The 138,236-nt window shown below is 42.9% G+C and overlaps 2 protein-coding genes across 4 annotated transcripts; one reads left to right on the forward strand and one right to left on the reverse strand.

The window, feature by feature from the left end:
• Positions 1–2,899: 2,899 nt before the first annotated feature.
• On the reverse strand, positions 2,900–66,050 carry LOC120020123 (fibroblast growth factor 12-like). 3 transcript variants are annotated; one of them, XM_038963580.1, is made up of 6 exons: positions 41,982–42,180; positions 40,782–40,829; positions 35,580–35,690; positions 25,401–25,504; positions 7,827–8,025; positions 2,900–3,012 (listed from the first exon to the last, which is right to left on the reverse strand). In XM_038963580.1, exons 1-6 carry the CDS (start codon positions 42,178–42,180, stop codon positions 2,900–2,902), a joined length of 774 nt encoding a protein of 257 aa, XP_038819508.1. The 3 variants fall into 3 exon arrangements, with proteins under 3 accessions (XP_038819508.1, XP_038819511.1, XP_038819509.1); XM_038963583.1 differs by lacking the exons at positions 40,782–40,829; positions 41,982–42,180 and adding an exon at positions 65,960–66,050; XM_038963581.1 differs by lacking the exon at positions 40,782–40,829.
• A 29,171-nt stretch (positions 66,051–95,221) lies between these two features.
• Positions 95,222–111,163, forward strand: LOC120020733 (presenilins-associated rhomboid-like protein, mitochondrial). Its single transcript, XM_038964468.1, has 10 exons — positions 95,222–95,325; positions 98,459–98,687; positions 100,562–100,666; positions 103,556–103,688; positions 104,274–104,369; positions 104,686–104,835; positions 104,960–105,030; positions 105,303–105,404; positions 106,277–106,374; positions 107,454–111,163. Exons 1-10 carry the CDS (start codon positions 95,246–95,248, stop codon positions 107,599–107,601), a joined length of 1,212 nt encoding a protein of 403 aa, XP_038820396.1. The 5' UTR covers positions 95,222–95,245; the 3' UTR covers positions 107,602–111,163.
• The last annotated feature ends 27,073 nt before the right edge of the window (positions 111,164–138,236 follow it).

The raw sequence follows: 138,236 nt of genomic DNA on the forward strand, positions 1-138,236 counted from the left end.
GTGCACGTTTTGTTTATTACCCCTGACACTACACAGCTGATTCAAATGATCAAAGCTTGATGATTAGTTGATTATTTGAATCAGCTGTGTAGTGCTAGAGACAAAAAAACAAAACGTGCACCCCTTGGGGTCACCGAGGACCGAGTTTGGGAAACGCTGACCTAATGGTTAAAGTTAGAACTAAAGGAGAGTAAGCTGATCCTAGATCTGTGCTTGTGGACTACCTATAGTGAAGCAGCTACTGCAGAACTATGCCCGCTCTCTCCAGACCCCAGTGGAAGACTTGTGAATAGTAATTTTTCAGTTCTCCGACACAGAGCGATACCCTGTGCTGGTCTTCCTGCCACAGTTAGAAGTGGACGTGTCTGACATGACACCCTGACATCCCTTAACTCATGTCCTGGCCTGACCCCCCCCCCCCAGACCCCCCACTTTGCCACCAACACCCCCGACCCAACCGCCCCAAGACCACACCTTTGGCCAGGTTTTGTGCATTGGGCGCTTGGCAAGGGTGGCCCGCCTTGTTGTCGGACTCCGTTCATTGGACTGGAGTGGGACTTCCTGAGTTAGACGAACGATAGGATCAGTGGATTGCTCCTCCACGGGTGATTTGTCTATATTGGTGATGAGGGAGGGGGGGGGGGTTCTTCCCTTCCTTAACAACTGGTTTGACGTTCATGTTTCTCCTTTGTATATACAGCCATTCTCCTACATTTGATTTATGAAATGACAGGGTTTCATTTCCACAATGCAGCAAATGGCTCATTTAATTGCTCACCAAACCTACTGCAATGGAAGCCATTGGGATGCCAGCCCCTACTGCAATGGAAGCCATTGGGATGCCAGCCTGGAAGTACAAAACAGTGACATATTTACAGACTCTCAGGGCAAACGCACCTTCTGGCGTCCAAATGTTTTGTTTTCCTGTGTTTTGTATGGCTGGGCTCCATCCTGTTGCATTGTGGTAGGCTATTCTTGAGTACAGTATCGTAGGTGAAATGTTAACAATGAAAGAGGAGGGTTTCCCAGGGGCTTTGTCCAAAATTCTCTTAAAAGACTTCCTTTATTTTTTTTTTCCTTTACCTCGTATATATAAAGATATAAAGAGACTACTTTTATGAAATGAATACGCCACACCCCATCAACAGGACACAAGGAGATGAAGCTTCTTAAGAGTATTGGGACGAATACTTGTCTGATCTGCAAGACCTGCCGACAATCCAACCTTCTCTGATGCATACAGTACTATGTCTATGTCTTGCCCTTAAACAAGCCACAACTTGCCTCCCTAAGGACATGTCCATGATTTCTTTGTTACCGACTAAAAGCATTCTCTGATCACTTTGAACAAAGTCTTTGTCAAGGCGCATGCAGAGGTGAAATACACCAGTTCCACGTATTCATAAAATAATCCTTGATTGGCGGATGCTAGCCAAGTTTCCCTCTGTTTTCTGGAGAGAATATGACATTTCCTCCCATAGGATTGGCCAAGCCAGTTCATATCAGAGACAAATCCCCTTAGTAGTGCTGTTCACCTAACGAAAACAACCAGAAATTCTATCTACCTTTTCCCCTCCTGCCTATAAACACGTTGCCAGAGTATTGATGCTATTACAAGGCTATCCTTTCTTGTTTCTTTTCCCTCCTGACCATTGAGTTGACAGGGCGGGATTGTTGAGAGTAATGGTGCGTTCGAGTGGTCCTCGGAATCTCTGTATTTCCCAGTTGGTGGAGTTGTAAATTATGGCATGAGTGTGCTCGTGTACTAATGAAGTCGGAATAACTCTTCAACCAATGAGATTCTAGCTAGATGGCTAATCTAGCTAAAGTTGCCCACGTTGACAAGGTGTCAAACTATATACTGTACAGATCCACTAAGCTACGTTAATCACATGGTTAAGGTTGTAAATTGTTTTCTTCTACCGTCTAGTGGTTGAAAAGGTGAAGAGCCAGTGATGAAACGTCACAACTCTGGACCATGTTTCCCACTTGTGACTCAGACTTTGAGGGTCGTTCAAGTGGTTATTTCCGAGTCGGGAACTTGTATTTCCACATTTCCGATAGCACTCCAACGCACCATAATATGGTAGATGCCTGCTGTGAGGCTTGGTGGAGTAGCCCCTCCATATTGCTTTTAGTTGTCTAGTCCTGTAATACCGAAGAGTGTGAGGAGACTCCAAATTAGAGTATTGAGATCCACCCAACGTATTCCTCACCGAAAGGACATCACCTGAGCAAAACCCATCCCACCCACCCATACCTGTTCCTTCCGAGCCCAACAACGAGCTCTCATATACATTACATGTTTACCCTCACACCAGTGTATGCAGTGTGAAAGGGCATTCACTGTCACGCAATATGAAAACAAACAATTTTTCAAACTTATACAGTCTCAAACGAAAAACAGAATAACAATGATACTAAAATTGAGATGATGAGTTAGTCAACACATACATAATATTATTATTATTGGACAATAACACTTGTGAAGGTGTCATACCATTCATAAAATCAACGCATGGGAAATCAAACATGTGTTTAAAGCGAATTATTCACAGCATAAAATGAAAACGATAGATATTTGTATTGTGAAGAGACCACCATTTCTTTGTCTTGTCACAGCTTTTTTTCTTCTTTTTTTGCATAAAACGTAGGTCAAGTCCTGATTGAAAATGTTTGTAGTCGCTTTTTGTTTTCCTCTGGGTTTGTCTTGATATTTGTCTAAAAGATTTTCACAGGCAAGAGTTTTTTTGTGGTCTTGGGTGTAGCTTCTCCCCCTCGTGGCGGTCCATCCCTTCAGAGGGCATGGTGGTGAAGGGGGTTTGTGGCCCCTCCCCCCTCTGTTTAAGAGAGGGGGGACCGGGCCCCCTAGTGGCCCCCCACCCTTGGGGCCCTGCTGCTAGGAATTCTGGTTGACAGCTTTCCCTCCGTTCATGGTGGGAGTCCCTGAGTTCTTCCTGGAGCGCTGTTTCTCCTCGATCTCATGCAGCGACGGCTCCCTGTACATACACACTGCAGGACGTGTATGTAGTAGAGGAAGAAGCAGGAAGCAGGGGGGATAGAGGGGAACATGGAGGATAAATAACGAGGAGATGGATGGGCAGACAGAGAGACAAATTCAGATCGAGCTCAGGGACTCCCACAGAGTGGATGAAGTTTCTCTTGGAACCTGTTCTGAAAAAAAATATTAAATATATTTCCTTAAAAATGAAACGCCCTGTGTTGGGTGCTTAGTTTTTCTCCATCGATATGTTGTAAGCAGGGGTTGGAACCGATATTATTTTTCAACCATATTTTTCTTTGTTCTGTTCTGTTCCACTGTTCTGACCAGCAAAAGAAAGTTCTGAACCAGGTCGCATCCTAAATAAATAACCATTTACATCGCTCCTTTCTGTTCCTGTTATAAAACTCTTAAATCCATAAATATTTGTACATTTAGCTCGACATTTAATTACTTCACCAATGGATAGAGCAGCTTGCTATGGAGCAGGCAAGCTATGTACAGTTGAAGTCGGAAGTTTACATACACTTATGTTGGAGTCATTAAAACTCATTTTTCAACCACTCCACAAATTTCTGGTTCACAAACTATAGTTTTGGCAAGTCGGTTAGGACATCTACTTTGTGCATGACACAAGTAATTTTTCCAACAATTGTTTACAGACAGATTATTTCACTTATAATTCACTGTATCACAAATCCAGTGGGTCAGAAGTTTACATACACTAAGTTGACTGTGCCTTTAAACAGCTTGGAAAATTCCAGAAAATGATGTCATGGCTTTAGAAGCTTCTGATAGGCTAATTGACATCATTTGAATCAATTGGAGGTGTACCTGTGGATGTATTTCAAGGCCTTCATTCAAACTCAGTGCCTCTTTGCTTGACATCATGGGAAAAACAAAAGAAATCAGCCAAGACCTCAGAAAAACAATTGTAGACCTCCATAAGTCTGGTTCATCCTTGGGAGCAATTTCCAAATGCCTGAAGGTACCACATTCATCTGTACAAACAATAGTACGCAAGTATAAACACCATGGGACCACGCAGCCGTCATACCGCTCAGGAAGGAGACTCGTTCTGTCTCCTAGAGATGAACATACTTTGGTGTGAAAAGTGCAAATAAATCCCAGAACAACAGTAAAGGACCTTGTGAAGATGCTAGAGGAAACAGGTACAAAAGTATCTATATCCACAGTAAAACGAGTCCTATAGCGACATAACCTGAAAGTCCGCTCAGCAAGGAAGAAGCCACTGCTCCACAACCGCCATAAAAAAGCCAGACCACGGTTTGCAACTGCACATGGGGACAAAGATAGTACTTTTTGGAGAAATGTCCTCTGGTCTGATGAAACAAAAATAGAACTGTTTGGCCATAATGACCATCGTTATGTTAGGAGGAAAAAGGGGGGAGGCTTGCAAGCCGAAGAACACCATCCCAACCGTGAAGCACAGGGGTGGCAGAATCATGTTGTGGGGGTGCTTTGCTGAAGGAGGGACTGGTGCACTTCACAAAATAGATGGCATCATGAGGCAGGAAAATTATGTGGATATATTAAAGCAACATCTCAAGACATCAGTCAGGAAGTTAAAGCTTGGTCGCAAATGGGTCTTCCAAATGGACAATGACCCAAAGCATACTTCCAAAGTTGTGGCAAAATGGCTTAAGGACAACAAAGTCAAGGTATTGGAGTGGCCATCACAAAGCCCTGACCTCAATCCTATAGAAAATTTGTGGGCAGAACTGAAAACCGTGTGCGAGCAAGGAGGCCTACAAACCTGACTCAGTTACACCAGCTCTGTCAAGAGGAATGGGCCAAAATTCACCCAACTTATTGTGGGTAATTTGTGGAAGGCTACCCGAAACGTTTGACCCAAGTTAAACATTTTTTAAGCAATGCTACAAAATACTAATTGAGTGTATGTAAACTTCTGACCCACTGGGAATGTGTTGAAAGAAATAAAAGCTGAAATAAATCATTCTCTCTACTATTATTCTGACATTTCACATTCTTAAAATAAAGTGGTGATCCTAACTGACCTAAGACAGGGAATTTTTACTCTGATTAAATTTCAGGAATTGTGAAAAACTGAGTTTAAATGTATTTGGCTAAGGGGTATGTAAACTTCCGACTTCAACTGTATATGCATTAGACATACAAGTCTAGTGTAGGGTGTGGCGTAGGACTGACATTTTGTGTGTGTGGAGAGCGCTGGGCATCTTGTTGTTGACATGCATTATCTGAATTAGGCCCACAGAATTATAAGACAATTATAAGGTACCTACGGAGGAGCGGCTTCTATGGAGGAACTTTGAATGTCTTTGAACTTCAGAGAGTTGGTTTAACTATTGTCGGACTAGAACTAGCCATTGACCATGACTCAATTCCATTACATTTCACATAATGCCGCCTAGGTTTTTCGAGAGCTAGACCAGAGCTAGCTAACAAGCGAGTTTACTAACAAGCTTGTATGTGCAGAGCGGAACCAGAATTAAAATAAAAACCCGTCTTACCTTTTTGTAGTAACTACATCCAATGTGAAACGTGATAACTATAGTCTCCTTAACTAGCATTGATAAAGTGAATCCATTGTTCTCTAGTAAACATCTCTCTCCCTCATTTCTGAATCACGTCTGTAATGTCGTCATGTAATGTCGTCATATTGCGTCATGATTGCAAGGTGTCCCGATATCTTTTCCAACTGTCCTGTTATCTGGTTTTAATGTCCATTCTAGAATGCCCTTCTAGCCAATCAAAAACGAGTATTAAACAATGCTTTGGTATAATTCGATATTAATCTGATTATGGCAGTAGGCAGATATGCAATAGTCATGTAAACACCTTACTCTGCTTATCTTAATCAGCGTGAGATCAAACTCAAAGTAAGCACCAGCTGAGCGACTCTCCCTCTTTAGCGCAAGTGACGTGAGTTCGGAAACAACTGAATGTATGCGTCTTAGAAGTAGTTTTCACATACAAACGTCATATGTCCGAATTCAGAATCAAATGTGGTTCCCAAAAATAACATGGCCGCTGTGGTAGAACGTTTATTTTGATTGGCGATTTTCTGCATTTATCAAAGTCCCATCACATAGCCTGATCTCAGATGTGTCCATGTAAACAGGATTATTAGGGAAATTGTTTTTCTTGCAAAGCATGTAAACGTTTTAATCAAATTATTATATTCATCTTACTATTTGCAATGATTGCATTATTGTGTGCATGTAACCGTACTCAGTGAGGGCTTTGCAAAGGCGCTTTGTTGCGTTTTTTGTGGGACTGTAAAATAACGTTATTAACCGGTTCCCACGCTTTTAAAATACGGTTCTGTTCCAGGACAGTATAGATCACTTTCGTTCTCGGTTCTGGTTCTGTTCCTTGAAAAATTATGTTATTTTCCGATTCCAACCCCTGATTTTGGGTCACTTTGAGACCTTGGTGGAGTATGGGGTACTGCTGGGATGTCTACTAATGGCATATCCAGGGTTTTAAGAGTCAGGACTCAGGTCCTTTAAAAACAGTTTATAAAGTATAGTGCTTGCTTTAGATTAGGTAGCTGATATAGTCTAATATAGATAAGTATCTATATTAAACACCTTATACATTATCTTATAAACCAGCAATAAATCATTTAAAGGCCCAGTGCAGTCAAAAAAGTGATTTTCTGTGCTTTATATATATTTCCACACTAAGTCCCATAAGAATTATCGGAGGATGTGCTCTACCTTTACCTGCCTTGTGTTTGTGTAAATGACATTCCATATGTCCTATTTATATATGAAAACTGTACATATTCATTGAGAACTTTATAAATCACTGGATGTAATAATTTGTGAAATTTGTGAAAATTATGATAATGCCTTTTCAGTGTAACAGCTGTTTTGGCAAGAGTTTTGATGACATCACCGTGCAGTAAATTAGTTAATAGACAAATAAGAGAGTTCCAAACCTCTCTGCCAATAACAGTTCGTTTTCATTTTCCCCCTCCCCAATCAAACCCCTCCCAGACAGTCCTAGCTAAATTCTTACTTGAGAAATAGCTATTTGCTAAGAAGCTTTTTGACCAATCACAGTAAGGTAGCAGAAATAATTTTATATTAAGAATATATATTTTTTTTAAGTCTGCATTGGACCTTTAAAATTGTTAACAAATGTGTGAATAATTAACTTATTGACATTTAAAAATGTAGGAAAACTGATTAATAAAATGGTGGGCAGACCATTTCTAAATTCCATATAAATGATTTATTAACTGGACATAATTATAAAGCGTTAACCACTTTTGTGAGTATTCCATTGGTTCCAATTGTACCAAGTGAAGTGACTCAAAAGCAGATAAATGATTTGAAAGTATTTGACAACATAGGTCCAACATTATCTGCCAGGGGCCTTGTTCATAAAACTTTTTATACTTCATTTTAGCATGAGGAATATTTTTTTGCGCCAGAGTGAAGAAATGCAATTTGGAAAATGTGTATAGACTGCTAATGCTGCTAATGTTATAACACATAGAAGCATGTTTAATTTATAAATCATGAAATGTCATGCAAAATCCCAAGTAAAATCATGAAATGTCATGCAAAATCCCAAGTAAATCATGAAATTTTCCTAATGTGAAGTTCAACATTTATAAATCGCAAACGTTACCATGGATTTCATCGTACGCACAATGTACGATCAAATCTGTGCGTGAGCACATTTTATAAATGAGCCCCCCCCCCCCTCTGATTTCACCATATTGGGCTTCAACCAACTTACTCCAGGCGATCAAAACCTGCAAAAGACAATACACAGATGAGACGGCAGATACATTCAGATGCCTTACCTTCAATGGGCCTGGGGACAAAGTGTGATGAGGGCTTGGTCTTCTTGACCCTGTTCCCCTTCATGACCTGGCCTTCCTTGGTAAGGCCCAGGAACCAGGCCCGACCGGACTCCTGCTGCCGGTACACAGTGGACGAGTAGATCACGTAGTAATTCTCAAACACCGACTCCTTAAACTTGCACTCCGGCGTGAACATTTCCTGTTTTGGTGCCAAACAACAAAGGGAGTTTGTTGTTACAGTAATGTTCATGAAGTCCGGGTCAAAGTTCAGGAAGTCGGATCATGGTCAGTAGGGTACACCGACGCAAAACATTTTGTAACAGAAAATTGAAATCTGTGTACTTATTGGACAAGGTCAGATTTCACTCTCCCGTTTCAAACAATTTTCTCCCCACTGAACATGACGAGGCATGTGAGGGTTGTTATTGCGGCAACGAGATGGGTTGAGTTACGAGACGGTGGTGATGGTGATCCACAGGACATACTACAGACAAATAGACTCAGGTCAACTGATGAAGGAGAGATGAGCCTACTGAATTGTTGTGGATTATATTGTTTTGAGGATGATATTGTGTGTAATGTGTGTCGACTAGATTTTGTTGTGTATCAGACTGCGTGTGGTCCAGGTGAAGAAGTTTGTTTGGAACTGCTGGGCGACCTTAAGTGATTTGGCAGTGTGTATGTGTGTGGTGATATTTCATTCATTTCTGTCTCCTCCAGGGTTCTGTGCCCTTTGAAGGTTGTCCCTTTGACTGACAGCCTAATACTGCTCACTGCTGGAGTTGTTCCACAGGCAAACTTGTGTGTGTGTGTGTGTGCGTAAGTGTGTGTGTGTGTGTGTGTGTGTGTGTGTGTGTGTGTGTGTGTGTGTGTGTGTGTGTGTGAGAGAGAGTGTGAGAGAGTGTGTGAGAGTCTGTGAGAGTCTGTGAGAGTGTGTGAGAGGGTGTGTGTGTGAGAGAGTGTGTGTGTGATAGAGAGATATGCATGTTAGTGTATTCAAGCCTGGATATTAATCCTCAATATGTGAATAGGTATACAGTACAGGTATGTGAACATTTATGTGTGTGCGCGCGTGTGCGTGGGCGAGACTGTACGGACCGCCTCTATCCCACACACTTTCTGTGAGTGCTCGTTTATAACGCCCAGCTGTGTTCAACACACAGCACCAGTGTGAAGGACTCTGGGTACGTGCAGGGCATGTAAGCCGATCAGCGGGTGTGTGAATGTGGACAGTCCGCAGTGGGGAGTTGGAGAGGCCGGTTCGATCTCGACCTCATGACACGTTGTCAAAGAGCAGACGGCTCTCTATGTGGGAGGTCGTGGTGTCACATCCCTCCTGTCCCACAACGGGCGACTCAGCCAGCGTTCCTCCACCTCCATCTGCCCCCCATCCCCCATCTCTGCCAAGGCCCCCTCACACCTTGCTCCCACACCCCCTCACACCTTCTTCATTTGCCAACCGCACTGACATGTTCCGGAATCCCCTCCAAACTAGGCCACACAAGGACATCACTCTGTTATTGTCTGTTACGCCTGTAGCTTCGAGGGGAAGTTATAAGGTGCGTAGGAGGCTTTGCTGTTGGAATGACAGAGCTATGTTACAGTGTTTGCTATCTTGTGTGTGGTTGAATGGCTAGTGAACGGGAGGGTGATGTAGGTGTGAGACGGTTAGGATATGAGCATACATCACGCACAAGTTTGTGGGTAGAAACACTGTTATAAAAAAATAGATAAGAACACACATTCATATGAACACACACACACAGAGTTCTTCTGCTGTGCTAACAGTTGGCTCCTCTGCCAGGACTGAAGAGAAGCTGCTACTAAATCACTGAGGAGGTGGAGGAGGAGGAGGAGGAGGAGGAAGAGGAGGAGGAGGTGGAGGAGGAAGAGGAGGAGGAGGTGGAGGAGGAGGAGGAGGTGGAGGAGGAGGAGGAAGAGGAGGAGGTGGAGGAGAAAGAGGAGGTGGAGGAGGAAGAGGAGGAGGTGGAGGAGGAGGTGGAGGAGGAGGAAGAGGAGGTGGAAGAGGAGAAAGAGGAGGTGGAGAGGGAGAAAGAGGAGGTGGAGGTGGAGAGGGAGAAAGAGGAAGTGGAGGAGGAGGAAGAGGAGGTGGAAGAAGAGAAAGAGGAAGTGGAGGAAGAGGAGGAGGAGGAAGAGGAGGTGGAAGAGGAGAAAGAGGAAGTGGAGAGGGAGGAGGAAGAGGAGGTGGAGAGGGAGGAGGAAGAGGAGGGGGAGGTGGAGGTGGAGGAGGAGAAAGAGGAGGTGGAGGAGGAGGAGGAGGAGGAGGAGGAGAAAACTGATTAAAGGACACTCATTTATATTCCACCCCGATTCTGAAGGAGAAGCAAAGAAGTCGTTAGTGAAACTGGGCACACGAGAGGTCTCTCGCGCACCCGCATTACGGGTCTCTGGGGCTGGATAAACAAGCTGGGGGGACTAGCACAGAGCCCAGTGGACAAACAGTAGAGAGCAAACACATGGTGCATGCAGGAAGAGCAGATTTAACAGATGCAGACCACATTTTAAAATGTACTTTATATGCAAAAACGAGTCTGACTGATGCGTAGATATACACAGAAACATGGTAGACCAAGTACATATTAACATAGTAGACCAAGTACACAGTAACATGGTAGACCAAGCACACAGTAACATGGTAGACCAAGTACACAGTAACATGGTAGACCAAGTACATAGTAACATGGTAGACCAATCACACAGTAACATGGTAGACCAAGCACACAGTAACATGGTAGACCAAGCACACAGTAACATGGTAGACCAAGCACACAGTAACATGGTAGACCAAGCACACAGTAACATGGTAGACCAAGTACACAGTAACATGGTAGACCAAGTACATAGTAGACCAAGTACACAGTAACATGGTAGACCAAGTACATAGTAACATGGTAGACCAAGCACACAGTAACATGGTAGACCAAGCACACAGTAACATGGTAGACCAAGTACACAGTAACATGGTAGACCAAGCACACAGTAACATGGTAGACCAAGCACACAGTAACATGATAGACCAAGTACACAGTAACATGGTAGACCAAGCACACAGTAACATGGTAGACCAAGCACACAGTAACATGGTAGCCCAAGCACACAGTAACATGGTAGACCAAGCACACAGTAACATGGTAGACCAAGTACACAGTAACATGATAGACCAAGCACACAGTAACATGGTAGACCAAGCACACAGTAACATGGTAGGCCAAGTACACAGTAACATGGTAGACCAAGCACACAGTAACATGGTAGACCAAATACACAGTAACATGGTAGACCAAGTACATAGTAACATGGTAGACCAAGCACACAGTAACATGGTAGACCAAGCACACAGTAACATGGTAGACCAAGTACACAGTAACATGGTAGACCAAGCACACAGTAACATGGTAGACCAAGCACACAGTAACATGGTAGACCAAGCACACAGTAACATGGTAGACCAAGCACACAGTAACATGGTAGACCAAGCACACAGTAACATGGTAGACCAAGCACACAGTAACATGGTAGACCAAGTACACAGTAACATGGTAGACCAAGCACACAGTAACATGGTAGACCAAGCACACAGTAACATGGTAGACCAAGCACACAGTAACATGGTAGACCAAGCACACAGTAACATGGTAGACCAAGTACACAGTAACATGGTAGACCAAGCACACAGTAACATGGTAGACCAAGCACACAGTAACATGGTAGACCAAGTACACAGTAACATGGTAGACCAAGCACACAGTAACATGGTAGACCAAGTACACAGTAACATGGTAGACCAAGTACACAGTAACATGGTAGACCAAGCACACAGTAACATGGTAGACCAAGCACACAGTAACATGGTAGACCAAGCACACAGTAACATGGTAGACCAAGTACACAGTAACATGGTAGACCAAGCACACAGTAACATGGTAGACCAAGCACACAGTAACATGGTAGACCAAGTACATAGTAACATGGTAGACCAAGCACACAGTAACATGGTAGACCAAGCACACGGTAACATGGTAGGCCAAGTACACAGTAACATGGTAGACCAAGCACACAGTAACATGGTAGACCAAGCACACAGTAACATGGTAGACCAAGCACACAGTAACATGGTAGGCCAAGTACATAGTAACATGGTAGACCAAGCACACAGTAACATGGTAGACCAAGCACACGGTAACATGGTAGGCCAAGCACACAGTAACATGGTAGACCAAGCACACAGTAACATGGTAGACCAAGCACACAGTAACATGGTAGACCAAGCACACGGTAACATGGTAGGCCAAGTACACAGTAACATGGTAGACCAAGTACACAGTAACATGGTAGACCAAGTACACAGTAACATGGTAGACCAAGCACACAGTAACATGGTAGACCAAGCACACAGTAACATGGTAGACCAAGCACACAGTAACATGGTAGGCCAAGTACACAGTAACATGGTAGACCAAGCACACAGTAACATGGTAGACCAAGCACACAGTAACATGGTAGACCAAGCACACAGTAACATGGTAGACCAAGCACACAGTAACATGGTAGGCCAAGTACACAGTAACATGGTAGACCAAGCACACAGTAGGGGAAGATAATAACAGTGGAGTTGTTTGTGGAGACTGAGAGTGAATGCAGTTCAGTTTAAACAGACTAAAGCTGGGGTTCATTTCAATCGTGTGTTTTTGGCAATGTGCCTTTTAAATTCACAGTAAAATAGTGCATATGTTGGCTCAATCAGAAATTACCTTTGAATTTCAAGCGCGCTACAACGCACAAACACATTGAATCCCAGCCTAAGAGTGAATCCAGTTCAGTGTAAACAGACTGAGAGTGAATCCAGGTCAGTGTAAACAGACTGAGAGTGAATCCAGTTCAGTGTAAACAGACTGAGAGTGAATCCAGTTCAGTGTAAACAGACTGAGAGTGAATCCAGTTCAGTGTAAACAGACTGAGAGTGAATCCAGTTCACTCACCAATAGAAAATCCTGTTTCCTTAGTTAGCCCATACCTTTCCTCCAACTTTGGAACCCCCCTCCTCACGTTGAAAACATACAGCAATTGAAACCACATCCGAGTCTGAATGTTAAAGGCCCTTCAATTGAATCTGGATCTGAAACTAGATTTGGGATGTGGGTTGTTCTGAATCCCCTTTACTCAGGATCTGTCTGAAAGGTCCTTATTATTCCAGCTCGGCGTCACACCACTCCAGTCTAGACAGCTACCTCTGTCCCAATGGGAGTGTGGAAAGGACACAGAGCCCACGCACAAAAAGGACATACATTACACAGTTATTGACCACACACACACGTACGCATGCACGCACACACACACACACACGAAAACAGATACAAGCGCATACACAGACACAGAACACACACATTCACAAGAATATGTCCGCACACATACACACACACACATACACACACACACACACACACACACACACACACACACACACACACACACACACACACACACACACACACACACACACACACACACACACACACACACGAAAACAGATACAAGCGCATACACAGACACAGAACACACACATTCACAAGAATATGTCCGCACACATACACACACACACACACACACACACACACACACACACAAACACACACACACACACACACACGCACGCACGCACGCACGCACACACACACACACACACACCACGCAAACACACACACACACACACAAACAAGCACACAAACACAATTTAGAGCAAGAACAATTATTTTTTATGGGGCTCCTTTGAGAGAAAATGAAATGAATCATTCTGTCACAGTGTTCTCTCTCTAACAGAAGACCACCAGGCTACATCTCATTAGTAGACACAACACAGTCTCATCACTTTATTAGACTGCAGTGCCCTTCACAGTAATCATCTCCATTCCACCAACACACATCAGTATTTGGTCGGTAAAAACAGAGACACTGCACAGCACTCTCTCGGAAATAACACATTTCTGATCTCATTTGAGGTGTGGTGGCCCCGTCTCCAAAAAATGAAAACTGGAGTTACCCCTTCGTCTCTTCTCCTCCCCTTGTTCACTGCCTCCCCACGGCCTCCACTCTCTCCTCCTCCTCACAGCCTCCACTCTCTCTCCTCCTCTATTTCTTCCCACAGCCTCCACTCTCTCTCCCTCCTCTCTGTTCCTCCTCACAGCCACTCTCTCTCCTCCTCTCTGTTCTCCCGACAGCCTCCACTCTCTCTCTCCTCCTCTCTGTTCCTCCTCACAGCCTCCACACTCTCTCCTCCTCTCTGTTCCTCCTCACAGCCTCCACTCTCTCTCCCTCCTCTCTGTTCCTCCTCACAGCCACTCTCTCTCCTCCTCTCTGTTCCTCCTCACAGCCTCCACACTCTCTCCTCCTCTCTGTTCCTCCTCACAGCCTCCACTCTCTCTCCCTCCTCTCTGTTCCTCCTCACAGCCACTCTCTCTCTCCTCCTCCTCTCTGTTCCTCCTCACAGCCTCCACTCTCTCTCTCCTCCTCTCTGTTGGTCCCCACAGCCTCCACTCTCTCTCTCCTCCTCTCTGTTCCTCCTCACAGCCTCAACTCTCTCTCTCCTCCTCACAGACTCCACTCTCTCTCCTCCTCACAGCCTCCACTCTCTCTCCTCCTCTCTGTTCCTCCCCACAGCCTCCACTCTCTCTCTCCTCCTCCTCTCTGTTCCTCCTCCGCCTCTTAGTTCTTCCATTGATGGTTAAGAGGCAATAAGTTAGTGGGTTTGGGAGAGAAACAACGGGAACATTTTAGACACCATTTATAAGGCCAGGTACAACAGGACAGAGGACAGATGCAGGGCGGAATTATCAGGTGTGTGTGCATATGTGTATATATACAATATGTGTGTGTGGGGATGTAAATGTATGTGTGTGTGTGTGTGTGTGTGTGTGTGTGTGTGTGTGTGTGTGTGTGTGTGTGTGTGTGTGTGTGTGTGTGTGTGTGTGTGTGTGTGGTTACCGCCACTCAACCCCAGCTCTCACCACCAGCTCTCAACACCAGCTCTCAACACTCAACCCCAGCTCTCAACACCAGCTCTCAACCCCAGCTCTCAACACTCAACACTCAACCCCAGCTCTCAACACTCAACTCCAGCTCTCAACACTCAACTCCAGCTCTCAACACTCAACCCCAGCTCTCAACACCAGCTCTCAACTATTACACCAGCTCTCCACACTCAACACCAGCTCTCAACACTCAACCCCAGCTGTGTGTGTGTGTGTGTGTGTGTGTGTGTGTGTGTGTGTGTGTGTGTGTGTGTGTGTGTGTGTGTGTGTGTGTGTGTGTGTGTGTGTGTGTGTGTGAGTGTTTATGCTGGTGTGTGCGTGATTGTGTCTGTAAACAAGTGTGTATGAGTGCTTGAGTGATAAACTGTATGCTTTATGTAAAGCTTTGCGTGTATGACGCTTCACTTTCTTGTGTACATGTATGTTGCTCAAGAGTGTAAATGTGTGCCCGCTCTGTCCCTTAGTTAAAGATAGATGCGTTTAAAATACAGAGAGAGAGTGGTTACCGCCAGGCTGCAAAGTAGGTCACAGTGACTGTTATAAATAATGGAGATCTCCTCACTGGAGCTGAACCCCCACGTACTCCAGCTCTCAACACTCAACACCAGCTCTCAACACCAGCTCTCAACACTCAACCCCAGCTCTCAACACTCAACACCAGCTCTCAACACTCAACCCCAGCTCTCAGCACTCAACCCCAGCTCTCAACACTCAACCCCAGCTCTCAAAACTCAACTCCAGCTCTCAACACTCAACCCCAGCTCTCAACACCAGCTCTCAACACTCAACCCCAGCTCTCAACACTCAACTGCAGCTCTCAACACTCAACCCCAGCTCTCAACACCAGCTCTCAACACTCAACCCCAGCTCTCAACACCAGCTCTCAACCCCAGCTCTCAACACTCAACACTCAACCCCAGCTCTCAACACTCAACTGCAGCTCTCAACACTCAACCCCAGCTCTCAACACCAGCTCTCAACACCAGCTCTCAACACTCAACCCCAGCTCTCAACACCAGCTCTCAACCCCAGCTCTCAACACTCAACTCTCAACACCAGCTTTCAACACTCATCTCCAGCTCTCAACACTCAAACCCAGCTCTCAACACTCAACACTCAACACCAGCACTCAACTCTCAACATCAGCTCTCAACACTCATCCCCAACTCTCAAAACCAGCTCTCAACACTCAACCCCAGCTCTCAACACTCAACACCTGCTCTCAACACTCAACACTCAACTCAAGCTCTCAACACCAGCTCTCAACACTCAACACCATCTCTCAACACTCATCCCCAGCTCTCAACTCCAGCTCTCAACACTCAACACCAGCTCTCAACACTCAACCCCAGCTCTCAACACCAGCTCTCAACACCAGCTCTCAACACTCAACCCCAGCTCTCAACACCAGCTCTCAACCCCAGCTCTCAACACTCAACACTCAACCCCAGCTCTCAACACTCAACTCCAGCTCTCAACACTCAACTCCAGCTCTCAACACTCAACCCCAGCTCTCAACACCAGCTCTCAACTATTACACCAGCTCTCCACACTCAACACCAGCTCTCAACACTCAACCCCAGCTCTCAACACTCAACACCAGCTCTCAATTATCAACACTCAACCCCAGCTCTCACCCCAGCTCTCAACACTCAACACCAGCTCTCAATGCTAAACACTCAACCCCAGCTCTCAACACTCAACACCAGCTCTCAATACTCAACACTCAACCCCAGCTCTCAACACTCAACCCCAGCTCTTAACACCAGCTCTCAACACTCAACACCAGCTCTCAACACCAGCTCTCAACACCAGCTCTCAACACCAGCTCTCAACACTCAACACCAGCTCTCAACACCAGCTCTCAACACTCAACCCCAGCTCTCAACACCAGCTCTCAACACCAGCTCTCAACACTCAACCCCAGCTCTCAACACTCAACACTCAACACCAGCTCTCAACACTCAACACCAGCTCTCAACACTCAACACCAGCTCTCAATTCTCAACACTCAACAACAGCTCTCAACACTCAACCCCAGCTCTCAACACTCAACCCCAGCTCTCAACACCAGCTCTCAACACTCAACACCAGCTGTCAATTCTCAACACTCAACACCAGCTCTCAACACCAGCTCTCAACACCAGCTCTCAACACTCATCCCCAGCTCTCAACACTCAACCCCAGCTCTCAACACTCAACCACAGCTCTCAACACTCATCCCCAGCTCTCAACACCAGCTCTCAACACTCAACACCAGCTCTCAACACTCAACACCAGCTCTCAACCCCAGCTCTCAACACTCAACACCAGCTCTCAACACTCATCCCCAGCTCTCAACACTCAACCCCAGCTCTCAACACTCAACCCCAGCTCTCAACACTCATCCCCAGCTCTCAACACCAGCTCTCAACACTCAACACCAGCTCTCAACCTGAGCTCTCAACACTCAACACCAGCTCTCAATTCTCAACACTCAACACCAGCTCTCAACACTCAACACCAGCTCTCAATTCTCAACACTCAACACCAGCTCTCAACACTCAACACCAGCACTCAACTCTCAACACCAGCTCTCAATTCTCAACACTCAACACCAGCTCTCAACACTCAACTCCAGCTCTCAACACCAGCTCTCAACACCAGCTCTCAACACTCAACACCAGCTCTCAATTCTCAACACTCAACACCAGCTCTCAACACTCAACACCAGCTCTCAATTCTCAACACTCAACCCCAGCTCTCAACACTCAACACCAGCTCTCAACACCAGCTTTCAATTCTCAACACTCAACTCCAGCTCTCCACACTCAACCCCAGCTCTCAACACTTAACCCCAGCTCTCAACACTCAACACCAGCTCTCAATTCTCAACACTCAACAACAGCTCTCAACACTCAACCCCAGCTCTCAACACTCAACCCCAGCTCTCAACCAGCTCTCAACACTCAACCCCAGCTCTCAACCAGCTCTCAACACTCAACCCCAACTCTCAACCAGCTCTCAACACTCAACACCAGCTCTCAATTCTCAACACTCAACAACAGCTCTCAACACTCATCCCCAGCTCTCAACACCAGCTCTCAACACTCAACACCAGCTCTCAACCTGAGCTCTCAACACTCAACACCAGCTCTCAATTCTCAACACTCAACACCAGCTCTCAACACTCAACACCAGCTCTCAATTCTCAACACTCAACACCAGCTCTCAACACTCAACACCAGCACTCAACTCTCAACACCAGCTCTCAATTCTCAACACTCAACACCAGCTCTCAACACTCAACTCCAGCTCTCAACACCAGCTCTCAACACCAGCTCTCAACACTCAACACCAGCTCTCAATTCTCAACACTCAACACCAGCTCTCAACACTCAACACCAGCTCTCAATTCTCAACACTCAACCCCAGCTCTCAACACTCAACACCAGCTCTCAACACCAGCTTTCAATTCTCAACACTCAACTCCAGCTCTCCACACTCAACCCCAGCTCTCAACACTTAACCCCAGCTCTCAACACTCAACACCAGCTCTCAATTCTCAACACTCAACAACAGCTCTCAACACTCAACCCCAGCTCTCAACACTCAACCCCAGCTCTCAACCAGCTCTCAACACTCAACCCCAGCTCTCAACCAGCTCTCAACACTCAACCCCAACTCTCAACCAGCTCTCAACACTCAACACCAGCTCTCAATTCTCAACACTCAACAACAGCTCTCAACACTCAACCCCAGCTCTCAACACTCAACCCCAGCTCTCAACCAGCTCTCAACACTCAACACCAGCTCTCAATTCTCAACACTCAACTCCAGCTCCCAACACTCAACCCCAGCTCTCAACACTCAACCCTAGCTCTCAACACTCAACACCAGCATTACACCCATGGCAACAGTCTTATAATCCATATCAGCATCGACACGCCTCATGACCCTCCAAACATACATTGAACACCAGCAGGCAAGTCAAGGCTAGAAACCAACCCAACATCAGCGTTGTTGATCCTCTGTCTTGTTTCGAAGCCACAGACTGTAGGATAACCAACACCAGCTACAGCACTCAACATTCTGAACTATGTCATTTGGCATCCATACCGCACTGACTGAGAGAGTCAATACTAAACATGTCTAACCTATGCAGTACTCAACACTACACACAACAAGTTAACGTCCTTAAAAGTTGAAATATGAGAAGTAGTGATATTGTGAATATTTCCTTCAATGGGGTGTTCCCAATTACCAACTTAAAAGTGATGCTCCAGAGGTTTTGTATAATTTCAGCCAGTAGTTTTGAAAGTAGTGCTCAAGAGCAAAATAAACGGTCCCCCTGAAAATTGTGCACAATTGTGTACTACGTTATCCATTTCCTATGACACGTTACATCCTGCAAATGTTATTTTCACACACACACACACACACACACACACACACACACACACACACACACACACACACACACACACACACACACACACACACACACACACACACACACACACACACACACAGCCCTTCTCCAAGTTCACAGACAAAAGAACCAAAAGCAACAATGCAACTTCTTCCCACTAGTCCCTAGGGTTAGGAGCGAGCTAGCTAGAGTTAACAGGTAACAAGGCAGGCGGGGGGGGGGGGGGGGGGGGGGGGGGAGAAGGGAGGGAGTGTTAGAGAGGTAGGAGGATATCTCTCTGTAATTACTTCCCAAGGGGACCACAACATTGCATCTCTGCTCTGAGACATTGACAAGAAAAGCATTAGAAAAGCCACTCAGACGACAAGACTTGAAGAGACCCCCCCCCAAAAAACAAGAGTGAAATAAGTTATAAATAGAAAGAGAAGGGGGAGGGATGGAACGGGGGAGGGAGGGAGGATGGAAGTTTGTTTGCTGGTGCAATGATGGTGCTGTTTTATCTCCCCTTCAAAGAGAGAGGGGGAGAGAGAGAGAAAGAAATATATATAGAGAGAACGAGTGAGAGAGCGAGCGAGAGAGAAAGAGCGTGAGAGAGAGAGAAAGAAATGGAGAAAGAGAGAGGGAGAGCAAGAGAAAGAGCAAGAGAGAGAGAGGGAGAGAGAGAGAGAGAGAGAGAGAGAGAGAGAGAGAGCGAGAAAGAGAGAGATAGGGAGAGAGAGAAAGAAATAGAGAAAGAGAGAGAGAGAGAAAGAGTGAGAGAGAGAAAGATAGGGAGAGAGAGGGAGAGAGAGAGAAAGAGAGAGATAGGGAGAGAGAGAAAGAAAGAGAGAAAGAGAGAGAGCGAGTGAGAGAGAGATAGGGAGAGGGAGAGAGAGGGAGAGAGAGAGAGATAGGGAGAGAGAAAGAAATAGAGAAAGAGAGAGAGAGAGAGAGAGAGAGAAAGAGCGAGAAAGAGAGAGATAGGGAGAGAGAGAAAGAAATAGAGAAAGAGAGAGCGAGAGAGAGAGATAGGGAGAGGGAGAAGTAATGTTATTTGTAAAAAGCTGTTAGGAACCACGTTATATCATTCTCTCTCCTTATCCTCTTTCCATTACTGTGATAGACATCTCTCCATCCGTTACATGTGAAGCGTCTCATTGGTGGCAGCATAAGCAGCATGCATAATGCCAATCAGAGGTCAAATTGACTAGGGAGGTCTGAGCCAATCAGAGGTCAAGTTGACTAGGGAGGTACGAGTCAATCAGAGGTCAAGTTGACTAGGAAGGTCCGAGCCAATCAGAGGTCAAGTTGACTAGGGAGGTACGAGCCAATCAGAGGTCAAGTCGACTAGGGAGGTCGGAGTGAGAGTAGGGGTGGAAGTAAGGTGGTACGGTCCAGTACAGCGTCCCGGCAAAATAAATATTGGTGCTACGCCGTACCAGTAAAACATGAGCCTATCACAATAATGAAAACAAAATGTCAAGAAAACTAGGCTATTACACTATTACTTATCATTACCGCATGTCAGAGGCATGTAACATTTGCGAATGGACTTGAAAATGGACTTGACATTTTAATTTCCCATGATGCACGACAGGAAAGATTGGCCCGCTCCATATGGCCGGGGAGAGCTTTCTCCTCTGTTTAATTAAAATGGGTCTTTCTGCCACTACTGTAAAAGCTGTTCATGGCTTGTAAAATATTCCTCGTCCACTTTGAAGAGGAGGAAAGATGTGCACTCCGGCCCTTAAAAGTGATGATGAAGAATTGTGAAGCAGAGCCTTAAAACTGCTGTTTGACACCGGGGTTAAAGTCTGTCTGGCTCCCACGATGATGGTAAGTGAAATGTTATAAGCTGACTGACTATAGGGGAGATTTGGTTCCACTATCATGAACTCTGTAAATTAGCTGAGCTAATGTCAATGTTAAATTACTGTTTAATTAATTAACTGTAATGTAATGTAATGAACTGTAATGTAATGAACCGTAATGGAATGTAATGCACTGTAATGTAATGTAATGTAATGAACTGTAATGTAATGTAATGTAATGCACTGTATTGTAATGAACTGTAATGTAATGTAATGAACTGTAATGAACCGTAATGTAATGTAATGTAATGCACTGTAATGTAATGTAATGCACTGTAATGTAATGTACTGTAATGTAATGTAATGCACTGTAATGTAATGTAATGAACTGCAATGTAATGTAATGAACAGTAATGTAATGTAATGTAATGCACTGTAATGTAATGTAATGAACTGTAATGTAATGAACAGTAATGTAATGAACAGTAATGTAATGAACTGTAATGTAATGTAATGCACTGTAATGTAATGTAATGCACTGTAATGTAATGTAATGTAATGCACTGTAATGTAATGCACTGTAATGTAATGTAATGCACTGTAATGTAATGTACTGTAATGTAATGTAATGCACTGTAATGTAATGCACTGTAATGTAATGTAATGCACTGTAATGTAATGTAATGAACTGTAATGTAATGTAATGTAATGTAATGCACTGTAATGTAATGCACTGTAATGTAATGTAATGAACTGTAATGTAATGCACTGTAATGTAATGTAATGTAATGAACTGTAATGTACCGTAATGTAATGAACCGTAATGTAATGCACTGTAATGTAATGTAATGCACTGTAATGTAATGTAGTGTAATGAACTGTAATGTAATGAACTGTAATGTAATGTAATGCACTGTAATGTAATGTAATGTAATGAACTGTAATGTAATGAACTGTAATGTAATGAACAGTAATGTAATGAACTGTAATGTAATGAACAGTAATGTAATGAACTGTAATGTAATGAACTGTAATGTAATGAACTGTAATGTAATGAACTGTAATGTAATGTAATGTGAGATGTACAAACTAATGTGTGTTGGTTTTTGCATTTTGGTCCAAGTGAGTTTGTACTGGTTGGTGAGTTTGTACTGGTTGGTGAGTTTGTACTGGTTGGTGTGTTTGTACTGGTTGGTGTGTTTGTACTGGTTGGTGTGTTTGTACTGGTTGGTGAGTTTGTACTGGTTGGTGAGTTTGGACTGGTTGGTGAGTTTGGACTGGTTGGTGAGTTTGGACTGGTTGGTGAGTTTGTACTGGTTGGTGAGTTTGTACTGGTTGGTGTGTTTGTACTGGTTGGTGTGTTTGTACTGGTTGGTGTGTTTGTACTGGTTGGTGTGTTTGTACTGGTTGGTGAGTTTGTACTGGTTGGTGAGTTTGTACTGGTTGGTGTGTTTGTACTGGTTGGTGTGTTTGTACTGGTTGGTGTGTTTGTACTGGTTGGTGTGTTTGTACTGGTTGGTGAGTTTGTACTGGTTGGTGAGTTTGTACTGGTTGGTGTGTTTGTACTGGTTGGTGTGTTTGTACTGGTTGGTGAGTTTGGACTGGTTGGTGAGTTTGTACTGGTTGGTGTGTTTGTACTGGTTGGTGTGTTTGTACTGGTTGGTGTGTTTGTACTGGTTGGTGAGTTTGTACTGGTTTTTGTACTGGTTGGTGAGTTTGTACTGGTTGGTGAGTTTGTACTGGTTGGTGTGTTTGTACTGGTTGGTGTGTTTGTACTGGTTGGTGAGTTTGTACTGGTTGGTGTTTTTGTACTGGTTGGTGTGTTTGTACTGGTTGGTGAGTTTGTACTGGTTGGTGTGCATGGGTGGTCATTTATTGGTCTCTGTATACCTGTTGTGTATCTGTGATTGTGTGTATATTTGTAAAAATGTTGGTGAATTACTGCATCCTTACATGGGTGTACTAGCATGATGAGATTATGAATATTTTAGCATTCGTATTTCTGTTTATAGATCTATATACTTTAAGTTTGTGTGTGTACTTCTGTGCATTACAGCCTCACCACACATCCCTCCTGAGGGACCACATTCCCGTTCCTCCCCAGTATACAGTCTTTAACAGGATTAGAATGTTTACTCCTGTCAGTTACATCTTTAACAGGATTAGAATGTTTACTGCTGTCAGTTACATCTTTAACAGGATTAGAATGTTTACTCCTGTCAGTTACATCTTCAACAGGATTAGAATGTTTACTGCTGTCAGTTACATCTTCAACAGGATTAGAATGTTTACTGCTGTCAGTTACATCTTTAACAGGATTAGAATGTTTACTGCTGTCAGTTACATCTTTAACGGGATTAGAATGTTTACTCCTGTCAATTACATCTTTAACGGGATTAGAATGTTTACCGCTGTCAGTTACATCTTCAACAGGATTAGAATGTTTACTCCTGTCAGTTACATCTTTAACGGGATTAGAATGTTTACTGCTGTCAGTTACATCTTTAATGGGATTAGAATGTTTACTCCTGTCAATTACATCTTCATCAGGATTAGAATGTTTACTCCTGTCAGTTACATCTTCATCAGGATTAGAATGTTTACTCCTGTCAGTTACATCTTCATCAGGATTAGAATGTTTACTCCTGTCAGTTACATCTTCAACAGGATTAGAATGTTTACTCCTGTCAGTTACATCTTTAACAGGATTAGAATGTTTACTCCTGTCAGTTACATCTTTAATGGGATTAGAATGTTTACTCCTGTCAATTACATCTTCATCAGGATTAGAATGTTTACTCCTGTCAGTTACATCTTCATCAGGATTAGAATGTTTACTCCTGTCAATTACATCTTTAACAGGATTAGAATGTTTACTCCTGTCAGTTACATCTTCATCAGGATTAGAATGTTTACTCCTGTCAGTTACATCTTCATCAGGATTAGAATGTTTACTCCTGTCAGTTACATCTTTAACAGGATTAGAATGTTTACTGCTGTCAGTTACATCTTTAACAGGATTAGAATGTTTACTCCTGTCAGTTACATCTTCAACAGGATTAGAATGTTTACTGCTGTCAGTTACATCTTTAACAGGATTAGAATGTTTACTCCTGTCAGTTACATCTTTAACAGGATTAGAATGTTTACTCCTGTCAGTTACATCTTTAACAGGATTAGAATGTGTACTCCTGTCAGTTACATCTTTAACAGGATTAGAATGTTTACTGCTGTCAGTTACATCTTTAACAGGATTAGAATGTTTACTCCTGTCAGTTACATCTTCAACAGGATTAGAATGTTTACTGCTGTCAGTTACATCTTTAACAGGATTAGAATGTTTACTGCTGTCAGTTACATCTTTAACAGGATTAGAATGTTTACTCCTGTCAGTTACATCTTTAACAGGATTAGAATGTTTACTCCTGTCAGTTACATCTTCATCAGGATTAGAATGTTTACTCCTGTCAGTTACATCTTCATCAGGATTAGAATGTTTACTCCTGTCAGTTACATCTTCATCAGGATTAGAATGTTTACTCCTGTCAGTTACATCTTTAACGGGATTAGAATGTTTACTCCTGTCAGTTACATCTTTAACGGGATTAGAATGTTTACCGCTGTCAGTTACATCTTCATCAGGATTAGAATGTTTACTCCTGTCAGTTACATCTTTAACAGGATTAGAATGTTTACTGCTGTCAGTTACATCTTTTACAGACCCTCTCTCTTGGTAGCGCAGAGACATGCATTCGTCACCAACGGCAACAGCTATGACGCTCTCCCCACATCACACACACACACACACACCCCAACCCCCCTCGCTCTCAACCACACGCACACACACACACCCCAACCCCCCTCCCAACCACACACACACCCCAACCCCCCTCCCAACCACATACCCCAACCCCCCTCCCAACCACTCACACCCCAACCCCACTCCCAAACACACACACACACACCCCAACCCCCCTCCCAACCACATACCCCAACCCCACTCCCAAACACATAGCCCAACCCCCCTCCCAATCACACACACCAACCCCCCTCCCAACCACACGCCATGATTGAGCCCCACAGTAACATATTATCATCCTAAACTTAGTTCAAAATATAAACCCGTTTTACCATGAAGTACATGCACAAATCACAGTACTAGAAAGAAACCATGAACAAGTTAACAATTAGTGCACAATAACAAAACAAGTGTTTTATACAGCTCCACACAAAAAATATACGGAAATTGGAATATGTATCAATGCAGAATGAATGTAGTGATGTTACAATGAAGGGAAACACGTCTGTGAGAGGCGGTGGGTCTTACTGAGCTGTAGAGGAATCCCTCTCCGTTCATGCCGATGTAGAGGCCGGCCTTCACCCCTTGGATGGCCACCACCCTCAGACCCACAGGAATAAGATTAAACAGGGCTGAGAGAGAGAGAGAGAGAGAGAGAGAGAGAGGGGAGAGAGAGAGAAAGAGCGAGAGAGAGAGAGAAAGAGAGAGAGAGAGAGAAAAAGAGACCCAACCAAATCATGAGAAAACAAAAAGATAATTACTTGACACATTGGAAAGAATTAACAAAAAAACAGAGCAAACTAGAATCCTATTTGGCCCTAAACAGAGAGTACACAGTGGCAGAATACCTGACCACTGTGACTGACCGAAACTTAAGGAAAGCTTTGACTATGTACAGACTCAGTGAGCATAGCCTTGCTATTGAGAAAGGCCGCCGTAGGCAGACATGGCTCTCAAGAGAAGACAGGCTATGTGCTCACTGCCCACAAAATGAGGTGGAAACTGAGCTGCACTTCCTAACCTCCTGCCAAATGTATGACCATATTAGAGACACATATTACCCTCAGATTACACAGATCCACAAAGAATTCGAAAACAAATCCAATTTTGATAAACTCCCATATCTACTGGGTGAAATTCCACAGTGTGCCATCACAGCAGCAAGATTTGTGACCTGTTGTCACAAGAAAAGGGCAACCAGTGAAGAACAAACACCATTGTAAATACAACCCATATTTATGCTTATTTATTTTAACTTGTGTGCTTTAACCATTTGTACATTGTTACAACACTGTATATATATAATATGACATTTGTAATGTCTTTATTGTTTTGAAACCTCTGTTAGTGTAATGTTTACTGTTCATTTTTATTGTTTGTTTCACTTTTGTGTATTGTCTACCTCACTTGCTTTGGCAATGTTAACACATGTTTCCCATGCCAATAAAGCCCCTTGAGTTGAATTGAAAAAGAGAGCGAGAGGGGGAGAGAGAAAGAGAGAGAGAAAGAAAGAGAGAGGCGGAGAGAGAGAGAGAGAGAGAGAGAGAGAGGGGGGAGGGGGAGAGAGAGAGTAAGAGAGAGAGAGAGAGAGGGGGAGCGAGAGAGAGAGAAATAGAGAAAGAAAGAGAGTGGGGGAGAGAGAGAAAGAGAGAGAGAGAGGGGGGGGGGAGAGAGAAAGAGAGAGAAATAAAGAGAGAGAGAGAGAGAGAGAGAGAGAGAGAGAGAGAGAGGGGGAGAGAGAGAGAGAAAGAGAGAGGGGGGGGAGAGAAAGAGAGAGAGAGGGGGGGGAGAGAAAGAGCGAGAGAGAGAGGGGGAGAGAGAGAGAGGTATTACTCACATGATACCTTTAGACCTCACACTTCCAGTAATTCACTTTTTCTTGTGAACGATCTGCTGAATTACCCAGGAGATGAGGTGGGGCGTTTGAACAGTGTCTGGCATTGCAGTTATTCATGTCCTTTCCTTTTGAAGTGGACATCCCTCTCTCAGGTGAGAGGTCTAGACTTCCTCTAGAGCAGGGTTCCCAAACTGGCGGCCTTGTGATTTTATTTGCCCCCCACCCCAAGTTTCCTGAGCAAAATGTTTTTCTTTTTTTATTATTATTGTGGGACATAAAAGATTGTAAAAACACCAAGAAATCATCTCCAAGTGATTTTAGTTTTGGAAATCTGTTCCCAAGTATTCCCATGCATAAGAGACACGTGATCATATGAAAGGTTTGAAATTATTATGTTTAAGTCAAATATTATATCTGTTTGGGCTTCTTGCAGTCTACAAAATTATATGTAATTATATTCCGGCCCCCAAACCATCCACTCAAGAAGAAAATCGTCCCTCGGCGGAATCTAGTTGATGACCCCTGCTGTAGAGGTTTATTTCCATGGTGGCTAGGGATACAGAACGACCACAGGGACCCCGTGAAGAAGATTGTAAGTGGCGACGGAATCAGATAAAGCTCACAGAGATGAGAGTAGAGGTGCCAACGCACGTCCGTCCGCCCAGCAGATTCAATTTCACTCAATAAATATCGACGTGCCGCTTTCGCCTAGCTACGGTATAAATCTGCCCCTGAGGATCCCCAGGAAGGTGATGCACTGAAATGGCTGTGTTGGTTCTTCCAGCAATACACTCTTGGAACAAGGTGTGAGAGGTTGGCCCATATGCACGCCTTACTTTTCTCTTTTCAATTTTGTAGCTCTCATCCCTCGCTCTGTTGCACTTCCAGATGGATACCTCTGTCACTTTGATGACCAAATGTGTCTCTCCAAGGATTAGTGCATGACTCCCTGAGAAGACAGAATGTTCTGGGCGAGAGCTGCCACTACATCAGCCGTCAACCGCACAGACATACTGTACACTCCTAGAAAAACAGTGTTCCGAAAGTCTCCTTCGGCTGTCCCCATAGGATAACCTTTTCTGGTTCCAGGTACAACTATTTTGGGTTCCATGTAGAACCCTCTGGTGAAAGGGTTCTACATGGGACTCAAAAGAGTTCTACTTGGAACCAAGAAGGGTTCTTCAAAGGGTTCTCCTATGGGGACATGCGAAGAACCCTTTTAGGTTCTAGATAGCACCTTTTTTTCTAAGAGTGTAGGGTTCAGTCATATCAGAGGCAGTCGCCACAGACAGATCTACATGCCATTGCCTGAGATCAGAGAATTGGTAAGACGTGTAGAATAGAAATCTGCATCGCTAGGAAATTATTATTATTAACTGCCACAGCTCTCAATTCACTTGCTCAAAAACTGTGACTTAACTCATGAGACAGGAGCTGTGCTACACTTGTCTTCAGGAAGAGAAAACCTGACGAATGACTCAATAATCATGGCCTCTATGCGTGCAAATACATGGGCAAATGAGTTAACAACCACCCTGTACTCACATGTTTGTAATGGCAACTTTCTCTGACAGTCACCCAACTAAAGCTGGCCTAACCTGCCAAATGCTAATGTAAAAAAAAATGACCAGAAATCTGTATCCATCAAAAGGGCAGACAAATGTGTCAAAGTGGCTCGAGGAAACCAAATCCTTGGAATGTCAGCCATCCAAAGGAGCTGTAATCGGCCAAGGCAAATCCTAACAGGATGGTAAGCCTGTTTGATGCATTAATACAGTATGGGCTCTGCAGATAATAAAATCCCAGGACGGTTTAGAAAGTTCTGGGCCATGTAAATGGGAAGGGCAGTTCCTATAATCCTGACGGACACAAATCCATTGCGTGAGACTTGGTGAGAGGAAGTGGGGGGGGGGGGGGGGGGGGGGGGGGGGTATACAATGACAGACTTCAGCTGAGAGAGCCTTCTCTAACAACTGATGCTAAACATGTGCAATGGCCATGGAGATGCTAGAGCAGGGGAAGAACTAGCACTGTATATGGAGTTGGTATCTCATAACCAACGATGTCTTCATGGGCCTCTCATAACCAACGATGTCTTCATGGGCCTCTCATAACCAACGATGTCTTCATGAGCCTCTCATAACCAACGATGTCTTCATGAGCATCTCATAACCAACGATGTCTTCATGGGCCTCTCATAACCAACGATGTCTTCATGGGCCTCTCATAACCAACGATGTCTTCATGAGCCTCTCATAACCAACGATGTCTTCATGAGCTTCTCATAACCAACGATGTCTTCATGGGCCTCTCATAACCAACGATGTCTTCATGAGCATCTCATAACCAACGATGTCTTCATGAGCCTCTCATAACCAACGATGTCTTCATGAGCTTCTCGTACCCAACGATGTCTTCATGAGCTTCTCGTACCCAACGATGTCTTCATGAGCCTCTCATAACCAACGATGTCTTCATGAGCTTCTCATAACCAACGATGTCTTCATGAGCTTCTCGTACCCAACGATGTCTTCATGAGCTTCTCGTACCCAACGATGTCTTCATGAGCCTCTCATAACCAACGATGTCTTCATGAGCATCTCATAACCAACGATGTCTTCATGAGCCTCTCATAACCAACGATGTCTTCATGAGCTTCTCGTACCCAACGATGTCTTCATGAGCCTCTCATAACCAACGATGTCTTCATGAGCTTCTCATAACCAACGATGTCTTCATGAGCCTCTCATAACCAACGATGTCTTCATGAGCTTCTCGTACCCAACGATGTCTTCATGAGCCTCTCATAACCAACGATGTCTTCATGAGCTTCTCGTACCCAACGATGTCTTCATGAGCTTCTCATAACCAACGATGTCTTCATGAGCTTCTCGTACCCAACGATGTCTTCATGAGCCTCTCATAACCAACGATGTCTTCATGAGCTTCTCGTACCCAACGATGTCTTCATGAGCTTCTCATAACCAACGATGTCTTCATGAGCTTCTCGTACCCAACGATGTCTTCATGAGCCTCTCATAACCAACAATGTCTTCATGGGCTTCTCGTACCCAACGATGTCTTCATGAGCCTCTCATAACCAACAATGTCTTCATGAGCCTCTCATAACCAACAATGTCTTCATGGACCTCTCATAACCAACAATGTCTTCATGAGCCTCTCATAACCAACAACGTCTTCATAAGCCTCTCATAACCAACAATGTTTTCATAAGCCTCAATTTGTGCAGGTAATTTTAGAGGAGTGATCAACAGACGACGCAATTAAATTACAGAGCGTCGGATTGCTGACTCAATATTGAACACGGTTGTTAATTAATTTAATGGAGGTTACCAGCATTCTCGTGTAATTGTGTTCTAACCTACCAGTCAATCATATTACCAATAAAATGTAGACTCAGAACTGTAAATGCAGCTGCCTGCACCCTAAACCAGTTTTATCAACCCATCAACAAATATCATGACATGACATTTAGAAACTAAATGTCTCATTTTGGATAATTACAGTAAACACAATGTTTTGCATTGGTGCATGAATTCCTCCTGTTCTCTGAAATCAAGATTGTCCTTGCCAGAGTCGCCTTCAGATCGCTGCCTAGAGAATTAGCGTTGACAATTTTTTATTGGAGTGAAATTACGGTAGCCATATAAATGTAATTGAAATATTGGTCGGATTTCACCGGAGCTGGGCCCACCTAGTATGCAGTGAGTGTTCTGTTCACTGATCCCAACAGTACGACCAAACCGGCTCCTAAAAATAAATGATTCCTTCGCTGCTGCACATGACAGAGGTCAGGAGGTCGGGTAGTTCAAGGGTGAAGGTAATCTATTATTCGAATAATACAGCACACCGATCGATAATGTGAGTGATAATCTATTATTACAATTAAAAACAAAACAAGTTTTAAGTGAGAAATAGGTATTGGTCTGAAGTTGAAAAAGAAAGGAAATGAACAAGCAGCTGCGGGGAGGCGTGTGGCCCCTACCTCCTTGGGTTCAGGCTCTGACTCAACGAAGGAGAGGCGATGGGGGTTCCCGACGCTCCTGAAGGAGTTATCCAGTCGGATGACCATCGCGATGAGCGTGTCTAAGGTTAGATTGTCGTCTCGGGAACGCCAACTCCGTCTGGACCTCTTCTGAATAATGTGCAGAGTGCCGGCTCATTCCATCCGCTGGATGCTGCCACTGTCAGAAATCTGAGCACGTACTCCACCGTGGTCTGGCCATCCTGCCCCCCCCCCCCCCTCCCCTCCGGTGGATGGCCGAAGACCATCCTGAACAGAGTGGGAGAGAGGAAAGGAGGAGCTGAGTTCCTATGAGAGATTCATGGCTCTGTTCAGGGGGGGGGTCTTCGACCATCCACCGGATGGTGCTGGGTTCCGGTGGACGACATTCTAGATCCCAACATAATCCAAGAATTCCACCTTCCCCGTCCAGACCCGCTCCTCGCCCTCTGGGCCGTTCTCCTGGCCGGCTTCGTCCTGCGGCTGGAACCGCGTGTCGGAGGGAGGGTGTACTGTCACATCTACTCCCTCTCCGGCGCTCAACGTCGCCGGTCTACTAACCCCCAGGACCTGGCAACCCATCATCACGCACGGCTGGCAACCTTCATTATGCACACCTGGCAACCGTCATTACACACACTTGGCAACCTTCATTACACACACCTGGCAACCTTCATTACACACACCTGGCAACCTTCATTACACACACCTGACAACCTTCATTACACACACCTGGCAACCTTCATTACACACACCTGGCAACCTTCATTACACACACCTGGCAACCTTCATTACGCCCTCATGCTTCTTGACTTCATGCGTCAACGTTACACCACTACACACATTGTGGAGATTAATAAGTGAGTATAAGCCATGCCCACAAAAAAGTGGGTATACGGCATATACATGTGTATTACCTCCACTACACCACTGATCTTAACTCCTCCTCCACTAACCAGATTGGTTGAAACAGTGCAGAAGAGAACCTCCCCCAACAGTTTTTTTCTTCTTCTCGTCAAGACCAATATCTAGGGGGATCTAGTTTCAGGAGCTTCTTTTACACCTTGCTACATTTGGTTAGGTTCTCGGTAGCGACCGGACAGCTCATGACGAGAGCCGTGTGTTGTGTACCTCCAGTCAAATTGGTTTGCACATTTTCATGGACATTGGTTTATATTGGCATAGATATGATGATAGGGAGATTTGAATTTAACATTGAGTTTCAACAAATGCCATACAAATACATCACACAGATCAATACGTGAATGCCAAGCTTTCTCCTTACATTTCTCTACCTCTTAATCTCTCTCACATTCTCTCAACCTCCCTCCCTCCCTCCCTCCCTCCCTCCCTCCCTCCCTCCCTCCCTCCCTCCCTCCCTACCTCCCTACCTACCTTCCCTACATGTCTATTGGTATTTATTCCTCTCAGGTTCTCCAGCTCTCTCTTCCTCTATTCATCCCTTCATTTTCCATCCTTCCCCCAGTGGGAAAAACAGACATCATGGTCACGTTATATACTAGTTGTCTAAAGGAAGGGTTTTTAGCAAGCAGAATATGTTTTTATCTGGTTGTTATCTGGATATCTGACCAGATAACAACCAAAAGATGACGTCGTTCCCATGACAATTTGATTTCCTCATGGCAAAAAAGTTGTGAAAGAGACCAGTCGGTTGCTGCAATCTGGTTATACGACAACTTCTAAACCAGAAGTGATATCAATAGGACATCATGAGCCAGCCAGTTCTTTCTCTCCTTCCCTCTCTCTATCGTCTTCAGTCTCTAAGCATGAGGCGTCTCTCAGACGGAATTATTTATTAGGTACAAACGGAGTAGGGGGTATTTTTGGTTGCTAAATGATTTCCAGTTTACTGCGCTCCTCCACCCCCTGATACCATTTTTCCAACAGTCATTTTCATACCATGAATTTCATACCATGAAAGTGAAGAGAAATGACTGGTGGAAAGGATCCTTTGGACCAGATGTCCCCTGAGAAAGAAGTTCCTTCGATTGATTTTATTATAAGTCATGAACATCCACAGGGAAAATGCAGTTGTGACAATCACAGGCTTTAGAGCTGTTCAAATCAAAACAACGTGACACTTACATTCACACAGTGGAACACAAGGGATGTTTCGCTTGGTACTTCCAGTTGATATTAAAATATATACAGTTGAAGTCGGAAGTTTACATACACTTAGGTTGTTGTCATCAAAACTCGTTTTTCAACCACTCCACACATTTATTGTTAACAAACTATAGTTTTGGCAAGTCGGTTAGGACATCTACTTTGTGCATGACACAAGTAATTTTTCCAACAATTGTTTACATTTGTTGGAAAAATAAAGTGGTGATCCTAACTGACCTAAGAGAGGGAATTTTTACTAGGATTAAATGTCAGGAATTGTGAAAAACTGAGTTTAAATGTATTTGGCTAAGGTGTATGTAAACTTCCGACTTCAACTGTATATTTCAGTGTTCTCAGTTGGACATGCAAATTTAAATGCAAATAGTTATTTTTCTCAATACAATTTACTATGGAATTGACCCCTAGGATGTTTAGTTGCCATTATTACACTGATATTAGTCTTCAGATAACAATGAGACGATTTACTACTAGTTTGGAGGTTTTTTAGCACACCTAACACTGTCTCACTGTAACATTCTGACCATAGTTCTTGTGTGTTTTACTTGTTTTAGTGTTGGTCAGGACGTGAGCTGGGTGGGCATTCTATGTTGTGTGTCTAGTTTGTCCATTTCTATGTATGCCTGATATGGTTCTCAATCAGAGGCAGGTGTTTGTCATTGTCTCTGATTGGGAACCATATTTAGGTGGCTTGTTTTGTGTTGGGGTTTGTGGGTGGTTGTTTCCTGTCTTTGTGTTCTGCACCAGATAGGACTGTTTTCGGTTTTCACATTTATTGTTTTGTTGCTTGTAGTGTTCACGTTATTATCTTTATTAAATCATGTTGAACACTAGCCGCGCTGCGTTTTGGTCCTCTCCTTCATCCCAGGAAGAAAACTGTAACACTCACAGGCACAAAACAATATGTGTGAATTGACTCATCTCCAAGACATTGTTTAAAAGTTCAAACCAATTGATTGTTTGAGGCTGCCCTATTTTACATAGGTATAGATCTTGGCAGTAGATGTTGGCACTAAACTAGAACAATACTTCACACACATTTTGTTTCACTGTAAATCAGTGGCGGTCGGTGCTGTTTAAGATGATGGAGGGCGATTCTTTTTTTTTTCATGAACATGGCCTTATTTCTATTACAGCATATTGGATGAATGTCATTCATTTTCCATTTACCCAGTTCAATGTAACATCGATGTCACACCAGCCTTCGCTTTGGCTCTCCCTCCAGTCCAGCTCAGGTGTTCGGTGTCGCCGGCCGTCTAGCTGCTGCCGAACCTACTGCTGGCAAACGTCCTTCACTCATCAACCCCGGACTTGTCTCGTCATCACTACACACACCTGGTTCCAATCCCCAACTCTATCACTGTATATATACTCCCTCTGTCATTTGTCTTTGTCGGTCAGTGTAAATGTTACTTGTTCTCCTGACAGGAATCTCTTCTCTATTTCCTGAATACCTTATATTTTGCACTTTCTGCCTTTTTGTTTATGAAGATATATTTTGAGCACAACAGCGTTTGAGTCATCGTCCCGCTTTTATCTCTGGTGCTTAAATCAATTCAGTAGTTCTAAACCTGCGACTGCCTCCTGCCTACTCCTCTCTACACCAGTGACAATCGATAAGTGTAGGTTACTGCATTATGCTCACATTTTTCCTATACCCAATGATCAGGAGGTTTCTACAACCTAGCCTATGAATAAAAGTTTACAACGTACAGGTTGAGAAATGTGAATAATTAAGGTGGCAGACAGTGACAGATTCAACACCGCCTTGCACACTCTTGCCTGCATCTAGCTGATCTAGGGTGGAATCATTAGTCCAACAGTTTTAAATGTGAGCTTCTATTGGACAAATTCAGGTACGTTTATCCCTGTTTCGCTCAGTTTGCTTCTGTGTTTAAGAAACGTTTTTCAACAGAATCGCGGACTGAATACACCTTTGATCACACACAAACAGTTTACTTTAATAACAGCCAAATACAAAACAGCATGATCACTTTGTCTGTTGTATAATTCCTTCTCACATTGACACACTCTCCTCCGTTCACCTTTTCCCTTTGCTTGTGGACAGTGCACAACACATCAGCTGTCTGTGACCTGGCGAAAAAACCTTTCCAAAGCCAAACATTCATTCACATTCAATTACTGTGTAAGTCTATGGAATGGGGTGAGAACCACGAACCTCCAAGGTTTTGTATTGAAGTCAATGTAGCCAGAGGAGGACGGACACTAGCTGTCCTCCGGCTACACCATGGTGCTACCCTAAAGAGTGCTGTTGAGGCTACTGTAGACCTTAATTGGAAAACAGTGTGTTATAATCAATTATTTGGTGACGTGAATATATTTACTATAGTTGTATCTAAATGTTTCACAATTTTTATTTTCCTCAAATTCACTGAGGAGGATGGTCCTCCCCTCATATCATGCAATACCATAAATTAAGGAATGTTAAATGGGGTAGGGTGAGTATCCCAGTTCAGAGTATTTATAAGTGCATCCTTCCACCCTTCCTTGAAGCAATCACTGATCAGAAAAGACTGGACAGGTGAAAGCCTAGTGGTGGAGCCTTTGCGTTTACCTGTCCAATCATGTCTAATCAATGATTACATCAAGAAACAAAGGAAGGAAGGACTTGTAATGGGGCCAGTAACTCTTGGTAACCATGGGGCATGCTGGGAGTCGTAGTGCCGAACCAATTACTCACTGTAGTCGCTGTTCTCGTCCTTGCTGCCATCGATAGAGCCATCCGGCTGCATCTGCAGGTAGAAGCCTTGCTGGCTGAACAGTCGTGTCACGATGCCTTTCAGCTGCGGCTCTGAAACAAAGGACAGACCCCACCACGCCCCACCCCCCAGGGGCACGTCAGACCACACCCCTACTGCCTGACACCTTGCCACTGCTGCACACATTGACAAACTAGTAAAACACATGTTGAGGATGGGTTACCAGGTTGGTGTCAGGGTCAGGGGTCAGAATAGACTTGGTCTAGTACAAGAAAATTCAAAGGAATCCATAGGTGGCCTTGTAGTCTTGTAACACGATAGTAACCTATGCTTTTTTTAAACTGTTATCTTGTTGAACATTGCCAACTTGCTAGCTAAGGTATCTCCTAACCTCTACGTGGCAAACTGATACTTGAGTCCTGATGCACCTGTAACCATTAGAGATACAGTATCTACTGCCCTCTTGTACACTGGTGATGTTAACAGGTGGTCCTTGAAGGTGATGATGTAATCTGGAATTAATATATTACGGCAGCTGACCTACGTTTGGGGTTTTGGTGTTCGCGATTTGCCTGATCTTGGCTACATCTTTACTATTTTCATCAGGAGAGTGACTTGTGGATTCACTCAGATTTTTCCACTATTCACCAAAAGACGAATCCTAACTTTTTATGCACTTAACTTGAACTTTTACGTAAATCATGCACTGACGTCAATGAGATAAAAACAAAAATCCCAAGTTAGTATTCAGCCCTAACTAACTGTTTGCTTCTAGATGGGCCTGGAGATTTCGGTGAACCAGTACTTCATAATGTGGGTTTGACTAACAAAATATCTACAATGTTTATTGTGCCGTTAAGGGCTTCAACTCTACAAGTGATCTCCAATCAAAGGCTATGGTAATATCATGAGGTTAGTCACCCCAAAATGTTATACCATCTATAAAGAACGCTGAGTATTATATTCTGATGCCTAGTCACCTTACCCCTTACCTCTATCACTCCAGTATCCCTGCATATTGTCAACATGGTACTGGAACTGACACTGCATATAGTATGCTTACTTACTTTATCACGTTCTTCTTATTTTTCTATCTCATGTGTTTTTGTTCTACCTTGTTATTTTTAGTATTACATTCTAATTGATTACTGCATTGTTGGGTTTAGATCTTGAAAGAAAGGCATTTCACTGTACTTGTACACGTGACATTAAAACGTTAAACTTGAAACTTGAGTTGCCATCCAACTTTGTGGTGCTTGTGACATTTGGTGCAGGGCTTGTGAAGGAGCAGGTGGATCATGAGGTTTAGCCCAAGGCTATGGGAGTCTTTCGCCGACTGCAAGAAAAAACGTGTGAAAAAGTATGTTTATCGTTGAGAAAGGGTGGGGGTGCTAGAAGATCACGTTAGGAGAAACAATCATCTGCAAATTCTCCAGCCTGGTGTCATAGACTAGACATAACATAGTAAATGTACATCTGGGACACTTAAATTAGTATGATATGTTACGTTTGGTATGGTTACATAAGATTGGATGGTTGGTCGGGTGTATAATGTGATCGTCTAGCAACCCAAAGGTTGCTAGTTCGAATCTCATCATATATATATCAACTACTTTTCAACTACTTACTACTTTTTAGCTACTTTGTAACTACTTAGCATGTCAGCTAACCCTTCCCCTAACCGTAACCCTTTTAGCTAACCCTAACCTTAACCCTTTAACCTAACTCCTAAACTTAACCCTAACCCCTAGCCTAGCTAACGTTAGCCACCTAGCTAGAATTCGTAATATATCATACGTTTTGCAAATTCAGAACTTATTTTACATTTCGCAAATTCGTAACAGATTGTACGTTTTTGCAAATTGGTAACATAGAATACGAATCGTAATTCGTAACATATCATACGAAATGGGTGATGGACATCCACAAATGAATACTTACCATACGAAACGTAACATATCATACTAAATGGAGTGTCTTGTTTTTGCATACAGAATAATACGAAATTCTCTGAGACCAGGTTGAACTCTCAGTGATGGTTAATGTGTAGTTATTTTGATTGTGTGTGGATAGTTGAGCTTCTATAGAGATTATCAACAGGGGCACTTAGCAGTGAAAATAAAACATTCTGAGTAAGATATCTTGGATTTGGTATTTTTGGTCCTTCATTATTTAGGATTTATGAAAGCAAATGTGTTAGATTTGGATTGAACAGTAGAGGCTCGAAAGGAGTACCTCTATTGTGGTAGTGATGCTGCTTACGGAGTCACGCGTTTGCGAAGGTTCAATTTGAAGCTAAGGCAGTTGTGATCCAACTGTATAATCCATTGGATCAACCATCGCACAACCAGGCTGTTCTTTTCTAATCTGTGGTAGTTCAAAATAACCTTCATCAAACTGAGACCGAACGGAAAGTCACAATCTGTAAATAATAATCCTGTACTTTGTTTGAGGCAAACAAACTACATTGTCCTTGGATACAAGTTCATTATTCAATTGAATTTTCTTGGCCTTTAAATTAAACAAACCCTGTATTGATTCGAGTCCAGATCTCTCTAGAGGTGAAGTGTGAACATGTGGACGGGTTCAAAGAGGGCTGATGGAGTAGCATCTGACCTCAGAACAGAATCAGAATCATCGCCAGTGTCCACAGTGGAATCCCCAGTGGACTCCAGGGCTGGTCCTGGAGCAGATATGTGCCATTTGATCAGCACTGTCGTTGAGCCCAGGGTCGGCTAGCAAGCTGACCTCGCATCAGTGAAGGTTAATGTCGGATCAACCGTACTTCATTCTGTCCATCAACCCACAACTCACCGGCGGCAGAGCCGTCAATCTCTGGGACAGGCCATCAAGAGTAGGGAGAGTGGTGTGGAGGCTAGGGAGGAGGTAGGGCAGGGAGAGTGGTGTGGGGGGTAGGGCAGCTAGAGTGGTGTGGGGGGTAGGGCAGCTAGAGTGGTGTGGGGGGTAGGGCAGGGAGAGTGGTATGGGGGGGGCAGGGAGAGTGGTGTGGGAGGAGGGGGAGAGTGGTGTGGGGATAGGGGGTAGGGGGAGCGTGGTGTGGGGCGTAGGTGGAGAGTGGTGTGGGGGATAGGGGGAGAGAGATAGTAGTGTGGGTGGTAGGGGGAGAGTGGTGTGGAGTATAGGGGCAGGGAGAGTGGTGTGGGGGGAGGGGGAGAGTGGTGTGGAATATGGGGGGGGCAGTGAGAGTGGTGTGGGGGGAGGGGTAGAGTGGTGTGGGGGAGGGGGGAATTGTGTGGGGGTGGGGGGGGAGGGGGGAATTGTGTGGGGGATGGGGGTGGTGTGGGGGATGGGGGGGTAATGGTGTGGGGAATAGGGGGAGGGGGTAATGGTGTGGGGGATAGGGGGAGGGGGTAATGGTGTGGGGGATAGGGGGAGGGGTAATGGTGTGGGGGGTAGGGGGGGTAATGGTGTGGGGGATAGGGGGAGGGGTAATGGTGTGGGGGGAGGGGGTAATGGTGTGGGGGTTAGGGGGAGGGGGTAATGTGTGGGGGTAGGGGGAGGGGGTAATGGTGTGGGGGGTAGCAGGGTGGGACCTCACTAAATGTGATAACTGCACTACTATGAATAAAGGCTTGAACATGGGCTTAGTGATCACTGACAGCAGAGCAAATCTGCTCCATTTAGAGGGAAACACAATGGACGTGGTTGTGTTGTGTTGTGTGTGGCAGTGGATATGATATCAGTGGAGGCTGCCGAGAGGAGGACGGCTCGTAATAATGGCTGGAACGGAGTAAATGGAATGGCATATTTGATACCATTCCACCAGTTCTGCTCCAGTCATTACCACGAGCCCGTCCTCCCCAATTAAGGTGCTACCAACCTCCGTTGCTGTGTGTCTGGGTAGGTGCGTTTGCTTGCAAATGAAGTATGCAGGTATGTGTGTGAGGAGAGGGCGTGTTTAAGTATGAGTTTGAGGGAAAGGGCGTGTTTAAGTATGAGTTTGAGGGAGAGGGCGTGTTTAAGTATGAGTTTGAGGGAGACGTGTGGACAGTGAAAGAACAAATTGCCTGTGTTTGTGCTCGGGATATGCCTACCACGGGAGGACGTGCCTGTGTGTATTCAAAATTGCACAACCTGAAGTGTGACAATGTACAGACATAAACAGGGACAGTTGGGCATGTTGACAAATGGCGTTATGACCATGAAATGATGAATGATCACCTCAATCGCTATAGTCGACACTTTAGACAGGGAGAAACACAGCTCATCAATACACATGGATAAACAGACCTCCACCCAGTCACACAACAATACTCCACATGTTAAACACATGTTAAACACACACCTGAGGAGCAGCAGGAAGAGACAGAGTGAAAACTGATCAGACAGACAAACTGAAAGACGGAGACATAAAAAGCAAAGGAGAAGAGGGAGAGAGTAACCAAAGAAGAGACTACTGCAAGACATCTTAAATCACAGAAAATACGAAATCAGGAAAAATAGAAAAAGGAGAAATCCAAATTGAAAGCAGTGTCAAAACAATTATCAGAGGAGTCACTGGCATCAGACAGGTGCTGCAAGCCACTACCACCACCCCCACCCCCACCCCCACCCATCACCACCCACTACAACCCCCACCCCTCACCACCCACTACCACCCCCAACCCTCAACCACCCCCACCCCTACCACCCATTTCCACCCCCACCCCTCACCACCCACCCTTCAACCCTCCACCCCACCCACCCCCACCCACTACCACTCCACCGTCCAACCCTCCACCCCCACCCACCCCTCACCACCCACTACCACCTCAACCCTCCACCCACTACCACCACCCAGCCCCACCCTCCCACCACCCACCCCTCACCACCCACTACAAACCCCACCCCTCACCACCCACTACCACCCCCAACCCTCACCACCCACTACAACCCCCACCCTCCAACCCTCAACCACCCCCACCACCCACTTCCACCCCCACCACCCACTTCCACCCCCACCCCTCCCCACCCACTACCACCTCAACCATCCAACCCTCCACCCACTACCACCACCCAGCCCCACCCTCCCACCACCCACCCACCCAGCCCCACCCTCCCCCACATCCCTTCTCACCCCCAGCCTTTCCTAGCAAAAGGGGTATCGACATGGGCGCGAGATGATGCAGGGGGTGGAGACGGAAAACAACACAGCACACACGGATGGAGGCTGAGCTACTGACCTAGCCTGCCGCCCTTACGGGACACCTGTGGAGGTTTGGAGGATGCATCTTATGAGGGAGATAGAAGGAAAAACAACATTCTTTTAACAGACAAATTCCTCCAGCAGGCTGCTTGTCAAAATGTTCTAATCATTACAGCAGTATGATGATATGAAGTCTGTCTGTCTGTCTGTGATTCTGTTCTATCTGACTGTCTGTGGTTTTGTTGGCTGTCTGTCTGTCTGTGTGTCTGTCTGCCTGTGTTTTTGTTGTCTGTCTGTCTGTCTGTCTGTCTGTCTGTCTGTCTGTCTGTGGTTTTGTTCTGTCTGTCTGTGGATCTGGTCATTCTGCCTGTCTGTCTGTATCTCTGTCTGTCTATCTGTCTGTCTGTGGTTTTGGTCTGTCTATCTGTCTGTCTGTGGTTTTGGTCTGTCTATCTGTCTGTCTGTGGTGACAGTGCACCTCCCATTCATCACATGACAGCCTTTGGCTGGATAAGGAGGGGAGTGATTGGCCAGTTCCTCTTTATCTGTGCACCAGGAGAAGGGGAAGAATGATAGCTTAGCATAGTAGCCCCGTAGTCTGTGTCCATCAATATGGATGGTAGCGTCTTAATCACTATAGCTACCTCTCACCACTGCAGTAAACCTTCCCTCTGCAATAAACATGTACCATTAAACATTTACCATTAAACATTTACTCTTAAAACAGCCTTTGTGCACTGCGGTACAACTTATCTCCACTAAGTCTCAATCTCCATTAATTATTGAATTATTTAAGGTAGCATTAATTTCAACATGGCAGGGGAGATGTAACAAATGAATATCAATTAGCAAGCTTAAATATATGTGAATATATGTAGGTTATAGCCAATATCTGCCCTACCTTCTAATAGAAATACACAGCCTATAGGATAGAATAGCAATAATGGTGCTAAGATAATAGATCATTATGATCACGGCAATATAACATTAATATCGGTAACGTCACAACATACTTTTACATTGAGGCTGATACGGTAGGATATGGGTAAACTGTGCAGTGGTTCTCGACAGACAACACGTGAGCTATGGAACAGGTGGATTTTTCGCATTGCATTCTCAGGCACCGCGGATAAATCTACCTCCAGCCTTAAAGATAAGGCATTTGACTGCAGTAATGCATTAGCTCAGCGCGGTCGAGGGGCGGGGAAACCGTTTCACACAAAACTACAGCACTGACCTGGTCGCCGCCGAGCGGCTGGTCTTTTCTTGCCGCTGCAGAAACGGACTTTGCTGAAGACCCCCAAGAAATGGCGCTCGTATATGGAACGAGGATCTTTGCTGGGGCTGGGACGGCGTTTAGTAGTGGAGACTCGGTCGCTGTTTGACTCCCTCGCCTGGCGTTTCTGACGGATCAAGGAGCTGGCGATAGCGGCCATCTCCCTCGCGGGCGAGCCGAACCGAACCGAGCCAAGAGTCGTTGGACAGAGATCGAGTGGTTGTGTGGTAGTTTGGAGCAAAAAGAACCGTGATTTTTTTTTTTTTTTAAATACGATCCACGCGGATTTAGCAAAATCTCATTATGACCCCTTAGAAAATACACAAATTCATTGCAGGGAAAGTATAAAATGCCACCAATTTACGCATAATCTAGGCTATTCAAAAAAAATGCAACTGTGGTAAATAAGTTTGTGTGTTGTCGGAGCGTGCGTGCGCAAAATTGAGTCTCGGGTATTCATTCCAGTGTCCCCCTCGGTATAATCCTCATTTGCACGGAAAGTCTGTGAGTGTCAAAATATCCAGCACCATAATGCATTCGAGACACCTTAAACTTCACTGTACACTATTTCATCAACAGCTGGGTGAATGCAACGTCTCATAACTTTTCAATGTATTAAGCCGAAGACAAAACCGAATCGAGAGGGGGCAAAGGGTAGGCGGCGGTCCATTTGGCTTCCCCACTCACTCTCCGGGACTACGGGCATCTGTGCCATCTGTACCAGCCCTTCTACCAGCAGACCCTCCGAGCACGGTCGGGGAAAGATAATTATCTGTGAGAATGCAGCAGCAACATAGTGATTTGGCTTTACAATGAGAGAAAAACATTTGCGTTTCGTTATTATTGTTCGTATGTAAGACTATAAAAATCTTCCAAAATGCCGGTTTCCTTGCATACAACACGATTGGTGTAATGGATTATTTCCTTCCGTATGGATGGTTAGCGGGTGCTCTCCTCTCGCCGACAGGCATGAGTGAATGGGCTCACGGTTCTCTCTCTACGCAATCATACGTGATTGAGGTTTGGATGAAGAATTCCCCCGGGGAACAGAGAAAAGGAGAGAGAGAATTGAGAGAGAGCCAGGAGGGAGAGGAACGAGACAGAGAGAGAGTGTGAGAGTGCGAGAGAGAGTACGTGCATGGTGCGTGTATAAGAGAACAACAACAAAGAGAGAGAGAGAGAGTGAGTGCGCATCTCCAAAATAACGGTGTGCCGTGTTCGTCCACGCGCGCGATCAATCCAATGAGTCTTTCTTCAATTTGAAATGTATACGGTACCGAGGTCCGTCGGAAAGGGCTAGAGAGCCAATTTGGACCGGTACTATCTATCCCCATTATACCATTCTAATTCCAGTGGTTTATGAATTAATTTCTTATTCAGCAGTTTTATATTGCTCAAATATATATATATATATATACACTGCTCAAAAAAATAAAGGGAACACTTAAACAACACAATGTAACTCCAAGTCAATCACACTTCTGTGAAATCAAACTGTCCACTTAGGAAGCAACACTGATTGACAATAAATGTCACATGCTGTTGTGCAAATGGAATAGACAAAAGGTGGAAATTATAGCCATTAGCAAGACACCCCCAATAAAGGAATGGTTCTGCAGGTGGTGACCACAGACCACTTCTCAGTTCCTATGCTCCTGGCTGATGTTTTTGGTCACTTTTGAATGCTGGCGGTGCTTTCACTCTAGTGGTAGCATGAGTAGGAGTCTACAACCCCACAAGTGGCTCAGGTAGTGCAGTTCATCCAGGATGGCAATCAATGCGAGCTGTGGCAAAAAGGTTTGCTGTGTCTGTCAGCGTAGTGTCCAGAGCATGGAGGCGCTACCAGGAGACAGGCCAATACATCAGGAGACGTGGAGGAGGCCGTAGGAGGGCAACAACCCAGCAGCAGGACCGCTACCTCCGCCTTTGTGCAAGGAGGTGCACTGCCAGAGCCCTGCAAAATGACCTCCAGCAGGCCAAAATGCATTGTCAGCATATGGTCTCACAAGGGGTCTGAGGATCTCATCTCGGTACCTAATGGCAGTCAGGCTACCTCTGCAAGCACATGGAGGCCTGTGCGGCCCCACAAAGAAATGCCACCCCACACCATGACTGACCCACCGCCAAAACCGGTCATGCTGGAGGATGTTGCAGGCAGCAGAAGCGTTCTCCACGGCGTTCTCCAGACTCTGTCACGTCTGTCACATGTGCCTATGTGCTCAGTGTGAACCTGCTTTCATCTGTGAAAGCACAGGGCGCCAGTGGCGAATTTGCCAATCTTGGTGTTCTCTGGCAAATGCCAAACGTCCTGCACGGTGTTGGGCTGTAAGCACAACCCCCATCTGTGGACGTCGGGCCCTCATACCACCCTCATGGATTCTGTTTCTGACCGTTTGAGCAGACACATGCACATTTGTGGCCTGCTGGAGGTCATTTTGCAGGGCTCTGGCAATGCACCTCCTTGCACAAAGGCGGAGGTAGCGGTCCTGCTGCTGGGTTGTTGCCCTCCTACGGCCTTTCCACGTCTCCTGATGTACTGGCCTGTTCCTGGTAGCGCCTCCATGCTCTGACACTACGCTGACAGACACAGCAAACCTTTTTGCCACAGCTCGCATTGATGTGCCATCCTGGATGAACTGCACTACCTGAGCCACTTGTGTGGGTTGTAGACTCCGTCTCATGCTACACTAGAATGAAAGCACCGCCAGCATTCAAAAGTGACCAAAACATCAGCCAGGAAGCATAGGAACTGAGAAGTGGTCTGTGGTCACCACCTGCAGAACCATTCCTTTATTGGGGGTGTCTTGCTAATTGCCTATAATTTCCACCTTTGTCTATTCCATTTGCACAACAGCATGTGACATTTATTGTCAATCAGTGTTGCTTCCTAAGTGGACAGTTTGATTTCACAGAAGTGTGATTGACTTGGAGTTACATTGTGTTGTTTAAGTGTTCCCTTTATTTTTTTGAGCAGTGTATATTGCAATATTCAAGTAAATACTTATTTAGGCGCCTTACATTAGCTTGAAGTGTCAATGGACACCTGATGGCTAAAGGTTATATGCAAAATGTGTTAATTCCCCCTAGACGAATCCTAGTGCACAGCGCAGATAATGGTTGAAAATAAGCACATATTGACAAGGCCGAGACAACACAACAGACAGACCAAGCAGAACACACACGTACCTCATGATGAAATACTGTGACTTTAGGTGAATAGAAGGTGGGTGAAAGTTCTATTTTCTGTTCCATGGGTTATTACAGTATCATTACATTGCAATGTTGTCATGACTTCATAACAAGTGTTATATCATGTCTGATGACTATATAACAAGTGTTATATCATGTCTGATTACTTTATAACAAGTGTTATATCAAGTCTGATGACTATATAACAAGTGTTATATCAAGTCTGCCAATATTAAAAAAGTGTTCTGGCAGGCCCTCAAGGAAAGTGCCAATTCCTGAACCTCTGTTGCATTAACTGATGAAAGGTCGTGTGCGTGTATGTGTGTGTGAGTGATTTTCTTTCTGGCTCTGTGTCCTATGTCGTTGTGTGTCCTCATATAGGAGGGCACACACGAAAGTGGCTTAAAGGGTGGGAGAATGACGTGAGCCATACATGGAAAACCTCTTGGCTCCCTGCCACGGAGAATCGGGCATGAACCATTCAGGGATTAACTTCGTCTGGGTTTGACGATTTCTCCGAAAATGAATCAATGATGCAGGAAGCTACTCCACCTCTCTCTCTCCAAATAAGGTTTTTTGTTTTTCTATAATATGTGTCATATTATAGACAATAGTAGCAACATATCATAACATAACAGTCAGTATAGGTGTCATGTAAATGTCAGTAAATATTTTCGGTGTACTTGTCACTGTACAAATTACAAATGCTCCTTTATTTATTTATGTAATTTTAGCCTCAACAAAGCTTAGTCAGCGTTCAGTATGTTGTGGAGATATTGGAACATTTACGACAGCGCGGCCAAAGTGATCTTGTCCACCAGCTGTGAGGCTGTCAACCCGGGTGTGCAGTGCCACAGCAGGCGGTTCCAAGAGTTCTGCATATTGTCTTATATCTAGCGCCATCTTGTGGACAAACCTTACCATTGCGTCTTTGTCATGCATCAAGTTCTAACGTTATCTCTATCTAGCTTCTTTTGTCCTTAGAGCATACTGCATTTGTTTACACTTTTATCTTGCATATAAAACGAGGTTACTGTACTGGAAAAGTAACCATGTGACACAAAGGGAGGTGTGATAGTGAACATGTTCATGATATAATAAGAAGTGTATTTGTATTTATTAAGGATCCTCATTAGCTACTGCCAAGGCAACAGCTACTCTTCCTGGGGTCCAGTAACCTTAAGGCAGTTAATTCCATTTTACTTCCTGGTCATGTCCCCTAATCTTTTGAATGGTCTTGACGATTATATCATGAAATCTGTGAAAACATGGTCATTTAAGATATACACTGAGTGTACAAAACATTAGGAACACCTTCATAATATTGAGTTGCACCCCTTTTGCCCTGAGAACAGCCTCAATTCGTTGTGGCATGGACTCTACAAGGTGTCGAAAGCGTACCACAGGGATGCTGGCTCATGTTGACTCCAATGCTTCTCAAAGTTGTCTCAAGTTGGCTGGATGTCCTTTGTGTGGTGGACCATCCTTGATACACATGGGAAACTGTTCAGCGCGAAAAATACAGTTTGTGACACTCAAACTAGTGTGCCTGGCACCTACTACCATACCCTGTTCATAGCCTCCTAAATATTTTGTCTTGCCCATTCACCCTCTGAATAGCACACATACAAAATCCATGTGTCTGTTGTCTCAAGGCTTAAAAATCATATTTTAACCTGTCTCCTCCACTTCATCTATACTGATTGAAGTGGATTTAACTAGTGACATCAATAAGGGATCATAGTTTTCACCTGGATTCACCTGGTCAGTCTAGGTCATGGAAAGAGCAGGTGTTCCTAATGTTTTGTCCACTCAGTGTATATAAAATGACATGTGTGTTTGTGGCTTAATTTACTTCTGCCAGATGACTTTTATGAAGTATTTGGCTGAAGACGTTTTTGCCCATTGAAGATTGTTCAAAAACCTTACACAAGTTCAAAAACTACAAGGCTAGTTCCTAGTCACTTTCATAGAGTATTGTCCCTATTGATAAACATAGTTACACCCCTCTCCTCCATTTAATAAACATAGTTACACCCCTCTCCTCCATTTAATAAACATAGTTACACCCCTCTCCCCCCATTTACTAAAACATAAGTTACACCCCTTCTCCCCATTTAATAAACATAGTTACACCCCTCTCCCCATTTAATAAACATAGTTACACCCCTCTCTCATGTAATAAACAATAGTTACACCCCTCTCTCTATTTAATAAACATAGTTAAACCCCTCTCCTTCCATTTTAATAAACATAGTTTACACCCCTTTCTCCTCCATTTAATTAAACATAGTTACACCCCTCTCCTCCATTAATAAACATAGTTACCACCCCTTCCCTCCATTTAATAAACATAGTTTTAAAACCCCTCGTCCCCTATTTAATAAACATAAGTTACACCCCTCTCCTCCATTTAAATAAACATAGTTACACCACCTCTCCTCCATTTAATAAAACATAGTTACACCCCTCTCCCTCTATTTATTAAACATAGTTACACCCCTCTCCTCTTATTAACTAAACATAGTTACACCCCTCTCCTCTATCTAATGAACATAGTTACACCCCTCTCCTCCATTTAATAAACATAGTACACCCCTCTCCTCCATTTAATAAACATAGTTACACCCCTCTCCTCATTTAATAAACATAGTTACACCCCTCTCCTCCATTTAATAAACATAGTTACACCCTTCTCCCCTATTTAATAACATAGTTACACCCCTCTCCCCCATGTAATAAACATAGTTACACCCCTCTCCCCCATTTAATAAACATAGTTACACCCTTCTCCCCTATTTAATAAACATAGTTACACCCCTCTCCTCTATCTAATAAAACATAGTTACACCCCTCTCCCCCATTTAATAAACATAGTTACACCCTTCTCCCCTATTTAATAAACATAGTTACACCCCCTCTCCTCCATTTAATAAACATAGTTACACCCTTCTCCCCTATTTAATAAACATAGTTACACCCCTCTCCTCTATTTAATAAACATAGTTACACCCCTCTCCTCTATCTAATAAACTATTACACCCCTCTCCCCCCATTTTAATAAACATAGTTACACCCTTCTCCCCTATTTAATAAACATAGTTACACCCCTCTCCTCCATTTAATAAACATAGTTACACCCTTCTCCCCATTTAATAAACATAGTTACACCCCTCTCCTCTATCTAATAAACATAGTTACACCCCTCTCCCCATATTTTAATTAACATAGTTACACCCCTCTCCCCTATTTAATTAACATAGTTACACCTCTCTCCCCTATTTAATAAACATAGTTACACCCCTCTCCTCCATTTAATAAACATAGTTACACCCCTCTCCCCTATTTAATAAACATAGTTACACCCCTCTCCCCTATTTAATTAACATAGTTACACCCCTCTCCTCCATTTAATAAACATAGTTACACCCCTCTCCTCCATTTAATAAACATAGTTACAACCCCTCTCCTCCATTTAATAAACATAGTTACACCCCTCTCCTCTATGTAATAAACATAGTTACACCCCTCTCCTCTATCTAATAAACATAGTTACACCCCTCTCCTCCATTTAATAAACATAGTTACACCCCTCTCCTCCATTTAATAAACATAGTTACACCCCTCTCCTCCATTTAATAAACATAGTTACACCCCTCTCCTCCATTTAATAAACATAGTTACACCCCTCTCCCCTATTTAATAAACATAGTTACACCCCTCTCCCCCATTTAATAAACATAGTTACACCCCTCTCCCCCATTTAATAAACATAGTTACACCCTTCTCCCCTATTTAATAAACATAGTTACACCCCTCTCCTCTATCTAATAAACATAGTTACACCCCTCTCCCCCATTTAATAAACATAGTTACACCCTTCTCCCCTATTTAATAAACATAGTTACACCCCTCTCCTCTATTTAATAAACATAGTTACACCCCTCTCCTCTATCTAATAAACATAGTTACACCCCTCTCCCCCATTTAATAAACATAGTTACACCCTTCTCCCCTATTTAATAAACATAGTTACACCCCTCTCCTCCATTTAATAAACATAGTTACACCCCTCTCCCCATTTAATAAACATAGTTACACCCCTCTCCTCTATCTAATAAACATAGTTACACCCCTCTCCCCTATTTAATTAACATAGTTACACCCCTCTCCCCTATTTAATTAACATAGTTACACCCCTCTCCCCTATTTAATAAACATAGTTACACCCCTCTCCTCCATTTAATAAACATAGTTACACCCCTCTCCCCTATTTAATAAACATAGTTACACCCCTCTCCCCTATTTAATTAACATAGTTACACCCCTCTCCTCCATTTAATAAACATAGTTACACCCCTCTCCTCCATTTAATAAACATAGTTACACCACTCTCCTCCATTTAATTAACATAGTTACACCCCTCTCCCCATTTAATAAACATAGTTACACCCCTCTCCTCCATTTAATAAACATAGTTACACCCCTCTCCCCATTTAATAAACATAGTTACACCCTTCTCCCCTATTTAATAAACATAGTTACACCCCTCTCCTCTATCTAATAAACATAGTTACACCCCTCTCCCCCATTTAATAAACATAGTTACACCCCTCTCCCCATTTAATAAACATAGTTACACCCCTCTCCTCCATTTAATAAACATAGTTACACCCCTCTCCTCCATTTAATAAACATAGTTACACCCCTCTCCTCTATTTAATAAACATAGTTACACCCCTCTCCTCCATTTAATAAACATAGTTACACCCCTCTCCTCCATTTAATAAACATAGTTACACCCCTCTCCTCCATTTAATAAACATAGTTACACCCCTCTCCTCCATTTAATAAACATAGTTACACCCCTCTCCCCTATTTAATAAACATAGTTACACCCCTCTCCCCATTTAATAAACATAGTTACACCCCTCTCCTCCATTTAATAAACATAGTTACACCCCTCTCCTCTATTTAATAAACATAGTTACACCCCTCTCCTCTATCTAATAAACATAGTTACACCCCTCTCCTCTATCTAATAAACATAGTTACACCCCTCTCCTCCATTTAATAAACATAGTTACACCCCTCTCCTCCATTTAATAAACATAGTTACACCCCTCTCCTCCATTTAATAAACATAGTTACACCCCTCTCCTCCATTTAATAAACATAGTTACACCCCTCTCCCCTATTTAATAAACATAGTTACACCCCTCTCCCCCATTTAATAAACATAGTTACACCCCTCTCCCCCATTTAATAAACATAGTTACACCCTTCTCCCCTATTTAATAAACATAGTTACACCCCTCTCCTCTATCTAATAAACATAGTTACACCCCTCTCCCCCATTTAATAAACATAGTTACACCCTTCTCCCCTATTTAATAAACATAGTTACACCCCTCTCCTCCATTTAATAAACATAGTTACACCCTTCTCCCCTATTTAATAAACATAGTTACACCCCTCTCCTCTATTTAATAAACATAGTTACACCCCTCTCCTCTATCTAATAAACATAGTTACACCCCTCTCCCCCATTTAATAAACATAGTTACACCCTTCTCCCCTATTTAATAAACATAGTTACACCCCTCTCCTCCATTTAATAAACATAGTTACACCCTTCTCCCCATTTAATAAACATAGTTACACCCCTCTCCTCTATCTAATAAACATAGTTACACCCCTCTCCCCTATTTAATTAACATAGTTACACCCCTCTCCCCTATTTAATTAACATAGTTACACCTCTCTCCCCTATTTAATAAACATAGTTACACCCCTCTCCTCCATTTAATAAACATAGTTACACCCCTCTCCCCTATTTAATAAACATAGTTACACCCCTCTCCCCTATTTAATTAACATAGTTACACCCCTCTCCTCCATTTAATAAACATAGTTACACCCCTCTCCTCCATTTAATAAACATAGTTACACCCCTCTCCTCCATTTAATAAACATAGTTACACCCCTCTCCTCTATCTAATAAACATAGTTACACCCCTCTCCTCTATCTAATAAACATAGTTACACCCCTCTCCTCCATTTAATAAACATAGTTACACCCCTCTCCTCCATTTAATAAACATAGTTACACCCCTCTCCTCCATTTAATAAACATAGTTACACCCCTCTCCTCCATTTAATAAACATAGTTACACCCCTCTCCCCTATTTAATAAACATAGTTACACCCCTCTCCCCCATTTAATAAACATAGTTACACCCCTCTCCCCCATTTAATAAACATAGTTACACCCTTCTCCCCTATTTAATAAACATAGTTACACCCCTCTCCTCTATCTAATAAACATAGTTACACCCCTCTCCCCCATTTAATAAACATAGTTACACCCCTCTCCCCTATTTAATTAACATAGTTACACCCCTCTCCTCTATTTAATAAACATAGTTACACCCCTCTCCTCTATCTAATAAACATAGTTACACCCCTCTCCCCCATTTAATAAACATAGTTACACCCTTCTCCCCTATTTAATAAACATAGTTACACCCCTCTCCTCCATTTAATAAACATAGTTACACCCTTCTCCCCATTTAATAAACATAGTTACACCCCTCTCCTCTATCTAATAAACATAGTTACACCCCTCTCCCCTATTTAATAAACATAGTTACACCCCTCTCCCCTATTTAATTAACATAGTTACACCCCTCTCCCCTATTTAATAAACATAGTTACACCCCTCTCCTCCATTTAATAAACATAGTTACACCCCTCTCCCCTATTTAATAAACATAGTTACACCCCTCTCCCCTATTTAATTAACATAGTTACACCCCTCTCCTCCATTTAATAAACATAGTTACACCCCTCTCCTCCATTTAATAAACATAGTTACACCACTCTCCTCCATTTAATTAACATAGTTACACCCCTCTCCCCATTTAATAAACATAGTTACACCCCTCTCCTCCATTTAATAAACATAGTTACACCCCTCTCCCCATTTAATAAACATAGTTACACCCTTCTCCCCTATTTAATAAACATAGTTACACCCCTCTCCTCTATCTAATAAACATAGTTACACCCCTCTCCCCCATTTAATAAACATAGTTACACCCCTCTCCCCATTTAATAAACATAGTTACACCCCTCTCCTCCATTTAATAAACATAGTTACACCCCTCTCCTCCATTTAATAAACATAGTTACACCCCTCTCCTCCATTTAATAAACATAGTTACACCCCTCTCCCCTATTTAATAAACATAGTTACACCCCTCTCCCCTATTTAATTAACATAGTTACACCCCTCTCCTCCATTTAATAAACATAGTTACACCCCTCTCCTCCATTTAATAAACATAGTTACACCACTCTCCTCCATTTAATAAACATAGTTACACCCCTCTCCCCATTTAATAAACATAGTTACACCCCTCTCCTCCATTTAATAAACATAGTTACACCCCTCTCCCCATTTAATAAACATAGTTACACCCTTCTCCCCTATTTAATAAACATAGTTACACCCCTCTCCTCTCCTCTATCTAATAAACATAGTTACACCCCTCTCCCCCATTTAATAAACATAGTTACACCCCTCTCCCCATTTAATAAACATAGTTACACCCCTCTCCTCCATTTAATAAACATAGTTACACCCCTCTCCTCCATTTAATAAACATAGTTACACCCCTCTCCTCCATTTAATAAACATAGTTACACCCCTCTCCTCTATTTAATAAACATAGTTACACCCCTCTCCTCCATTTAATAAACATAGTTACACCCCTCTCCTCCATTTAATAAACATAGTTACACCCCTCTCCTCCATTTAATAAACATAGTTACACCCCTCTCCCCTATTTAATTAACATAGTTACACCCCTCTCCTCCATTTAATAAACATAGTTACACCCCTCTCCCCTATTTAATAAACATAGTTACACCCCTCTCCTCCATTTAATAAACATAGTTACACCCTCTCCTCCATTTAATAAACATAGTTACACCCCTCTCCTCCATTTAATAAACATAGTTACACCCCTCTCCTCTATTTAATAAACATAGTTACACCCCTCTCCCCATTTAATAAACATAGTTACACCCCTCTCCTCCATTTAATAAACATAGTTACACCCCTCTCCTCTATCTAATAAACATAGTTACACCCCTCTCCTCTATTTAATAAACATAGTTACACCCCTCTCCCCCATTTAATAAACATAGTTACACCCCTCTCCCCCATTTAATAAACATAGTTACACCCCTCTCCCCATTTAATAAACATAGTTACACCCCTCTCCCCCATTTAATAAACATAGTTACACCCCTCTCCCCATTTAATAAACATAGTTACACCCCTCTCCCCATTTAATAAACATAGTTACACCCCTCTCCTCTATTTAATAAACATAGTTACACCCCTCTCCTCCATTTAATAAACATAGTTACACCCCTCTCCCCATTTAATAAACATAGTTACACCCCTCTCCTCCATTTAATAAACATAGTTACACCCCTCTCCTCTATCTAATAAACATAGTTACACCCCTCTCCTCCATTTAATAAACATAGTTACACCCCTCTCCTCTATCTAATAAACATAGTTACACCCCTCTCCCCCATTTAATAAACATAGTTACACCCCTCTCCTCCATTTAATAAACATAGTTACACCCCTCTCCCCTATTTAATAAACATAGTTACACCCCTCTCCTCCATTTAATAAACATATTTACACCCCTCTCCTCCATTTAATAAACATAGTTACACCCCTCTCCCCTATTTAATAAACATAGTTACACCCCTCTCCTCTATCTAATAAACATAGTTACACCCCTCTCCCCATTTAATAAACATAGTTACACCCCTCTCCCCCATTTAATAAACATAGTTACACCCCTCTCCTCCATTTAATAAACATAGTTACACCCCTCTCCTCCATTTAATAAACATAGTTACACCCCTCTCCCCCATTTAATAAACATAGTTACACCCCTCTCCCCATTTAATAAACATAGTTACACCCCTCTCATATGCAGCATGATGGAATGTCAGTTTTAGGGCCTTCAGGAAAGAAGGGAAACAGTTCAGGTCAATGGACAGCAACTCATCTCTTTCTGTGCATGTTTACAGTTCAGGTCAATGGACAGCAACTCATCTCTTTCTGTGCATGTTTACAGTTCAGGTCAATGGACAGCAACTCATCTCTTTCTGTGCATGTTTACAGTTCAGGTCAATGGACAGCAACTCATCTCTTTCTGTGCATGTTTACAGTTCAGGTCAATGGACAGCAACTCATCTCTTTCTGTGCATGTTTACAGTTCAGGTCAATGGACAGCAACTCATCTCTTTCTGTGCATGTTTACAGTTCAGGTCAATGGACAGCAACTCATCTCTTTCTGTGCATGTTTACAGTTTAGGTCAATGGACAGCAATTCGTCTCTTTCTGTGCATGTTTACAGTTCAGGTCAATGGACAGCAACTCATCTCTTTCTGTGCATGTTTACAGTTTAGGTCAATGGACAGCAATTCGTCTCTTTCTGTGCATGTTTACAGTTCAGGTCAATGGACAGCAACTCATCTCTTTCTGTGCATGTTTACAGTTCAGGTCAATGGACAGCAACTCGTCTCTTTCTGTGCATGTTTACAGTTCAGGTCAATGGACAGCCTACAGTACATACTGGTAGTATTGAACTGTATTATAATATAATATGGAGGGTGCTTGTATTTATCCTATTTCCTTACATTTTAATCATTTATCAGACGCTCTTATCCAGAGCGACTTACAGTAGTGAGTCCATACATTTTCGTGTGGTATTTCACACATATACTATTATAAGCAGGTGTAAATTGGAAATGTGTTTCTTGCATATCTCAACTCCCCCTGAGACGCCCTCTAAAAATGGGTTCATGGCCAGCCATTATTAACGGCTAGGGTTAACAGGCTGACCACACCGCTCGCGTCGCGTGCGGTGTGGTCAGCCTGTTATGTAGGAATGTAGGAATCTATGTTATTCAATTATTGCACCCACACTGCTCGCACGCATCAATGAGCGTCTGCGTTGCCAAGGGCTAAAATAGAAGTCATTCCTATTTCTGACGCAGATCGCGCTGCAAGTCCTGCCTCTCCCATCTCCTCATTGGTTTATAGAAGCAGGTACCCGCGTGCCATCTCCTCATTGGTTATACCCACGTGGATGATTGAAAGACGAACTGTTTTGCCGGTCGTCGTGGTAATACTATGAACATTTAGATGCCAATCACAGTATAAGTTCAAAGATGAAAAAGCCTGGAAGGAGGAGAGATGACTAGAAACGATTCGGTTGACCGTTTTATGTGTGGATTAATTGTCAGAGTAGAGGACCTTGTGCATTTCAGGTAAAATAACAACCTAATGTTTATATCCCAGGACAAATTAACTAGCAACAGCAAGCTAGCTAAATAGGACAAATTAGCTAGCAGGTGTAAGCTAACTAGCTAAATTGCCATAAATGTTTAATGTTTTTCGACATGTCGCCAAATTAATATAATTAGTTCAGAGTTTGTTTTGATATTTTAACCTGCGTGTCGTGATCGCGTTTGGTGTAGGGGGACAAAATAAGTTTATGCACAATGGCGCACGTGCGCAGCCGGTTGGGTTCTGTGTAAGTGCCTTGCTCAAGGGCACAGACATATGTTTTTTCTCTCCTTTTCGGCTCTGGTATTCGAACTAGCAACCTTCAGGCCTGACGCTTTAACCACTAGGCTACCTGCAACCCCCTTCATTTGAAAGCTGCGAGTAGATAGCGGCCTTGCCTTGATCGGTTCAGGCAACATGTTGCTCATGAACATTTCCCTCTGTGCACTTGTCAAGATATTGTCTTTACACTCATAAAGTCAATGTGAATAATTCTCTATACTTCCTTCCTTTTTTTTTTACTTCCAATTTGATCACAAAAAAAGGGAAAAAATTGGAAATGAATTGAACCCCAGTTACCTCGCTTTAAATTTCATACGAGAATTACATCACAATAACAACAAATATAAAGTCAATTAGCGTTTAGCTTCTGATGCGTATGGTATTAAACAATACTATCACAGTTGCTTCATTGGTTCCGGTTTCCTCATAAATAATGTGTATTTTAATGCCATATTGTATCGAGTGCGCTGAGAGTCGGGAAGCAAGTTCAGGGAGGGAGTGTTTTAATAAATAAACAATGAACACGAAACAGAAAAGCACCGACATGAAACAGAGTCAATAACACCTGAGGAAAGAACCAAGGGGAGTGACAGATACAGGGAAGATAATCAAGGAGGTGATGGAGTCCAGGTGAGTGACATGAAACAGAGTTAGTAACACCTGAGGAAAGAACCAAGGGGAGTGACAGATACAGGGAAGATAATCAAGGAGGTGATGGAGTCCAGGTGAGTGACATGAAACAGAGTTAGTAACACCTGAGGAAAGAACCAAGGGGAGTGACAGATATAGGGAAGATAATCAAGGAGGTGATGGAGTCCAGGTGAGTGTCATGAGGCATAGCTGCGCGAGACGATGGTGACAGGTGTGCGGGATAATCAGCAGCCTGATGACCTAGAGGCCGGAGAGGGAGTATACGTGACACATATAAATAATGATACAACTTTAAAGTGGCAACACTGGTCAACAGCTTTATCATAGATTCAATATCTGGCACCGTATCTATCAATTGTCTCAGATTAGTGCCTTTTAGATCACACTGAATAAGACTACATGGACAGGGTTTGTTGTTTTCAATCTTCCCTGTGACTTGCCCTGTCTGCAACTGCGATGAGTAACAACGTAACCTGGGTTGCTCGCTACCATGACAAAGACCAAAGCCGGCAGGAGTAGCATTGAGGACAGTGGTGTCTCTCTTTCACACTTGAAGGATCTTTTAAACGACCAAAAATAGTTTTAGAAGCAGTTGCTACAACAACAAGCAAATAGCTTCAAGTGTTTTGTCTGAATACTGGTGGAGTCAACTAATAAAAGAATGGATGACCTGACCAGAGAGGTCCAGGACCTGAAGAACAATACCGGTGGAGTCAACTAATAAAAGAATGGACGACCTGACCAGAGAGGTCCAGGACATGAAGAACAATACCGGTGGAGTCAACTAATAAAAGAATGGACGACCTGACCAGAGAGGTCCAGGACCTGAAGAACAATACCGGTGGAGTCAACTAATAAAAGAATGGACGACCTGACCAGAGAGGTCCAGGACATGAAGAACAATACCGGTGGAGTCAACTAATAAAAGAATGGACGACCTGACCAGAGAGGTCCAGGACCTGAAGAACAATACCGGTGGAGTCAACTAATAAAAGAATGGACGACCTGACCAGAGAGGTCCAGGACATGAAGAACAATACCGGTGGAGTCAACTAATAAAAGAATGGACGACCTGACCAGAGAGGTCCAGGACCTGAAGAACAATACCGGTGGAGTCAACTAATAAAAGAATGGACGACCTGACCAGAGGTCCAGGACATGAAGAACAATACCGGTGGAGTCAACTAATAAAAGAATGGACGACCTGACCAGAGAGGTCCAGGACCTGAAGAACAATACCGGTGGAGTCAACTAATAAAAGAATGGACGACCTGACCAGAGAGGTCCAGGACATGAAGAACAGTTTGCAGTTCTCCCAGGGTCAGCTCGATGAGTTGAAACAGGAGAACGGCAAGATGACAGCAATCTGTATGTCATTGAGAGAGGACATCAGTTCTGTGTGTGAATCCATGATAACAATGACGGATAAATGAGACTATCTCGAGGGACAATCAAGGCGGAACAACATGGTTGTGGATGGAATTGCAGAATCTCCAAATGAGACCTGGACGGAGTCTGAGGACAAAGTGAGGGAAATGATCTCTGAGAAATTGAAGATGGACCACAGGAAGATTGAGGTGGAGCATGCCCACACCCACCGTGACTGGGCCTGCCCACCAGCCCAGGTGACAAGACCAGGCCAATAGTGGTTAAGTTCCTGAGGTTCAAGGACAAGGTAGCTGTTCTGGAAGGAGCCAAGAACTTTAGAGGAACTTATATCTTCCTCAACAAGGACTATCCTGAAGCTCTGCACCAGAAGAGGAAAGAACTGATCCCAGTCATGAAAGCTGCCAGAGCGCATGGAGACATTGCGTACATCTGCTATGACAGGCTCATTGTCCTCTCCTTCCGAGAAGCCTGGAAGGGATGAGAGCCAAGCATATAGGCGCGTAGCTTCAACCCCGCAGCACACACACACACACACACACACACACACACACACACACACACACACACACACACACACACACACACACACACACACACACACACACACACCAATTGATTAATAGACTGCTGAATGTATATTTTGTTCTCTTGCTTTGTTTTCTCTTTTCAGTATTATGTCTATTTCTGATAAGCTACCCAGGAAAGTTCTAAAAATAGCCCATATTAATATATGTAGTCTAAGAAATAAGGTTCATGAAATCAATAACTTGCTAACGTCAGATAAAATTCATGTATTAGCCATTTATGAGACGCACTTAGATAATTCATTTGATGATACATCAGTAGCAATACAAGGATATAACATCTATAGAAGAGACAGAAATGCTTATGGGGGAGGAGTTGCTGTATATATTCAGAGTCATATCAAATCAAATCAAATCAAGTTTATTTTATATAGCCCTTCGTACATCAGCTAATATCTCGAAGTGCTGTACAGAAACCCAGCCTAAAACCCCAAACAGCAAGCAATGCAGGTGTAGAAGCACTGTAATGCTTAGAGAAGATCTTATGTCAAGTGTTATTGAAGTGTTGTGGTTGGAGGTTCACTTGGCACATCTAAAGCCTTTTCTTTTGGGGTGTTGCTATAGGCCATCAAGTGTGAACAGTCAGTATCTAAATAATATGTCTGAAATGCTTGATAGTGTATGTGATGTAAACAGAGAGGTCTACTTTCTTGGGGACCTGAATATTGACTGGTTTTCATCAAGCTGTCCGCTCAAGAGGAAGCTTCTTACTGTAACCAGTGCCTGTAATCTGGTTCAGGTTATTAATCAACCTATCAGGGTGTTTACAAACACTACAGGAACAAGATCATCAACATGTATCGATCACATATTCACTAATACTGTAGAATTTTGTTCTAAAGCTGTATCCGTACTCATTGGATGCAATGATCACAATATAGTGGCTATATCCAGGAAAGCCAAAGTTCCAACAGCTGGGCCTAAAATAGTGTATAACAGATCATACAAAATATTCTGCTGTGACTCTTATGTGGATGATGTTATAAATATTTGTCGGTCTGAAGTGATTAATGAGGAGCATCCAGATGCTGCACTTGATGAATTTATGAAATTGCTTCTTCCAATTATTGATAAACATGCACCTGTTAGGAAACTGACTGTTAGAACTGTTAAGGCTCCATGGATTGATGAGGAATTGAACAACTGTATGGTTGAAATAGATGGGGCGAACGGAGTGGCTACTGCAAATTGAGAAATTATGTGACTAAACTCAACAAAAAGAAGAAGAAACTGTACTAGGAAGCCATAATCAAGTACTTTAAATGAAATTATGGGCAGAAAGACAAATTCAACTCCATCTTTCATCAAATCAAATGGCTTATTCATCACAAAACCATTTGATGTTGCCAATTATTTTAATGATCACTTCATTGGCAAAGTGGGCAAACTTAGGCAGGAAATGCCAACAACAAACAGTGAGCCATCGTATTCATGCATAAAAAAACTAATAATGAAAGAAAGGTATTTCAAGATAGAATTTTGTAAAGTTAGTGTGGGAGAGTGGAACAATGATTGTTATCGATCAATAATGACAAACCTCTTGGCATTGACAACTTCGATGGAAAGCTACTGAGGATGGTAGCTGACTCTATAGCCACTCCTATCTGTCATATCTTTAATCTGAGCCTAGAGGAAAGTCTTTGTCCTCAGGCCTGGAGGGAAGCCAAAGTAATTCCGCTACCCAAGAGTAACAGCAGACCTATAAGCTTGCTGCCAGCTCTTAGCAAACTGTTGGATTTTTTTTGTTGACCAAATACAATGCTATTTCTCTGTAAACAAATTAACAATAGACTTTCAGCATGCTAATAGGCTCTAACCAGAATAGAAAGAGGAGTGGGAGGCCCCGGTGCACAACTGAGCAAGTCCTCAACTAGCAGCTTCATTAAATAGTACCGGCAAAACACCAGTCTCAAGGTCAACAGTGAAGAGGCGACGCCGGGATGCTGACCTTCTAGGCAGAGTTGCAATTTCTCATATGGAAAGCCTTCATTTCTCAGAACAAGAATAGACTGACAAGTTTCAGAAGAAAGGTCTTTGTTTCTGGCCATTTTGAGCCTGTAATCGAACCCACAAATGCTGATGCTCCAGATACTCAACTAGTCTAAAGAAGGTTCAGTTTTATTGCTTCTTTAATCAGCACAACAGTTTTCAGCTGTGCTAACATAACTGCAAAATGGTTTTCTGATGATCAATTAGCCTTTTAAAATGATAAACTTGGATTAGTTAACACAACGTGCCATTGGAACACAGGAGTGATGGTTGTTGATAATGGGCCTCTGTACACCTATGTAGATATTCCATTAAAAATCAGCCGTTTCCAGCTACAATAGTCATTTACTTATTTATTAATAATGTCTACACTGTATTTCTGATCAATTTTATGTCATTTTAATGGACAAAAATTGTGCTTTTCTTTCATAAACAAGGACATTTCCAAGTGACCCCAAACTTTTGAACTGTAGTGTATGTGTTATGGCTTTTCAACCTCTGCCATATTGTGGATTCAGAGCTCTCTATCTAATAGAACTCAAAGGGTTTTCTTTAATGGAAGCTTCTCTAATGTCAAACATGTAAAGTGTGGTGTACCGCAGGGCAGCTCTCTAGGCCATCTACTCTTTTCTATTTTTACCAATGACCTGCCACTGGCATTAAACAAAGCATGTGTGTCCATGTATGATGATGATGATTCAACCATATACACATCATTAACCAAGGCTAATGAAGTCACTGAAACCCTTAACAAAGAGTTGCAGTCTGTTTTGGAATGGGTGGCCAGTAATAAACTGGTCCTGAACATCTCTAAAACTAAGAGCATTTTATTTGGTACAAATCATTCTAGTTCTAGACCTCAGCTGAATCTAGTAATTAATGGTGGGGCTGTTGAACTAGTTTAGTTGAGACTAAATTACTTGGCGTTTGTAAGGACCAACGCCGAAGACGAGAAGCAGGTACGGGGAGTTGACATTTAATTAGGAACAGACAAAGAGCAAGACAGAAACAGCGTCAGCACACGGATACACAATGACAAACGACAATCAGTGCACCAGCAGGGAACTGACAAATATAGGGGAGATAATAAACAGGTGATTGAGTCCAGGTGAGTCCAATAATACGCTGAGGCGTGTGACAGGGAGAAAGTAGGTGTGTGTAATGATGGTGGCAGGAGTGCGCAAGGCTGGGAAGCCTGGTGGGGGGAAGAGCGGGAGCAGACGTGTCAGTGCCCCCCCCCCTAGGGGCGCCACCCGGCGTCCCACCTGGGCGAGCCTGATGGGCCGGCCGAGGCATGGGCGCTGGACAAACCGGCAGAGGCATGAGAGCCTGGCGAGCCGGCTGAGGCATAGGAGCCTGACGACCCGGCTGAGGCATGAAGGGCTGTTGATCCCACTGAGGCGTGGGAGCTCGATGATCCGGCGGAGGCGTAGCAGCCTGACTAGGCCGGCTGGGCGTAAAAACCTGACGATCCGGCTTGAGGCCTGACGTGGGATGGGCGCCTTCCGAGCCAACCAGGGCAAGAAACCTCTCGAGCCAACTAGGGCGTGACAGCCCGACGAGCTGGCTTAAGCACCCCTGGTTCCATCACCACCAACCGGAACGTCAGCACTCCCCAATGCTTCGTATGATGGCTGCTGCATTCTGTAAGGACCGACGCCGGAGAGGAGAAGCAGGTACGGGGACATTTAATTAGAAACAGACAAAGAGCAAGACAGAAACAGGGTCAGCACACGGATACACAATGACAAACGACAATCATTGCTGCAGCGGGGAACAGAGATGGGGTACTGACAAATATAGGGGAGGTACTAAACAGATGATTGAGTCCAGGTGAGTCCAATAATATGCTGATGCGCGTGGCGGGGGAAGGCAAGTGTGCGTAATGATGGTGGCAGGAGTGATGGTGGCTGGGGAGCCTGGCGGGGGGAAGAGCGGGAGCAGGCGTGACAGCGTTACCTTAGATTGTAAACTGTCGTGGTCAAAACATATAGATTCAATGGTTGTAAAGATGGGGAGAAGTCCGCAATAAAGAGATGCTCTGCTTTTTTGACACCACACTCCAAAAAGCAATTACTGCAGGCTCTAGTTTTGTCTAATCTTGATAATTGTCCAGTCGTGTGGTCCAGTGCTGCAGGGAAAGACCAAGTTAAGCTGCAGCTGGCCCAGAACTGAGCGGCACATCTTTCTCTTCACTGTAATCAGAGAGCTGATATAAATACTATGCATGGCAGTCTCTCAAGGCTAAGAGTTGAGGAGAGACTGATTGCATCAATTCTTCTATTTATAAGAAACAAAATCCCAAATTGTTTGCATAGTCAACTTACATACAGCTCTGACACACACACACTTACCCCACCAGACATGCCACCAGGGGTCTTTTCACAGTCCCCAAATCCAGAACAAATTCAAGAACGCGTACAGTATTACATAGAGCCCTTATTGCATGGAACTTCGTTCCATCTCATATTGCTCAAATAAACAGCAAACCTGGTTTCAAAAAACAGATAAAGCAACACCTCACGGCACAACGCCTCTCCTCTATTTGACCTAGATAGTTTGTGTGTATGTATTGATATGGAGGCTACTGTACATGTGCCTTTTAAAATAAATGGATGTAGTTCTGTCCTTGAGCCGTTCTTGTCTGTTAATAATGTTCTGTATTATGTCACGTTGACCCCTGGAAGAGTAGCTGCTGCTTTTGCAACAGCTAATGGGATCCTAATAAAATACCAAATACTAAAACAATCCTAGCTCAACACTCCTATTCTGAGATGTTTGATACATACATCCCCAAATCTAATATATTACAACTGCAGAGTATTTCTTTGTGAAATTGTATTATTTGACTCGCTACGTGTATGCTATGTGTCATAGAATCCTTTTCAACTAATCCTCGTCCGTTTTGTTTGTTTTGTGTGTTTGTTCAATTTTTCAAATCCTACCTTTTCTTTGCGTCTGGATTATAAATTCTTCCTAAATTATGTATCCACCTTTCAAAACCAGTACAATTATGTTGACAAAAAGTATTCTTCTATGGATGAAGTAGCAAAGAACCTGGGGCCAGATTTACTAAGAGGTTGCACCTGTAAAAACCTATCAACCTGTTATTTACAGAGGGGACTAGATCCCAGAATGCACCTTTATTTACAATTTACCTTCAAATATGATCTTTACACGTTGTGTTTTAGTCCCACTTGGAAACAAAAACAGGTGCAGAGTTTGCACAGGTGAGACAGGCCATTCGTTTTAACACATTTCAGAACAATAAACTTCCTTAACTGTTTAACTACTTAATTCTAAATTGAAATTATGGTTCCTGGGACTACTATATACATTTCATTGACACAAATGGCTATGAACTAGCCTGGTCTCAGATCTGTTTGTGCTATCACGTTAACTCCTTGTCATGCCAAATGACAATGAGTTGCAATGAGTTGCAATGAGACGGCACAAACAGACTTGTAGCCAGGCTAGGAATGAACCCTCCCGTAACATTCTCTAACAGAAGTGATGAAACAATGATACCACAATGTTCTCATAAGTGGGCACAAAGATAACACAAACAATAGTCTGCATTGAAACCTGTAGTAGTAGACTAGTTCAGTACTTCTAGTTCAGTCAGCAACACCTCAGTCGTGCGTCATTGTTTCATAAAAAAATCACTTGATTTAGCTAGTTTACTTGTTTTTCCAAGTTGCTGCAAAAAGATTTCCTGTCACGTGGAGAAATGATTTCCTGTCACGTGGAGAAATAAAAAAATTGTCATCCTGAAACTTTAAAAAAAAAGTAAGAATATGAAACAGTGTAACTTCCAAGACATCTGTATAAGGCATCGTTTAAACCATTCAGCTTTAGTATAACTCATCTTGTCTGAGATAGATCATCTTGTCTGACTTTAGTGCCTATACAGATGTAGGATCTTAATTTGAGCCAGTTTGCTACAGCAGGAAAATTATCCTGCAGCAACAGGAAATGTGAATTATTATGTGGATTATAATTAATGGATATTTTTTTGTAAGTGTTGATACGTTATACGTTTGGGCAAATAAAGTCTGGCATTTTAACCTTGAATGCACTAAAAGTTTGCATTTCCTGCTGTGCTAGAAAATTCTCATAAACAAAAGAATAATCAAATGAAGATCCTACATCTGTACTGCTTTCCCTATCGGGCCTATCTGTTTAAAATCGATTATATGACAATCAGAATGACATGCTGATTTAGCTTTGAAGGAGGTTGTAGTAGTTCACTTAAACTTCTTAAAAGGGTATCTTCACCATTTAAGACTTTAGTCCCTTTTACCAGTCATCTATGGAGTCTCAAACTGACACTATGATACTATGCTAGTAATCAGAATCATTCAGTCATGATCCGACTCGTTGTTGTTAAAGTATAATTACAAGTCTAATAAGTTCACTTCTAAAAGAACGCTGTATAGGACAGGCAGTGACAGTGCCTTCTCTATTCGGAAGATCCCTGTATGCATGCTGCTTTTGGCCCAACTGCCCCAGAGGAATCAACTGTGCTTAATGGAGTTTCTAATAGCAGTTGAACTGAAACGACTTGAGGGACGGTGTTGCCATCGTCTCGACGAGATCACGATGAGGAATATTAATAGTCTTTATGGTGTCATTGAAGAAGGAAGTGAGTTGTATCGTGCTGCAGAGAGCAGCGGTGCAGTGTGTTGTGGGATGAAGGGGCCTGCAGGACTTGACAAGGGTCTCAAGCATAACTGAGTGAACTGATAAAGGCAAGGGAATCTACTGGCACCGTTCACTAACAGATACTATGAATATGTATGCTGAAATGTAAATATTGAGTGAACTGGTAAAATCAGAGGAATCTACTCCCAGCATAACAGAGCTCAAGACTGCCATTATGTATGCTGTCCATGACGCTGGAAAGCAGGCGTACATAGAGAGACAGGAGTTGCTGTCCAGCGTCCTGAAACGTATTACTTTGCTGAGGGACCTAAAACGGACATTCCGGGTTGCGTAAGTTTATGACATCAAGACGCTAAATTGCCTATTGGCTGTCCTGCTTAATATGCAGCGTTGTAAATTAATCATTCTATTGGCTTGCCCTACTGGCCTGTTTAATATGCAGTGTTGTAAATGACCCATTCTTAAAATAGCATATCCTAATACTTCTATGAATGCTGGCTATCTCACATAAATCCACTGAACAAGACCTGTCTGTGGTGTGTGTTCGCTTGTATGAGGACTTGAAACACAAATACTTGAATCTTTCTACAGTATTGCGGGGAGGACGAGTCTCGCGTCACTGCGCTGCGCTTCAGCGGGCAAGAGACAAAACTCGGGACAGAGGCAAGTGTAAGGGGAGCCTGTTATACCGCAGACTCGGAAGATGTTACTCACACACTCGGCTGGCCAATGAAATTGTTTCCCCCCTCTTTTTCATTATCGCCCAAGAGAGAAAGCATGCAAGGCTAGAGGCTATGTCTCACCGGCGGTGATTGTGGTCGGCTTCGATCGTTCTCCACAGAAACACTGCAGCATATGCGCTCCTTTCTGAAGGAATGGCCTCAGAATCCTCATTGATTTGGGTTGGTGGGAACCTTCCTCAATCCAAGCAATCCGGACAGCTATCACAACACTGGGTCAGGTAGCATAGCGTATAGCCACCTTCACTAAGAGCAGCTGCTCTCTAGGTTCACAAGCCTCAAAACGCCAGAAGGGCACAGTGTCCAGGACAAATGACGCTAAAACGAGGCATCTTGACTGTGTTTTCCTCTCCTCTTCTCATCCACCGACAATAATTTGTCTTCACAACACCCTGTCTTCCAAGGCTAGGCTACGCAAGGACGTTAGGATGTGCTCCTAATTTGTACAGTCCCTGTCTTTACTAGGGGACGTAATATCAGGGATGGGGAGAGAGAGAGGGGAGAGAGAGAGAGAGAGAGAGAGAAGAGAGAGAAGAGAGAAGAGAGAGAGAGAGAGAGAGAGAGAGAGAGAGAGAGAGAAGAGAGAGAGAGAGAGAGAGAGAGAGAGAGAGAGAGAGAGAGAGAGAGAGAGAGAGAGAGAGAGAGAGAACAGTGCGAGCAGCTTGCACGCGAAAGTTTAACTGCAGGGGTAAGTGGCGGGACGGCCAGGGATGAGGTAATGCAGTAGCCTACCGTGCCGTTTGTCCAGGCGACACAATGAGAGCGACGCGGCACGTCTGTTGGGATTAAAAGGCCAATGTTCCGCTATCTATAGGGGACCGGAGGACAACGTATAGCCTACGTCAGATGCAGCCGACAGTTTAAAGATAAAGATGACCAAATGCACCAACATGTCATGATGAAAGAGTATCCGCAATAAACTCTTAGCCAACAATACCATGCAGGTGTCAAATCCTAGTAGATGGTAAACTCAGCCTCCATCAACTATTAGCCTACTGTGCAAAGGTATATCAGTGGCCACAGTCTGATGATGACGTAGGCAACCTAGACACCTCAGTAGTGAGACCATTTTTGTCCAGGACTGATTTTAAGTCATTTCTTGCAGTACCTATAGGTACCAGTGTGCTACCTACCAATTCTGTTGAGTTCCCAGTCTTAGGTGAACAAAGACAGACATACAGGTTTGAGATGACTCAACATCAAATGACAAGTAATATAATGATATATAATATGACACATTAAATATTAAATATCACTGTCTCTTGAAGGACATGCCCCCAACAAGTGGTTAATTGAAGCAGTAACGTGTGACACTGACAGGTCAGCAAGACCTTCTGTATTTTAACTAACCACAAACAAACAAATTGCATAAACTTTAGGGGAAACAGCAGAGCAAGCAGTTTGTTGTTGTGAATTTCCTCACTTTACAAAATAATTGAGAAACAACAGACAATTTGTCACCACAACTTGACACATTGCACTTTGACCTTTCCATATCCACAGTGTGCAAAATCAACGAAATATACAAATAAATCCCATCCAAGCAGTCTTATAGCCAAGGGGGGGGGGGGGGGGGGGGGGTCAGTCCACTCCTGATAAGTGCTAGTGGGACACTCCGCAAGGCTCGGAAGAAGGCGATTACGCCGAAACATAAGCTTGTTTATATTGTCCAGTCATTAAATACTCCGATCAATGCAGATAAAGAGTGATCCTTTTTTTAAATGTATTGTTTTTTGGATAGTCACCCATTGTAGTATCCAGGGGGGTAAGGAAGGTTTTTTTTGGGGGGGGGGGGGTTCAAACCCCTCAGTCAAGCACCTGGTGCCCTTTTATGTTCAAGCTGGGCTGAAGCGCATCTCGGTACACTTTCTTTTCAAGCGCACATTAGATAAGTGCAAACTCTGTTAAAGAGTAACCTAACCGTTCCCTATTTTTTTATTTATATATACATATATATAGTATATCACATAATTCCAGCATTTCCACATTTAGGTGTAAATAGGATACATTTGGTCCCCCCTCTCTTCCTGGGGTCCAAACACATTAACATGACATATAAAACAAAAGATAAAACAGTAGATCCTATAACATTATTACACCACTACATATCTACAATACAAAAATGTTGAATACCATGATTCTCAACAGAGAGACCATGGATCGATACAGAGCGAAATATTTTGGGTGTGATTGTGCAACGCAGTCCTCCGGGTCCAAAACCACTGCATTGTAGGGGCTCTGTCCCAAGTGGAACACTATTCCCTATAGAGTGCACTACTTTTTAACCAGAGCCCTATGGAACCCTATTTCCTATATAGTGGAACCCTATGGAACCCTATTTCCTATATAGTGCACTACTTTGGACCAGAGCCCTATGGAACCCAGGAGTCAGCTGTACATAGAGATCTCAGAAATAAGCCACATTGTGTATTGTTGCTGAACCATTCTAACTATTAGGATTATGGTGTGTGGTATATTATGACGAGGCGTAATGATATTCAACGACATCATTGCTTTTGGTGCTTTGCACAGAGGACCCCACCTGTCCCTTGACAGTGAGTTTAAGTAAGTCTCGCGTTGCTATACCTCCAGAAACACGTGGTTGTCAGGGAAGCCTGGTTCGCAGCCGAGGCTAAGTTCCAGTCAATAGTAATGAAGAAAATCAGAATCACACAGTGGATGCTCATCCCCTTTGGGCTACATACTATTGAAACACTAGAAGAGGGGACAAAGCAATGTGAGGGCAATGCTCACGTTGCTCAACAAAATAATAGCAAATACATCAAGTTTTACAGTAGAGGGCACTGTTACATTTCTATGGAGAGGGAGCTGAGAAGAGAATATGAGATTTTGAAAAGGCAGGGGGAGAGTTGGTCAATGAGGGGAGAGACAGAGAAAGTAGTTCAAGACATCCACAAAGTTCTATATACAGGAAGTACCAGGTAATAACATGGTTATATACAGGAAGTACCAGGTAATAACATGGTTATATACAGGGAGTACAAGACTATTTTTCTCCTGATGGCCACCGATGTTGAGCAGTGTTGTGCCCTCTTCAATGTTTTTTAAAATGTTATTTAACCCTTTTTTAACTAGGCAAGTGGGTTAAGAACAAATTCTTATTTACAATGGCCTACACCGGCCAAACACGGACAACGCTGGGCCAATTGTGCGTCGCCCTATGGGACTCCCAATCACGGCCGGTTGTGATACAGCCTGGATTCGAACCAGGGTGTCTGTAGTGACGCCTCTAGCACTGAGATGCAGTGCCTTAGACCGCTACGCCACTCGGGAGCAAGAGTCCCTGCCAAGATACAGTGGGGAGAACAAGTATTTGATACACTGCCGATTTTGCAGGTTTTCCTACTTACGTAGAGGTCTGTAATTTTTTATCATAGGTACACTTCAACTGTGAGAGACGGAATCTAAAACAAAAATCCAGAAAATCACATTGTATGATTTGTAAATAATTAATTTGCATTTTTTTGCATGACATAAGTATTTGATCACCTACCAACCAGTAAGAATTCCGGCTCTCACAGACCTGTTAGTTTTTCTTTAAGAAGCCCTCCTGTTCTCCACTCATTACCTGTATTAACTGCACCTGTTTGAACTTGTTACCTGTATAAAAGACACCTGTCCACACACTCAATCAAACAGACTCCAACCTCTCCACAATGGCCAAGACCAGAGAGCTGTGTAAGGACATCAGGGATAAAATTGTAGATCTGCACAAGGCTGGGATGGGCTACAGGACAATAGGCAAGCAGCTTGGTGAGAAGGCAACAACTGTTGGCGCAATTATTAGAAAATGGAAGAAGTTCAAGATGACGGTCAATCACCCTCGGTCTGGGGCTCCATGCAAGATCTCACCTCGTGGGGCATCAATGATCATGAGGAAGGTGAGGGATCAGCCCAGAACTACACAGCAGGACCTGGTCAATGACCTGAAGAGAGCTGGGACCACAGTCTCAAAAAAAAACATTAGTAACACACTACGCCGTCATGGTTTAAAATCCTGCAGTGCACGCAAGGTCCCCCTGCTCAAGCCAGCGCATGTCCAGGCCCGTCTGAAGTTTGCCAATGACCATCTGGATGATCCAGAGGAGGAATGGGAGAAAGTCATGTGGTCTGATGAGACAAAAATAGAGCTTTTTCGTCTAAACTCCACTCGCCGTGTTTGGAGGAAGAAGAAGGATGAGTACAACCCCAAGAACACCATCCCAACCGTGAAGCATGGAGGTGGAAACATCATTCTTTGGGGATGCTTTTCTGCAAAGGGGACAGGACGACTGCACCGTATTGAGGGGAGGATGGATGGGGCCATGTTTTGCGAGATCTTGGCCAACAACCTCCTTCCCTCAGTAAGAGCATTGAAGATGGGTCGTAGCTGGGTCTTCCAGCATGACAATGACCCGAAACACACAGCCAGGGCAACTAAGGAGTGGCTCCGTAAGAAGCATCTCAAGGTCCTGGAGTGGCCTTGCCAGTCTCCAGACCTGAACCCAATAGAAAATCTTTGGAGGGAGCTGAAAGTCCGTATTGCCCAGCGACAGCCCCAAAACCTGAAGGATCTGGAGAAGGTCTGTATGGAGGAGTGGGCCAAAATCCCTGCTGCAGTGTGTGCAAACCTGGTCAAGAACTACAGGAAATGTATGATCTCTGTAATTGCAAACAAAGGTTTCTGTACCAAATATTAAGTTCTGCTTTTCTGATGTATCAAATACTTATGTCATGCAATAAAATGCAATTTTTTATTACCTATGTACCTGTGTACCTATGATAAAAATTACAGACCTCTACATGCTTTGTAAGTAGGAAAACCTGCAAAATCGGCAGTGTGTCAAATACTTGTTATCCCCACTGTATATGCCATCATCTATTGATAAATTGGTGCGGAAAGGCACGTTTTTTTTCGTGAGTGGTTGTGCAATGAGCCAAGGCTGTAGTCAAAAGGGATTTTCACACTACTGAGCCGAACCAGGCCAAACCAAGCTATCGGGCTGGCCTGGTTCCGCATTAACCGTAGCTGCTGGAACGGTGGTGGAAAGAAAGTATCTAGGACAGCACCGTTTTGGTTCAGGTGGTTTACACAGTGTGAAGGGGACACAAAACTGTGAAGAGGACACAACACTGTGAAGAGAACACAACACTGTGAAGAGGACACACCACTGTGAAGAGGACACAACACTGTGAAGAGGACACACCACTGTGAAGAGGACACAACACTGTGAAGAGGACACAACACTGTGAAGAGGACACACCACTGTGAAGAGGACACAACACTGTGAAGAGGACACAACACTGTGAAGAGAACACACCACTGTGAAGAGGACACAACACTGTGAAGAGGACACACCACTGTGAAGAGGACACAACACTGTGAAGAGGACACACCAGTGTGAAGGGGACACAACACTGTGAAGAGGACACACCACTGTGAAGGGGACACACCAGTGTGAAGAGAACACAACACTGTGAAGTGGACACAACACTGTGAAGACGACACAACACTGTGAAGAGGACACAACACTGTGAAGAGGACACAACACTGTGAAGAGGACACAACACTGTGAAGAGACAACACTGTGAAGGGGACACACCACTGTAAAGTGGACACAACACTGTGAAGAGGACACAACACTGTGAAGAGAACACAACACTGTGAAGAGGACACAACAGTGTGAAGAGGACACAACAGTGTGAAGAGACACAACACTGTGAAGAGACAACACTGTGAAGAGGACACAACACTGTGAAGAGGACACAACACTGTGAAGAGGACACAACACTGTGAAGAGGACACAACACTGTGAAGAGAACACAACACTGTGAAGAGGACACACCACTGTGAAGAGGACACAACACTGTGAAGAGGACACAACACTGTGAAGAGGACACAACAGTGTGAAGAGACACAACACTGTGAAGAGGACACACCACTGTGAAGAGGACACAACACTGTGAAGAGGACACAACACTGTGAAGAGAACACAACACTGTGAAGAGGACACAACAGTGTGAAGAGACACAACACTGTGAAGAGACAACACTGTGAAGAGGACACAACACTGTGAAGAGGACACAACACTGTGAAGAGGACACAACACTGTGAAGAGGACACAACACTGTGAAGAGACAACAGTGTGAAGGGGACACAACACTGTGAAGAGAACACAACACTGTGAAGAGAACACAACACTGTGAAGAGACAACAGTGTGAAGGGGACACAACACTGTGAAGGGGGCACAACACTGTGAAGAGACAACAGTGTGAAGAGGACACAACACTGTGAAGAGGACACAACACTGTGAAGAGGACACAACAGTGTGAAGAGGACACAACAGTGTGAAGGGGACACAACACTGTGAAGACGACACAACACTGTGAAGAGACAACAGTGTGAAGAGGACACAACACTGTGAAGAGGACACAACAGTGTGAAGGGGACACAACACTGTGAAGAGGACACAACACTGTGAAGTGGACACAACACTGTGAAGTGGACACAACACTGTGAAGAGGACACAACACTGTGAAGAGGACACAACAGTGTGAAGAGACAACAGTGTGAAGAGACACAACACTGTGAAGAGGACACAACAGTGTGAAGGGGACACAACAGTGTGAAGAGGACACAACACTGTGAAGAGGACACAACAGTGTGAAGGGGACACAACACTGTGAAGAGGACACAACACTGTGAAGAGGACACAACAGTGTGGAGAGGACACACCAGTGTGGAGAGGACACAACACTGTGGAGAGGACACAACAGTGTGAAGAGGACACAACAGTGTGGAGAGGACACACCAGTGTGGAGAGACACAACACTGTGAAGAGGACACAACAGTGTGAAGAGGACACACCAGTGTGGAGAGGACACAACACTGTGGAGAGGACACAACAGTGTGAAGAGGACACAACAGTGTGAAGAGACAACACTGTGAAGAGGACACAACACTGTGAAGAGGACACAACACTGTAAAGTGGACACAACAGTGTGGAGAGGACACAACAGTGTTCAACATCGGTGGCCATCAGGAGAGAAAAAATGCTTTCGTATCAGCTACAGATTTAGTAAACAGATATTTGTAAACCATTGATCCATCTAGAACTACCAGAAAGACTAACAAGCCAGAGCGTTCAAGAACGTGTGTCACATACTAGTCTACACAGTAATGTTATCCAAGCTCAGAGACACAGAGAGAACAGGGACTGGTTTAACTATAATCATGCTTATGAGTTTACTGCTGATCTTTAATTATTTGTTACTTTTATTTCTTATTTTTTTTAGGTATTTTTCTTAAAACGGCATTGTTGGTTAAGGGCTTGTAAGTACTATTTTGCGCAATGACGCTGTCGGTGTGTTGGAAGCATAAGGGGGAGAGAAAGGGAAGGAGGAGGAACAGCAGTGGTCCTAGAGACAGAGCCATTTCAGTCATCTTATCCTGCTGCAGAGCCATCGTCTCAATCAGAGGAGAGAGAGAGAGAGAGAGAGAGAGAGAGAGAGAGAGAGAGAGAGAGAGAGAGAGAGAGAGAGAGAGAGAGAGACAGAGCCATTTCAGTCATCTTATCCTGCTGCAGAGCCATCGTATCAATCAGAGGAGAGAGAGAGAGAGAGAGAGAGAGAGAGAGGATGATTTACAGAGAGAGAAAGGGAAATAGATTGATTATGTAGGATGGGGTCAATCTAGTTTATTTTATAGTCTTATTTCTGGAATTCAATTCATAATGAAATTGTGTGGTAGCAATGGACAATTTTAAGAACTTACTTCAAATGATTTAACCCTGTTGTTAACATGCCAATTGGAATGTAGTGGTCCTAATTTTTCTGTCCCAATTTCAATCTTGTATCAATTGCTGCAACCAATCACGGCTGGTTGTGACACAGCCTGGGTCGAACCCAGGTCTGTAGGGACGCCTCAAGCACTGCGATGCAGTGCCTTTAGACTGTTGCACCACTCGGGAGGCCAGCAATTTACCATTTTAAGAAGTAATATGTTTCAGGACCCTCCCTGGACAGCAACTCAGTTCTTTCTTGGAATGTTCATGTTTCAGCACCATGGACAGCAAACATATTGGTAGTCTTGATGTATTAGAAAACACTAAATAGCTAAAGAACTGTGAAATAACGATTAAAAGGTCCAATCTGTCATTTAAAAAGACTGACTTTACCCCTTTGTTTTTTGGTAAATTTAGGGATGGGGCTGGTGGAAATGCAGAGACATATCTTTTTTAATATATGACTCTGGGTTAATGTAACCATTCACAAATTCATATACAGGATACTAACAGTGAGATAGTTTAAAACATATTTTGAGGCTTTACATTATACACTCAAATTACAACAAAACATAAAACAACGGAGCAATACAACCTTCGATTTTGAGTTATGATAGAGTAAGACAGTTAGGTATTTCTAATTTATAATTCTTCACGAATCAATATATAATTATCTGAACATTGAACAGCAAGAAATCTCACAGATTGAGCCCTTAGGTGGAGGTGACAATAAAAGGTGACCAAAAGGTAATTCTGGTAAGATGGCATAGACTCTGAACAATATGTAGAGAGTAGGGGGGTATACACCAATGATGTTGTTGGCTTTTACAGTATAAACGGTACAGGAATATTCTCTGATAACCCATATGGAAATGATTTATACAAATATTATCTGAGTCAATCTTCATATAAGTCAATCTTATATGATTATGACCTACTTCCTGTAAGAAAACACACAAATTCATGATTCTTATACAATTCCTGTGTTTCACACATGTGACATCGTATAAGTCAAACATATGGTTCTTGTATTATGCCAGTGTATGATTATGGTCTTATAACACACATATATAAGACACATATCACGTATATATTACTTTGATGTTTCAGGAGTAGGCCTGCCCACATAAGAATCCGTATATGATTCATATAGACCCTTTTCCATATGGGAATATACCAACGCGTCCTGCTTGCCCCTTCTCAATTATGCAATTCCCAATCCATTTTAAAGGGAAATATCACAACGACAATGACTCCCGATATGTAGACCTCAGACACTGCATGTAGGTGTTGGCGTAGATACCTAGAGAAGTAGTTAACAGTATATCTTCCATTTGAGCCAAGTCAGTATTGGCTGTGATACTTGCTGCTGCCAGGCGCTTGGCCTGACCCCTCTCTTATTTCCCCTCATTGCGTCAACAGAAGCGAGGTTAAAATGTTCACCTTGTAAGGTGATAGGAGTTTAAAACCAGACAGTAATGGGAACTGTACAGTTATAAGTCGTATAAAGTCAATAATGTACAGTAATCATAAACATCAGTTGACATTCCTCATGACAATAATAAAACGTGTCATTATCCATTTATGCGGACATAGAATAAACAATAAACATTTCTGGAACATGCCATATCATAGTGTTGCAGCTTGTCAACAACAACAAGGTCACTGTTGATCAGGGACGGACTGGGAAAAGAAATCGGCCTGGGTATTTCTAACACACCGGCCCATTGTTTTCTCTTGAGACACCCATTATCAGCCAAATAATGATCATTCTGCGCTAAAACCCCAATTTACCAAGGCCCACTAGGCAAAAAAATGGACCAACCCATCTGGCATTTGCCAGAAATGCCCGATGGCCAATCCGTCTCTGCTGTTGTTAGATTACACACTTCTGCATGCATCATCCTTTTTATGGCAAGTTGTTATGATCCAAACTATTCAACTACAGATAACGGAAATCTCATACAAAATTAACACATTCCGTTTGCAATTCTAACATGTTCCATGGCATGTGAAATGCCTTGATAACCTGTTTCCAGTACATTTTTAATGTATTTAGGCACTAAAAACGCACTCCACATATGGAGTGAATTTAGTACCAAAAGTCTGTGAATGTAAACAACATTTTGAGTAGTGATTGGTGGCTTTTCTATGAAAGTAATACGTTGTGAATGTAAAAATAAATGATTGGAAATTTGAACGTATTATAAGACTGTTTGACAAACAAATAAACATTATTATCAGTGTAAGCACAAATCATTTCTGGGTGTTTTTTCTTTATCACATTCAACTTTCACTTGCATGTGTTAGTTTCTCTCTTCAAGTGTGCAGAACTGTATTCCACCCACAGACTTTTGGCACTCATCTTGCATAGAATTCAGCAGGTACCTGCACTCAAACCATAAAAAAAAAGAACAAGGAGGCCAAGGTGGAAAAATATTCCAGCACTGAGGATGGAATAGACGACAAAATGTACGCTCTTCTAGACGACAAAATGTACGCTCTTTTAGACGACAAAATGTACGCTCTTCTAGACGACAAAATGTACGCTCTTCTATACGACAAAATGTACGGTCTTTTAGTTGACAAAATGTACGGTCTTTTAAGACAACAAAATGTACAGTCTTTTAAGACAATAAAATGTATGCTCTTTTAGACAACAAAATGTACAGTCTTTTAAGACAACAAAATGTACAGTCTTTTAAGACAATAAAATGTATGCTCTTTTAGACAACAAAATGTACAGTCTTTTAAGACAACAAAATGTATGGTCTTTTAGACAACAAAATGTACGGTCTTTTAAGACAACAAAATGTACGGTCTTTTAAGACAACAAAATGTACGGTCTTTTAGACGACAAAATGTACGGTCTTTTAGACGACAAAATGTACGGTCTTTTAGACGACAAAATGTACGGTCTTTTAAGACAACAAAATGTACGGTCTTTTAGACGACAAAATGTACGGTCTTTTAGACGACAAAATGTACGGTCTTTTAAGACAACAAAATGTACGGTCTTTAAGACAACAAAATGTACGGTCTTTTAAGACAACAAAATGTACGGTCTTTAAGACAACAAAATGTACGGTCTTTTAAGACAACAAAATGTACGGTCTTTAAGACAACAAAATGTACGGTCTTTTTTGTTTAGCGCTTTTTGCACTACACTGGCACATGTTTCATTCTTACGAGCACGTTAAATTATGTATATTTTTTGCATCTCAGCCTCCTTGTTTTTTTCTTCTTTTTATGGTTTGAGTGTGAGTACTTGCTGAATTTTATAGATTTTTTTTCTCTCACGCACCGGCCACCATTCATTCAAGCCTGAGCCCCTAATACTGCTTGTCTCCTCCTCTTGCATACAAATTAGATTCGTTGTGGTAATTTGGGGATTTGTACAGTTGTAGAACTTACCTCACAGATTACAGAAACATCAACCGCTAAGACCATGCAGCAGCTCCACTTCATCAGCTAGCCACAAGCATTAGACTGCTACACAATTGTGGTGACTTTGTCACAAGATTAAAGGGTCATGATCGTGCTAAAATAAACAACAAGCAAATAGCAGTGGTCAGATATTTCAATACCAGCAGCAGCAGCGAAATCGGAATCCAACATGACAGTGCCCAGCAGCGTTTTCAGGTGAGAAGAGGAGAAGAGGCCTACACAGGAAGAAAGAAGCAAGAAGGCTGAAGGGGAAGACTCCCACACAAACACTACGCTAGACTGTAAACAACCCAAACTAGTTCATTATACATACAGACTTTCTAAGAGTTCTAGTTCCTTCAAACTATCTACTGTTCAGCCATTTTTAACTACCTTTTTCATCACAAACATTAGAATTGTAAATAATGCGCAATGAATCTGCAAATAATTTAACTAAACTTCTCCAGTGATGTTTTGAAACATCTACAACAATCTCTCTCTCTCTCTCCACTGCTATCACCAACTTGAAGGCTCAGCGTTAGCCTGGTGCCAGGTTTGTACTGTACAACCAACTTGTTCACTGCCAAACATGGCTCCCCAACCACATCTGTCCTTGTTCTAGAGCTCCTTGTAGGTCTACGATCCATCCATACTCATAGCCAGAACTCTGGGATTTTCATGAAACGTTTGGCTGTAATAAACTAGTTTGTGGAAGTGCTGATGATCGTGACGCTCACGAGTTAGCGTGCCACTAAGTTAATAACCATGGGCCCTAATAATCATGAATGAGTTAGCGTGCCACTAAGTTAATAACCATGGGCCCTAATAATCATGAATGAGTTAGCGTGCCACTAAGTTAATAACCATGGGCCCTAATAATCATGAATGAGTTAGCGTGCCACTAAGTTAATAACCATGGGCCCTAATAATCATGAATGAGTTAGCGTGCCACTAAGTTAATAACCATGGGCCCTAATAATCATGAATGAGTTAGCGTGCCACTAAGTTAATAACCATGGGCCCTAATAATCATGAATGAGTTAGCGTGCCACTAAGTTAATAAACATGAATGAGTTAGCGTGCCACTAAGTTAATAAACATGAATGAGTTAGCGTGCCACTAAGTTAATAAACATGAATGAGTTAGCGTGCCACTAAGTTAATAATCATGAATGAGTTACATGGCCCTCTGCTGCTGATAGATACATCAGTAGCCCCCAATCCCCTCCAGGCCAAAGCAAAACATTGGTTTGAGTCAATCTAGTTTATTAAAACTGAATTTATCATGGTCCATCAATATAGCTGATTGGTTGAATTAGCAAAGAGTGATCGACATACACAGTCTTTGTCTCATTGTAACCCAGATTTCAACCACAAATTATACCAATAGAGTTCCAAAGATTGGTTTATTTCTCGTTGAATTTAAGTTTGTTGACAACTCAATCAAATATGAACCAAAATTGTATGTTGATCTGATGTCTTTGCTCGGAGAGTAGATTGAATTTCCTTGGATAAAGGTAGCTCTGGTCCAGTGTGCAGCTGGCTAACACTGAGCTCAGTAAGCCGCACGTAACACCCTGGATCAGAGCTAAATAATAGCAGGAGATCTATGAACTGAAACAAAAAGGTAGGGGATAAAGGAAGCTCCCAGCTGCGTAAAATGTCAATGACTGAGCTATGTCTCTTCAACCTGCAATGCACGGCATCTAGAGCTGAAAATCACAAAAGCATGACAGCAAATTTCACTAAGTTGCCACGGGAGCACCAAGGTCTGTCTGAAGAAAACAGATGTGCAAGCGTGAAGGTTGAGATTGAACGCAGCCAAAAAAGAGAAAATCTGTCTCTGTGTACAGATAATATGACAGATATCACATATCACAGACATCACTGCGACTACTTGTAATTTTAAAGTGTTTTTCATGGTTGCAAAGACGAGGGACGCAAATGCCATCGCTTGAAGAACGATCCAACCACATATTTACATAATTGAATTCCCCTAAATAAAGTTGATATGCTGTGTTGTTATATCTGCATATAACGTATTCTACACATTCACTATTACTGAATCCATTGTAACACATACATCAGTGGTTCCCAACCTTTTTCTGTTACTGTATCCACCTGAATTTTGCTCTGCCCGGAGTATCCTTGAAGTACCCCCTCAAGTGCATTTTACCAGCAGGCCTATGGTCTCATGAGTCTTCTCAAGTACCCCCTGTGGATAGACCAAGTACCCCCAGGGGTCCTAGTATCCCTGCTTGGGAACCTCTGACATACATTATGTAATCTATTGTGTATTTTCATGAGATGAAAACTGAGTCTGACTGTTACGGTCATACAGTGTAGGGTGAAGTTTCCCCTAGACGCTGATCTTGGGTCAGTTTTTGCATTTCCCCCACTAATAGTTACGTTTACGATTGGAGGAGGGGAAGCTGATCCTAGATCTATACCTAGGGGAAACTTTACCGCCCCCAGCATAAAATACCAGGAGAAGGGCCTTCCTCCCATCCCAACTCCTAGCCCAACTCAATACATGCAAGTAAAGCTTAACAGGTATTAGTTCATAAATGCAGTTACATTCCAATGAATTCATTGTGGTTGAGATTGCAGCCGTCAGCACACCATGTTGAAACGATGTCACATTTTTTGGATAGAAGGGGTTGAGAGTGTGTGTGTGTCAGCGACAGCATACATGTGTAGGATCTTAATTTGATCACCCTGTTGCAGGAGAACTTTCTTGCAATGCAAGAGATTTTAAAGCTTCTGATTTCCACTTTGAAATTACCGACATGATTTTCCCTTATTAAAAAATGTATTAACCCATGCAAAAATGTCCATGAATTATAATCCACATAATAATTCACATTTCCTGTTGCTGCAGGGTTATTTTTCTGATTTAGCAAACTGGCTCAAATTAAGATCCTACATCTGTATGAGATTGTCAAACTCTGCAAGTGTGTGAGAGAAAGGAGAATAAGAGTTGAAGACAGCTGGGTAGACATGACATAGAAAGAGGGGACAGCTGGTGTAGACATGACATAGAAAGAGGGGACAGCTGGTGTAGACATGACATAGAAAGAGGGGACAACTGGTGTACACATGACATAGAAAGAGGGGACAACTGGTGTACACATGACATAGAAAGAGGGGACAACTGGTGTAGACATGACATAGAAAGAGGGGACAACTGGTGTAGACATGACATAGAAAGAGGTGACAGCTGGGGTAGACATGACATAGAAAGAGGGGACAGCTGGTGTAGACATGACATAGAAAGCGGGGACAGCTGGGGTAAACATGGCATAGAAAGAGGGGACAGCTGGTGTAGACATGACATAGAAAGCGGGGACAGCTGGGGTACACATGACATAGAAAGAGGGGACAGCTGGTGTAGACATGACATAGAAAAAGGGGACAACTGGGGTAGACATGACATAGAAAGAGGGGACAGCTGGTGTAGACATGACATAGAAAGAGGGGACAGCTGGTGTAGACATGACATAGAAAGAGGGGACAGCTGGGGTACACATGACATAGAAAGAGGGGACAGCTGGTGTAGACATGACATAGAAAGAGGGGACAGCTGGGGTAGACATGACATAGAAAGAGGGGACAGCTGGGGTAGACATGACATAGAAAGAGGGGACAGCTGGTGTACACATGACATAGAAAGAGGGGACAACTGGTGTAGACATGACATAGAAAGAGGGGACAACTGGGGTAGACATGACATAGAAAGTGGGGACAGCTGGTGTACACATGACATAGAAAGCGGGGACAGCTGGGGTAGACATGACATAGAAAGAGGGGACAGCTGGGGTAGACATGACATAGAAAGAGGGGACAGCTGGGGTAGACATGACATAGAAAGAGGGGACAGCTGGGGTAGACATGACATAGAAAGAGGGGACAGCTGGGGTAGACATGACATAGAAAGAGGGGACAGCTGGTGTAGACATGACATAGAAAGAGGGGACAGCTGGGGTAGACATGACATAGAAAGAGGGGACAGCTGGGGTAGACATGACATATAAAGAGGGGACAGCTGGGGTAGACATGACATAGAAAGAAGGGATTTAGAAATATGGGGAGCGTGAGGTAGGGAGGCAGGATGTGAAATATGAATAGCCAAGCATGAGTGTGTTTGAGGAGCTCACAGTCCAGGGTAAAACAGAAAAGATGCCTTGGTCAGCAAAAGGTAAGCTAGCCTTTCTAATGCAATGCAGAAAACTGACAGAGAACAGAACATTGCTAATATTGACCTATGGCTGTGTGTGTGTGTGTGTGTGTGTGTGTGTGTGTGTGTGTGTGTGTGTGTGTGTGTGTGTGTGTGTCTGTGTCTGTGTGTGTGTGTGTGTGTGTGTGTGTGTGTGTGTGTGTGTGTGTGTGTGTGTGTGTTCGCCCATAAGACCTGGGTTCAAATACAATTTTAAATCATTTCAAATAACGCTTACCTAGCCCAATTGAACCAGTAGAATAGCTGCACTACTGCACATCTGGCACTCCAGGCAGGCTAAAGCAAACACTAGAAGCAGGGGCGCAACTTTCACTTGGGACGGGGGGGACATGTCCCCCCCCCCAGTTTTATCATTGGAATGTGATACACAACGAGGTAAAGGTGTGCTTTAGGACCATGCGGACGCCTCTGAGTGGTTGGGTAGGCTGTTTGGAGTGTTTATCCGATTGGATAAAAAATATATATATATACACTATATATATTATGTCCCCCCTCACTTAAAAAACAAACAAAGTTGTGCCCCTGACTAGAAGTATTTGAAATATTTAAAATAGTATTTGAACCCATGTTTGACTTGCATGCGTATGCCTCCCTGTGCTTCTGTATGAGTCCTTGTGGTGGAGTATGATAAAGCTACGGACACTCTGTATCCATCCAACCACAAACAAACACACACTCTGTCTGCCTGCGCAAAGAAAAGTAGTTCTGACTCGTCTATAAATGTTTCATTACTCCTGGGCCACAACCTGAACAATGAATATGAATAGATGTGAGTGAGTTTTAGGAGACAGTGGTGTTATAGAGGTAAGAGAGTATTGATATCGTATTGGATTGCTGTAATGTGATCGTGAATACAGTCTGTGTCATTCATGTCATGTATGTAAAAAAACATGGTTTGTTTTTACTCATGTTTTAGTGTGCAAGTACAGATCGGGAATATTATATGGAATATGTAAGTAAATCTGTGAGAAAGCCCGTTTGAGTACATAACACATCCACATGTCTTACTGTATAGGCCTAAATACATTTGATGAATAGTGCCTGTATGGGGTATACGCATATGAATTCATGTGTTATTCTGTGGGTATGATGGTGGGCATTTGTGAATGCAATAGGGTATACTATTTAATATTAAAGAGTTTTTTTATAAAGCATGTTGCATGTACTGTAAATAAACATGTGTCATGCCAACTGCTATGCGTGAAAGATAGTTGCATTGAGTACATGTAATCTACATGCAGAGTACATATAATCTACATGCAGAGAGTACATATAATCTACATGCAGAGAGTACATATAATCTACATGCAGAGAGTACATGTCATCTACATGCAGAGTACATGATGGTCTAAGTGCCCTCCCCTCAGAACTTTGTAAATCTCTCAATAATCCCATCTTTTCATGACTATATTGGCTATGCTACACTGTCAACTCATTTACAAGAAAAGATTGAAACAAAATGGGATAGGAAAAGTCCTGGGGTTATAAATAAACTCGATTTTAATCGGGTGTTCGGTGCCCTAACCCTTGTCGAGAAATTTGGCAGACTTGGCACTTGTTCCTGCAACAACGATTCCGCCACTGTGCGCATGCTGATGTGATCAGGGAGCTCGAGACACTAGGAACAGCACATTTATCTCGCGCCGTGGGAAAAGAAAGTGATCAGCAAGCGCTTTTCCTCTCTTCTTGACATGACGAAGCGCTCAAGGGAGACAGAAATGCATTTATCTTCTGCACAACAGTAACGTGAAAGGCCCACATTTACAACAAATATTTACAAAAAAAATATAGAAAACATTTCCACTTTTGACAGAGAAGAAACATTTTAAATATATACATTTTTGGTTATGAATGTCGGAGAGCGCAGCATCACAACATCCACATCTCGTGCGCGACAACATCACATAGTGAATCATTTACCGGGTGAGTCTGGCCACCGGCTCGCTTGTTCTTTATCATTCCGGTTTCATTGCCCAACAAAGCGCTGCACCAAGAAACTGTCGGGGGTATAATCACTGCCCGCCCAGGACGCACAACTTCCTTGGCCCTTTACGCGGAAAGGCATGCACCATAGCCTAGACTGCGCGCAAAGCACCCTACTGCAATGGACCTAAAAATACAGAAAAGTGGGAGTTGAGGATTTCGACTACCGCAGTCCACCCCACTCACAGAAGCTCCTCGCTTCTAGATCCACTCACACACACACACACACACTGCAATAGCCTGCATCCACGGCACCTTCGCAGATAGAACGAAACAAATAAAAGCACATAAAAGTTTCTTACCGGTGTTTTTATCTTTATCACTCATGTTTCACTGCAAATAAGAGCTGGTCTAGTGGGTAAGTTGAAGGTACTGCTTCGATGTGAATGTGCCTGGTCGGGTTGCGCCTTCCTTCCGCCTCTTCAGATGGGGCAGCAGGGACAGCAGAGGAGCTGGACGCTGAGCTGAAGTCAGATCGATAAACAGTTAAGATCTGTTAGAAACGCTGTAAACACGGTAGCTATTTTGGCGTGTCTGTGTTGTGCTTCTGTTTAATGACTGAATGGGCGGGGGTTCAGGTGTGAGTGTGTGCGTCTGAGTGAGAGAGAGCGAGAGCGAGAGAGAGAGAGAGAGAGAGAGGCAATGAGAAGAGCCGAGCTAGGGTATATTTTGCTGCAGGCTGGAATAGTATAACCTGCCATAGGATACTGCAGGCCGGCCATCTGTCAGAAGCTGTTCCCTCAAGTATATGCTGCAGTTCCGCGGAAGTATTGAGGTTTATAAAATAATGAAGATGGATGAGGTTTAAAATGCTTATTTCAGAAAGTGGAGTTGTTTAACAATGCCAGCACATGACAGTAAGCTGCATATATGCGACCCCTTCCTCCTTTGCGGTGTAGCAACAACCTACACAAAATAAAGCATCAATATATGCTAAAAATCCACTTAGTCTGCAATGGTGGTAATCAATGTTCAGTATGGGAGCACATTCAGCGAATTGATCATACTTTTGGCTAGAGGGCTTCAGAAAATGCAAGTCCAATCCTTACAACAACAAAAAAACATGTAAAATGTGCTGTTTCACATGTGAAAATCAATCACACGTGGGAAAAAAAATCTAATTTGCAGGTTCACTGTGTAAGAAAACAACATGTGAAAATCCCACTTTCACATGTGGAATTGCAATTCCACATGTGAAACTTTTTCACATATGAAACTGCAAATTAGATTTTTACATATGATTGTTTTTCACATGTCAACTTGCACTTTTACATGTGAAAGTGAACATCTAATTTCAGTTTCACATGTAAGAAAACTCCACATTGTTTAAAGTAAATGTAAACAAACACTGTATAGTCTAAAAACATGGTTAAAACTATCATTTTGATATCATGGATGGTCAGTCCTTAGCAGTTTAGTCTATGGATTTGAGAGTGGTTGCATTTCTCCAGCCCCATTCCTCAGCTTTTTAACGAAACTGTGGCCGGGACAGCACTTTGTTAATGTTTCAATTAGGATTGCTGCTTTAAACACCTCTATTGGAGTCATAGTGTTATTATATGGTGCAATTCTCTAGTAAGTGAGTTAACTTTTGTGCCATTAAATATCAAGTAAAACTTCTGAAGTCTAGAGCAAAATGATTTCATATTGCAATAAAAAAATAATGATAGTAACCACGTTTCCTGTCAGTTTTTATGCGAGTAAAGTCATACTGACTTAAAAAAAAAAAATCATGACAGCTGTGATGGAAACAGGAAGTTTCGGTACAATTATATAAATGCTGACAGTTCATTTGTTCGTCGGACATGGTGGGATCTTTTTGTGTCGGTGAAATTCATTATGCGAGAAATTGCGTTTGAAACGCATTTATGAGCAAATATTGATATAAAAACCAGCATTTCAAAGTAAACTTGGAGTCACACGATGATGTGATGTGTGGTCCTCCCACTATGACTCGGGAAACCTTACAGTTTATTCGGTTACAGATGAAATCAATGATGATGAACTTCACAGGGCGGTGAAAGTGCACAGTGATCTTGATAATCCTTCCCAATAAATAACGAGGGTCTGATTCTGGTGACATGGTGATCGATGCTTGACAAGTACAAATATTGTAGATTAACCTACCCACACTGTATCTGAGAGTTGTTGGGTAGAGCACACGTGTCAAGACCAGAGTAGACACATTTACTATTTAACGCAACAGTTTGTGACAAAACTGGGTTGAAAATGCGATGGAAACACGTGCAATTTTTTGTTTTTTTGTTTGCACGACTTCATCACGCAATGATTTTTATGTGCAACAAGTCAGTTTGGTGGAACACTCCATGATGGGAAAATTCTCATATTTTCTTTATGCATGAAAATCTGTTGCTAATTTGATGGAAAACTAGCTACTGAAAACAAAACATAAACCCCAAAGAATTGATAACAAAACAATATATTGAAAGGAAATACTTTTTTACATGTAAGAGCTAATGAATTGTAAATGGATGCAACAAAAATAATTTCTGTGAAACATTTCTCATGACAACACAATTAACTTAAACTCCTCCCTCTTTCCTGTAATTTTCCCTATCTTCGGTTATGTTATCCTGGCCTTTGCTTTCGCTGTCGTTTTTTCTGCTTCCAGTTTTGGCACATTCATTTCAGCAACATAGCACCCTGCATCCCACTTCTGCATGGCTTGCCTCTTACATGGACTTGCTCCACAACATTAAGTAGTCAAACTATAGGTTCACATACTGGCGGAGCAGTGAATGGAAACTGTGGAGTTCCAGTGTGAAGAATAGCACTTGCCCAGTCGGCATTTTCTGTAAAAGCTGGTCACCACTGGAACCAACTTCCTGAAAGCGTAAAATGTGTGGCTAATGTTTGTGAGCTCACACAATAAGTGAAAAAGTGGTTTAAGGAACAGCAAGATTGTAGACACTTTTATTAACCTTTTTTGTTTGCTGTTTGTAATATTTCATTGTTTTTGTATTTTCTACTACTTCATTGTTTGTATTTTACTGTATTTTCTTTTTCACAATTATTATTTGTTATTCAAATGATTTTTAACTTGCTTTTTTTGTGCGTGAAAAGTTTGTGATTCTAAATGTTTTTATCTATCTTCCCAGGGACTACAGATGAAAACTAGCCAGCTGGCTAAATCTAGCACATTTACAGACATGTTAATTCATTTACATTGTCTCTGTCAAATAAATACATTTATAAATAAACTTTGATGCATGTTGTTCTTTCTCTGCTCAGGATTCGTTTACAAAGGTGATGTTTGGGGTCACCATGACCTGCCAGATGCGCAAAATTATCATTATCTGGCTAATAGTTGGGGCCGGTGGTAAAAATGGGCTGGTGAATTAGAAACGCCAAAGCCAATTTATGGTCCCAGTTCGCACCTGACCATGACCGAAGGCTTGCTGTGTGGACATAAGACTTTTTTTTATTTTGTTCCAAAATGTTTGCATCACCATGTCTAGCACCCATTGCACCTGTGATAATATATTTTCAAATGTAACCCTGTGAGAGAATGCAAAATCATGTTCAGTTTTGCATTGGTATTTATCTTTATTCAAATGGTCCGAAATGAATACCAAACAATGTACTACATATTTATGCATGTCTTTGATTTTGCTGTTTGTCGACTATGACTTTATAACCAGTAAAATACATTTTTCAACATGAAGGAATATTGCTACATGGAAATTGAATAATTACAGTAAGCCTAAAATATCCCAAGGTGATTTATTTACGTATTCAGCCATCAACTGAACCCCTTCCTCTGTTGATCTGCATTTCAATTTGCCCTGTATCCTTTCTTTATCCTGTTAGAACACTGTCTTACTACAGTCATCTGCTAGGATCAGGAAGTCTTTAGTTAACCTGTCTCTATGTGATCCATCTTGAATGGCAGATGATGCATTTATGACAATATTAGTCAATTAATAGCCTAGCAAAAGAGAACGTTTTGTCAGAAAGATATCAATATTTGATGAATGAGGATCAATAACATTGGCTCAAGTCTATGGTCCCCATTACTCAACAGTAATATAACACTGAAATGAACAACTATTAGCGGATAAATGTACCGCACATTTTATCAAAGGACCTCCGTTTAAATGTGTGAACTTTAATCCCCTCTTGACCCCACTTCCCACCCTGAAAGAACATTAGTCTAATGTGTGTGCAGTGATCTCTTCCAGTGCACTGTACCGCAGTGGTGTGTTTTACAATTCATCTTTTACCTTTTACGTAATCCAAATGCTCTGGTCCAAATTGGTTGGAGCTACCCTTCCGACCTCTGCCCACTACAGGCTCAACAACAAGACCAGTTCGGGATCCGTTTAAAAAAATAACATATTTTTTAAGGACTTCCGAAGTAGCCATACACATCTACTATCCCTCAAGATCTTTATTTATTCAGTACATGTATTAAAACGAGTCACCACGTGAGGTATTATCTAACCGGCTCATTGATCAAAGTCTGAGAAACCACCTAGTCAGCTCTCTGTTAGGACACTAGGATAACAGATTGTGTTTCCTGATGGTATAAAAATAAGTTTGGTTCCAGACTGCTGAAATAGATGGCCAAATCAAACTCAACAGGGCATCAGTCTTTGGCTACAGACCCCTCATTTTATGTACACTGAACAAAAATATAAACGCATCATGTAAAGTGTTGGTATGATTCATGAGCTGAAATAAAAAAATCACAGAAATATTCCATATACACAAAAAGCTTTTTTCTCTCAGTCATAAAGCCCTTTTGTGGGGAAAAACTCATTGTGATTGGCTGGGCCTGGCTCCCCCATGGCTGCACCCCTGTCCAGTCATGAAATCCATAGATCTTTTAAATTGTTGTTCAGTCTATATAAAATATACATACAAATATATTATTTGCATGAAAGACATTGGTTTAGTATGTAGATTGGTGCAGGATAATGCAAAAGACCCTGATCCAAAGCAAGAAAATTTCAGCAGGATATGGATTAACAATGTCGTATGTTGTAAATAGGTCCAGGTTGGTGCATAGGAATCACATGACGCACATAATGAACTACTAACACAGTCTGTTTCTGGACATCATCCCCCATTACCATAGTAATGGACAAACTCTTGAAAAGGGTGGGGAGTTAGTGAAACAGTAGCTGGAACACAGTTGTTCCGGATCTGCCTCTTATGGTCATTGTCACGCCAAACAGACTGGCCTCAAGGCAAGGGACACCCAGCCTTTATTGAACTTGGGTGGTGGGTGGGAGTGTCTGTCAGTCTGGTGGTGGGTGGGAGTGTCTGTCAGTCTGGTGGTGGGTGGGAGTGTCTGTCAGTCTGGTGGTGGGTGGGAGTGTCTGTCAGTCTGGTGGTGGGTGGGAGTGTGTCAGTATGGTGGTGGGTGGGAGTGTCTGTCAGTCTGGTGGTGGGTGGGAGTGTATATGGTGGTGGGTGGGAGTGTCTGTCAGTCTGGTGGTGGGTGGGAGTGTCTGTCAGTCTGGTGGTGGGTGGGAGTGTATATGGTGGTGGGTGGGAGTGTCTGTCAGTATGGTGGTGGGTGGGAGTGTGTCAGTATGGTGGTGGGTGGGAGTGTGTCAGTCTGGTGGTGGGTGGGAGTGTGTCAGTCTGGTGGTGGGTGGGTGTGTCTGTCAGTCTGGTGGTGGGTGGGAGTGTCTGTCAGTCTGGTGGTGGGTGGGTGGGAGTGTGTCAGTCTGGTGGTGGGTGGGAGTGTGTCAGTCTGGTGGTGGGTGGGAGTGTCTGTCAGTCTGGTGGTGGGTGGGAGTGTGTCAGTCTGGTGGTGGGTGGGAGTGTGTCAGTCTGGTGGTGGGTGGGAGTGTGTCAGTCTGGTGGTGGGTGGGAGTGGTTCAGTCTGGTGGTGGGTGGGAGTGTCTGTCAGTCTGGTGGTGGGTGGGTGGGAGTGTCTGTCAGTCTGGTGGTGGGTGGGAGTGTGTCAGTCTGGTGGTGTGTGGGAGTGTCTGTCAGTCGGGTGGTGGGTGGGAGTGTGTCAGTCTGGTGGTGGGTGGGAGTGTCTGTCAGTCTGGTGGTGGGTGGGAGTGTGTCAGTCTGGTGGTGGGTGGGAGTGTGTCAGTCTGGTGGTGGGTGGGAGTGTTTCAGTCTGGTGGTGGGTGGGAGTGTGTCAGTCTGGTGGTGGGTGGGAGTGTTTCAGTCTGGTGGTGGGTGGGAGTGTCTGTCAGTCTGGTGGTGGGTGGGAGTGTCTGTCAGTCTGGTGGTGGGTTGGAGTGTGTCAGTCTGGTGGTGGGTGGGAGTGTGTCAGTCTGGTGGTGGGTGGGAGTGTCTGTCAGTATGGTGGTGGGTGGGAGTGGGTCAGTCTGGTGGTGGGTGGGAGTGTGTCAGTCTGGTGGTGGGTGGGAGTGTCTGTCATTATGGTTGTCGGTGGGTGGTAGTGTGTGTCAGTCTGGTGGTGGGTGGGAGTGTGTCAGTCTGGTGGTGGGTGGGAGTGTGTCAGTCTGGTGGTGGGTGGGAGTGTCTGTCAGTATGGTGGTGGATGGGAGTGTATCAGTCTGGTGGTGGGTGTGAGTGTGTCAGTCTGGTGGTGGGTGGGAGTGTCTGTCAGTCTGGTGGTGGGTGGGAGTGTCTGTCAGTATGGTGGTGGGTGGGAGTGCGTCAGTCTGGTGGTGGGTGGGAGTGTCTGTCAGTCTGGTGGTGGGTGGGAGTGTCTGTCAGTCTGGTGGTGGGTGGGAGTGTCTGTCAGTCTGGTGGTGGGTGGGAGTTTGTCAGTCTGGTGGTGGGTGGTATCCTCCTGATTCCTGCTTACAAGCAAAAACTCAAACAGGAAGTACCGCTCAATACGGAAGTGGTCCGATGAAGCGGATGCTAAACTACAGGACTGTTTCACTAGCACATACTGGAATATGTTCTGGGATTCATCTGATGGCATTGAAGAGTATACCACATCTGTCACCGGCTTCATTAATAAGTGCATCGACGACGTCGTCCCCACAGTGACCGTATGTACATATCCCAACCAGAAGTAATGGATTACAGGTAACATCTACACTGAGCTAAAGGCTAGAGCTGCTGCTTTCAAGGAGCGGGACACTAATCCCACGGTTTATAACAAATCCAGCTACGCCCTCCGTTGAACCATCAAACAGGCAAAGCGTCAATAGAGGACTAAGATCAAATCCTAATACTCTGACGCTCTTCGGATGTGGCAGGGCTTGCAAACTATCATGGATTACAAAGGGAAACCCATCCCCTAGCTGCCCAGTGATGCGGAGCCTACCAGACAAGCTAATTGCCTTCTATGCTCGCTTCGAGGCAAGCAACACTGAACCATGCATGAAAGCACCAGCTGTTCCGGACGACTGTATCATCATGCTCTCCGTAGTCGATGTGAGTAAGACCTTTAAACAGGTTAACATTCACAAGGCTGCAGGGCCAGATGGATTACCAGGACGCGTACTCAGAGCATGCGCTGACCATCTGACAAGTGTCTTCACTGACATTTTCAACCTCTCTAATACCTACATGTTTCAAGCAGACCACCATAGTCCCTGTGCCCAAGAACGCCACGGTAACCTGCCTAAATGACTACCGCACTGTAGCACTCACATCTATAGACATGAAATGCTTTGAAAGTCATGGCTCACATCAACACCATCATCCCAGAAACCCTGGACCCACTCCAATTCGCATACCGCCCGAACAGATCCACAGATGATGCAATCTCCATTGCACTCACACACTGCCCATTCCCACCTACGTTAGAATGCTGTTCAGCATTCAACACCATAGTACCCTCAAAGCTCATCACTAAGCTAAGGACCCTGGGACTGAACACTTCCCTTTGCATCTGGATCCTGCACTTCCTGACGGGCCGCCCCGAGGTGGTAAGGGTAGGCAACAACACATCTGCCACGCTAACCCTCAACACGGGGGCCCCTCAGGGGTGCGTGCTTAGTCCCCTTGACCTCCTGGCCAAGCACAACTCCAACATTATCATTAAGTTTGCCGACGACACGACGGTGGTAGGCCTGATCACCGATGACGATAAGACAGCCTATAGGGAGGTGGTCAGAGTCCTGGCAGTGTGGTGCCAGGACAACAACCTCTCCCTCAACGTGATCAAGACATGGGAGCTGATCGTGAACTACAGGAAAAGGAGGGCCGAGCACGCACCCATTCGCATCGACGGGGCTGTAGTGGAGCAGGTTGAGAGCTTCAAGTTCCTTGGTGTCTAAATCACTAAGGACCTATCATGGTCCAAACACACCAACACAGTCATGAAGAGGGCACAACAAAGCCTATTCCCCCTCAGGAAACTAAAAGATTGTCAAAAGGTTCTACAGCTGCAACATCGAGAGCATCCTGACTGGTTGCATCACTGCCTGGTACGGCAACTGCTCAGCCTCCGACCGCAAGGCACTACAGAGGGTAGTGCGTACGGCCCAGTACATCACTGGGGCTAAGCTGCCTGCCATCCAGGACCTCTATACCAGGCTGTGTCAGAGGAAGGTCCTAAAATTTTCAAAGACCCCAGCCACCCCAGCCATAGACTGTTCTCTCTACCACTGCATGGCAAGCGGTACCGGAGCGCCAAGTCTTGGACCAAAAGGCTTCTCAACAGCTTTTACCAGCAAGCCATAAGACTCCTGAACAGGTAATCAAATGGCTACCCGGACTATTTGCATCGTGTCGCCCCCCCCCCAACCCCTCTTTTACGCTGCTGCTACTCTCTGTTTATCATATATGCATAGTCACTTTAACTATACATTCATGTACATACTACATCAATTAGCTCGACTAACTGGTGCCCTTGCACATTGGCTACCCGGTCTATCAGGATCGTGTCCCACCACCCGCCAACCCCTCTTTTACGCTACTGCGACTCTCTGTTTATCATATATTAATAGTCACTTTAACCATACCTACATGTACATTCTACCTCAATTAGCCTGACTAACCGGTGCCTGTATATAGCCTCGCTACTGTTATTTTTCACTGTCTTTTTACTGTTGTTTTTATTTCTTTACTTACCTATTGTTCACCTAATACCTATTTTTTTACTTAAAAATTGCACTGTTGGTTAGAGCCTGTAAGTAAGCATTTCACTGTAAGGTCTACACCTGTTGTATTCGGCTCACGTGACAAATAAACTTTGATTTGATTTGCTGAACAGTTAATCAAATGGCCATCAGGACTATTTACATTGACCCCCTTATTTTAGTCTTATTTATGATGATTTCTTTGCACTCTTGCATAGGCTCGATGTACACTCACTGGACTCTACCCACACACTCATTCATACTACACTGACACTCCAACACGCACACAGACAAACACACACGGACACACACAAAACACACACATGCATATTGATGCTACACACACACCGCTGCTACTCTCTGTTTATTATCTATGTATAGTCACTTTACCCCTACCTACATGTACATATTACCTCAATTACCTCAACTAACCCGTACCCCTGCACATTGACTCGGTACCAGTAACCCTTGTGTACGCTGTAGCCTTGTTATTGTTATTTTATTGTGTTACTATTTTTCCTTTAGTTTATTTAGCACATTTTTCTTACTTACTTTTTAAAAACTCTGCATTGTTGGTTAAGGGCTCTTAAATCAGCATTTCAGGGAAAGGTCTACCTATACCTGTTGTATTTACATTTACATTTCTACTGTATGTTTGCTTATTCCATGTGTATCTCTGTGTTGTTGTATGTGTCGAACTGCTTTGCTTTATCTTGGCCAGGTCGCAGTTGCAAATGAGAACTTGTTCTCAACTAACCTACCTGGTTAAATAAAGGTGAAATTAAAAAATTTAAAAAATAAAAGTATTTGGCCATGTTACAAATAAAATTTGATTTGATACCCTCCCTGACCTTCGAACTGGCCACCGTCTGTATCCCTGTACCCTCTGTACCCCTGTACCCTGGGGATTATTGGGATATGAGGGAGAGAAAGAAGCTCGAGATAGAAGTGGTGGCAAGTTATATCCATCCATTCCAGACACACAGGCTGTGTTTATACAGGCAGCCTATTTTTGATCTTTAGCCACTAATTGGCCTTTTGACAAATCAGATATTTTGCCAATAGTTGGGCAAAAGAATAGAATTGTGTTACCTGTTTAAATGCAGCCACAGAGACACACCCAGACAAGACACTTCCTGTCACATGACTGATGCCATTGCCGGCCCTTATGCAGACAGAAGAGGACCCTGGTTGGCGTCTGTTCATGGCAGATCGATAAGAGGACCTGAAAGAAGACACCAGACCACTGCTGGGAAAAATGCACTGTATCGATCAGGGAGGAACCCAGAGTCCTCTACAGACTTTTCCACCACAGGGGGAGAGAGAGTGAAAGAGAGTGTGTGTGTGCAATTGTGCATGTGTGTCTGTTGTTGCAGTGCTGAAGGGTTGAGCAGACTTGTGCGGTACACTAATGGAGTGGTCCTCAAACCTCTCCTCGGGGGATGTTTCACAATTTTGTTGTAGCTCTGGACTAGCTCAACTGATTCACCTATTGAAGGGCTTGATAATTAGTTGCCAAGTTGAGTCAGAATAGCTGTAGAATAGATCAAATACATGGAATGGCTGGAGGTCCCTGAGGAGAGGTTTGAGAACCACTGCACTAATGTAATCATGCATGCTTAATAGAGCTTAACAGCCAACCCTAATCCACCAACAGTTTTTACCCAAGTCTACTTCTGGGGCCTCTCAAATATTTATGCAGCTCCCCTCTGTTCTTTTCTTCTTCTCCTTTCCATCTTGACTTCTCCACTCTTTCTGTCATTTCTCCTCCCCTGTAACTTCTCTCCTCTTCCCTCACCATCTCTCCTCTTCCCTCTCTTCCCCTCTGCTCTCTTCAGACCTAGACCTGCAGAATATCATCTAACTTGGCAGCGTGTCCTTGGGGTTTACACTCTCTGGCAAAGTTAGACTCTATCTCTCTCTACCCCTCGCTTTCTGTTTTTCATTTTCCTCTCTCACTGTCTCTCTGTCCTAAAGTATCTCACTTTCTCTTTTGTATCTGTCCGATTAGTTTCCAAACACAACAATGCTCCAACATCAACTCCTCTCGTCTTTCTTTCCTGTGTCTTTCCCCCTCTTAATTGCCTGTTCTTGTTCTCTCCCTATTCTCTTTCCTATCCACAACAAACTAATACTAAATGGGGTACATTAAAAGGTTAGCAGAGTGAAAGGATGAAATGTACAGTTAGTTAGAGTAGCAAGCTCTGAGCAAGCCAAGCATGTGACGTGCAAGTTGTGGGGTGGCACAATGGTGTGGGGCAGTTCCTTTTTCAAAGACTGCAGTGCAGCTATTCTAGAGGTAAATTCCACCTTCTTTAGCCTACCTATTTCTGGGATCATTGGCAAGCTTTGTGAAAACTTTGTGGAGTCTGTCCAGGTGCCAATAATCAAGCCCAGGGCGGTCGATACTCTTAACCTCGTCCCAGTCGAGACAACACTCCTCTCCTGGTGGTCCTATGAATAAAGCCTATACATTTTCCCTTGCTCCCTCTCCCCACCTCTCTCTCGCTCGACCAACTTCCATATTCTCACATCTCTTTGGTCCTCAGCCAGATGTTGCACAGTTGTTAGAACATTTCCCACTAGGGGGCAGTAAAATATGATAAATATTACTAACATGAGGTGGTTCGACTGTCTACTACTCTCAGTTCTGTTTTCCTATATTTTGGGGGGAATTGCACAAAGATTTCACATTTGCACATGTCTGATGTCTACACGCAGAAAATGAATTATACTGTAAAGTGTAGCTCTCTGTTCAAGATAGACCTTCTTACTCAGCACTTAATCCGAACGAAGATGTTCTAGAATTCTAAGATAACCTACCCTTCTCCGCTACAGACTGTGTCTGTGATCTCGGTAACCATAAGATCTTTGTCCCAACCCGGCAGTGACGGTTGTGCGACGTTGGGTTGGGGTCATAAACATGGCGTGGAGAGGATATTTTGTCAAATGGACCAAAACAGAATGTATAAATTCTGTCTCCACAGTTTCGAGAGGTAGCAGGTGAGCAATGGAGACCCGGTTGCGCGATATATTCACGTTGGAACATTATTGCGAACAACGACGAAGTTACGACATTGGTTGTTGCGCTGGTTACCTAACCATCTTCTGACTGTCATTTTTAGACAACTTTACTGCATTAATTGCGGTAGTTAAGCGTTTAAATACTATTGCTACAATTGTAGTTTTGTTCAATATCAAAGCTGTACGGTTGTCTCATTTATTTAGAATGAAACTGGCCGTGTTCGAGAGCATCAAATCCATGATGAATAATGGGTAATGGTCACTGACTGACTAACCTACACATAATAATGAGTAGTTATTTATGATGTATGGTGATTTGTTGATCAGTCGTTCGGCAGTCTCCTACACTGTCGGCTGCAATGTTGAACAAGCCCAATGACAGTCGCATTCAAATCTAGTCAGCATAACGACACTTCACTCTATTGTGTTTGGCTATTGCTTTGCAAAATAGGCCTAGTCCGTCACAACGCTGTTATTATGTATCCACGATTTTTGAGGAATAAATTAATGGTAAAACGCAAAGAAATATCTGCAACATAGACTAGGGAAAGATCCCAATTGCATGCACCTCGCGTCCTCTCTCCTTCTCAAAACCCATTGGATGAGAAAGCCAGAGGTCCCACCCCTCTGACCTTCTCCTCCAATGGGTTTAGAGAAGGAGAGAGGACGCAAGGAATATGCAATAGTGGTGAGGAGAAGGAGTCTCCAGCTGTGTCGAAACCGCACTAACCATACTATTTCTGACGTGAATTGAGTATATAGTATGCTTATTTGTCATAGTATGGATATAGTTAGTATGCCAGAAGTTCCCAGATGTCATTCTAAATTCAAACAAAATATGACGTATACACGCAGAGGACACTATTTCCATACTTTAAGGCCCATAATGCAATTAATCAGCAAATGGGTGTGGCTTCACATCGTTTTCAGATTTGCGGAAAATATGCAGCCGAAGTCCGACGAGAGCGGATACAAAAATCATTGCTTTAACTAATTAGGACAAATGTTGAGCAATGTAATAAAGTAATGACTTTTCAAATAAGTTACCTTACACGTTATGTTGGCTGACAATTTGTTAGCTACGCTGTCCTTACGAACCACATAGCATATCATTACAGCAGTATGTACCGGGATGTTAGCTAGCTACTTATACATCAAACTTGCCAGTATATTAACTATAGGCTATATTAACTACCCAACATTTATTGACTTGATTATTCCCGTCATTCTTAGCTTAGCTAAACGGTATAGTCGTAGTGCAATCTGACAACGCTCTGAATTTACAATCTGACAGAACACACCCGAAGTCGTAAGATGTCTAACTAGTCTTGTGTTATTGCTAACTAGCTAGCAAGAGGTTGCATAGCAACAGCATCAACTTCCGGTAGACAGGCGAAGAGCTAGTACGCTCAACTGAAAGCATACTTTTTGTTTACGGTATACTAAAATGAACTAATAGTATGTAGTATATACTCATTAAGTATGTAGTATACAGTATGTTAGTATGGGTATTCCAACACAGCTTCCGTGTCTGGAAGCGAATTCACCATTCATATTCTGGTTTCAGATTAATTCAAACATCGTTTTAAATTTTATAGCCACAGTTATTAACTGTACTGCACAAGAGTCGAATAAACGACATATCTGCAACAGATAAGCTTTTGGGCCTCCAAGACTTCACAGGCAGAAGCACTGCAAGGACTTATTTTATTACATTAACTACAGTCGCCAGGAAATGTCCCGCCATCACAAGATCCTTCTGAGCCTGTGTAGGGACCTGATTAAAACAGAAAAGCAGGCTGATTTGAATTTTGAATTCATAAAAAAAAGTCTACTATTATTATAATTATATTTTGTATTTTTTTACCCTGCTTTTTCTCCTTTTGGGATCTTTATTACCCACCTGTACAGTAGGTGGCGGACAGTAGTAATTGTAGTGAAAAAATTTCATAAAATAAGTCCTTGCAGTGCTTCTGCCTGTGAAGTCTTGGAGGCCCAAAAGCTTATCGGCTGCAGATATGTTGTTTATTCGACTCTTGTGCAGTACAGTTAATAACTGTGGCTATAAATGCTATAAAATCCACCTTCTTCACAATAAGTGTCTCCTGATCACTTGTTTTTTGCTCCATTCTTGGACTTCACTGTTGTCCACTCATCTTTCTCGCCAACTGTACTCGACGTGCTTTCAGCTTCAAACGATACTTCTGCTTCCACCATTTCCACTCTTCCCTACCTCAAACTCGGACGGAGATGGATTGTAGTTTTTATGGCTTGATATCAGGAGATGGCGTCGAAATTTTGATGAAACAATTCAGAGACTGAAACAAAACTCTGAATAATTATTTAAGGTGAGCAAATCGATATACAATCCCGAAATCAGCTGTAACTGTCAATAGTAAAAAACAAAGCATAAAACGATGTTTGAATATTAGCTGATGTCATAGAACAAAACATTTACATTTAAGTCATTTAGCAGACGCTCTTATCCAGAGCGACTTACAAATTGGAAAGTTCATACATATTCATCCTGGTCCCCCCGTGGGAATTGAACCCTGGTCCCCCCGTGGGAATTGAACCCACAACCCTGGCGTTGCAAGTGCCATGCTCTACCAACTGAGCCACACGGGACCAAAACTTATAAGATCTCCTAAGCCTGTTTGTACCACAGACGTTACTCGTTTTACCACAAACATTATTCTCAGTGTTTATCCAAAAACCCTACAAAAACGGCATTCATTTCTCTATAGGCTTTGTCCGACGAACCATGGCAGAGTTAGTGCCTACAAAAAGACGCCATTACTATTTCCCTAGGTCTTAACGTTCATCCGCATTGTGGCTGCTAGGAACTTACCAAACAGTGGGGCGTGGCCAGTGTTAAGGTCAAGAGGGTGCATCAGCAGTAGAGACCTGAGGTACAATGAGATATAGTATTCTTGCAAAACCCATTTCGTCAGCGTTCGATGAGCTGTGACCAATGACCTACTCATCTGGATGAAACCAAGGAAAAGATGAATGAAAACATCCACACATCTGCTTAATCTGTAGATCTATGGATCATCTGTTCCCAACCAATGTGTGTTAACAAGTTGTCTTCCTGTGTACCCTTCTAAAGGTTCAACCTCCACCCCCAGCAGAGGTGTGGTTTCCGGAAAGAAGCGAGGAAACCAGAGACATGGAAGAGGGACCGGGGCATCCCAGAAGAAACAGGCCCTCCCCCCTCTGAGGCTGCCGATGCGATGGTGTCTCGGAAAGCGGTGCCCCCTAAAACAGGACCCCCACCCCCTGGCGCGGCCCCCAGGCGTACGGGGAAGCTGTTCAAGCCCTTTATGTTCACAATAGGGGTAGGTTCTAGTAAGACAGACTTCTTTATTCCCAAAAAATGGTCATATGGGAAGTCACCGTTCTATAGTTTTCATGCATTTGATTCATATGTATTCATTGAGTATTCATATTTAACATAGCGAATCGTTTAAAGTTGAAGTCGGAAGTTTACATTTCACTTAGGTTGGAGTCATCAAAACTCGTTTTTTAAACCACTCCACAAATTAATGTTAACAAACTATAGTTTTGGCAAGTTGGTTAGGACACCTACTTTGTGCATGACACAAGTAATTTTTCCAACAATTGTTTACAGACAGATTATTTCACTTATAATTCACTGTATCACAATTCCAGTGGGTCAGAAGTTTACATACACTAAGTTGACTGTGCCTTTAAACAGCTTGGAAAATTCCAGAAAATTATGTCATGGCTTTAGAAGCTTCTGATAGGCTAATTGACATCATTTGAGTCAATTGGAGGTGCACCTGTGGATGTATTTCAAGGCCTACCTTCAAACATAGTGCCTCTTTGCTTGACATCATGGGTAAATCAAAAGAAATCAGCGAAGACCTCAGAAATAAATTGTAGACCTCCACAAGTTTGGTTCATTCTTGGGAGCAATTTCCAAACGCCTGAAGGTATCACGTTCATCTGTACAAACAATATTACGGAAGTATAAACACCATGGGACCACGCAGCTGTCATACCGCTCAGGAAGGAGACGCGTTCTGTCTCCTAGAGATGAACGTACTTTGGTGCGAAAAGAGCAAATCAATCCCAGAACAACAGCAAAGGACCTTGTGAAGTTGCTGGAGGAAACAGGTACAAAAGTATCTATATCCACAGTAAAATGAGTCCTATATCAACATAACCTGAGAAGTCGCTCAGCAAGGAAGAAGCTGCTGCTCCAAAATCGCCATAAAAAAGCCAGACTACGGTTTGCAACTGCACATGGGGACAAAGATCGTACTTTTTTGGAGAAATGTCCTCTGGTCTGATGAAACAAAAATAGAACTGTTTGGCCATAATGACCACCGTTATGATTGGAGGAAAAAGGGGGAGGCTTGCAAGCCGAATAACACCATCCCAACCGTGAAGCACGGGGGTGGCAGCATGATGTTGTGAGGGTGCTTTGCTGCAGGAGGGACTGGTGCACTTCACAAAATAGATGGTATCATGAGGAAAGAAAATGATGTGGATATATTGAAGCAACATCTCAAGACATCAGTCAGGAAGTTAAAGCTTGGTCGCAAATGGGTCTTCCAAATGGACAATGACCCCAAGCATACTTCCAAAGTTGTGGCAAAATGGCTCAAGGACAACAAAGTCAAGGTATTGGAGTGGCCATCACAAAGCCCTGACCTCAATCCTATAGAATATTTGTGGTCAGAACTGAAAAGGCGTGTGTGTGAGCAAGGAGGCCTACAAACCTGACTCAGTTACACCAGCTCTGTCAGGAGAAATGGGCTAAAATTCACCCAACTTCTTGTGGGAAGCTTGTGGAAGGCTACCCAAAATGTTTGAGCCAAGTTAAACAATTTAAAGGCAATGCTACCAAATACACTCAATTAGTATGTACACTTCTGACCCACTGGGAATGTGATGAAAGAAATAAAAGCTGAAATAAATCATTCTCTCTACTATTATTCTGACATTTCACATTCTTAAAATAAAGTGGTGATCCTAACTGACCTAAAACAGAATTTTTTTACTAGGATTAAATGTCTGGAATTGTGAAGTGTATGTGGCTAAGGTGTATGTAAACTTCCGACTTCAGCTGTATAACATGCAACTCAATGTCTTTAACTTACAAGTACATGTTCATCCAGTGAACAAAGCTGCACGGTGGGCAGTCCAAGAAAAAGGAAGGTAAGCTTGTCTGACTCCATGTTAGTTTACAGGGTGCTCCTTTGGTGCGGCCGCCATCTTGCAATACGAGTCCTTGAAGTCACGAGTGAAGACGGCCAAGGACGAGGCTGAGCAGGAGAAAAGCGGAAAGGTAAGAGTGTGATGGAGATGTATTATATGTGTGACAAAATGCAGGGTTTTGTACAAGATGCTTAAGGTGCTTGAATTTGGAACTTAAATACCTCAAATCTGACATTTTCTCAAGTTGGTACTTGAAAAGTACTTGAATTAAAAGAGGAGAACAGAAAATGGTCAAATATGTTAATATTAGAACAATTTAGTGGTTTTGCTAATTAATCTCCAGGCAGACTACTGAGTTTTATTTCCTCACGTGTTTCGCACTCTGGTTGGGTTGCCAGGCAACTCATTAACCCACACTTCCACTCAACCAGGCAGGTACAGAACTGACTGATTAGGTGCTGCCAAAACGTCACATCGATAGCTAGAATGCCGGGCAAATGTAGAATCCAATCTTTTTTTTTCTTGTCTTTAAAAAAAACAACTTTTGACCCTATTTCTCCCCAAGTTATAGTCTTTTCCCATCGCTGCAACTCGGGAGAGGTCGAAGGTCGAGAGCTATGCGTCCTCTGAAACACAACCCAGCCAAGCCGAACTGCTTCTTGACACACTGCTCGTTTAACCCAGAAGCCAGCCGCACCAATGTGTCGGAGGAAACACCATACACCCGGTGACCATGTCAGCGTGCATTGCGCCTGGCCTGCCAGTCGCTCGTGTGCGATGGGACAAGAACATCCCTGCCGACCAAACCCTGGAGAATGAAAGCGCTGCTCAAAAAAAGGACAATCCGGAGGGAGCAGGCGAACATAACGAGAATACATGAATCATTCAAAGCAGTGCCTTAGACCACTGTGCCACTCGGGAGGCCCCATAGATTCAAACCTGCCTGGCAGGATATTGATTTTTATGAATGGGTTTTGCCAGAACCAACCAGGGATGTAGCTGGAGGGTGAACGTCGTTTATTCACCTTTCCTTTTGTTCATTATCGTTTATTCACTTATTATTGCTTTCCCAGTGTTGATCATCGCTCAGAAGGATTCTTGATCTGAGTTCTATGTGCATCCTCTACCTCTACGAACGAGTGGAATCATGAATGATTCACGAGTGATTCACGAATGATTCATGTATTCTCGTTATGTTCGCCTGCTCCCTCCGGATTGTCCCTTTTTGAGCAGCGCTTTCATTCTCCACTCTGTCCAAAGAGAAACATAGGCCAAGAGGTGAAATGAACTACCTCAGCCCAGACCTACAGTGGGCAAGTAGCAGAGAGACGCCGCTGACAGTGGGAATTATTTTAACATCCTTCGACTCCTGCCGTCTCAACAGACATCCTTCAAACAACCCCCCCCCCCCCCCCCCTCCCCCCTACAACTGGTAAATAGTTGCTGATATTTCAGTCAGATGTCTAGCTAGCTCAAGGGCTCTGTCTTTTAGCCAGCTAGCTAGCTATAACTAGCTGGCTAGAAGGATGAAGTTGGAAGCTAACGGTGAACAGAGCCTGACTTTAGCAGGAGCAGTTGACTGAAATTAAGATGGCTATAATCAAAAGATGGGCTCATAACAAAGTTCTCATAACAAAATACCTTTTCTTTATAGAGAGTAGTGAGACAGACAGTGGTGAGTCAGGCTGCAATGAAGGAGGCAAAGGAGATACACAGAGAGAGGAAGCAGTGAAGCAAGCAGGGAGAGAGGTTAGTAGTACAGTGGTTCCCAAACTAGGGGGCCAGGACCCATGTGGGGTCCCCTGAGAGAATCTTATCAAACACATTAATAACTTGTTTCTCTTCAAATGGGTATAGAACACAACATTTCAGAGTCGAATAAGATAATTTTATACTGCCAGAATTCACTCTCATGTCATTATGTGTTGAGACAGCCTGTGGGACTTGAAATTTTAAGACTATTTAAATGTAAAGACAGTTTTATTTTGGAGGATGTCCATGTCATCTTTCTGACCTTTAACCTTTCCCCCACAGTGAAGCGGTCAGACAGTTCCTTTGTCTGGATGACCCGCCAGGCCCCTTTGACATGTGCACTGAACAAAAATATAAATGCAACATGCAACAATTTCAAAGATTTTACTGAGTTACAGTTCATATGAGGAAATCAGTCGTGACTTACCACTCATGTATGTAGGGAAACACGTATTATTGAGCAGTGGTGTAAAAATACTTTAAAGTACTACTTGAATCGTTTTTCAGACTATCTGTACTTTACTATTTATATTTTGGACAACTTTTACTTCACTACATTCCTTAAGAAAATAATCTACTTTTTACTCCATACATTTTCCCTGACACCCAGAAGTACTAGCTACATTTTGAATGCTTAGCAGGACAGGAAAATGGTCCAATTCACACACTTATCAAGAGAACATCCTTGGTCATCCCTACTGCCTCTGATCTGGATGACTCACTAAACTAATTTGTAAATTGTGTCCGAGTGTTGGATTGTGCCCCTGGTTATCTGTAAATAAAAAGAAAATTGTGCAGTCTGATTAGCATAATAAGGAATTTGAAATGATTTATACTTTTATTTTTCATACTTAAGTATATTTTAGCAAATACATTTTTGATAAATAAATATATGTAAAACCAAATACTTTTAGACTTTTACTCAAGTAGTATTTTACTGGGTGACTCTCACTTTTACTTGAGTCATTTTAGGTTAAGGTATCTTTACTTTTACTCAAGTATGACACTTGGGTACTTTTTCCACCACTGTTATTGAGTAAAACTTGTTAGGTAGTGATGAATAGTATGTTTTTTTTTGTGGTGATATACTGCCATCTGTTGCGTCTAGAAACAATTGCATAATATGAACTATTACAAATGAATGGTCCTTGAAAATAAATATTAGTGCTTGAAAAAGTATTTGACAGTCCTTGAATTTGACTTGCCACTGTCTGTCCAAACCCTGAAAATGACAAATGTGTGTCTCCTCTTGTATTTTGGATCCTAGGCATCGCAAGACATGACATACTGGCACAACTGGTGGAACCAGCTAACAGACTTCCAGAAACAGGTCATCTTGCTCATGTCCTTTGTGGACGATTTCTGGAGCAGCCTGACTGAGGGTCAGCAGATGGCCACCGGTAAGGATCCCTGAAAGGGTGATGGATAACGGGGAGGAACGGGCGACTACGGCCCAGGAGGACCACAGTGTGTGCTTCACATGTCGTTCCAGCCCAGCTCTAACACGCCTAATTTAAAGTGGTCTATGGTTTAAATTTTAAAGGCCATGATTAGTTGATTTGTAGTGTGTTAGTGATGGAGCAAAAGCTTGAACACACTGTGGCAGGCTGTTGCTTACCCCTGAATTGAGAGGGTATTACGGTCAACAAGATAGAGAGGCTGCCTTAGGACCAGCAAAGGCATACATGTTCAAAGCATGAGTTGAAATTTAGTTGCATCATGCCATGGAATTAAGGTAATGTTCATTAGGACACAGCGTAGAACGAAAAATGATAATGAGCGTTTCTTATTGGACGTGTTCAGATAGTAAACGTTTGACATTGTTTTCTTACATTTGGTGCCTACCAAACATGACCCTGTGCATTATGCCGTCTGTACTAGCCTATATCCATAAGTGTTCTCTCTGTCCAGATGTGGCCCGTTCTCTCGTAGCTACCTTCTTAATATCCTCTAACCTTTTTGTTCCCATCATCTCTCTGTGATAGGGATCATAGCGGTCAATGCTGTGGTGCTCTGCTGTTGGCGAATACCCTCCATGCAACGATCCATGGTCAAGTACTTTACTGCCAACCCAGCCTCCAGTAAGTACTGTTTCTGTGTGTGGTGGTGGTCCGTTGGGGTTGAGTCATTTCAATGCAGCTGAATAATGTTGTTATTTTTGGTCGATTTAGAAATCCCTCCCAACTCTACATTGATTTGTTTTAATAGTCACACTCCCTCCTCCCTATAGTTCTCCTGGACTTCAGTCTGAAAGCCTGCATTATCAACACACATAAGGGGATACATTTTCCTGGAGAGAAAGAGCAGATCTGTTTAAAAAAAAAAATACTGTTAGCCTCCATTTTAATTTTGCTCAATGATAAGACTGACGCGCTTCTCCCTTCCTCTTCCCCCCAGAGACGCGGTGCCTTCCCATGCTCCTCTCCACCTTCAGCCATTACTCTATAATCCACATGGCGGCCAACATGTACGTCCTGTGGACCTTCTCCTCCAGCATCGTCTCTCTCCTGGGGAAGGAGCAGTTCCTCGCTGTCTACCTCTCTGCTGGTACAAGCCTACATAGTGTGTGTGTGTGTGTGTGTGTGATGTCTGTCAATTTGCGTGTGTTTGAGTGTATATGTTAGGTTATTTTCAGAGACTGCTGTTGACCCTCATCTCTCTTCATTGTCAGGTGTGATCTCCACTATGGTGAGCTACGTGTGTAAGACCAGTACGGGACGCCTGCATCCCTCTCTTGGGGCGGTAAGAGTCCTCACATGTCCCCCTTTGGTGGTACACTTTACTGTGCACTTGTTCATTACTGTAGGACCAAAGAATATCGTACCGTGATTTTTTTAAACCAGGAAACATACACACATTACGTTGTTATGATTATGGCATGACAAAATGGGAGTTGGTAGTTTAGTGATAATCAACATTACTCACGTCTCCCTCTGTTTATTACTGTGGTCGGTTCTGGCTCTGTCACTTCCTGATCCGGGCTCTGACGTCACTTCCTGTGATTTGACTTCCAGTCAGGGGCCATCATGACGGTCCTGGCCGCGGTCTGCACCAAGATGCCCGAGGCCAAACTGGGTATCATCTTCCTGCCCATGGTCAGCTTCACTGCAGGCAACGTGAGTGATGTGATGTGTTTGTGGCAGGGGTGTATGAACACCTCAAGCAAAGCAGCGGTAACAAAATTCCATTCATCTTCACTGAGGGAAACAGGAGAGCAATAAAAAGTGTCTGTGAATGAAAGACTGGGGGGGTATGTGAAAACAATGTATATAACATAGTTCATCTGCACTCAACACGTCTATTCATTGTAAATTCAATGGTGTGTATAAACGGATGTGGTGTGTGTATAAACGGATGTGGTGTGTATAAACGGATGTGGTGTGTATAAACGGATGTGGTGTGTATATAAACGGATGTGGTGTGTGTATAAACGGATGTGGTGTGTGTATAAACGGATGTGGTGTGTGTATAAACGGATGTGGTGTGTGTATAAACGGATGTGGTGTGTGTATAAACGGATGTGGTGTGTGTATAAACGGATGTGGTGTGTGTATAAACGGATGTGGTGTGTGTATAAACGGATGTGGTGTGTATATAAACGGATGTGGTGTGTAGATAAACGGATGTGGTGTGTAGATAAACGGATGTGGTGTGCGTATAAACGGATGTGGTGTGCGTATAAACGGATGTGGTGTGCGTATAAACGGATGTGGTGTGCGTATAAACGGATGTGGTGTGCGTATAAACGGATGTGGTGTGCGTATAAACGGATGTGGTGTGCGTATAAACGGATGTGGTGTGCGTATAAACGGATGTGGTGTGCGTATAAACGGATGTGGTGTGCGTATAAACGGATGTGGTGTGTGTATATAAACGGATGTGGTGTGTGTATATAAACGGATGTGGTGTGTATATAAACGGATGTGGTGTGTATATAAACGGATGTGGGAGGCAGAGTCTTACCGCGCGCGCATTGCTCTTTTTTTAGGCCTTGAAAGCGATCGTTGCCATGGATGCAGCGGGTCTCATTATGGGATGGAGGCTGTTTGATCATGCGGCTCACCTTGGAGGAGCCCTCTTCGGAGTGTGAGTATTTGATCACTGCAGAAATGGGCGACTGGACTCACCAGAGCCCAAATGGCATATCTGTATCTGTAAAATATCTGTAAAGCAATTGATTTCACGTACCATGCATAGCCGTATCCCCAAGCCAATATTAGTGAGGTGATTCATATCCACAAGTGAGAGATGGGGAAAATGTGACTTCTGTTTGACTGTGAAATTACATACATTTTGTATCCTTTTTCAATTACGACAACAATTTCCGCAAATAGTTGCACATTCAAAGACTATTAAGACAGTGATTTCAGGACCTTTTAGGATGTAGATCTGGTCAAATTAGATAGGGGAATTATGGTATTATGAGGCTCTATGACACCGGACGCCTTATAATACCATAATTCCCCTATGACACCGGACACCTTATAATACCATAAATCCCCTATGACACCGGACACCTTATAATACCCCTATGACACCGGACATCTTGTAATACCATAATTCCCCTATGACACCGGACATCTTATAATACCATAATTCCCCTATGACACCAGACATCTTATAATACCATAATTCCCCTATGACACCGGACACCTTGTAATACCATAATTCCCCTATGACACCGGACACCTTGTAATACCATAATTCCCCTATGACACCGGACACCTTGTAATACCATAATTCCCCTATGACACCGGACACCTTGTAATACCATAATTCCCCTATGACACCGGACACCTTGTAATACCATAATTCCCCTATGACACTGGCCACCTCATTCATGATATCTCTATATTATCATCCATGATTAGACTAGTTGTTTTGTGTTCATTTAAAGCCATCTTAATTAGACTGAATTTCACTGAATATAATACATTTATAATAGTAATTAATAAAAATAAAATAGTGGTCCTATTTTAGTTTAGTAGTAAGTAATATAGTTGTCCTGTATGGCTCAGTTGGAACTTGCAACGTCAAGATTACGGGTTCGATTCCCAAGGCCACCCATACGTAAAACGCAAGTCGCTTTGACTAAAAGCATCTGCTATTATTCTATTTTAAATAATATTGATGAATGACTATAATCCATACTGTCTTTCCTGCAGGTGGTATGTAGCATACGGCCACAAGCTGATGTGGAGGAAAAGGGAGCCACTGGTCAAGGCATGGCACAGCATGAGATCTCAGGCCCCTGGTGGACGGGGCAGATCTGGGGGTTCGGGCGGTGACGGGGGCAGACCTGGTCCTGTGTAGGACCCCCAACATGCCACTCTGGGAAGTTGGCCCATAACCACTGATCAGGTGTCAGATATTCTTCACCCCCCCAAATTGGTTAGGATTGGCTATAGGGGGTATCTGATCCTAAATCTGTGGTTAGGGGGAATCTTCTACCTCAAGAAGCCTTTTTTTGGTACGAATGCCTGGTGATATCTGTGGAGGGCGGGACCCAGCACCCCAAACCTCTGTTCTTCTAATTGGCGCGTTCCTCTGTCCAGGCGTTGCTGACGCATGCCATATCTTACAACGTCTGGATAGGTATTTTAAGTATCAGCCAACCACATCATATGTTATAGCAATCTGGAGCTCGACGGCACGCAACTATTGGTTGATGCATGCAACGTCTGAGCAGGGGAACTCAACCAATCTAATCAGGGAGAGTGGACATATTTGTGATATTTGTATTTCAGACAGCACTCTATTGTAACTAAGTCCTAAGGGATGATTAATTTGGTTTGATAAGTGGCTGTAATCTAGTACAAATGTTGGCGGCTTTATCATTATGGGGTAGATTCTATGAAGATGTGAGATGTTACCATAGAGATATTGTATGTCTGGTTGATACAGAGACTGCTTCCTGTTTGTAAGGAAGTGGTTAACGGAGAATGACCGTCCTGGACTAAAACAACAAACTTCCTCATAAGAACTTCAACTTCCTTGTAGTTTGTAGATGTGCCGGCGCTGCCAGAGGTTTCTGAAAGGTTGAGGTGCTTATATCTTAACAAAAACGTAACATAACAAAAACGCCAAAAATGTCCTCAACACTGCTGTACTCATTTCATGGTACTCTATTATTAAAAAGGTCACCTTCATCTTCACTGGGGTAGTACATTTGGGTTTAAAGGGATACTTCAGGATTTTGGCAATTACGCCCTTTCTCTACTTCCCCAGAGTCAAGATGAACTCATGGATATCATGTTTATATCTGCATGCGGTAGAGGTAGTTTTGCTGGCGCAAGGCAGTGTCTCTGGACCCCTCGAAGGGTCGGAGTTCGTCCCCCTCTCCTCCCTGAAATAAAAATCGAATGCGTCAGCCAGACAGCCATTCACAAAGTATAGACTACAGATTGCTGTCCGTGGTGCTGAAATTGCGACGTGTCTATGCAGCGGCCGATCGAATCAACCTGGTCTCAGAGCATTTTGTATTGTTCTGTATGTAAATCCGAGACACTCCATTTAGTATAATATGTTACTAATATGCAGAGCGCACATTGTTAAAATTTTGCAATACGTGTTATGTTATGAATTCTAGCTAGGTGGCTAACATTAGCTAGGCTAGGGGTTAGGGTTACGTTTAGGAGTTAGTTTAAAGGGTTGGGGGAATGGTTAGCTAACATGCTAAGTAGCAAGTAGTTAAAGTTGCTAAAATGCTAAAGATCTCCGTAATGAGATTTGAACTTGCAACCTTTGGGTTGGTAGACATTCGCGTTATACGCCAAGTAACCATCTGTCTTATGTAACCAGACTAAATGGAGTGTCCTTAGATTTACGTACAGAATAATACGAAATTCTCTGAGACCAGGCTGATCGAATTGATGATAGGCTTTCTGTGGTGCCCGAGCATGTAGCCTATAGCTTTGCTTCAGCTAATGGATATGTTTATTAGGCCTATTTGGTTGTCATTTTCTCATGTTAAGCCTAACATTTCACTAAGCTATACAGGGTGTTGCAAGGCTGCCATGATTTAGACTGCTGGCTGGCGGCAATAATGTAATTACTTGTTCTGTAATTAAAGTTAGAAATTCCAACATTGCAGATTGATCAAATACATTTTCGTTACAACAGAATACTAATCGGCAACCAATTGGTTAAAAAAATACAACTGTCCTGTATAGCTCACCTGAACCTGCATGACATGAGCCGTCCTCATGCTTTCTCCCAGCTTGGATAGAAAGTTGTGTGTAAAACCAGTCTAATGCCAAATAATAGTCAGCACACCCTCAACACACCAGCTTACGTTGTTCCATTATGCAGTGTAGCCTAGCTATATACAGTATTTATATAAATTACACATCAAATAGCCTAACAATGAGGACAAATCCTTGGATACATTTTGCCACAATTTAGTGAACTCAGCAGGTTTTGTCTGGCTAATAGATTACAGAAATGAGCTGCAATCAAGGTATATTAAGTCCAACTTGAGACTCCCCCGAGCTTCTGAGACATTTTACATTATATGTCCATTACGCTGCACACAATTTAAACTTCGTCTTGAATGATGTATGCCAAGATATACCAGAGATAAGACTGTTTATTGCTACCACACAACTCAAACACAGGATCACCAGTATGAATAAAATCGCAAACCTGCTTTTTTAGTTTGAGCCCCCCAAGAACTGTTGTCCAGTATCCTATACAGTTACTCTTTCCGGAACGTCTTGAAGCCGGCAATTAAAGATGTTGCTATGGCAATCAAGCTGTTTTTAACCGTAACTGTCGCTTCTACCGAGAGATGGTTTTATAAACTCACAAAGAACTACTTAAGAATTAAACATTAGGTTCTCGGTCTGATATGCGTTTTTGAACACCTGCCCAGTGGGCAAAACCTGGTTGAAAAGACGTCAGTATGACTGCTCATTCTAGTTGGAAAAGGATGTTGTTTTTTTACGTATTTGTCTGACCAAAATACGACCAGTTGGTCATAATTGTGACCACTATATTATGTAGCCTACTGGTCATAGTTAATACCATCATAACCTGGTAATGACTACAGCTTATTACCTACTGTAAAAAAAATATTGCAGAGAATAAAGTTGGAAATTGAAAAGTGTTCATTACATTTGTGTTTCCATAGTCAACAATTAAAGTTTAAATCTGCAACATATTCTTACATTTAAAATAGATCAAGCAATAGCAAAAACAAATCTACGTCACCATTTTTTGTACACAGTAATTGTTTCATAATTCATGCACAGACAGGGACACAGAGTATATAAAGACCCATTGTGTTTAATTTTATGAATGATTAATATAAGAGTGGTGTGATTGGGTAGGTCCTCATCAAGGACCTCCGAGCACAGAAGTCGATCTGGAGCGTAGTGGCCCTCCTGAAGAGTCGTGTGATGGGTCAGATCTGGAGCGTAGTGGCCCTCCTGAAGAGTCGTGTGATGGGTCAGATCTGGAGCGTAGTGGCCCTCCTGAAGAGTTGTGTGATCGGTCAGATCTGAAGTGAAGAGAATTGGTGCATTACAACCTTTATCAATTTGAGATTTTAAAAGAAAACAACTAGAAAAGGAGATTCCTGAAGAAACTTTGGACTTAGCCGGCTATGAATATTTCCATGGTACTAGTTAAAGACGTTTGTGGCAACTTGCTCATGTACATAGTTTTCCTCCTCCACCAGGAGGCATATTTTAGGACTTTCCAGAGGTCCCGCAACACATCAACCTCCTGAGTTTTCTGGCTTTTCTTACTATAAACATAAAAAGAGAAGAAAATAAATAAATGAACGACTGGCATAATGTGGGCATGCAGGACACGACAGAACAGTAACGCGCAGTAAAATGTCTTTTAACAATTAAAATCTACTGAAAATGTCTGATCGTCTATGTCTGAATTGCTCACATTTACTTACCATGGAGCACACCCAAATGGTAAAAAAGACATGTCTCCTCGGTCCCTTCATGTTGAAGTGGGACAATAATTCATTTGTCATCAATCTGAAACATTTTAAGAGGATATCAAAATTAGATGGTAGTTGGATAATGATCATTTTTTTAATGGTAAAGTTTTTGCTTAATCCTATATTACATGTAATATTCAAACAACTTTTTATAAACACACTGTTCCATAGTCCTGACTTTTTATATACACACCGTTCCATAGTCCTGACTTTTTATAAAAACACACCGTTCCATAGTCCTGACTTTTTATAAACACACCGTTCCACAGTCCTGACTTTTTATAAACACACCGTTCCATAGTCCTGACTTTTTATAAACACACCGTTCCACAGTCCTGACTTTTTATAAACACACCGTTCCACAGTCCTGACTTTTTATAAACACACCGTTCCATAGTCCTGACTTTTTATAAACACACCGTTCCATAGTCCTGACTTTTTATAAACACACCGTTCCACAGTCCTGACTTTTTATAAACACACCGTTCCATAGTCCTGACTTTTTATAAACACACCGTTCCACAGTCCTGACTTTTTATAAACACACCGTTCCACAGTCCTGACTTTTTATAAACACACCGTTCCATAGTCCTGACTTTTTATAAACACACCGTTCCACAGTCCTGACTTTTTATAAACGCACCGTTCCACAGTCCTGACTTTTTATAAACACACCGTTCCACAGTCCTGACTTTTTATAAACACACCGTTCCACAGTCCTGACTTTTTATAAACACACCGTTCCACAGTCCTGACTTTTTATAAACACACCGTTCCACAGTCCTGACTTTTTATAAACACACCGTTCCATAGTCCTGACTTTTTATAAACACACCGTTCCACAGTCCTGACTTTTTATAAACACACCGTTCCATAGTCCTGACTTTTTATAAACACACCGTTCCACAGTCCTGACTTTTTATAAACGCACCGTTCCACAGTCCTGACTTTTTATAAACACACCGTTCCATAGTCCTGACTTTTTATAAACACACCGTTCCATAGTCCTGACTTTTTATAAACACACCGTTCCATAGTCCTGACTTTTTATAAACACACCGTTCCACAGTCTTGACTTTTTATAAACACACCGTTCCACAGTCCTGACTTTTTATAAACACACCGTTCCACAGTCCTGACTTTTTATAAACACACCGTTCCATAGTCCTGACTTTTTATAAACACACCGTTCCACAGTCCTGACTTTTTATAAACACACCGTTCCATAGTCCTGACTTTTTATAAACACACCGTTCCACAGTCCTGACTTTTTATAAACACACCGTTCCACAGTCCTGACTTTTTATAAACACACCGTTCCATAGTCCTGACTTTTTATAAGCACACCGTTCCACAGTCCTGACTTTTTATAAACGCACCGTTCCACAGTCCTGACTTTTTATAAACACACCGTTCCATAGTTCTGAGTACATTGTCCCGGACAGAGGTTCCCCCATTTGATGACAACTTGACAGTTGTTAAAAAAAAGAAAGGTAAATGCAAAAATGTAAGTATGTGTAAAAGAGATATTTTTTAAAGTGGTGCGTCTGTCATAATTCCTGCAACAAACTTGTCAGAAATGTGTTTAATCTCTTCCTCTTTGCAACTTCAAACGTGTGAGCGACAGGGAGAATGAGCGTGAGAGAAATGGGAATAATTTGACATGACTCACCACGGGAGGTGTCTGCTATCAGGACAAAAGGCTTTCACACCTGGAAAAAAAAGAGTTTTAAAATAGAATTTGATTTGCTTCAGAAACGTATATTGTTAGAAGCGGTGCTATTTCAATTGGATCTACAAAAGGGTTCTTTGGCTGTCCCCATAGGAGAACCCTTTTTGGTTCCAGGTAGAACCTGTGATAGAAATGTTATACTTGTGCTTTTCTATTTACCAATTTCTATGTTTGTGCAAGTGACTGACTGAACAATCCTCACTATCAGTAGCTGCAATTTAGCAGTGCGCCCAGACCTTGTTTTGAGAACGAAAGATGTCTCAGTTTAGAGAGAAGAGAACACATGTTATGAAACCAGTATTGGTCGTCACATGAATGAAACAAAAGGGTAATGATGAATTAATTATGCTAAATCATGCAAATATAACTTGTCTGCAGAGTTGGGGAGTAACAGGTTACATGTAAGGGATTACAACAACAAAAACAGTAACTGTAATTCGTTACTATACCAGCAAAAATATTGTAATCAGATTACGGATTACTTTTTATATTTAGAAAAAAATTATCATTGACACTTCTGTTTTCTCAATGGCATTGAAAAAAAGGCACAAGTTTTTAAGTTTGTTCCACCTGAGCGAGTCTGATCACAAGTCAAAGTTGTTTGATGGATTGTGGGAAAAGAGCAGGAATAGGCTTTTGTAGGCTACAGTATGTCTTACAATGGTGCAACTGCTGTCGGCATTCAAAGATTATCCAACTTGAATAAACGCTTAGAGGTAAGGATGACTGCAGTGGTATAGTCAACGGCGATACGGATATCACTTATTATTGATATCTACATGGCGCATTGATGTGAATCGCACTGCTGCGCTCTCATTTAGCTATTTGCGCCTTACAGATTGTGGTTGTTGTGGATGGCTGTTCACAAATCTAAATGTGTATTTGAACCCAATAATGGTTGAATTCAAGAAGTTTAAACTGCCTATCAATCATTGATTAGAAACCAGTGGACAGCCAGTGAAATATGCGCTCTTGCAACAGCTGCATAGTGCGGATCCCAGCCTATGGAATAAAAGTGGGGCTTTTATTGCTCAATCTAATTAATTTAAAAATGATATATATATTTCACCTTTATTTAACCAGGTAGGCCAGTTGAGAACAAGTTCTCATGTACAACTGCGGCCGTGCCAAGATAAAGCAAAGCAGTGCGACAAAAACAGAGTTACACATGGGACAAACAAATGTACAGTCAATAGCACAATAGAAAAATATGTATACAGTGTGTGCAAATTAAGTAAGGAGGTAAGGCAATAAATAGGTCATAGTAGCGAAGTAATTACAATTTAGCAAATGAACATTGGAGTGATAGATGTGCAAGTAGAAATACTGGTGAGCAAAAGAGCAAATAAAAACAATATGGGGATGAGTTAGGTAGATTGGGTGGGCTATTTACAGATGGGCTATGTACAGCTGCAGTGATCGGTAAACTGCTCAGATAGCTGATGCTTAAAGTTAGTGAGGGAGATATAAGTCTCCAACTTCAGCGATTTTTGCAATTCGTTCCAGTCATTGGCAGCAGAGAACTAGAAGGAAAGGTGGCCAAAGAGGTGTTGGCTTTGGGGATGACCAGTGAGATATACCTGCTGGAGCGCGTGCTACGGGTGGGTGTTATGGTGACCAGTGAGCTGAGATAAGGCGGAGCTTTACCTAGCAAAGACTTATAGATGACCTGGAGCCAGTGGGTCTGGCGATGAATATGTAGCGAGGGCCAGCCGACGAGAGCATACAGGTCGCAGTGGTGGGTAGTATATGGGGCTTTGGTGACAAAACGGATGGCACTGTGATAGACTGAATCCAGCTTGCTGAGTAGAGTGTTGGAGGCTATTTTGTAAATGAAGTCGAGGATCGGTAGGATAGTCAGTTTTACGAGGGTATGTTTGGCAGCGTGAGTGAAGGAGGCTTTGTTGCAAAATAGGAAGCCGATTCTAGATTTAATTTTGGATTGGAGATGCTTAATATGAGTCTGGAAGGAGAGTTTACAGTCTAGCCAGACACCTAGGTATTTGCAGTTGTCCACATATTCTAAGTCAGAACCGTCCAGAATAGTGATGCGGTCCGGTGCGGGCAGCGATCGTTTGAAGAGCATGCGTTTAGTTTTACTAGCGTTTAAGAGCAGTAGGAGGCCACGGAAGGAGTGTTGTATGGCATTGAAGCTCATTTGCAGGTTTGTTGACACAGTGTCCAAAGACGGGCCAGATGTATACAGAAGGGTGTCGTCTGCGTAGAGGTGGATCAAGGAATCACCCGCAGCAAGAGCGACATCATTGATATATACAGAGAAAAGAGTCGGCCCGAGAATTGAACCCTGTGGTACCCCTATAGAGACTGCCAAAGGTCCGGACAACAGGCCCTCCGATTTGACACACTGAACTCTATCTGAGAAGTAGTTGGTGAACCAGGCGAGGCAGTCATTTGAGAAACCAAGGCTGTTGAGTCTGCCGATAAGAATACGGTGACTGACCAGGTCGATGAAGACGGCTGCACAGTACTGTCTTTTATCAATGGCAATTATGATATTGTTTAGTACCTTGAGCATGGCTGAGGTGCACCCGTGACCAGCTCGTAATCCGGATTACACAGCGTAGACGCTACCTTGGGATTCGAAATGGTCAGTGATCTGTTTGTTAACTTGGCTTTCGAAGACTTTAGAAAGGCAGGGCAGGATATAGGTCTGTAACAGTTTGGGTCTAGAGTGTCACCCCCTTTGAAGAGGGGGATGACCGCGGCAGCTTTCCAATCTTTAGGAATTTCAGATGATACGAAAGGGAGGTTGAACAGACTAGTAATAGGGCAACAATGGCGGTGGATCATTTTAGAAAGAGAGGGTCCAGATTTTATCGCCCAGCTGATTTGTACGGGTCCAGGTTTTGCAGCTCTTTCAGAACATCTGCAATCTGGATTTGGGTGACGGAGAAGCTGGGGAGGCTTGGGCAAGTAGCTGCGGGGGGTGCGGAGCTGTTGGCCGGGGTTGGGGTAGCCAGGAGGAAGCATGGCCAGCCGTAGAGAAATGCTTATTGAAATTCTCGATTATCGTGGATTTATCGATGGTGACCGTGTTACCTAGCCTCAGTGCCTTGGGCAGCTGAGAGGATGTGCTCTTATTCTCCATGGACTTTACAGTGTCCCAGAACTTTTTGGAGTTAGAGCTACAGGATGCAAATTTCTGTTTGAAAAAGCTAGCTTTTGCTTTCCTAACAAACTGTGTGTATTGGTTCCTGACTTCCCTGAAAAGTTGCATATCGCGGGGACTATCCGATGCTCGTGCAGTACGCCACAGGATGTTTTTGTGCTGGTCGAGGGCAGTCAGGTCTGGAGTGAACCAAGGGCTATATCTGTTCTTTGTTCTACATTTTTTTGAAAGGGACATGCTTATTTAAGATGGTGAGGAAATTACTTTTAAAGAACAACCAGACATCCTCTGCTGACAAGATGAGGTCAATATCCTTCCAGGATAACCGGGCCAGGTCGATTTGAAAGGCCTGCTCGCAGAAGTGTTTAAGGGAGCGCTTGACAGTGGACCCATAACGGATGCAGTCAATGAGGCAGTGATTGCTGAGATCCTGATTGAAAACAGCAGAGGTGTATTTGGAGGGCAAGTTGGTCAGGATAATATTATGCTGATTTTAAAAAATCCATAGGCCTAAATGTACACATGCTCAAACTCACACACTTTTGATGGATTTAAAGGGGCAGTCTGTAGTTGCTACATCAATTTTTAGACTTATAAATTATATATATATCCATTTATTCTTGAAGAATATAACTTATAAATGCCTCATGAGCTTAGTTCAACTGTCACATCCCATCAAAACCCATAATATAAGCTTGTTTTACTCCAATGTTTGTAAACATTGTAAAGCCTCATAACATTTCTCCAGGCACATCCCTCAGCAATTTACCAAAACAGAGTCCGGGCAACCGCTTTGTTATTGTTTCATCTGTGGATTTGCCTTTTAAACAGCGGCATATTATCAAAGTGTCACCAAATAAAAGGTAAACAATAGGCCTATAGCAAATGCAGCATATGGTATTCATTTTTCACATGTAAATACCACTTTTCAGTAGTGCTCAAAGCATGCCATTCCATGAGCGCAGCATTTATTTTTCAACTTGAATCAATGAGCCCAATCAGTCCTCCATGACAACAAAATCATAAAAAACTGAGTAGGGCTAGCTAATAAGATATAATTTAATCGTATTATTATATGTCGTAGAAAGCGATGGGTTAGAAGAAGCCTGCATAACCAACCCATAAAGTAAAATTGAACATCCACATATGGCCAGCTATGTAAACTTTAACATTGATTTGTCCTGCAATAGATGTCGTTCAATTGGTAACATACATTTTTGTCTCCTTCTAATGCCTCTTAAGGGGAATGTAATCAGATTACATTAGAGTTTGGGTAATCAAAGATACATTACTGATTACAATTGGACAGGTAACTAGTAACTAACGGATTACATTTAGAAAGTAACCTACCAACCCTGCTTGTCTGTGTACAGCCGTATATAAGACACCTGCTAGGACTGCCCCAGCAGAGCTCCTGACTGACGTTCACTATGGTGCATTACGTTTGTTGGAAACTCTCCAGCGCGCTGACAATAAACACTGATTAATTTAAGATTGACTTTGAGTGTCCCTGTCTATGAATTTCTACGACAAACCCATTTTGGTTCCATGTAGGACCCTCTGTGGAAAGGGTTCTACATGAAACCCAAAAGAGTTCTACCTGGAACCAAAAAGGAATCTTAAAAGGGTTCTCCTATGGAGACAGCCGTTGAAACCTTTTAGGTTCTAGATAGCACCTTTTTATCGAAGAGTGTATGATCAGGCAATCATGGGCAGCTGGTAACATGTCTCTTGGGAAATCCAGTCTGAGACTTGATGCAGAGAAAAAAACATGACTGATCATCAGCATAGCTAGTACAAACCTAGCTCTTACCAAGCTGGTTAGTAGGAATCAATAGACATTGAAGATCAGAGTATCAAACAGAAGAAAAAAACATTTTGCACATATCTTACTGTCAATGACTATGGATTTAAGGATGGGTGGTTCCACTCCCTCCTTTCCCTGGGATGTGGCAGAAAAGATCACTGGTAACTGAGTGTGGGGCCAAGCACTGCTGTACAGGCCATGCATCAGGTCATTGACATGTTTCAGGAGCTTTAAAGACAGACAGATCGTGATTAACCATTACCTAAGGTCTTCCCTAAGTTAGACTTAGCCTAGCAAGTACATTGACTATGTTGCCCCTCAGCAATCTGGCAGTCAGGCAGACATACTGGGAGAGATAGGCTATTTCCATTTCTTAGTCAGCAGGATAACTACTGTCCTCCTTTGTTCAAGCCTTCCATCCAAGCTAGAAGATTCCTGCAGAAAAAGAGGATCAAGAATTGAAAACTGCAGATGACAGGTGTAATGTTAGAATGAGTGTTGGGGGGGAGCAGGGATAGGCAACATGTATTGTCCAATAGAAAATACAAGGATCCCTGATGAATCTAGAACAAATTCACATCCATATTGGGGGGCACGTTTCAAGAATTAGGCTAGCTTAAAATGTATCTCTCACACACAATTAATGTTTCCTATATGTGTATTCATCAACCATTCTCACTCTTTTTCTCTCCCACACAGCTAGCATGACCAAATGTTGACATGATGACAGTGTTTTCTAAAGTTATTGTGATCAGCAGCTCCTCATGGCAGCTGTCTAGGCCCCTTACTTTTTTCAATCTTTAATGACCTGCCACTGGCTTTGAGTAAAGTCAGTGTGTCTATGTATGCGGATGACTTAACACTATACACATCAGCTACTACAGTGACTGAAATGACTGCAACGCTTAACAAAGAGCTACAGTTACTTTCAGAATGGGTGGCAAGGAATAAGTTATTCCTAAATATTTAAAAAGCTAAAAGCATTGTATTTGGGACAAATCATTCACTAAACCCTAAACCTCAACTAAGTCTTGTAATTAATAATGTGGAAATTTAAGAGACTAAACTGCTTGGAGAAACCCTGGATTGTAAACTTTCCTGGACAAAACATATTGATACAACAGTAGCTAAGATGTCCATAATTGTCACGTTCTGACCATAGTTCTTGTGTGTTGTGCTTGTTTTAGTGTTGGTCAGGACGTGAGCTGGGTGGGCATTCTATGTTATGTGTCTAGTTTGTCTGTTTCTATGTTTGGCCTAATATGGTTCCCAATTAGAGGCAGATGTTTTGTGTTGTCTCTGATTGGGAATCATATTTAGGTGGCTTGTTTTGTGTTGGGGATTGTGGGTGGTTGTTTCCTGTCTTTGTGTTTTCTCTGCACCAGATAGGGCTGTATCGGTTTGCCACATTTTGTTATTTTGTATTGTTGTAAGTGTTCACAGTTTCGTTTTATTAAACATGTTGAGCACTGGCTACGCTGCGTGTTGGTCCGATCCCTGCGACACCTTCTCTTCTCGTGAAGAGGAGGAAGGCTGCCGTTACAATAATAAAGCGCTGCTATACCTTCTTAACAACACTATCAACAAGGCAGGTCCTACAGGCCCTAGTTGTGTCGCACCTGGACTAGTGTTCAGTCGTGTGGTCAGGTGCCACAAAGAGGGACTCAGGAAAATTGGCTCAGAACAGGGCAGCACAGCTGGCCCTTGGATGTACACAGAGAGCTAACATTAATAATATGCATGTCAATCTCTCCTGGCTCAAAGTGGAGGAGAGATTGACTTCATAACTACTTGTATTTGTGAGAGGTATTGACATGTTGAATGCACAAAGTTGTCTGTTTGAACAACTGGCACACAGCTCGGACACCCATGCATACCCCACAAGACATGCCACAAGAGGTCGCTTCACAGTCACCAAGTCCAGAACAGACTATGGGAGGCACACAGTACTAAATAGAGCCATGACTGCACAGAACTCTATTCCACATCAAGTAACTCATGCAAGTAGTAAAATTAGATTTTAAAAAACAGATAAAAGTACACCTTATGGAACAGCAGGGACTGAAGCAGCACAAGCATTGGCACAGACACAAACACACAGATTTTGTGTTGTAGATATGTGGTAGTAGAGTAGTGGCCTGAGGGCACTCACTTAATATGTTGTGAAATCTGTTGTGAATGTATTGTAATGTTTTTTAAAAATGTTTAACTACGTTAATTTTGCTGGACGTTCTTCTCCCCAACAAACCCGCCGCTTTACTTACCAAAGTAAAACAAGAAGGAGAACAGAGCCACTTAGCAGTAAAATCTTTTAGAATTTTTTGGTGTACATTTCAAGAAACTGTTGTTGTTTTCCAGCTGTGTTGTTGTGTGGAACGTTGACCGCTCTGTCCCAACCGCCGTATGGAACGTTGACCGCTCTGTCTCAACCGCCGTATGGAACGTTGACCGCTCTGTCTCAACCGCCGTATGGAACGTTGACCGCTCTGTCCCAACCGCCGTATGGAACGTTGACCGCTCTGTCTCAACCGCCTTATGGAACGTTGACCGCTCTGTCCCAACCGCCGTATGGAACGTTGACCGCTCTGTCTCAACTGCCGTAATGATTCACAGGTGTCCCTAATGATGAATCCCAGGACCGGTGGTTAGTATTCTGGCGACGTTGTACGCCGGAGGGGAGGAGCAGACGTGACATAGATCTGGTTATACAACCTCCCAACCAGATTTCAACCTGTAAAATACGTCTTTATCATATCGTATGCCCACTGGGTGAGTAAGCTCCACTCATTACACTGGCGCCGTCATAGCCTTGACCATGGCATTTGTTCACCGATATCCCCTTACTTTCAATCAGTACAATTATTCATTTTTTCAAAGGACTGGGGCACTTTGATCAGTCACATTCTTTAAGCCCAAGAAACAAATACTTAGTACATGCGGAAATTAACAAGGTTTATGAATTACTTTTTGGAGACTGTCAAAATGATTGACTAAATAAAAAATAGACTTCCATGGGTGCAGGTCCGGCGGCACAACTATTTTCACAGGATGGATAATAATCCATACTGCCCTACTAAGCAAAAAAGCAGGAACTGCTCATAGCGTGGAACTGAGAAAAAGGGCTTTTATTTACCTTAGTTTCACAGTAACTTTATGCAGTTACTGCTAACATGACCCACATTTTCTCCAGAACACAATACAATAGAGGCAGGATACTTGTCCACATGATTAAGCATGTATTTAATGTTGTAAAAAGGACATTAACTCATTTTCGACCAAATTAGCAGTTACTGCATTTTTGCTTGGTAGGGCAGCACAGTACAATTACACACAATGTATTTGCAGGCACGCACGGCTGTCTTGCTGCAAGAATACAGACTACTACACCACTTTACAAACATGGACAATTCATAACTGGCTCGAGAAATTGCAAATTATGACAACACTACACAGCTACATGCACAATACCCATCAATGCATTGCAAAACAGTTGCTAATTGCCGTAATAACACTTCTCCGTGCCAATACAATGCATTTCCAATCGCGGAAAGCAAACAATAATGTGCAATGCACTACCGTGACTTATTGGTACAATGCAGCTTGGATGCAGCTACCAAGCTGTCTTCCCACAAGAGTGCCGTACTACGCTGCGTATGATAAGATAAATTAGTATTCAATAGCTATAGAATAACTATCTTCCAAAGTAATGACTCGGGACGTCGGGTTTGATATGAAAACTTCTTTTAGTAATAATACTTGTTCACGTTACATTTACAAACTTTAGATTCTACAGAACAATGAATAATGAGTTGCTAGCGCAAAGGAGTCAGGATAATCACCTGTCAATTGCACTTAACTAGCGCGTTCTCTCTCTACTTCCTGTCGCAAGGCATTCTGGAACTTGCAGTCAAAAGCCTAATTCAATACTAACCAGTACAAAATATGTATGTAGTTCTCTCAATCTCCAACACACAAATTCTAATACAATTACAAATATCTTTAGATAGAGCTCGATGAATTAACTTAAACATTAACTCTGTAACCCATTAAAGTTACAACCCCCCCCCCCGATGAACAACTGTGTTCATCTAAATCTCTAGGCTGTATATCAACTGAATAGGTCTCCTCAAAGTCCCTGAAGCAGTACGAACTGAACATGACCTAACTAGGCCATCTCGGCCTGGAAACAGTTCCTCAATCTTTCCTAGTCTCCAGGTTTGTCTGGGTGTGTTATCTTCTCCTATGAGTACAACGTCACCCGCTTTTAGTGGGGTGGGCTGTGGTGTGTCACAGCGGTTTGCTGACTTTAGATCCAGCAAGTAGTCTCTTCGCCAACTGTTCCAGAAGCTGGTCACAAGTCTTTGCCTGTACTTCCATCTGCGTGTCATGTCCTCCTTGTTTAGCGTTGGGTGCTGAGTGTCAGCTGGAAATGGCTTTGGAGGCAAAGAGGTTAGTCTTTTACCCACCAGGAAGTGTGCTGGGGTCAGGGGTTGTGGTTCATCCACTTCATTGTGCACGAAGGTCAGAGGCCTAGAATTTAGAATAGCTTCAACCTCTGTCAGGACTGTGCACATCTCTTCAAAGTTGAGTGAAGCTCTCCCAAGAACCTTTCACATGCATGTTTTCACTGACCTGACGAGTCTTTCCCAGAATCCGCCCCACCAGGCTGCTCGCTCGGCGATGAACCTCCAGGTGATGCCCCTTTCTGAGAAGAACGCCAAGAGTTGGGGCTCTTCGATTGCCTTCCACAGCTCTTTCAAGTCCTGATCAGCTCTCTTGAACGTTTTTGCATTGTCTGAGTAGATTACCTTGCATAATCCTCTCCTTGAGATGAATCTTTTTAGAGCTAACAGGAATGTCTCTGTTGACTGATCTGAGACCAGTTCCAAATGCACTACTATGGTTACAGCACAAGTGAACAGTGCAATGTATGACTTCTTCACAGAACCATTTTCTTTCACATAGAGCGGTCCTGCAAAATCCACACCTGTGACTTCAAATGGTGGCGATTCAGTTATTCTGTCTTTTGGTAAAGGCGCAGTGACCTGCTGTCCGGCCCTTGCCTTGAATCTCTTGCACACTATACATCTTGCCACTGTGCTCTTGACTAGCTGCCTAGCACTCAAGATCCAGTATCGCTCTGATTTGTACTAGAGTGTCTCTTGCTCCAGAATGCATCACCTTCTCATGGTGGTACTGTATCAGCATTTCTGAGTATCTGTACTTGTTGGGCAGAACTCATGGGTGCTGCTCTCTGAATGTGAAGTTGGACTGTTGCAGTCTTCCTCCTACACTGAGTAGTTCGTGTTCGTCCAGGAACGGTTTCAGTTCTCTGATTTTACAGTCATTGTTTAGGCTTTTTCCTGCCTTCAGTAGTTTGATCTCCTGTCCAAAACTCTGTTGTTGTGTTACCTTAATCCAGTACTTTTCTGCATCGAACAGTTCGTCAGCAGTCAGTTCACCTTGCATCTTTATGGTTGTATGAGCATTGGCTATGAATCTCTTTATCCAGGCGGTGACTCTGAACACTCTTTTCAGTTTGCTGTACCTTTCAAGCTCCAACACAGGTTCAGTGATGTCTGTGCTGTTTGCTGCGAGTTGTACAGCAACCTGGCAACTGGGCTTGAGTTCTGTATTTACCTCTTCTGGAACTTTGTTATCATCAGTCTCCACGGACTGATTGTGTGATGTCAGAATTCTGGGTCCATTCCACCATAGCTCGCTCTGTGTCAAGTTTCGAACAGTTTGTCCTCTTGTAGGGAGGTCAGCTGGATTAGTTTTCCCTTCAATATGTGACCATGACTCTGGATTGGTCAAGGACTGAATCTCTGTCACTCTGTTCGCAACAAACTGTTTCCATTTCTGAGCTGAGCTGCAAATCCAATGCAGCACGATCATCGAGTCTGTCCACATTTTGATCTGGTTTTCTTCCATTTTCAGTGTGGTCATCAGGTTGTTTGCTAGTCTCGCTCCAATCACAGCTCCCATGAGCTCCAGGCGTGGCAGTGTCATTTTCTTGAGTGGGGCTACACTGGACTTGGAATGCAACTAGACTTGTTGTTTCCCTGTCTTGTGATTCACCTTGCAAGTAAGCTGTAAGCCCTTTCACTTGCATCACAGAACACGTGTAGTTTCAGAGTGTGTCTATTCTGTGGCCGCATGTCTGTTCTGTACCACCTTGGTATGGTGAGCTGGTGTAACTGGGGTAGTTCTGAACACCACTGTTGCCATTCTCGTGTCAGATCAGGTGGTAATTCTTCGTCCCAGCTGAATCCCCTCTCCCACATTTCCTGGAACATGCACTTGATCCTGATGGTGAAGGGGGTCAGGAAACCAAGAGGGTCGAAGATACGTGCAGACGACTGCAGAACACTTCTCTTTGTGTTTTCCTTTTGCTTTAGAATGCTCAGTAGCGGCCTGAGGTCAAACACAAAGTCATCCGTTTCCGGTCTCCATACTAAACCTAAAACCTTCAGCACTAATCCTTGTGTTTCTAGTGTCAACGGGTGGTCAGTTGTCGTACTCTCCTCCCATTTTGTTTTCAATTCAGGAGAGTTGGTCATCCACTTGCAGAGGTCCATGCCTGCAATTGACAGCATTCGCTTTGCAGTTGTTGTCACAAGGTAAGCCTCTTCAACATTGCGTGAACTTGCAATGAAGTCATCTACATAGAGTGACTCTCTCAGTATCTCTACAACTTCTGGTTGTTCTGTTTCATATTGTTTCAGGTGCTTCCTGATTGTAGCTGCCAGCAAGAATGGACTTCGGGAAGCTCCAAATACCAATTTTTTCATCCTCAGCACACGCAGCTCCTCTTCATTTTCTCCCCTTGGTGGGCCTGTGAGCCATAGAAATCTCACGGCGTCTCTGTCTCTCTCTGCTAGGGATATCTGCGATCTCATGTAGTCTGAACTTTAATCAATTGCATGCTGGTGAGGGTAAAGAAAGAGCTGACCCACGGACCACTAGTAGTGGACACCGGTACACAGTGTCTTCGCTCCCTGCCTGCCGAGCACTGCTTTCCCACAGTTCTGTTAACTTTACCGCATGTAGTAGTAACCGCAGCATGTAGAAGTAACCACAGCAGGTAGAAGTAACCACAGCATGTAGTAGTAACCACATGTAGTAACCACAGCAGGTAGAAGTAACCACAGCAGGTAGAAGTAACCGCAGCATGTAGAAGTAACCACAGCAGGTAGAAGTAACCACAGCATGTAGTAGTAACCACATGTAGTAACCACAGCAGGTAGAAGTAACCACAGCAGGTAGAAGTAACCACAGCATGTAGTAGTAACCACATGTAGTAACCACAGCAGGTAGAAGTAACCACAGCAGGTAGTAGTAACCACATGTAGTAGTAACCACAGTGGGCAGTAGTAACCACATGTAGTAACCACAGCAGGTAGTTATAACCACAGCATGTAGTAGTAACCATAGCAGGTAGTAGTAACCACATGTAGTAACCACAGCATGTAGTAGTAACCACAGCAGGTAGTAGTAACTGCAGCAGGTAGAAGTAACCACAGCAGGTAGTTATAACCACAGCATGTAGTAGTAACCATAGCAGGTAGTAGTAACCACATGTAGTAACCACAGCATGTAGTAGTAACCACATGTAGTAACCACAGCAGGTAGAAGTAACCACAGCAGGTAGTAGTAACTGCAGCAGGTAGAAGTAACCACAGCAGGTAGTAGTAACCACAGCATGTAGTAGTAACTGCAGCAGGTAGTAGTAACCACAGCAGGTAGAAGTAACCACAGCAGGTAGTAGTAACCACAGAATGTAGTAGTAACTGCAGCATGTAGTAGTAACTGCAGCAGGTAGTAGTAACCACAGCATGTAGTAGTAACTGCAGCAGGTAGAAGTAACCACAGCATGTAGTAGTAACTGCAGCAGGTAGAAGTAACCACAGCATGTAGTAGTAACCACAGCAGGTAGTAGTAACCACATGTAGTAACCACAGCAGGTAGTAGTAACCACATGTAGTAGTAACCACAGTGGGCAGTAGTAACCACATGTAGTAACCACAGCAGGTAGTTATAACCACAGCATGTAGTAGTAACCATAGAAGGTAGTAGTAACCACATGTAGTAACCACAGTGGGTAGTAGTAACCACAGCAGGTAGTAGTAACCACAGCAGGTAGTAGTAACCACAGCAGGTAGTAGTAACCACAGCAGGTAGTAGTAACCACAGCAGGTAGTAGTAACCACAGCAGGTAGTAGTAACCACATGTAGTAACCACAGCAGGTAGTTATAACCACAACAGGTAGTAGTAACCATAGCAGGTAGTAGTAACCACAGCATGTAGTAGTAACCACAGCATGTAGTAGTAACCACAGCATGTAGTAGTAACCACAGCATGTAGTAGTAACCACAGCATGTAGTAGTAACCACAGCATGTAGTAGTAACCACAGTGGGTAGTAGTAACCACAGCATGTAGTAGTAACCACAGCATGTAGTAGTAACCATAGCAGGTACTAGTAACCACAGCATGTAGTAGTAACCACAGCAGGTAGTAGTAACCACAGCAGGTAGTAGTAACCACAGCAGGTAGTAGTAACCACAGCATGTAGTAGTAACCACAGCATGTAGTAGTAACCACAGCAGGTAGTAGTAACCACAGCAGGTAGAAGTAACCACAACATGTAGTAGTAACCACAGCAGGTAGTAGTAACCACAACATGTAGTAGTAACCACAGCAGGTAGTAGTAACCACAGCAGGTAGTAGTAACCACAGCATGTAGTAGTAACCACAAAATGTAGTAGTAACCACAGCAGGTAGAAGTAACCGCATGTAGTAACCACAGCATGTAGTAGTAACCACAGCAGGTAGAAGTAACCATAGCAGGTAGTAGTCACCACAGCATGTAGTAACCACAGCATGTAGTAGTAACCATAGCAGTTAGTAGTAACCACAGCAGGTAGTAACCACAGCAGGTAGTAACCACAGCATGTAGTAGTAACCACAGCATGTAGTAGTAACCACAGCAGGTAGAAGTCACCACATGTAGTAACCACAGCATGTAGTAGTAACCACAGCATGTAGTAGTAACCACAGCATGTAGTAGTAACCACAGCATGTAGTAGTAACCAGAGCATGTAGTAGTAACCACAGCATGTAGTAGTAACCACAGCATGTAGTAGTAACCACAGCATGTAGTAGTAACCACAGCATGTAGTAGTAACCACAGCATGTAGTAGTAACCACAGCATGTAGTAGTAACCACAGCAGGTAGAAGTCACCACATGTAGTAACCACAGCATGTAGTAGTAACCACAGCATGTAGTAGTAACCACAGCATGTAGTAGTAACCACAGCATGTAGTAGTAACCACAGCATGTAGTAGTAACCACAGCAGGTAGTAACCACAGCATGTAGTAGTAACCAGAGCATGTAGTAGTAACCACAGCATGTAGTAGTAACCACAGCATGTAGTAGTAACCACAGCAGGTAGTAACCACAGCAGGTAGTAACCACAGCAGGTAGTAACCACAGCATGTAGTAGTAACCATAGCAGGTACTAGTAACCACAGCAGGTAGTAGTAACCACAGCATGTAGTAGTAACCATAGCAGGTACTAGTAACCACAGCAGGTAGTAGTAACCACAGCATGTAGTAGTAACCATAGCAGGTACTAGTAACCACAGAATGTAGTAGTAACCACAGCAGGTAGTAACCACAGCAGGTAGTAGTAACCACAGCAGGTAGTAACCACAGCATGTAGTAGTAACCACAGCAGGTAGTAACCACAGCATGTAGTAGTAACCACAGCAGGTAGTAGTAACCACAGCATGTGATAGTAACGGCAACATGTGATAGTAACGGCAGCATGTGATAGTAACTGCGGCATGTCGTAGTAACGGCAGCATGTGATAGTAACGGCAACATGTGATAGTAACGGCAGCATGTGATAGTAACTGCGGCATGTCGTAGTAACGGCAGCATGTGATAGTAACTGCGGCATGTCGTAGTAACTGCGGCATGTAGTAGTAACCGTGGTCTGCAGATGGACCCTACTCGTCTAGTGAGATGGTCTATAACACACTGGAATTTATCCTGGCCTTAATGATTTCCTATGGCAGGGATCATTTATGTGAAATCTCTATTTATCAGTTTTTCCCCACCCTATGTGGAAAATCCCACTCCCCAAACCAGTCTTTTTGTTATTCTGCAGGGAATTCATAGTTTACTTGAAAGAACTGGAGCTTGGCTCCAAATTAGACAATGCAACGCATAAACATGGGAAAACCCCAACTGTTCCATCTGTTTTATGAAAGTGCCAGAACGAAAGTGAAAGCTGCAAATGTAGTGCAGAGGGTGGTGGAATATGGTACAAACACATGTTTTACTAGTAGCCTGCAACCTTAAAATCATAGCCTTTTACATTGAAATAATACTTCTCCCACACTCTCCCTCTGTATATGTGTTGCACATGGCTGCTACCAAGACATTAAAAATGAAATCCTTGGCATGTAGAAGAGCCTTCTAGCTGTACAGGATAATACATTTCAATAAAATTATAACCTTCCTGGAGTGTGACCCGGCTGTCGTCGTTGATGATGATAGAGAGAGCTTATCCATAGGACCTCAAACGACCAGTCTTCCTGATAGGTGACTCTGTGACCCCCTGAGCTTATCCACATGTAGTAACCACAGCAGGTAGTTATAACCACAACAGGTAGTAGTAACCATAGCAGGTAGTAGTAACCACATGTAGTAACCACAGCAGGTAGTAGTAACCACATGTAGTAACCACAGTGGGTAGTAGTAACCACAGCATGTAGTAGTAACCACAGCATGTAGTAGTAACCACAGCAGGTAGTAACCACAGCATGTAGTAGTAACCACAGCATGTAGTAGTAACCACAGCATGTAGTAGTAACCACAGCAGGTAGTAGTAACCACAGCATGTAGTAGTAACCACAGCGGGTAGTAGTAACCACAGCATGTAGTAGTAACCACAGCATGTAGTAGTAACCACAGCATGTAGTAGTAACCACAGCATGTAGTAGTAACCACAGCATGTAGTAGTAACCACAGTGGGTAGTAGTAACCACAGCATGTAGTAGTAACCACAGCATGTAGTAGTAACCACAGCATGTAGTAGTAACCACAGCATGTAGTAGTAACCACAGCGGGTAGTAGTAACCACAGCATGTAGTAGTAACCACAGTGGGTAGTAGTAACCACAGCATGTAGTAGTAACCACAGCATGTAGTAGTAACCATAGCAGGTACTAGTAACCACAGCATGTAGTAGTAACCACAGTGGGTAGTAGTAACCACAGCATGTAGTAGTAACCACAGCGGGTAGTAGTAACCACAGCAGGTAGTAGTAACCACAGCATGTAGTAGTAACCACAGCATGTAGTAGTAACCACAGCATGTAGTAGTAACCACAGCATGTAGTAGTAACCACAGCATGTAGTAGTAACCACAGTGGGTAGTAGTAACCACAGCATGTAGTAGTAACCACAGCGGGTAGTAGTAACCACAGTGGGTAGTAGTAACCACAGCAGGTAGTAGTAACCACAGCAGGTAGTAGTAACCACAGCAGGTAGTAGTAACCACAGCATGTAGTAGTAACCACAGCAGGTAGTAGTAACCACAGCATGTAGTAGTAACCACAGCAGGTAGTAGTAACCACAGCAGGTAGTAGTAACCACAGCATGTAGTAGTAACCACAGCAGGTAGTAGTAACCACAGCATGTAGTAGTAGTAAACATGGGAAAACCCCAACTGTTCCATCTGTTTTATGAAAGTGCCAGAACGAAAGTGAAAGCTGCAAATGTAGTGCAGAGGGTGGTGGAATATGGTACAAACACATGTTTTACTAGTAGCCTGCAACCTTAAAATCATAGCCTTTTACATTGAAATAATACTTCTCCCACACTCCCCCTCTGTATATGTGTTGCACATGGCTGTTACCAAGACATTAAAAATGAAAACCTTGGCATGTAGAAGAGCCTTCTAGCTGTACAGGATAATACATTTCAATAAAATGATAACCTTCCTGGAGTGTGACCCGGCTGTCGTCGTTGATGATGATAGAGAGAGCTTATCCATAGGACCTCAAACGACCAGTCTTCCTGATAGGTGACTCTGTGACCCCCTGAGCTTATCTTCATCCCTGGATGACTTGACATCAGTTCATTAACTAATATAAAGATGATATGTGGTTCCAAAACTGAAGGACGCGACCCCATTTTGTGGGAGAATTTCCAAAATCCTGAACAAAAAAAAAAATATTCTACAAAAATAGATATTATAATATTGTCTTTGTATCTCAAAATCGTTGTAATATGGTTAACTTTAAAAATCTACATGAAAATTATTCAAATTAAAACGATAAAATAAAACCAGAGAGTGCCCTTACATCATGGGAAAAGGCCGCACTTGACTGTTGCACTTGAATCATTCCCACGGTGAATGGCTAGGCTCACTACGCTATGAAATCACACACTACAACAGAGACTTTATTACCGGATGCAATTGCATGAGGCACAGAAACTCACATCATACCTTTGTCAGATAACACTGTTGAACAAATAATTTATGCTAGGTCCAAAAAGAGTTTGGGAACTCCTGTGTTAAAGGCTGCATCTACACAGATAGCCCAATTCAGATAATTTTTTTCACTATTTGGTCTTTTGACCAAAGAAAATTATCTGATGTGAAAAGATCTGATGTGATTGGAAAAAAGATCAGAATTGGGATCCCTGTGTAAATGAGAGCCAGAGTGGAGAACAGAGAACCTAAACATAAAATTGTTAGAGGTATGCAAAACATACATAACATATTGATTTGATTTTCTTTCTATCTAATCTCACATTCTCTGAATGAGTTATCTCCTGTCGCTGCAACCGGGTCTCAGAGTATTTCGTATTATTCTCTACGTAAATCCGGAACACTCCATTTAGTGTTATGATTCGTATGGTATGTATTAATTTGTGGATTTCCATCACCCATTTCGTATGATATGTAACAAATTACAATTCGTATGATATGTTACGAATTTGCCAAACGTAAGCTAGCTAGGCTAGGGGTTAGGGTTAAGGGGAAGGGTGAGCTAACATGCTAAGTAGTTATAAAGTAGATAAAAATGTTTAAGTAGTTTAAAAGTTGCTAATTAGCTAAACTTGCCTCTGATGAGATTCGAACTCGCATCCTTTGGGTTGTTAGATGTTTGCATTAATACGCTCATCCATGCACCCTGACCTAACCATACCAAATGTAACATATTATACTAATTTGCATGTCCCTGATTTCCGTTTACTATGTTACTTCTAGGCTGCATTTCAAACTCAAAGTAGACAGCCCTCGGCCCTACACCCTCAGCCCTTGAATGACGTTTTACATCGTCACATCCAAGTCTACCTTAAATGTCCCTTGCCCAAGCGAGGGAGAGTGATGATCAGAGAGGCAACATCCTTGGTGGAAATCTTGAAGTTGAGCTTAAAAACAACCAACCTAAAGCTATTAATGTAACGTTACCTAGTAAGCTAACGTATCTACAGTTGAAGTCGGAAGTTTACATTCACCTTAAATACATTTAAATTCAGTTTTTCACAATTCCTGACATTTTATCAGAGTAAAAATTCCCTGTCTTAGGTCAATTAGGATCACCACTTTATTTTAAGAATGTGAAATGTCAGAATAATATTAGAGAATGATATATTTTAGCTTTTATTTCTTTCATCACATTCCCAGTAGGTCAGAAGTTTACATACACTCAATTAATATTTGGTAGCATTGCCTTTAAATTGTTTAACTTGGGTCAAACGTTTCAGGGAGCCTTCCACAAGCTTCCCACAATAAGTTGGGTGAATTTTGGCCCATTTCTCCTGACAGAGCTGGTGTAACTGAGTCAGGTTTGTTGGCCTCCTTGCTCACACACGCGTCTTCAGTTCTGACCACAAATTTTCTATAGGATTGAGGTCAGGGCTTTTTGATGGCCACCTCAATACCTTGACTTTGTTGTCCTTAAGCCATTTTGCCACCATTTTGGAAGTATGCTTGAGGTTATTGTCCATTTGGAAGACCCATTTGCGACCAAGCTTTAACTTCGTGACTGATGTCTTGAGATGTTGCTTCAATATATCCACATCCTTTTCCTACCTCATGATGCCATCTATTTTGTGAAGTGCACCAGTCCCTCCTACAGCAAAGCACCCACACAACATGATGCTGCCACCCCCGTGCTTCACGGTTGGGATGGTGTTCTTCGAGTTGCAAGCCTCCCCCCTTTCCTACAAACATAACGATGGCCATTTTGACCAAGCAGTTCTTTTTTTGTTTCATCAGACCAGAGGACATTTCTCCAAAACGTATGATCTTTGTCCCCATGTGCAGTTGCAAACCGTAGTCTGGCTTTTTTATGGAGGTTTTGGAGCAGTGGCTTCTTCCTTGCTGAGCAGCCTTTCAGGTTATGTCGATATAGGACTCGTTTTACTGTGGATATAGATAACTTTGTACCCGTTTCCTCCAGCATCTTCACAAGGTCCTTTGCTGTTGTTCTGGGATTGATTTGCACTTTTCGCACCAAAGTACGTTCATCTCTAGGAGACAGAACACGTCTCCTTCCTGAGCGGTATGATGGCTGCGTGGTCCCATGGTGTTTATACTTGCGTACTATTGTTTGTACAGATGAATGTGATACCTTCAGGCATTTGGAAATTGCTCCCAAGGATGAACCAGACTTGTGGAGGTCTACACTTTTTTTTTCTGAAGTCTTGGCTGATTTCTTTTGATTTCCCATGATGTCAGTCAAAGAGGCATTGAGTTTGAAGGTAGGCCTTGAAATACATCCACAGGTACACCTCCAATTGACTCAAATTATGTCAATTAGCCTATCAGAAGCTTCTAAAGCCATGACATTATTTTCTGGAAGTGTATGTAAACTTCTGACCCACTGGAATTGTGTTACAGTGAATTATAAGTGAAATAATCTGTCTGTAAACAATTGTTGGAAAAATGACTTGTGTCATGCACGAAGTAGATGTCCTAACCGACTTGCCAAAACTATAGTTTGTTAACAAGAAATGTGTGGAGTGGTTGAAAAACAAGTTTTAATGACTCCAACCTAAGTGTATGTAAACACTCCTGTCAGGTAGCTAGCTACAGTTACCCATAGCTGGCTGGCTAGCTAGTTTTATAGTTTAGTAATTTATTCCAATAAATTTCAGAGTTGCAAAAAATATGTTAATGAATCTAGCAAGGTTTTATAGGCTCCTCACTACAAGACTAAGCCAAATTGCCAACGCAAAAATCAATGTGTGTATATATATATATTTTTTTAAAGCAAGCTAGCTTCAGCCTTTTTTATTAAAATGTACACTTCGCAGCCACCAGAGTTTGACATGTGACTACAGTTTGCATTGGAATTGTAGGTCAACCCCGCAAGTGACCGAAGTTGTTCACTCGCTGAGAGGACAAAGTTAGTAAATTTGACCACTTAAGATGTCAATCAAACTGCATCCGGTTTCGATGGGGATTTTCGGGGGGAAAGTGGCTAAGGCAAGGGCTGAGGGGGTAAAAATAACGTGTTTGGACTGCAGCCCTAGTCTATTAGACCAGGGCGCATGGATTAATACGCTACAAAACTTCTAAGGGGAGTCTGCAACGGGAACCCCCCCCAAGAAAATGACATGTATAAATATCAACATGGGCAAAGGACAGAAGGTTATGTCTCTCAAGGTTTCTACAAGAACTACCTGTAATTTCTCAAAACAGATAATGACTGCGTTCGCACTTTGGATAGTATTGCTGCCTACTGCAGGTAAGAATTTAACATTTTTCCTAAAAATGCTGCAGTTTTATATAAGGTCAAATATGTTTAATTTGGACAAATTATTCTCTCTCTTTTAAAGCGTCGAAATTTGTCCTAAACCTCACACCGAAGGATCCCATGGCTCGAGTCGGCGACAGTCTGGTCCTGACGTGCAAAGCCAGTGGTTGCACCGAAACCGTTACGTTCACCTGGTCTTCATTGCTTGACCGGTCACTCTACGGTAAAACGGAGACCAACGGGACAGTGTCCCTGCAAATATTTAACCCATTGGTAATTCAGCACGTCAACACGGTCGTCTGTAAGGCCACATGCAGAACCAAAAGAGAAGATATACAAAAAGCGCAAACGTCTACTAAGGTGAACGTATATGGTAAGTTGTGTGCGTCTTTGTTTATTGTAGGCTTTTATAGTATAACGTCTTCATGAACAGTAGTTTTTTGTTTATTGTAGGCTTTTATAGTAGAACGTCTTCATTAACAGTAGCTTATAACTTCTTCAGATGATGCGCAATTGCTTTGAAGTTTATAATGTAACGACCCTGGGTTTATAAGCGCGGAAATCGACTCTGCAGCACGAGCATGCTTTTGGGGCACAGTAGCACGCTGGACTTCGGGCTAGAAGGTCGAGGGTTCGAGACCTGCTCCCTGCCTGTTTCATTACAATAATATTAAATTAATCCACTAATATACACACTCATGTTCCTCCCAAATAAGAACATTACAATTAATCTAAAGTGTTTTAAGCAGGGCTACTGTATGTCGATAGTCTACATACAATAGGATGGATGCCTATCATGGGGGCCAAGGGAAGCCAGGATTCCTCGAAAAATGCACCCCCCCAAAAAAAGAATATGTGTCTTTGGTCTCTGTGTTTGAATAATTTTCCTTCAATTCGCAAGAGGCTGAATGTATCTCACAGGAGAAGGCATCCGAGCGAGCGAAACAGGGGCACTCCGTCTCTCTACGTGTATAGGCCATCTATCTGATGCTGTCTGGTCCAAACGAGTATGGCATTGTCGCCGCCCGTAGCATTGAATGCAAGGGAAGCCAGCGAGCATTTTGGGCTCCTTCGACAAAAAAATAATAAAACATTTGCCAATAAGCGTTGAGCTAAACTGTGAATGGTCCTGGAGGCGTAAAAAAAGTGTAAACGGAAGCCTGCTTGGATTTGGCGTCTCCTATCAAATCGCTTTGAGAGCTTACGTCATTAACAGAAACAACTTGAATTGTTACATCTCGTTGTGTTGTCCTCCTCTAGCTAGCTAAAATTGTCCCTTTCCTAAATTAGCCATGGATGGAGATAGGGATTTGGACTTGTTGTTTTACTTAATTCTATGTACTGGCCAAGGATTATAAAGGTGATTTTGATGTTGAAATATTGAAGTTGAAATGGTGCTGGTTCTAAATCAATAGTTGTTTAGTGGTCCAAAAATTTCGGAAACATTGACTTGTTTAACAATGCTGTAGGTCATGTAACTAACTGTCTGTTACATGCAATGCGCGTCGTGGACTTCACCGGACAGAGGTTGCTATCCGGTTTTGTGATAAAACAAAGGTGTGGTTGAATGTATTCTGCCACTGTGTCTTCTTATTGTCTCTTTACCCGTGCAACGCTACTGATACCTATATGAAATAGGCATGGCAGATCATGATGATGGACTTGATAATTTGATTAAAACATGTATGAATGAATTGATACAGTAGTGGGTTAAAATGCAACTTGGACACAAGTTAGTTTGTCTGTAGCTGTATATATCTTCTATTTGGCTACTATCTGTAGGTCTTATTTCAAATTACTGCTACAAAACGCATTCTCTTCTGGAATGCTACGACCCAATGTATTTTGTATTTTGATTAACCATTAATTGATTTGTCATTGACAGCCTTACCAAAGGATCCTACCATATCAAGAAGTGACCTTTTGACTGAGGGTCAGGAGAGTAACCTCACCTGTACAGTTCCAGATGTGTACCCAGCTGAACGTCTAATCATTGAGTGGCTACTGGGAGATGTTCTCCTCAAACAAGATGAACATCTGGAAGTCCAGACTGTCACCTCAGTGTTGAAATACAGACCGACAGCCCAGAACAATGGACAGAATGTTACCTGCAGAGCCACGCTGGACATTGGGATTGACAAGAGAACCAGAGAGACTGTCGCATCAATGACCGTTCAATGTAAATACATATCTGTCAAGAGTTGTTCAATCATTCTCATCAGACAATGTTTCAAAATACAATTTGGGGTACAAGTTAAAGAAGCTATACAGAACGTTTGCTGCTGGGGTGCTCTTGAGACAAAAGGGGTCCCCTAAATTGTATTTTTATTTAACCAAGCAAGACAGTTAAGAACAAATTCTTATTTACAATGGCAGCCTAGGAACAGTGGGTTAACTGCCTTGTTCAGGGGCAGAATGACAGATTTTTACCTTGTCAGCTCAGGGATTCGATCAAGCAACCTTTCGGTTACTGGCCCAATGCTCTAACCACTAGGCTACCTGCCACCCCAGAACGGACAGAAATATTCTCCAGAAATTACATCATTGGACAGAAAGGAGCATACCCATGAGCAAAATAATAAATTGTTTGCATAAAACTAAAGGTTTGTTTAATATTATGTCATAGGTATATCAACCATGCAACTAATCATAATGTGTATCTAACAACCATTATTTTCCCCAATGTAGATTCCCCCAGAAATATCACTATCTCAGAGAACACTCGGGTAAAAATCGGAGACAGTTTTACACTGACGTGTCGTGCTGAGGGAAACCCTGAACCTACAGTGTTGTGGAGAAAACTGGACCAAGATGGCTGCTCAGTCGTGGCAGGAGAGGGTGCGACCGTATTGGTGGAAGAAGCGTCATGGTCCCACGGTGGAGAGTATGAATGCGTGGCCCACAACGTCGTAGGAAACCGTACAGCTCACATGACTGTTCATGTTCAAGGTGAGTCAAATAAAAGCAGACTGTATCAGCTTGTGGTTTGTAGTTATAAAAGGTGTATATCCCATTGCGATCCCATTTCTAGTTGACAAATACTGACTGTAAGACAAAGACTAAATAATAACCAAGTAAGATTATAATTCATAAGGACAAAAAAGCATGCTTAATATTGTGTCAACTTTGGCACCATGAAGATGCCCTTGGAAATCAACTAGCTCATTTTACTTTGTGAAATACCTTATTAATATAGTTTACCATCATTTTTATTCCCATTTTATAAATACATTTTTGTATTTATATAACTTCATTGATATATGATTATGTTACTCATTGCCTCTGGCAGGTCCTCCAGAGAAGCCTGTTCTTAAACTGAGCGCATCTGGTGAGCTGAAAGCGGGGGACAGTGTGACCATTACCTGCCAATCAGAGAGTGGGCCGCAGGGGCGTGTGGAGTTACGCCAGTTGACCGGCAGTCAGGGGGCGGAGCTACAGTCCAACCAGGGCCACACCTCCACCTCCATCACTGTCCAATCGCTGCCAGCTAGAGCCTCGGGACTGTACGAATGTCAGGCTACCAATCCCTATGGGAAACAGACATCTTCCATTAACTTCACAGTCTTAGATGAGCCTTATACAGAGAACCAGAGAACCACAGAGGCTGTCGCATCAATGACAGGTCAATGTAAGTACATTTCTGTCAAGAGTTGTTCATTCATTCTCATTAGACAATGTTTCAAATACAATTTGGGTACAAGTTAATGAGGCTATACAGAACTTTTGCCTCTGGGGTGCTCGAGATAAAAGGGTTCCCATAAATGGACAGAAATATTCTCCAGAAATTACCTCATTGGACAAAAAGGAGCCCATTGTTTGCCTAAAACTAAAGGTTTGTTTCATATTATGTCATAGGTATATGAACTATACAGCAAACAATCCAATATTTGACTTAAACAATGAGCAACTTAACTTCCATAATGTATATCTAACAACCATTATTTTCCCCAATGTAGATTACCCCAGAAATATCACTATCTCAGAAAACACTCGGGTGAAAATCGGAGACAGTTTTACACTGACGTGTCGTGCTGAGGGAAACCCTGAACCTACAGTGTTGTGGAGAAAACTGGACCAAGATGGCTGCTCAGTCGTGGCAGGAGAGGGTGCGACCGTATTGGTGGAAGAAGCGTCATGGTCCCACGGTGGAGAGTATGAATGCGTGGCCCACAACGTCGTAGGAAACCGTACAGCTCACATGACTGTTCATGTTCAAGGTGAGTCAAATAAAAGCAGACTGTATCAGCTTGTGGTTTGTAGTTATAAAAGGTGTATATCCCATTGCGATCCCATTTCTAGTTGACAAATACTGACTGTAAGACACAGAATAACCAAGTAAGATTATAATTCATAAGGACAAAAAAGCGTGCTTAATATTGTGTCAACTTTGGCACCAGCGACAGTTGCTTCAACGAGTTTACCATGCAAGTACAGAAGGCATTCCTAGTGGGAAAAACTGGTTGCAATGTCATTGTAACACATCAACTTTTATTTGTCACATGCAACAGGTGTAGTAGACATTTACATTT

The sequence above is a fragment of the Salvelinus namaycush genome, chromosome 25 (assembly GCF_016432855.1).
Source record: "Salvelinus namaycush isolate Seneca chromosome 25, SaNama_1.0, whole genome shotgun sequence".
Classification (NCBI taxonomy): domain Eukaryota; kingdom Metazoa; phylum Chordata; class Actinopteri; order Salmoniformes; family Salmonidae; genus Salvelinus; species Salvelinus namaycush.

Excerpts from the sequence above, each read along its gene's own strand:
- LOC120020123 (XM_038963580.1), bottom strand. The coding sequence starts at position 42,180 with ATGGCCGCTATCGCCAGCTCCTTGATCCGTCAGAAACGCCAGGCGAGG. Across the intron at positions 40,830-41,981 it reads AGCCGCTCGGCGGCGACCAG|ATGCATCCTCCAAACCTCCA; the intron begins GTCAGTGCTGTA and ends CTCCCTCATAAG. Across the intron at positions 3,013-7,826 it reads TGTCCCCAGGCCCATTGAAG|TGTGTATGTACAGGGAGCCG; the intron begins GTAAGGCATCTG and ends CACGTCCTGCAG.
- LOC120020733 (XM_038964468.1), top strand. The coding sequence starts at position 95,246 with ATGGCGTGGAGAGGATATTTTGTCAAATGGACCAAAACAGAATGTATA. Across the intron at positions 100,667-103,555 it reads AGCAGGAGAAAAGCGGAAAG|GCATCGCAAGACATGACATA; the intron begins GTAAGAGTGTGA and ends TTTGGATCCTAG. Across the intron at positions 103,689-104,273 it reads GGGTCAGCAGATGGCCACCG|GGATCATAGCGGTCAATGCT; the intron begins GTAAGGATCCCT and ends TCTCTGTGATAG.